General features: G+C 41.6%; 4 protein-coding genes, 1 long non-coding RNA gene and 1 other non-coding gene across 9 annotated transcripts; 1 reads left to right on the plus strand and 5 right to left on the minus strand.

Moving 5' to 3' along the window:
• Positions 1-1,200: 1,200 nt before the first annotated feature.
• Positions 1,201-17,155, minus strand: mgat1b (alpha-1,3-mannosyl-glycoprotein 2-beta-N-acetylglucosaminyltransferase b). 2 transcript variants are annotated; one of them, XM_070984007.1, is made up of 3 exons: positions 16,723-17,155; positions 6,363-7,623; positions 1,201-4,060 (listed from the first exon to the last, which is right to left on the minus strand). In XM_070984007.1, exons 2-3 carry the CDS (start codon positions 7,230-7,232, stop codon positions 3,359-3,361), a joined length of 1,572 nt encoding a protein of 523 aa, XP_070840108.1. In that variant the 5' UTR covers positions 7,233-7,623; positions 16,723-17,155; the 3' UTR covers positions 1,201-3,358. The 2 variants fall into 2 exon arrangements, with proteins under 2 accessions (XP_070840108.1, XP_070840109.1); XM_070984008.1 differs by lacking the exon at positions 16,723-17,155 and adding an exon at positions 15,953-16,077.
• A 3,546-nt stretch (positions 17,156-20,701) lies between these two features.
• Positions 20,702-65,221, minus strand: vars2 (valyl-tRNA synthetase 2, mitochondrial). 2 transcript variants are annotated; one of them, XM_070984648.1, is made up of 30 exons: positions 64,980-65,221; positions 64,643-64,838; positions 61,757-61,838; positions 61,556-61,656; positions 60,465-60,586; positions 60,274-60,340; positions 58,983-59,080; positions 58,806-58,887; positions 51,597-51,716; positions 49,554-49,662; positions 49,357-49,445; positions 47,879-47,969; positions 47,544-47,671; positions 47,219-47,322; positions 46,610-46,691; positions 46,326-46,402; positions 46,051-46,138; positions 45,705-45,798; positions 33,487-33,557; positions 32,830-32,955; positions 32,593-32,697; positions 31,950-32,018; positions 31,783-31,861; positions 28,948-29,078; positions 26,338-26,490; positions 25,764-26,012; positions 24,670-24,781; positions 24,275-24,477; positions 23,489-23,638; positions 20,702-21,416 (listed from the first exon to the last, which is right to left on the minus strand). In XM_070984648.1, the coding sequence occupies exons 2-30, from the start codon at positions 64,823-64,825 to the stop codon at positions 21,339-21,341; spliced, it is 3,243 nt and encodes a 1,080-aa protein (XP_070840749.1). In that variant the 5' UTR covers positions 64,826-64,838; positions 64,980-65,221; the 3' UTR covers positions 20,702-21,338. The 2 variants fall into 2 exon arrangements, with proteins under 2 accessions (XP_070840749.1, XP_070840750.1); XM_070984649.1 differs by lacking the exons at positions 61,757-61,838; positions 64,643-64,838; positions 64,980-65,221 and having other exon boundaries at positions 58,983-59,076; positions 61,556-61,655.
• A 277-nt stretch (positions 65,222-65,498) lies between these two features.
• On the plus strand, positions 65,499-71,815 carry ppp1r11 (protein phosphatase 1, regulatory (inhibitor) subunit 11). The gene is made up of 3 exons (XM_070984012.1): positions 65,499-65,817; positions 66,733-66,841; positions 67,910-71,815. Exons 1-3 carry the CDS (start codon positions 65,740-65,742, stop codon positions 68,092-68,094), a joined length of 372 nt encoding a protein of 123 aa, XP_070840113.1. The 5' UTR covers positions 65,499-65,739; the 3' UTR covers positions 68,095-71,815.
• Positions 71,816-74,385: 2,570 nt separating this feature from the next.
• c17h6orf47 (chromosome 17 C6orf47 homolog) lies at positions 74,386-82,313 on the minus strand. The gene is made up of 3 exons (XM_070985140.1): positions 82,045-82,313; positions 80,346-81,777; positions 74,386-77,163 (listed from the first exon to the last, which is right to left on the minus strand). Exon 2 carries the CDS (start codon positions 81,270-81,272, stop codon positions 80,352-80,354), a length of 921 nt encoding a protein of 306 aa, XP_070841241.1. The 5' UTR covers positions 81,273-81,777; positions 82,045-82,313; the 3' UTR covers positions 74,386-77,163; positions 80,346-80,351.
• An 808-nt stretch (positions 82,314-83,121) lies between these two features.
• LOC139346409 (uncharacterized) lies at positions 83,122-86,872 on the minus strand. 2 transcript variants are annotated; one of them, XR_011603252.1, is made up of 7 exons: positions 86,778-86,872; positions 85,854-85,947; positions 85,359-85,537; positions 85,127-85,161; positions 84,102-84,657; positions 83,825-83,862; positions 83,122-83,694 (listed from the first exon to the last, which is right to left on the minus strand). It is a non-coding gene; the product is annotated as an uncharacterized lncRNA (long non-coding RNA). The 2 variants fall into 2 exon arrangements; XR_011603253.1 differs by lacking the exons at positions 85,127-85,161; positions 85,359-85,537; positions 85,854-85,947; positions 86,778-86,872 and having other exon boundaries at positions 84,102-84,396; positions 84,590-84,855.
• Positions 85,017-85,082, minus strand: LOC139346428 (small nucleolar RNA SNORD52). Its single transcript, XR_011603255.1, has one exon. It is a non-coding gene; the product is annotated as a small nucleolar RNA SNORD52 (small nucleolar RNA).
• Positions 86,873-128,991: the final 42,119 nt, after the last annotated feature.

The following is a 128,991-nucleotide window of genomic DNA, read 5'->3' on the forward strand; positions in this document are numbered from 1 at the left end:
CATGAAGGTGGCTGTCTTTTGGTTAATGGTAATTGATGCTGCACATCTAACCTGGTCTGCAGGAAGTTCTGTTCAGAATTTCAGATTTAAATCAGCTTTAAAAAGCATCACCCTTTGACTAATTCTTTTCCTGACAGTCTTCTCTATGAGAGATACAGATTGTTAGCTGAGGGAATATGTTAATATATGCAAACTCCCTGTACGTTAGTAATGTCTCTCTTGCCCTATTTGCAGCAACAGTTTGTTGTTTTTGCTGTGACATTGTTTTATTGTAATCAGTCCCCTGTGCGGAAGAAGAGTCAAATGAACCAAAGATTCATGTTTATTGGAAAATGTTCAGAGCCTGATGAAGAAAACCTGTCTTAACAAAGAAAAAGGATAACCACCGTAGTGATACCCATTAACTCTGACTGGGGTTTGAGATTTAGTTGAGCCAGCTCATACACAGAAAGCCTGGCTGTGCCGAACTCGTTTCATAATATGCCCCCTGCCAAGGTACTAGAGATGCAAATTACCTTGAAGCTGTAATCTGGTATAGTGCATCAAATGATGACAGTTAGGTTTGAGATGTGTACTGTCCCTATTAGATGAACAAATAATTCTTAAAAAAATGACCTGTTAACTCATCAGTCAGCCAGGCAGGAATATAATGAGAGATCAATTCTGCACCACAGTTTAGCAGGCTACACGTGTTCAAATTCATGGTTGATTTTCATTTGTTCAAACAAAATTTTTTATGACAGCCCTTATGCCTCCCATTGGCAACAATTAAAAGCAGACGACCACATCAGGCTAAAATAAAGGATATGTGGTTTGGCACCTAGACATGCTCCAGTGACAGCCCACCAGCATTTGGATACCCATGGTACCCATGAGCCAAACTCCTAGCTATGTCAATTAGCTTTGGGGACCTTCACAAATTGTAGATCTATACACATACTGTATAGCTGACTGCAGAGATAGATCAGGATGAAAAGTGAGAGACTGAATCTGTGCAGTTCTTTTTCATTTTGATCAAGGTTTTCTCAAACAGGCCACGCTTTACGGATGGCAACATTGCACTAATTATTGAGCCAAAGTAAGCCTCATTCACCACGTACAAACTAAGCATCAACCAGGCAAGATGCCTCGATGATCAACCGTTCAAAATGGAGCACTGAATGGTTGCTGTCAATGAAAGAGTGACTACTTCAGCATGTGGACAAATATCAAAATAGTTGATTTTATTTATACTGTATTAAAGTTATAAACACATCAGGCAGTGGTTTTACACATCACCATACAGTCATGGGAAACAATCAATCTTGTGGATAATCCCCCAAAGCTAATTACAGTACAGTGATAATCATTTCCCCAGCCACTCTTCAGCCTTCTTGTTGCATAAACAAAAACTATCAAACAATCAGTGGTTTTTCAACAAACCTTAGCTGACCAAACCATGGGTTGGATGTCATGTCATTATAACTTGCCCTGTATCAGAGCAACAGGATGATCATCAGTAAAATGTCAGACTCAGTGATGTTTGAATCTCATTTGCAGCTTGGAAAACTTGTTAGAACTTCAAGTTCAAGACAGTTAAATCATTTCTAAATAGCTATACCATTATAATTGCATCCTTCATATTAACAATTAATGAATTTCTACACATTTAGACACCAAGTTCACTCACACAAACAAAAGTGTGTGGAGGAAATACCGATTCTGTAACCCTCTGAAAGCAGAAGGGAGTTTCAGAATGAATGTGGTCATTCAGTTAAGCCATCCTCTTTCACCATCACATTAATGGAGTTTGAAGTGGGCTACTCAGAAACATTAACGATATTACATTGCCAAAAAACAAAAAAAAAATGATAGGCCTTCCAAGACCAGCTTGAGCACGAGATCAATCATAAAGACTTTAGTATTCTTCAAAGTGCTAAAAAACTTTACGACACTGAAACTGAGGAGCCGCATCTGACAATCTTCTGAAACAAGCGTGCCATCAATCACACCAACTTTAAGCTGTGATTGTGCACGTACAGTATATATTGTGTCAAAGTGGGTGTGGTTCCATCTTCGCTCTCAAGCTCTTTTTTCATAACACATAACTACTTTTGTCATTTTTAATATGAACCAAGTGCAACACCATGAATCATTCTGTTGCTTTCCCATTTGCATGGTTAAGACAAAGATGAAGACAAAGCAGTTTTTTTTTCACCTGTCTTTGAGTGTGGCAATTCACAACAGCTTTTAGCACTATAGCCTTTAATGTGGCTTGAACTACTTCATTTGAAGCACATGGTGGCCTTAACACTGTGAGACCATCTCTCTGCTTTGACTTAGTGTTGTGCACTGTCATCACACTGCTTTCTAGGCCATGCTCAGAAACTGATCTAAGGACAGCAGCCCTGATAATTAAAGAAAACCTCCACCCTTGCTCCTCTGCTACTTGTCATGTACAAAACATTTTCATGGATATTTTGTTATGGTGCATCATTAAGTTCTTGGTGCTGTTCTTTTTTTGGCAACTTCAAACTAATGTGATGACAAATTTTATGAACCACTCGGTGACTGACATGTCCAAGTTCCAGGAGACAGGACAGTGATACATAGTTTATTGGTCCTGGATCAGGTCTTCTGTAGTTTGGGAAGTGTCTCTGCTTCCTCTGCAATTCCTTCTGTCTGTGCCATTGCTAAAAGAGCCTTTCATCTTTAATGTTCAACTATCATGGCTGTAACTTCACCTAATAACCTTGGTTAGCACTGGATATGGCCTTTGTTTACCACTGAAAACATTGTTGAAGCAGTAACATGATCTGAAAAGTTGAGTCAATTTCAGCAGTTTCTTTCAAAAACTTAGCTGACTGTAAAAAATGGCCCAAGATTTTATATATTACACACATTTTTTCTCTCAAATTCCAGAGGTGGGCACTCTTTCTGTTTGGCCTCCATGTATTTTAATCCCATTTACAACTGCTGCAAATATCTGAATGTAATGTCAAATCTATATTTGGCCAGTTATTCACAGGAATAAAAAAATACACCAAATAAAATGGGCTCAGACAGCAAGGCACGTTGCCAATAGCGGTTTTGAAAAAATGTTTAAGGGTGGAATTTTCCTTTCCTAAAAGTTAACTCTGTGTGAAATCTGTGTGGCCGTTGAACTTGTTGATCTTGAATGAACACCCTATTTTAGAAGCTTCCCTAACACAGGCCTTGATCTCCCAGCTCCACTGGTTTGCAGCCCCATCTGTGCTGCTTTAACTTCTTCACGAACCACTGCATCTGCTGATATTCTTTGGTCTGAGAGGGTGTTCCTCTGAATAAGGCTCTCTCCCCTCTTCAACACCATTCACATTATACAATCCAGATCAGTCACTCAGCTCCAGCTGATGTCATACTGTGTCCAGCCCTCTGGCGGAGTCAAGAACACTCTTCGACCCCGGTAGAGGAAACTGACTATACCCCTGTAACCTGTACGAGGAACTCCAGATTTCAGGTCGTCCATCACCCCCAGATTTCGAGCAAAGACTTTAAAACTTTCCCGACTGGAGTACTGGACCCTGTATGGTCCAGGGCCTCTTAAGCTGCCCCCTTGTTGGAGGTCCTCAATCTTCACCAGTGGGGCGCTGTAAACCTCTTTGATGAAATTTTCATCATACTTCTCTTTTAGCAAATAAGACAAATCCTGTTTGGTAAAAGGCACAAATTCAGTGTTAAGCTTGATGTAGCGAAGATACTGGTCAAAGAACTGACCTAAACTAACGCCTTTCCGGCCAAATGTGATAGTCCGGGAGATTTCTGGCCGAATGCAGGAGCGGTCTTTGCGCTGCTCCGGTTGACGCATCCAGTCGTCCCAGAAGGCCGAGGGCCATTTGGGTTCCAGTTCATCCCACATCTCCTTTAGCAGCATCCAGCCCAGCCCAGGGAAGAAGTCTGTTCTGTAAAGAAGTTCAGCTTTGGATGGATCCACCAAGGCGTCTCTGCCATTATCGTTCCAGGCAGAAACACACCACAGGGTGGGGTCAGACCGCAAGATTGGGTACAGGGCTCGGAAATACTCAAAGAAGTCTGGTGCAACCTAAAGGAGGGAGATGCACAGGAGTGAGATGATAATGTTTCAGAGATAAAGTCCAGATAGATCAAAATAATCATTGCAAAGTCAATTTACAGAAGTCAATTCAAGAGCACAGGAGATCAGCATCAGTCTGAGCTCATTTTAAATCCTTTCATTCTGGAGTGGCTAACTGTGGTGTGCAGGCCAACTGAAAATGGCTTTCTAACAAACACTAAATGTTGCTGTCATTTTGAACAACTACAAGCAAGCCCTGTTGTTGCACTAATGAATTTAAACACCAGAGGCCGTTGCCATTTTGAACACATTAACTTACAATGATCATCAGTCGATGAGTAACTGGTTGAAAACTATGCATCTACTATTGTTTGGTTCGTAAGTCCTTACATTTTTCTGCTTGTGGCCCACAATCAAAAATGTCTGGTCACCCCTGTTTGAATTAATTTGTCTCTGTTTACCACAAACCCTGTAAGGGTTTGAAGAATAATTCCACTCATTAAAGTATGGGTCCTATTTCACTGTTTGGGCCATCAATTCTACTAGTAATTATAACAACAGTGAAAATAGCTGAGTTCTGAGAAGACAGCAGGTTGCTCAACAACAGTGAGTATAGAAGGTCAAAGCTGAAGCAGGAATATGAATGTTTATAAAAGACAGTTCTGGTAATAATTTTATTGTTTTCTCTTGACTAACCTGGAGCTTTATTTTGAACCTTTCAGATTGCATGGTTTCCAGAGTTTTTTGACCCATCACACTTCTTGTCAGTAATGCCATCATGTTCTCAGCTATTAACTTGTTGAGTATAATGTCATTATTACTAATAGAAATGTTGGCCAAACCTATAAAAAGAAAACCAAAGTTACGGCAAACTGAGCAAAAACAACACAAAACAACAAGCACTGCAAAGTGCAAACAAACAAATCTAAACCTGAAAAAATTTAACAAGGAAAAATATGAAACATTACAAAAAAATCATGTGGAATATATATGAGCTGTACAGTTAGTAAAGGAATTAATGAGGACTTAGAAAGTACTATTCCAAAGGGAAGAAAAAAACCTGCTGACAGTGAAGTGTTTGGTATGTGACCTGTGAAAAAGGTGTTCAACTTTAGTTTCACTCCTCCACAACAAATACCTCTGTGCTACCATGCAGTTTGGAAACCACATACAAAATGCTTCTTGCTCCAAGTGTTCCAAGTAATTTTGAATGAATGCTTAGAGGACCACAAAAAAAAAAAAAAAAAAAAAAAAAAAAATCAATAAATTAGAAAAATAAAAAACCCCAAAAATAAAAGAATCACCATTGCATTCCAACTGTGGCAGCAGTTCCAGAGGCACAGAAACCCAAAACTCAATGCATGACCAGACACATAGTATGGCTAAGAGGGATAATGTGTTTTCATTGACCTTTTGACAATATATATAATTGAGTGAACTGAATAGTCAAAGAAGAGGTGCATGCATCAAGTTTTATGCAGAAACATGCCCTAACATTTAGGTTTTACTGGGAATGCTTTTTTTTTTTTTTTTTTTTTTACCTTTCCCACTTCCTATTAATAGCTTTGGGGTGTTCATTAGAATAGAAGGCAAGTCAGTTTCATTTACATGGCCCAAAATCACAAATTTGCCTCAAATTACCTTACAACCTGTCAATGGTGGAAAAGAACTAATTTTCTTTACTTACTAAAGACAAGTTCCAATCCAGTAATTTAAAAATACAATCACAAATAAAGTCCTGCATTTCATATCCAACTCCAGCAGAAATACAGCAGTATCATCTAAATGTACTGAAAGTGTCAAAAGTGAAATGACTGCAGAAAAATGACCCTATGACTACTCTACTACTACAGATGACATTATTAGATAGTTAACACTGATCCATCGATGTGCATTTGTGTAAGCAGCATTTTACATGATGAACCATAGTGAACCATAGTGGGATGAAAAAAGTGACAGTTCCAAAACTGATCCAAATGGCAATAGTTTCAGCCTATCGAATTGTTTCTGTTTTTCTGTGTACCACATGCTTGCTGTCACTGCTTAGCTATCTGCCTTTTCTCTTTCTCAACTTCTCTATTTCTGTGCTGCACTTGAGGATTGCTGCCAGTGAACCTCAACATCCCATTAAGTGGCATTGTTTACCGATGCCTTAAACAACCATTACAAACACTATACAGACCTCTCCTATTTGTGTCTATTGACAAACTATCCAATAAAGGCAAAATTGCACCAAAAAGTGAGCTATCACAACTATAAAACACAGTAATGCGTGGTGAAGTGAATAAGGCAGGCTTCTGTCAGCACTCACCTCTAAGTCATCCTCCACTATGACCACAGTAGACTGGGAGAATGTGCTGAACACTTGGTTGAGTGCCCAGCGGTAATGTCGGGCGATTTTGTAGTAGCCCTGGAACTTCCTATGCTCTGGCCGGACTCTGATGTCTGAGAGATCTGGTTGGCTTATGTGGGTCACTTGATCTCCAAATGAGCCAATCACACGAGCTGTCTCGGCATGGCCACAGTCCTGACTGACAATGATTGGATTAAGTTCTGGAGAAGGGCGGTACTGGATCAGTCTGTCAAGGCTCCGTTTTACCGTCACTCTGTCACAAGCAATAACTAGAATGGGAATGACAACTTCTGGGCTGGCAATGGAAGTCGTCAATTCATTGTTCTTAACAATCTCTTCCTTTATTTCAATGGCCTGGTGCTGTTCTACCTTAGAGTATGAAGCTACTGTATGAACAGCATTCTGTATATGTTTTAGTTCAGTTTGGTCCCTGTCATCCACACTGTCTTTGAGAGGAAGGGGAGGTTTTGGTGGCTGGTGGACAACCTTGTTTTTGAATTCTTTTGTATCATCCGTTTCTCTTTTCCCAATGTCTTTCTGCTGAGCCCACACTGCCCTGTGACTTTCAATCTGCTTCAGTAGCTTCTTCTGGGTCTCGAGCTGAATTTCAACCTCCTCTGCTAGGCGGATCACCTCTCCGGCCAGGTTGACCCGGACTCCTTTCCCTCTGCCCACACCCCACTCCTCCTTTCCTCCTGGTTCGGCTCCACCGCCTTCTCCGAGGCGGCCAATGGGAGGGCGACCCCAAAGATAAAGTAGAAGTAAAGCATTCCAGGCGACAAACAGGAAAGCACCACATAGTATAAGAGAACCTTTCTTGCGAACCATGGCCCAATGACACTAGATGAGGGATGGGGTAGTGGAAAAGGCTGCTGCAGGTAGGGCACAAGTGATAGAACCAGAATGAAAATCCTACAGACCGAGGTGGAAATATCAGCTGGACAGGAAATTGATATCTGGTCACATTGTAATTATTTCAAATTTGAGAGTCATCCTGTCTTAGAGCAGGAGGAGGATTGTCCACTTTAAAACACATTTACATGATCCTAGTGTGGAATGCATGCATTCCTTGAAATCCCATAGAGATGGGGAAATGAGCTGAGACAGGACAAGTTTAGCAAGGGGAGGCTGTAAAAGTGCAGATGAAAGTAAGGGAAAAGTGGGGTTTCTCTGGGTTAAGGGAATGCAACTTCTTTGATATTATCCTTCAGCCATTATCCTGAAAATAGAGAAAGAAAAAAAATGATCAGCAGAATCAATATAGCTCATTTGAACTTTAAATAATGAAGCAGGAACAAAAGCCCCTTTCAGACATGCACTATGCATCTGTAAAAATGTGAATAAAAGCACCCACAAAATTATCACATTCTTATGTATCATGTTCGTGTAGGATGTGCAAACTAGAAAGTACGGTTGAATTACTGTATAAATTAAACTAAATAGATATTCTAAGCAAGACACATTTATACCAAAAATATATACAAATGCATCTTGTTTTTAAATGAACAGAGTAAAATAAAATACGCTGCCTGTTTCCCTGCTGACTGTTGTTGAGGCCTTTCCAGGGTTCAAACCAGTCAGTCAGAAAATTCAACTTCTACGAAAACTTTGTCTCGCATTTACTGAGATATTACGTAGTGGTATTAACATTACTAAATAATATGCAAACATAATATCAATGTAATACATTTGCATGTCCCTGTTTTTCACAGCTTTAGGGTTAGGGTTATTGGAAACTGAATAGGACAACACAACTGCTGGACAACACAAGCAATTAGAAAACGTAACCTTGATCATCTGAGAAATTGTGACGTTGGTTTTCGATAGTTTTTAGACTTAAAGATTGATTAGTCAAACAGAAAAATTACTAACAGTTAATCTGATAATGAAAACAATTGTCATTTGAAGTGCTAAATTGGTATGATCACAAAATTTGAGAATTCCTTTCCCTCTATGCTAAGGGAAGGCTACTATGAACAGAGATGGGTACTGAACAGCAAAGTGTTTTTTGTAATAAGCAAAATGTGTCCAGCTGTCCACAGCATCGAAAATCTAGAGTCCAGTTTCAAAAGCTGCCACTGTGTGTCCAGTAAGATATGTGATCTTGCTTACTTTTTTATTGTTCAGGTGATCCCTGATTTAAATCAAAACTTAGCCAATTTTAGACCATATTTTATTCAGGCAAACTTGTGCAGTGGCTTGTATTTAGACAACTAGTATCAGAAATTTTCAACCGATACTAGCCTTACATATGGCAATGTTATAACTAGGGCTACACTCTGAAGCTTTGTTCATAACTGTGACATTTGAATTCTAAATCAACATTTGAAAACTGTGCTGCACTTTTTTCTGCATGTCTATTCATTCTATTCAAACCCAGTATTTCTGTACAGTTGCAGATGAAGATTAGGCTATTATTATTAGCATTATTCTTAACTGTAGAATTAGATTCGAAGGATTGTTTCTGACTCGTCTGGGCCAATTTCCTATAACTACAGAGCCTTGTAAAGTCCAAAAGTCAAAATTTCAAACAACATGATGATAATCATTTCATCAACTCACAGAATGTTGTTATCTAACAAAAATATCCTGCTTTAATCCATATTTGTTAGCCTTTAGCCTTTCCAAAGCAACATTTTCACTGTCTTTAGATTTTGTATATACAAGAGGTAGTAGTAGTAATGGCATTTGAACACTGGGAGACAAAAACAGATGAATTATAGTTACAATTGTAACTATAATCAGTAAATGGTCAAGCCAATAAGACAGTCTAGTGCTGAAACAAGTAGTGAATTAGGCAAATGACACAAAATTACACATTACATAAAATTATTTTGGTACGTGAGTAATTGTTCAAATCATTTGTCAAGCAAACAGGCCAAGCATTCAATAGCTGCAGCTTCAGCTGTTTCTCATCACTGTAAACTGAATGTCTTTGGGTTGATCAGGCATAAGAATACATCACTTTGGGCTCTGTGAAACAAACTCTTGTGTTTTCCTGTATCAAAACAGAAATGAAGTTTGGATGAAATGGTATACAGAGACATCAGAGCTGTACTGTTAACTGAATGAGGTGAACTTAGGTCATCTGTGACTATGCACTTAAATCTGATGAAGTAGATTATAAAATACACACAAAGCACACTTTACTAGTTTACAACTTGCTCACCGTGAACTGACACTGTTAAAAGAAACCCTTAATTAGAACAACAAGCAATAACTGACTAGACCAGTTGTAGAGATACTAGGATAGCACTACTATACACATACAACCATTTAAAGTGAAGGGAAGAGGCACATATCTCAGGGACTGCTGTCTCAAAATCTGAGCTACCTGAAGTGCAGCTGTAATTTGGTTGAACTGACCCTCAAGTTTAGGCCTAGTGCAGGGGTAGGGAGCCTTTTTCCTATTGAGGGCCATTTTAATGTTTTAACATCCTTTGAGGGTCATACTAAAATACTGAACACATATCCCACTAGGGCTGGGCGATATGGCAGAAAACTCTATTGCAATATAAGTGTTTTATAATGGTCGATATCGATAATTATGACCTATTTAAAATAAGGATCAGGAGAAAAATACATTCAATTTAAACATTTTTATTTTAAATTTAACCTTCCTCTGATTATAATCCCCTCAGCTATCAAGGCAGAAAGGAAATGTCAACACAACTATGGAAAACACTCAGATAATAAATGTAAAAAAAAAAAGTGTAAAAATGTAAACAGAGAGAAACCTGAGAACTTTTTTTCCTGCAGGTTTAGTGCAGAAAGTTCACAAGCTGATTCATCCTCTGGTGAATAAAATGTTTTCAAATATGTGCAGTGTTTTGGAAACATAGCAGAAACTTGACATCTGTAACATACAAACAAACAAACACGATAGACAGTACAGTAAGACTGACTGAACTATAAAACCAGCCTCGACATATGAACAACTTTAGTCACTCTTCTTACTCTAAACGTACATGAACTATTCAATTACATTTTTATTGCAAGTGTGTTTAAGAAAAAAAAAAGTATGTGTAAGAGATGTTTATAACTTGGCTTCTCCACAGTGCTCAGTGAAGCATGTCTTTAGCTATATGATATGCCGCTGCCTCCGTTACGTCTTCGTGCCTTTTAGATGATTTGTCATCAGGCACTGAAGCAGATACCTCTGCATGGTGGTCAGCTGCTTGTGCGGTGGTGCTGCGGTTGGCGGACGTTGGCGAATACAGCTGGTTAAATAAGGTGGTTAAATAAGTTTGTGGTGTTACCGGTCTTGGTGGGGACAAAAGTCTTGCATAAGTTACAGACCACATTGGTCTGACTACGGTCCGACTTATAAAATCCAAAATACTTGCGAGCTGACTTTCCCTGTTCTATCGACGATTTCCTCGCTCGCTGCAGCGCTCACTTTCTATTTCTCATCTCACTCCTGGCGGAGCAACAAATATGAGACAACGACACGGCGCAGCTGAACTTGATAATGTTACATGATTGGCGTGTTAGCGTGTCTCTCTCACTGATTAGTGATTATTCCCTACGTTGCTCGGTTACCTGAGAGCAAGTGCCTTTGTTCATGCAACCACCCTCGCTTCGCAACTTCAGGTTTCTTCCGACGAAGAAAAAAAAAAATATATCGAATGCTTTATCGAACGCATTTTATATTGATATTGATGGCGTGTCCATCGCGAGACATATTGCTATCGTTCTATCGGCCCAGCCCTATATCCCACCAACCTCTGCAATGCCAGGAGCTCTTTCTCTTTGGCAAGGTGTCTGATGTCAAATAGTACTGACGATGATGCTATTTGCAGCTGGCTTTCATGGTTTGGGTCAGTCTTGAGTGGAACGGAGTCTTTGCAAGAATCAGGTTTGAAAACAAATACTCTCAGCACAAGGTTCCCTAGTTTGCAACTCAATAATTTTATGTTGGTAGTTGTCAGACACCTTAAGGCGTAGCATTGTTCAATTCCTTTTGTTTACTTTTCACGTCCTGAAACCTCTCACCAAATGCCTTAAGGAGTGTTCACACTCAGGAGCATATTCAGATGTCATAGCAGATTTTTGTTCTTGCAGAGTAGGATAATGCAAAGTGTCCCCTCTTTCCAATTGCACTTGCCAGAGCTTGGAGGCACTGGCTGGAGTTTGAAGTTCAGCTCTGAGATGTACTTGGTAATGTCCACCATGAAGGCCAGATCACAGACACTTGTTACTGAGTTCCACAACAGGTTTTCCTTCATCTCTGTGAATTATTTCAGACAAACAGACACCTTGAAACAACTCTACTTTGTCTGGTGCTAGCAGCTCCATAGCAGCAACAAGACACTCCTTCACAGACTGCGACTGAATGAGCTTTCTGCGTCTTAGCTATTACCTCACTCAGTTCAGTGTTTCCCCTACCATTGTACAGGCCTGGCGGGCCGCCAGGCCAAGGAGACACCCGCCAGGCCAAAAAAAAAAAAAAAATGAATATGCCAAAAATAAGCCACCTATCCATTCATTCATAAATCAATAATCATTAACATTTAGGAGCGTCTCTGTGCAGCGCAACGTGAGTCAACCTGCTTTGTTGCCTAGTAACGATGCGAGTACCGCTGCTGAGAGCGCGGGCATATTTTATGGGATGTTTAAGGTTTGTAGCTAGCCAACTATGGCGCTGCCGAAGAAAAGAAAAAATATCGTGAGCGACAGACAACTTCATATAAAGAAGTTTTTCTGCCAGACTCCGGAGCCAAGGAAAATAGATGAAGGGAGAGTAACAGAGGCAACTCTTAAAAAAAAAAGACAGGTGCAGGTCCCCGCTCTGACCGACTGGTAACCCACTCAAAAAAAAAAATACAGCTAAACACAGAACATCTGGCTGGAATCCCGAATGGCTTGATAACCATAAATACAGCCCTTGGGGTTCTACCACACTCCCCATGGTAAGTTTCCAATTTGTTGTTTAGCTTATATTTTTGTTCTGATTGAGCTTCTTTTTCTTTTGGTAAGCAATAATGATGAAAATAACACAGACAATAGGCTAGTTTTCCACTAGAACCACTAAAGGGTAATTTTCCCCCACGTATTGTCAAATGAATGTAACTCTGTTATAATAAAATGAATAAAAAACTTCTATGTTTAATGTTTGTTTAAATGTTTAAATTATTTATACCTGATAGAATCTCAATTATGTGTAGGAAATTCCCCTACCACAAAGCCTTGGTGAAGTTCTTCTCTTATCAGCCCGACTTGGAGTTGAGGACGCCATCATCTACCTGCTCAACCGTGTCTACGCCCACCTGGACAAGCCGGCGAGCACTGTGAGAGTCATGTTTTTTTGACTTCTCCAGTGCATTCAACACCATTCGTCCAGCTCTACTGGGTGACAAGCTGACAGCGATGCAGGTGGACGCCCCCCTGGTGTCCTGGATTGTGGACTACCTGACTGGCAGACCACAGTATGTGCGCCTGCAACACTGTGTGTCAGACAGAGTGGTCAGCAACACTGGGGCCCCTCAGGGGACTGTTCTCTCTCCCTTCCTCTTCACTCTCTACACCACGGACTTCAGCTATTGCACAGAGACCTGCCACCTTCAGAAGTTTTCTGATGACTCTGCGATAGTTGGATGTATCAGCAAGCGCAATGAGGATGAGTACAGGGCTGCTGTGGACAACTTTGTCACGTGGTGTGAGCAGAACCATCTACAACTAAATGTGGCAAAGACTAAGGCACTGGTAGTGGACCTGAGGAGAACCAAGACACCTGTGACCCCTGTTTCCATCCAGGGGGTCGGTGTGGACATAGTGGAGGATTATAAGTACCTGGGGGTTCATATTGACAATAATCTGGACTGGGCAAAGAACACTGACGCGCTGTACAGGAAGGGCCAGAGTCGTCTCTATTTCCTGAGGCGACTGAGGTCCTTCAACATCTGCCGGACTATGCTCAGGATTTTTTATGAGTCTGTGGTGGCAAGTGCAATTCTCTATGCTGTTGCGTGCTGGGGTAGCAGGCTGAGGATGGCAGATGCCAACAGACTCAACAAACTGATCCGCAAGGCCAGTGACATTGTGCGGATGGAGTGTGACTCTCTGACGTTGGTGTCAGAGAGGAGGATGCTGAATAAGCTAAGGACCATCATGGACAATGTCTCACACCCACTTCATGATGTGCTGGCCAGGCACAGGAGTATGTTCAGTAAAAGACTAATACCACCAAAACTGAGGACTGAACGATACAGGAAATCATTCCTGCCTGTGGCCATTAACCTGTACAACTCCTCCCTCTGAATGGCCCTTGGACTTCACTGTCACTGTCTGGTCTGTTCTGTTGAATATTTTACAATTTCACTTTGCACATCTGATTCCATTTTGCACATTTTTTTGCACATCCAATATACTCAGTATATTACTTATTTTTATTACTGTACATTTCATTGTGTTGCATATTTTGTGTTGTATATTTCTTAATTTGTGTTATATATTTCTTATATCTTTAGTATTAATATTCTGTTTCTTAATATTGCCTTTATATATATATATATTTATTCCTTCTTGTTCTTTCTCTCTTTTTTATTTTAATCTGTAATTCTGTTTTGTGTGGAGCACTGTACAAAAAACAATTTCCCCTCTCAATAAATAAATCAATAAAGGAATTCTGATTCTGATTCTGATTCTGATTAAACCGAGAAAAATCAAGTGCAACACAGAACAATGCACACTGTGTGGTTGAAGTGCCAATGTGTAATCAAGCATGTTCCATTTGTATGCAATAAATGCACCTTATTAAGTCACCCTCTCCTTGTGATCTTGAATAGAGTCTGGGTGAACAAAAATTTGAATGCAAATATATAATAATTGTAGAATTGCAGAATTGCTTGCTGTGCCACATGACTTAATGCAACTGTGCCAATGCACCATCCCACGCGTTTCGTCTCTTTAGGGTTTTTTTCAGTTCCACCAGGCCTGAAAAAAATTCCAGGGGAAACACTGCAGTTGCCTGCATAACACTGTCTCTATCAGAATGTGGTTTTGTGAAAGCTGCTTGTTGGGCACCCAGACGCCACCGAACAGCATTAACTTTATCCATGTACATTTCATCACTGCCGGCACATCTCTACAAACTAACTCTGCACACTAGGCTTGCCTTCAACAATGAAGAAAAAAAAGATTGTCCATTTCTTTTGAAGAGTACCATATTTTTGTCTTCTTGACAGTCACCATGATTCACTGATGTAATATCAACCGCTACGAATGTACTGGGTTCAGGGACCACTTGGAAGATCTTGTTAGTCTGCTAATTTATGCTATTTTCTTTACAGCTGAACAAAGTAACTGCTTTTTTATAGTTATGAATTGCATTGCAGGCCAGATCAAACGGTGTCACAGGCTGTATACGGCCTGGAGAACAGAGGTTCCCCACTCCTGATTTAGTGTCTGTCAATACCTAATCTTGCTGTACAGTCAAAGTCCAACTTCCCATGAACAAACAGACTCCAGTACAAATGCTTACACAGTGATCTCCAGTCAAATAAAACTATTATTGAGTGTAAACAATGTGTTTGTGATAATAAAGGTTTTCTATGTCACTGTAAACTTACAGAGGGATGAAGGAAGTGTGTGGGTGGAGGAAGATGAGGAGGGTCAAACTGATTTATCCACAGGAGCTCCTCAGCATTAGAAAAGCCTAAACCAATTAGTGGTGATAAATATAGGCTTGCAATAATCTTGTAAGGATGGATGTTTCACTACAAGGAACAAATGCTGTGATTAGTTATGGCTCTCTGGCTGTGCTTCACTGCTCTGGAACAGGACAAACTCAGCTCTGCAAGTTATTAACATATCAGTACTGTTTATCTCCATACTACTGTCACCTTTCAAAGAGAACAACTGTTTTTTCCATTAAGTTATCAATTTTTTTTGGATTAATGAATTATTTAGTCTATTAAATATCATAAAATTGTGAATGTCTATCACAAGTTCTCAGCACACAGATTCAAAACCCAAAGATATTTAGTTTACAATTCCATAAAAAGAAGCTGAAACAAGGGAGAATTATTGCTGATTAATTTTATCAGTTGACTTATCAATTAATCGAAAAATCATTTCAGCTTTACTTTTTACCCTGAATCTTTTAACTTTTTCTTTTCACACTTCATATGTTGCAGAAAATGGCAACAAAATGGATCCTCCACTTGAAACAATTTCTCTTTGAAAAGCATAATAATAATAATAATAATAATAATAATTAGTTTTGCTTGGTGTGCATAATAAACTGAGTGTATAATTTACTAATGTGTAGAGAGTTGATGGACCCAAATGATGATCTTGACAAAGAAAATGGCAACATGCACACTTTGTAGCAGATCTACACGAAGATACACAGTAACATTTACAGTGAGAATGGATCAAGGAAGAAAAGAGAAAATATGAAGGAAAGGAAATCAGGCACATTCAGAATATTTAAATCCTTATAGAGAGCAGGGAAGTGTCGAGGACATACAGTAAAAGTAAAGAAAGCATACGCCCAACAAATGAGATCCCAATTCATGGAATAAAACGTGTAAAATTAACCTCACCTGAAGTCGGAGCAGCCGACAGATCTGTCATGCCCTTTCAACACTGCAGTAAGTTAAGCTTTGCAGACAAGATGATAGTGAAAAGGGCAAGATGGGCAGGGGGAGGGAACTGCTGGTCTTCTCTCAAATTGTACCAGCTGAAACTCTTTTACACTCTTTTCTTTTTGAACCCCCTCCTTCCTCAGTCAGGCAACGTGGAGCTGACTGGTAGGATCACAGAGTAATCTGTGGCAGGAACCAACCGGGGCATCAGACAGTGTGCCGTCCAGCTAATGGCTCACATGACTACATTGTGGAACGGATATGAGCAATGGCAGGTGACACCTCAAAGTCTGCTAAAACGAAATACGATTTAATTTCAACTAATGTCAACGTCAACATTGCAAACAGCGCGTCCTCATCGGTGCAACTGTATATAGTATGCTGGGGTGAAACACAGCTGCTACACTTTAGATACTTATGAGAAGCTAGTAAGCTGAGTGACACCAGACTATCGGCTAGCTACGTTAAATCAGGAGATAATGGACGTTTAATGCAGCAGGGGCATAACCAATACTTTGTCGTCTCTACGGTGATTTCTGAGCATCAGAGGCATGTTGAAAGTCTTAATAGCAGGCAGGCTAACAGCTGACGTACTGTAGCTAGGTGGCGAACGCCGAGCAGTGAAGATTTTTATTTATTTATTTATTTATTTATTTTCATTCGTGAGCGGTCCTGGTCGAATATACGATGGTGGTAGCAGCCGCTGGAGCCAGTCATACTGTACTCACCTTTCACACGCTGTTCTGAATGAGTCGGTGCGGCTTGCATCAAGAAAGGAAATGAGGCTCACATGAAGCCGTAGCACTGACCGGCTACCCAGCTAGCTAACGTTTGCTAGTAGAGCCACCGTTGTATTTCCTCCGGTGTCACATTCACAGCACATCTCTGTGTTGGTGCACAGCGAACCCAGTGTTGTCTGCGCTTCCATCTATGTTTTCCATTCTTCCCCCAGCTCAACTCTTTCATCCAATACCAGCAGCAGCTGTTGTTGTTGTTGTTGTTGTTGTTGTTGTTGTTGTTGTTCGCAGTCTACAGTGTCTGCTCCGCTACAAATGTTGAGCTGCCACCGGTTTGTGTATCCGCAATGGCACTTTACAGCGAGAATTCCTTTCGTCTGTCCTGGTTCAGTTTCTTCCACTCCAGTTGGGTCTACTATAGACTGCCTCTCCTGATGTATGACGACGGCATTTTTCATTTAACTACACAAAACGACCATTCCGGATTATTGACTGGAAACGATTATTATCGGTTAGGAAAGGAACAACCCGCACAAGTCTTATCCAGAACAATTTCACTTTATATAAACCCACTAACACATACAACAACAACAATAAAATATAAGAAAGAAAGTATAACAAAGGAGCCGCTCAATTAGCCGAAATTAAAGCAGCCACAAGCAACGAGAGCCGGGTTCGAAGATGACCAAAGTCACTACACAGAGTTACACTGTGGTCAAACAAGGAGTGAGACCAATCACACACTTCTTCATCACCACAAAGTCTGCAACGTTTGAATAATTATGCACTCACAGTTCCACCATTTGTCCCCCTTCATCCTTGAAAGAAACTCGGTGTGTATGTTCAGGAGATACATGTCTCCAGAGAGTTTAATCAGGATTGATCAAAGGCATCTTAAGTTATGAGCAAATATGTGAAAGGCCCCATCCACTTGCACCAATGACTATGGCACTTCAGATTTTGGTTTGTACTTTTTCACAGAGCATGCTCACTGAAATGGGTGAAATTCTGTCCACTTGGCATTTTTGGCAGTTGTGGCGACCTGTATAGGCCAGGCTCAAAATGTTTCAGTCGGCCTATTTCCCAACACCTGAAGATATGTGCCCAGATTTATGATTATTGGACATACCATTAATGATTTATGGCCATTTTTCTGCTTAGCCCCGCCTCTTATAAAGTTAATTGGTTGATGGCAGCCATGTTTTTTGTTTGTTTGTTTGTTTGTTTTGTTTGTTTTGTTGCTTGCTCCTTTATCATAGAAATGTGTATCTTAGTCCCACAATGCTGTACATCCATTTTGGCGCTGATATAGAAAAAATCCAAAAAGTTCCATTCAGAAAAAAAAAGAAAAAAAATATCATAATTGTGGTAAATTCATCATGGTGGATTTTTATGGTCCAAGAGTTTTTTTGGCAGAGCATGTTGAGTTGGACTTGTGTGTTGAATTTCAAGTCAAATGGACTTATAGTGTGAGGGCTGTGGCTCTTCCAAATTTGGAATTTTTGGGCCTTAATGACAGCGCCACCATCTGGCCAACTGGGCTCATATTTCTTGGGAAGATAAAACGTTATTGATCTTGCACTAGGGAAATTACGTCGTTACAGCCATTAAGTTTTGTAACACACATAATGGCAAAAAAAAGAAGTCAAGATTAAAAAAAGCATACAGAATAAAGAACAGAAAATCAACTATGTATATGTACATTATGTATGATTATAAAAATACTAAATGGCATACAAATAATATTGCACTTGAGAAATACTAGGTCTATGTATATGCACAATATATACAGTTTATAAAAATACACTTTCCAATATGGATAATAGTGTTATTGCACAGTTGAGAGAAATATACAACTTAGAAACTGCACCAGATGAAATGGATAATGTGAGCAGATATTAGCATTGACAGCAGTAGTCCAAAACAAAAGTGGGTTTAGCACAGAAAACTGCAGATGCTACCACAGAGTCATAAAATGTTTTTAACAGTGTCCCACATACTCCAAAGGATCTCAGTCATCTTAGCAGTTGCAGATGACTTTGACCCCTCCTGTACAGGACATCTGAGTTATTTGTCCTGTCCAGTTTGTTGTTGAGATGAACAACCAGGTATTTGTAGTCCCCCACAATCTCAATGTCCAAGCCCTGGATGTTCACCGGTGTAGTCTGTGGTACCTTCCTTCAGAAATCAGTCACCATCTCCTTTGTCTTGGTGGTGTTTACATGCAGATGGTTCAATTCACAACAGTCAACAAAGTTGGTTATGACTTCCCTGTGTTCCAGTTTGTTCCCTTGTAATATGCATCCAACAATGGCTGTATCATCAAAGAACTTCTGGATGTGGCAGCTGTCGGTGTTGTGTCTGAAGTCCAATGTGTAGAGGGTGAGAGGAGGAGGAGAGAGCACTGTCCCCTGTGGTGTCCCCATGCTGCGAACTACCACATAAGACGCACAGTCGCAAAGCCTCACACACTGTGGTCTGTTGGTGAGTTAGTCAATGGTCCACACAGTCAGGTGGCAGTCCACGCCAACTCCTTCCAGCTTCTCCCTGAGGAGTGATGCTTGGATTGTGTTGAAAGCAGAAGTCAAAAAACCTGACCCTCACCATGCTTCCAGTGTTCTCCAGATGAGAAAGCGAATGATGGAGCAGGTAGATGACCACACCAGTGCCTGGTCTGTATGCAAACTGTATGGGGTCCAGCTCGCTGCTCATCAGGTGACGGAGGTGGTTCAGTATATTCCTCTCCAAGGTCAGGAACAACCAGCCCAGTGATGCTCTGCTCCACTTCTCTTCAACAACGGCTATGGAGGCGGTCAGCAGCACCAAGTTCTTGGAGGTGCACATCACAGATGACCTCACCTGGTCTGTGAACACCGTGTCACTGGTGAAAAGGGCACAGCAACGCCTTCACTGTCAGTGCAGGATGCAGAAAGGCCACTTGCCCCCACCCATTGTCACTACATTCAACAGAGCATCTTGACCAGCTGCATCTCTGTGTGGTCTGCAGGCTGCAGTGATGCTGACTGGAAGAATGTGAGGACAGCAGAGAAAATCATTGGGACTTCTCTCCCCTCCATTCAGGACACTGCACCTAAATGGTACATGTCCCGTGCCGAAAAAACATAGTCAGGGACTCGTCACACCCCCACTATGGTCTGTTCTCCCTGCTGGCCTCTGGAAAGAGGTTCTGCAGTATTCGGTGCAGGACCACCAGGTTCTGCAACAGCTTTTTCCCCCAGGCCATCATACTGCTGAACTCAAAATGAGTATTTTTGCACCACTGTTAACTGTCATTCTTCACAATTGCACTTTAAATTAACCTTTATGCTGCTTAGTTTTTAACTTAATGCATATTCCTGCTGCTATTTTTTTTTATCTTAGTGTATATTCTACTATTTATTCACATACTGTATATATCATAATACTCTGCTGTTTTATTTTAACATACTTATACCTGTACATACTTTTACATACTTACTGGTTGGGCTCCCTGGGATGTGTGGTCTTTGGGACTGGAACCACACAGGAAGTTTTCCAAAGGGCTGGAATTTCTCCAGCACTTGCACATCAGTGTTGCACTCATGGCAATTTGAGCCATCGCATCATAATCTGGTACAAACACAGTAGGGTTTTGCCCTTTCTGGGCTTTCCTTCATTTTAATTACTGTTCTTTAAAATCTCTGTTACAATCATGTGACAAGCTTCAGAACCACTAGATCCTTCACCATCATGCAACTCAGCTTTCATTAGAACCCCCTTTGTCAATCAAATGTATTCTAATTTAATAAAATTTATATCTGCATTATCAAATAACAGACCTTTACCCGTTGGTGCAATATATCAAATGAATAATTCTATTTTAATATGCAAACCCAGCGCCTTGTTGTACAGTGTTAAACAGCATGTCCTGTGACTTGCCATCTTTCTCCTACACTCCCTCTGTATCTGTTCATTTGACACAACTTTTCTATTTTCTTAGATTACTAACATTGATACATTGGTGCCATGTTTGCTACCAGTGTTGACACAGACAAGTCCAGTATACAACTTGTAGTCCCCACCTGACAGATAACTAGGCTTGTATTTCCAGCATATTCAACCTGATATGTTGGACCCTGATTCCTCCAGGTATCAAAATTCTGACACCCCCAACAATGAAACACTGTTCATCAAGTTAAGGAAAAGACACATTTGTTTTAAAAACAGTCATCAATACGAAAGATTGTTAACGGAAAAGGCATTTTGTGATCACAACTCTTAAAAGACCATGACACAGATACTTGATCAAGGGCAGCCAGTGAACTGCAGAAGTTCCATTATGACATCCATGCATTAACAACAACAGATTTATGTTCCTTGTAATGGATATCTGCAGCCTGCCACATGTCCATCTGCAGGTGAGTGGTTAATTATACAGTACAATACTGCAGTATTGCAGTGTGACAGTGAGATACTGCATTATATAAACAACATAATGATGATATCAATGTCTTCATTCAAGCTGTGTCAAGATCTAGAGCTCACACAACACTATAAATAATTCACCAAATTCATCAGTTCTGATGTCCAGGAGCCCACATGGTTACTGCAATGCCCATCTGCTGCAGTTATTCCCTTGTTTGAGTCTCTTGCAGGACACTCAGCTGGTCCTCTATGGTCTTCAGTTCCTGCTGCAAGGCTGACATCTGAACACACAGGAGGAGGAAGGTTTAAAAAATATCATAATTTTTCATCAATTTTTCATCATCAATCATTTCATCACATCATTTTCACACTGGCTTTTTCAAATTGGAAGATAATTATCATACAGTTAGACAACCATGTTATACAGAACTATAGTATAATACTACTTCTGATACTACTGAATAAATAACAAAGACATAAATTACACGATAATAATTCTAATTTTAGATGAACATAATATAATAAACAATAATCCAAAGATTTCTATTAAGAAATATACAGTAAAAGAAAGGAACAAATAAATAAATGGTAATATCTTATTCTTAATTATTACAAAACACAAAATTTAAGTGATCTATTAATTAATCATTTTTCTAATACTGACTAATTGAATTAAAAAACTGTTATGGTCATGTGTTTCCATTCTTAATTTCACAGTAACAGATTTTCATTGGATTGATTTTGAAATAAAAATTGCTTTGATGGAAATAAAATGGTGGCACTGTAAATGAAATGAATTTGATGAATGAAAATGAATGAAATGAAAGCATAAGAATATAAAAATAACATCTCACAATAATGTGTAGTTTATCACAAAATGTATTTGTTCATTTATTCATTTTACTTCATGTAATCATATGGTTATTGTTTTAAGATGCTTTTGTTTATTTAATATCAATCTCTCCGGAGTTCCATAATGGAGAATTATTGCCATGTGTAATGTTTTTAAATAATCATCAATGACAACTTCCAAATTCCCAAAGTTTTGTGGAAAAGGCTACTGCAGGCTAGAGTTTGGCTATCAAAATTTCAGACCATTTGGGAACACATGAAGGTTCACCATTTCTTCATTTGCAACAGAAAATAAAACACTCTGCTACAGTTTTGAAAATAGGGAAATGTAGCTTGCAAAATGCCACAATGTAGCTACAATAGGTTGTTTATAGTCATGTGATGTTAAATTCAGATGGAGGGCTGGAAGTGGAAACTTCAATGGACGAGATGAAGGAAAGTTCTTACTGGGCAAGTTTAGATGAAGTGATGAGGGAAAGGTATAAACAGAACATATGTTCGATGTTATGAAGAGAAGCGATTTTTCACCTGAACTGAGAGTTTTGCTGCTATTGAGGCAGTAGATATAACAACTACCTGCTCATTCAGACATTGGTCTCTAGAAAACAAATGACAGCAGACAAAAGTATGGAGGCAAACAACTTGCAGTTTGCGGTTGGGTGATCTCGGTACCAAAGTGCTCCCGGGTGACTGTTTTGTTTTTTCAAGGGTGCCTATCTTTAATTTTTCTGTGGATTAATCAAGGAACACACTTTCAGCACCGTGGTGCTGAATGTTGACATTTATGTTATGGTTGTTTGCTAGAATAACCATTCACAAAGGTCCTGTGAAACACCACTAATGCCATTTATCCAGCTTTTTTCAGTCAATTTCTTGCATTTTTCACCGTTATGAACAACAACTTTTGGTCCTCAATAAAAGCTCCTCATGGTTTCTCGGTTTAATTGATCTGAGCAACCATAGGCAATACAAAACAGCCATTTTGAGTTTGTGTTATAATGTTTCCTAAATTACTTTTGGCTCTTCATCTGCAGTTCGTGCCACAACAAAAGAGTGATGTGACGTCATGTGCAAACACATTGGATTCTCCTCCAGTACCCCTCATTTCATCTCAGCCCCACTCCACAAGTTGATGGGACTGGTTCCCTTGGTTCCTTAAGAAAAGTTGGGGGGGAGCCATCAGAAGACATCCTCTTGGAATCTTGAATGTCTGTACAAGATTTTGTACCAATTCATCTGATAATTGTTGAGATACAGTATTTTAGTCAAGACCAAAGTGGTTGACAGAACAACATCACCATCCATAAAGCCATGCCACTAGTGTGGCTAAAAATGTAGCAAAATACTTAAGTGCATGATGAAGACAAACAAATCTGTGTGGATCAAGTTGTGGCACATTAGACAATTTACTAAGCTTGGTAAGTTTTTCCACTTATTAGACTGATGATAAACCATTACAAAAAAAACATAGCAGCTCTGCACACTGCTGCATAATGCTCACCTTTTTGTCAGTCTGCTGCCTGACATGGGAAGGAACCTTGGTCAGGTAGTCTGGAGATCGGACTCTGCAGAGGATTTCCTCCAGCTTTGGAACAAGTTTGTCTCTGCGTTGGGAAAGCTGCAGAATCTGTTTGTTACTGTTCATTCCATTCTGAAAGAGTAAATCATATAACACTGTGTGTTAGATATGATCAACATCCTCATCACCAACATGAAGACCTAAAACTGTGGGACACACTCGTACAAATATTGTTGTGGATGAAAAGGCAACATTACATATCATTCAGGTTGGCATTTTCATTTTGACGTTTAGGCTGCACATTGCAAAGTCTATGCAGTTAACTTTACATTTAATTTCTACTACTTACGGTACAGTTTTAATTTTAATTTTGGCAGGGATGATGTATTGGATTTTTAACTGTCATACATCAAGCAAGTAGAAATACATTTTCAATTTAATCTAATTATTAACCGTGAATTTGGGCTTCACCTGTCACAGGCACACCTGCACTTTATGCAGGACACAGCTTGATCATACTTTTTAATGCAACCTGTTTTCTGTTACTGCACCTCAAAAATTCCCATATTAAGAAGCCTGAACCAAGAAAAATACTTTTTTTATTGAATACATATCTAAAAAGACGAACTGATCAAAATATCAAAATGTAGTTTATTTTACCCAATAATTGATAAGTTGCAGCATAGGCAGCCATTAATGTCCACACTATTGTACTTATGAGAAGCACTTAAGCCTTAAGGACTGCAGCAGAAGAGAGTTCAGACATACCTGAACATGAAGGTGTAACTGACATGTGTGGTCCACCACACCAATGAGGCTTCCTTTAGGTGGAGGAGTGGAGTGGACAGAGAGGAGGTTGTCTGCTTTATGTGGACAGTAGATATGGAGGTTGGAGATCCGGCTTAAAGTCCAAACAGCTGACCCAAAGAGAAGGAGGACTTGGGCCTGGCTGGGTGAACACACTGCCCACACTGAAACACACATCATACAAGCAACATGGAAATGAACCAATTTCACCACGTTAAATAATCTATATACTAAGTCTATATAATCAGTAAGTCTTTTCAATTTTCTTTTCTGCATTTAAACATTACTGGATTTATATGTAGGAGTAATCAATCTTTTTTTAAAAAAGGGTTGTTTTGAACTGTTAAAAGACTTACTGGCAGGTTTCTCTTTGGTCATGCCACACTGAGCTCGTAGTGAGCGGGCCACTCGGATCACTTCCCGAACTAGCAAAAAATCTCTTTCAACTTCAGGGAAATGCCAGTGTGCCTGACAGGATGGAGAAGTTACAAAAAAGTACACATCAGCTAAAACACATGGAAAATTGAGAATTCAGCCAACAATAACTGAACACATTTAGTGAAGGTATCTTTAGCTTTACTGAACACATTCCCCTTCTGTTCCTGAGGTACGGCCAGAAATGTGTTTTTGCAGAACATCAGTTTGACCTTTGACCTTTTGGATATAAATTTTCATCACTTTAACCTTTGTGCGAAGTTTTGTCGTAATGAGCAATGAATGTTTGTTATGGCCAAAAATATGTTTTGTGTGGTCACAGTGACCTTTGACTACCAATTCATCCTTGAACCCAAGTAAGCTTGTGTCAGCTTAGGTTTTCACCAGCAGTTTTAATTGTTAGCCAGAATTAAGCCAGGTCAGGTAAATATAAATGTCTTTCTGCTATGAACTCATCTCACAAATGTGCATATAGCTAATTTAATGTATACTGGACAGTGTTTGTACTTGACACTTGTTAGCTGAAACCTGTATTCTCTCAAGATTGGTGGATACGTGTGAACTCTTTCTCATGCATGTGGTGTGCTTGCGCGGTGCAGTCAACTGTGCAAAAATGAAACAAACAAAAGTTTCTGAACATTCTTTGACACTTATGGTTACAGGTCGAGTCAACTTTGTTGTTGTTTCATAACCGTGAATAAATAAACTATTTGTATATGGACAAGAAAAAAAAGCAAAAGCAAACAAATTAAATTCCATTTACCTTCATTTTATTCAGGTGGCAGAAGATATCTGAAAACTTAAACAAATTAAACTAAAACCATCTATATTCCACTAAAGGTCTGTTGTTCTTATGTAATTTGTGTGGTCTGACCCTTTTTATTGGAAAAACATTGCTGTTTTATGTTGTTTTTTGAACAAGGTTAAACTCTAGTGTAAATATTATTTCCATTGCGTAAAACAAAAGGAAAACCCTTGTTATTGTTGTGAGGAGGTTTGATGGTTGCAGTCCTACCAGTTGAGAGGAGCAGGGGTACAGCTGTAAACACAGGCTGGTATGGGCAGCATCTCCATGTCTAAATGGCTGCAGTCTCTGCCATAGCTCCTCAGTGATGAAGGGCATAAAGGGGGAGAGGAGGGCCAGAGATGTAGACACACAGTGATAGAGGACACTGCCGGCCAACTGCCGTGATCTGCCACTGTGTTCCGTGTCAGTCTGGACTACCCCCTCATCCTGCTGGACCAGCACAGGCTTTAAATACTCCTGCAGGATGTACCCACAAAAAACAGAGAAGGAAATGACAAACACTGGCTACTTTTCCACAATGAGGTTACCACTGTCAGCTCAACTCAAACACTGGGGCTTTATAGAGATTTATCTGTTTACATCAGTCTTTGATACACTGTCACTGATCCTCCCTTTGCCATGACTAAATCACTTAAAAAAAAAAACCTTGCTTTTTAGACTGACCAGTAAGTAGATTAATGCTAACACAAAGGAACAATGTTATGATCTGTTGTCTAATCTGTCATTTTTTTGATGACATCAAAGTGCACCCACAATGTCATGTGAAAGTAATGCTCCTCACCATGTAGACATCACACAGGCTGTGTACCCAGAAAGAGTACAGGGCAGATGTGACAGCATGCAGCTCGTAGGCTTCAAAGGCCTGCTCACACTGCACTACGGTGCTGTACAGTCTGGAGCAGATCCACCGATCCATGCTGTTAAGAGGGGCTGTCTGAAAATTGGAGGAGGAAAAAAATGTAAAAGGCAAGACGTTTATTTTGTTAGTGCATAAAATATAGCTTTCATAACACTTTTAGCTTCAAACAATTTACAGATTCCTATACAAAAAGATGGCAGAGCTTCAGCTAGGCTTTCTGCATTGTGTCACTTCTCTGATTTGCTCTGCTGAATTTCAGTGTCTTTCACCGCTAACAGTCAATGTCCTTGGTTGAGACCAGAATGCCCTCTTTTACGAGTTCAGTTTGAATTTCACATAACTGCAGACCACTTAAAAGTCGTGTAATGTCTTATCAATTACTGCTTTGCAATTGTGATGAATTATGGGAGCATAAAATATCAAAGTCAACGAGGTATTCAAATAATTATTCAGAAAAATTGAAAGTTACCACACAAAGGGTAACTTTTCTGATACCTAAGTTACTACAGTACGTGCTATACCTGGTAAATTACAGTATGTACTGTATGTTTATGGGTGCTACTTTTCATTCTCTATTACCATTCTTGAAGGAATAGTTCAACATTTTGGGAAATACAGTAATTCACATGAGTGTGAGATCCATCCATCCATTTTCTATACCGCCTATCCCTTTCGGGGTTGCGGGGGGGCTGGAGCCTATCCCAGCTGTCAACAGAGTGAGAGGCGGGGTACACCCTGGACCGGTCGCCAGTCGATCGCAGGGCAACACACAAGACAAACAACCATTCACACACACGCTCACACCTAGGGGCAATTTTAGAGTCACCAATAACCTAATGAGCATGTTTTTGGTCTGTGGGAGGAAGCCGGAGTACTCGGAGAGAACCCACGCATGCACGGGAAGAACATGCAAACTTCACACAGAAAGGCCCCGCCCGGGGATCGAACCAGTAACCTTCTTGGTGTGTGGCATGTGGGCTATCTGCTGCCCCACCGTGCCGCCCCTGAGTGTGAGATGTTGAGACTTATATCAACCTAATGTGTGAGGCATGATGCAGTAGCCCTTGTAGTATCAAGACTGGAAACATGGGGAAACAGCTAGCCAGGTTCTGTCAAAAATACTCCTATCAACACATCTGAACTGGAACTATTTCTTGACAAACAACAGTTGTCCATTTGTTCAGCACTTGCAGGTGACTTCACTGTAACAACAAGACACCAGGAAGCTGTGCAGAGTCACTGCAACCAACTGTGTTACATTCATTTTAATTAAGAGACCTTTAGGGGTATTGGTAGGTGTATTTCTGAACTTTAGACAATGCTAGGCTATCTGTCTCTCTCTGCTTACAGTAATTATGTTGAGCTAGGCTAACCATTAGTCTAGCTCAAACATATGCTGCATTCCACTCATAAGGGAGTCTTGCCAGACAACTCACCATATTCAGTTAAGATATGCTGTGAATTGACAACATATCACATAACATACCTGAAAAACAAACTGTGTCTGACATGAGGGGTTCATATTTATTTTTACTTTTTCCTACATTCAAATATTAATTACCATTATTAATCACCAAGTCAGATATATTGGAGCTTTAAGGAAACATACATTTCCCTGTGGTATTTATTACTTGGATGTTGACATGAACAGTATATAAGTTGGAAACTATAATTGCTGTAGCTACCATTTAACATGAACATAAACAGGGTTTGACACCACTGGAAAGATGGCATTGCCATAAAGCTGCTCTCTCTACGCAGTACGGAAGGTATATTCCGTTTGTTTGGAAGATACAAAACCTACAACAACCAGAATGCACTAGGCTCATTGCCATCCAAGGCCTCTCCTTTTGGACAGACTTGACCAGAGCTTTCAGACCAGACCACACCAACATTACCACTTGCTCTGCCCCAGCCTGCACTACCAGCCAACACTGCACCGATGCCCAAACCTTCAAAGGGAGCTACAGTAACCCAATTCTAAAGCTGCTTCCGAAGCAGACAGACTTCTGGGTGTGAGGGTGGACTGTGCAATAATGTGCAATAATTGTTACTGATTTTGCTGATTCTCACTTACTCTATGCTAAGACATCTGTTTCACCCTGCTGATCTGGCTTGTTTGCTTGTCTGAGCTATAGTATATTATGCTATAGTTACCTTTATTTCTTGTTAGCATTTTTACATTTAAGTCCTCAACCATTTGTTGTAGCCAGACACTCAAAGCTGTTCTCAAAGGAAGAGGAACAGCTCTGTCTTCCTGTTTTGCACCATAACTGATGTGTTGTGTGGTGAAGCATTTCAGCAGATTTTCAGCAAACATTTACTGTGGAAGCTGGCAGGAAATATCTTTGAAAGTGAGGGATTTTGAATGTGGAAATTATAAAAAAAAAAATCTGAAAAGTTTTATCATTGTTCTTATGTCTTGTTAATGTAAGGATAAGCTTGGGCCTTTTCCAACAGCAATACAACAGTCCAACTATGTATAAAAATGATTTAAAAAATGCAGTTCAATGAGTGGTTTCTTTGCTGTACCTCTTCCAGTGTTCTCACTGGTGATGTGTTGCCATGAAGCACTCCCTGTGTGAATCTGAACGTCTGCCACATTTTATTACAGAAGTTTCTGCAGCTCAGGACCTGAGAGGTGGACAGACTAATGTCTTCTCCTGGTAAAGCCAGAGAAAAAAGAAAAAAGAGTCAGACAATGACAGAGTATGAAGTAAAATAGACTTTAAAGGTGAATAGTTTTGCCCTGCTAGTTGCACATAAACTTCACTATACTCTAGGCCTACATGAAAAACACAGACGTTTCATTCAATTGAATGGAGCCAATCTGTCATGGCAGCAGGGTGCCAACATAGAGGACTCCAGCAAAAAAAAATGCATTGTCTATCAAAAAGTTGAACCTAGCTCAACTTCTGCTGCAATGCAACATTATGCCATGCCCCCACCCACATACAGTTGAGGACAAAATTATTAGCCTCCGCAGTTTCAAGATTTTCCCAAGTACTTTTTTAACAGAGCAAGAAATTTTTAACATAGCATTTCTGAACATAGCAGTTTTCTTTAGAGGGCACAAATCATTCATATTTGCATACCAAAACAGAAATATTGACGAAAAAACTAAAATGACCAGGGACATTATTATTAGGCCCCTTTGAGAAATGACCATTTATTCAGTCTTTGCACAAACCACTTTTGTGCAATGATGTGCTTTAACTTCACAGGTGATGTGCTTAAAGGTGATCGGGTGAATCAGGTGATTTCACTCAACAATTAAGTAAAAACATGGTATAAAAGCCTATTGGTCATGAGCTGTCAGTTGAGAAAGCACCATGCCGATAACTAAAGAAATCAGTCTGGACTTTAGAAAATGAATTATTGATGCACGCACAGCAGGAGAAGGATATACAAAGCTATCCAAGCATTTCCAAGTGTCGAGAAGTGGAGTGCGAAGTATAATCCAGAAATTCAAAGACAGCCACACAGCCTGGCAGAGATAAGTAAGTGAAAGATTTTAAAGACCCTGGAAAAAAACACTACTCAGAGATGTGTCTAAAGACCCCAGGACAACTGCCAAGACACTGGTGAATGGCTTGGCTACATCAGGAATTGTAGTCTCTAAGAAGACAATCATTAGCACTCTGCACAAGAATGGACTGTGAGGTTGCAGACCAAGAAAAACTCCACTTTTGAAGAAGAGACACCTTCAAGCCAGACATAAGTGTGCTCAGGACAACCTGAAGAAAGATTTTGCATACTGGAAGCGTGTCCTATGGTCTGATGAGACTAAACTAGAGCTCTTTGGCCATTGAGACACTGCTTATGTTTGGAGAAATAAAGGAAAGGCATATGACCCAAAGAACACCGTCCCCACAGTGAAATATGGTGGTGTGAGTATTATGCTGTGGGGATGCTTCAGTGCATTTGGAATTGCAAATCTTGTCAAAGTGGAAGGAATCATGAAGAAAGAAAGATATGCAGAGATTTTGAAAGAAACCTTAAGCAGTCAGCAGTAAAAACTGGGTCTGGATCGTTGCTTCCAACATAACAACGTTTCAAAACATACGTCTCTCTTGGTGAAGAACTATCTCCAGAAGACCAAAGTGAATGTAACTGAGTGGCCTGCACAAAGCCCTGACCTAAATCCCATTGAAAATATGTGGGGTGACCTAAAGAAGAACGTCCACGCCAGAAGGCCATCAAATCTGGAGGAGCTTGAGAGATTTGCCAAAGAAGAATGGGCTTGGATTCCTCAAAAGAAGTGTCAGAGACTTGTTGAAAACTACTACAACTATAAAACTACAAGGACTGCAGGCTGTTATCCAGCAAAAAGGATACACAACTGACTTGACTATTAGGATCGGGGGGGGGGGTTAGTTTTTGTTTTTTGTGGAATATTCATTTCTGTGTGCAAACTGAAATAATGTCAGCATCCAAAATAAAACTAGGATCAAAACACTGTGTTAAAAATGTATTGCTCTGTTTAAAAGCAGTTGGGAAATACTTTCAAAACAATGACATTTTTGTAGGGGGGGCTAATAAATTTGTCCTGGTGGACTTTGTAATGGAAATGGTGTATATCTACTGTGATATTTTTCTATAAAATCATATGTCTGAGTATTATAAACCATTGTGCAATTTTCTGGCAACTGATTAGCCTTTGAATGCATTTCATGAGCAATTTTTAAACAGAAATCCTGCAATACTGTCATAAAGAAGCCCTGTCATTACATCAGCTACAGAAACAAACAACAGCAGCATAATGCTGCCCCAGTGCATGATTTTTCATAGAATGCTGCCGTTCTGGAAGTGAAAGAGGTGTGATGTGTAATACAATGACTTCAAAGTCTAACGGCTCCAGCTCCCAAATTTTAAGAAGACGTGAATTTGGCTCTACATTTGCTGCCAGTTTAACGGCAGAACAACAATTCCCAACTCTGTGTTTGTGTGTTTTATACAGAACAGCAAGGAGGAATAACAGCACAACATTGCCTTGAACCGGCTGCGTAAAACGTGCTAATGTTTCACTGATACCTGAAAGATTCCACCCGCGCTGACGCAGACCTGTGTTGTTTTAATGCAGGGCCATTTTTGGTCTGAATTCCTGCTAATACTCAGCCTGTGAAAACTGCTAAAAAAAACGTCTGGCTGAAGAGTGTGGTCCTAAATCTGAGTAGTACATAAGAGTTTTTGATACTCTGCAGTTCTGTCAGATTTTCACTGCAGTCCCTCTCAGCTCATCTCTTTCTCTCTCTCAATCTAGTTAATCCTTTCTTCTTTTCCTGTTTCACATTCACACAGCTCCACACACTCACTGACTCTGACAAATGGACTTTCTTGTCAGACGCAAAGATGCGAGTAACTCACCCTGCATCTTCTGAGAGCAAAGGGCGAATCTCAGAGCATCAGTCCCACACTGGGGTATCCCCTTGGGGAAGTCTTTCTTCTGTGAGGAAGCAGATGGACCAGACAGATAAGAGAAAAAGTAATGAGTGTCAGCCAGAAAGAAACGGATAGCAGAGAGGGTAGCTGACCTGTGCTTCCATTGCAACCAGTTGTTCCCTGGGGTCAAGGTTCCCCTCCTTTACTTTCTTATGAAGTCTCTAAAAGGAAAAAGAAAAGAAAGGGAGAAAGAGTTCCACAAAACAGTCTTTGTGGTACTTAGAAGAGAAGAATGTTGTGTCAGTGGGTTATTGCCAATTTACTTCTATCAGCTGTCACCTTTCGATAGAAAAACCGTTCAGTTCTCCGACAGTATTATTGACAATATCGTTCTTTTCACATCCCAGAGAATATATGATATCATCACTTTTCATGAACAGCTATGTCTGAGTATGGAAGTCATAAATGCACTGTTTGTGGCAAGCCAGTGTTTTTGGGCAAAACAAAACCCAAATGCAATTTAAAATTAAATAATTGAATCAGAAGTATTACTGGCAGCAGTTAATAGCCTTAATATTTCAAATTTCATAAGCAACCTAGTTGTGACATTTAACCAGTAGTGAATACTTTTTCAAAAATGATCTTTACTGACCATTTAAAGTTTTAACTTTAACTCGGTTGCAGAAGTGTGCCCAAATTCAAATATTTCTGAGACCACTTTAAGAAGCACCATAGTCCAAAGTGTGACAGAAATCAGCAAGTTATTACGTAGTAATATGCCCACATGCCACCTACCTCCAGAGAAACTCCATGTATAAAATCTAATGGGTCAATGACATTTCCCAGAGATTTGCTCATTTTCCTGCCATGTTTATCTCTCACCAGAGAGTGAAGTAGAACCTGAGAGGCATGACAAATATAAAAGAAATATAAAAGGGAGAGAGCAAAACAGCAGGTCGGGCTGACACTGTGATACATCAATAGTTTTTATAGAAATACTGTTTGTTTGGCATTTTCTAACTATCTAAGTACCTGTTTAAAAGGCAGCTGTCCAGTCAGCTCTTTGCCCAACATCACCATCCTTGCAACCCAGAAGAAGATGAGGTCACTGCCTGTCTCCAGAATGGAATTGGGGTAGAAGCGCTGAAGGTCAGTGGTCTGTGGGAAGTGAGGTTGTGGTTATTAATACAACAACATTTCCAAAAAAGTTTGTACACTGTGTACAACGTAAATAAAAAAAGAATGCAGTTGTTTGCAAAGCATGTGTTTGATGACATCGGTTTTATGAAGTGTTCCTGAGCCCATGTAGTAATCTCCTTTATACATTCATGTGTTCACAAAGTGGTGAACTTGCTCCATGAATGACTGAGCCTTTCGAGGATGCCCCTTTTATACCCAATCATGATACTATCACCTGTTACCAGTCAACTTGTTTACCTGTGGAATGTTCCAAACAGGTGTTTGTCCCAACTTATTTGAAACTTGTTGCTTCATCAAATTCAGAATAAGCAGACATTTACAAAAATCAATGAGGGTGATGAGGTAAAACATTAAATATGTCTTTGCAGTTTATATCTTAAAAAAGGATTGACAAATTATCACTTTCTGTTTTATTTATGTTTGACACAGCATCGCAAATTTTTTTGGCTGCTTATTGAGGACTATTTTCTGCAGGAGGAAGGACAGTACCTGCTCCGGCCAGCCAAGCATAGCGAAGGGAAACAGCCCAGAGGAGAACCATGTATCCAGGACATCAGGGTCTGACACAGGAGATATGCAGATGTAGGCCCAAAAAAAAGTGAACATTTACATAAATGCCAGTTTTACCAGATCAACACTACAATGATTAAGTTTCGCCTCAATTGATCCATTGATTCTAAAACTATTTATAACTTACATGATTGATTACAGAAACTGGTATTGATATTTGAGAGTTTAAAAATTCTGATAATAACATATCAGGCAATATTCATTTTTAAGATAAAAACATAAGATAACAAATAATTACTGAAAAGATCCTTTAAATTGAATTTGAATTGAATTTGATTATATTTGGTTATTCTGAAAACAGTTGAAAACCTTTCAGTGTCTCACTGTGGCTACCAATATTATAATAGAAGTAAAGCTGTACACTAAAAAAAGCGTATGCTTAAGGCCTTTACCAGTAGGCAATTTGTTAATTTGTATGACCAGTCTGGTTTGGGAGACCCTTCCCACCACCACAGCTATAGAGAATATTTTGTGTCCACATGCTTAGCTCATCTGTACCTACTGTGAGCCAATTTTCATGAATACTTCATTGTCTCCACAGGATTCAAGTCCAAGCTAATTTCTCACCTTCCTATTTTTTCAAAACAACTGAAGGTCAAGCTGGCCACAAATTCACAAAGCTGGTGATGCTGCTTGTATTCCTTTGTGCGGGGGTATTCAATGAAAAGTCAAGTTCAAGAACATTTCCTCAAGTAAAGGTCTGGAACATCATAATGTCTACCTTGTATTATGATTCAGTGCCATACACAGCCGTGGCCAAAAGTTTTGAGAATGACACAAATATTCATTTTCACAAAGTCTGCTGTCTCAGTTTTTATGATTGCAATTTACATATACCCCAGAATGTTATGGAGAGTGATCAAATGAATTGCAATTGATTGCAATGTCCCTCTTTGCCATGAAAATGAAAATGAACGTAATTCCCCCAAAAATATTTACACTGCATTTCAGCCCTGCTACAAAAGGAACATCTGACATCATGTCAGTGATTCTCTCGTTAACACAGGCGAGCATGTTGATGAGGACACGGCTGGAGATCACTCTGTCATGCTGATTGAGTTAGAATAACAGACTGGAAGCTTTAAAAGGAGGATGGTGCCTGAAATCATTGTTCTTCCTCTGTTAATCATGGTTACCTGCAAGGAAACACGTACAGTCATCACTGCTGTGCACAAAAAGGGCTTCACAGACAAGGACACTGCTGCTGCTGCTAAGACTGTACCTAAATCAACCATTTATCAGATCATCAAGAACTTCAAGGAGAGAGATTCAATTGTTGTGAAGAAGGCTTCAGGGTGCCCAAGAAAGTCCAGCAAGTGCCAGGACTGTCTCCTAAAGTTAATTCAGCTGTGGGATCGAGGCACCACCAGTGCAGAGCTTGCTCAGGAATGGCAGCAGGCAGGTGTGAGTGCATCTGCACGCACAGTGAGGTGACGACTTTTGGAGGATGGCCTGGTGTCAAGAAGGGCAGCAAAGAAGCCACTTCTCTCCAGGAAAAACATCAGGGACAGACTGATATTCTGCAAAAGGTACAGAGACTGGACTGCTGAGGACTGGGGTAAAGTCATTTTCTCTGATGAATCCCCTTTCCAATTATTTGGGGCATCCGGAAATAGGCTCGCCTGGAAAAGAAAAGGTGAGCGCTACCACCAGTCCTGTGTCATGCCAACAGTAAAGCATCCTGAGACCATTCATGTGTGGGGTTGCTTCTCACCCAAGGGAGTGGGCTCACTCACAATTTTGCCCTAGAACACAGCCATGATTGACATGATTGCCATGATTTGAGATTGACAGGCGAATCAGAGTAGCGGCTACAGTAATGCGGTCGCTGTACCAGTCTGTCATGGTGAAGAATGTTCCTACCCTCACCTATGGTCATATACTTTGGGTCATGACCGAAAGAACAAAGTCCTGGATACAAGCGGCTGAAATGAGTTTCCTCCACAGGGTGGCAGGGCGCTCCCTTAGAGATAGGGTGAGGAGCTCTGTCACCCAGGAGGAGCTCAGAGTAGAGTCGCTGCTCCTCCACATCGAGAGAAGTCAGCTGACATGGCTCGGGCATCTCTATCGGATGTCCCCTGGACGCCTCCCTAGGGAGGTGTTCCAGGCATGTTCCACTGGGAGGAGGCCCCGAGGAAGACCCAGGACACACTGGAGTGATCATGTCGCTCAGCTGGCCTGGGAATGCCTCAGGATCCTCTGGGAAGAGCTAGAGGAAGTGTCCGGGGAGTGGGAAGTTTGGGCATCCCTGCACAGACTGCTCCCCCTGCGACCCGGCCCCGGATGAAGCGGCAGAAAATGGATGGATGGATGGAACACAGCCATGAATAAAGAATGGTACCAAAACATCCTCCGAAAGCAACTCCTGTCAACCATTCAAGAACAGTTCGGGGATGAACAATGCCTTTTCCAACATGATGGAGCACCTTGACATGAGGCAAAAGTGATAACTAAGTGGGTCGGGGAATGAAACATCAAAATTTTGGGTCCATGGCCAGGAAACTGCCCAGACCTTAATCCCATTGAGAGCTTGTGGTCAAACCTCAAGTTGCAGGTGGCCAAACAAAAAGCCACAAATTTTGACAAACTCCATGCATTGATTATGCAAGAATGGGCTGGCATCAGTCCAGATGTGGACCTGAAATTAACTGACAGCATGCCAGGGCGAATTGCAGAGTTCTTGAAAAAGAAGGATCGACACTGAAAAAATTGACTCTTTGCATAAACTTAATGTAATTGTCAATAAAAGCCTTTGACACTTGTGAAATGCTTGTAATTATACTTCAGTATACCATAGTAACATCTGACAAAAAGATCTAAAAACACTGAAGCAGCAAACTTTGTGAAAACCAATACTTTTGTCATTCTCAAAACTTTTGGCAACAGCTGTAAATTGTTTCCTTTTCTGTGCCCTTAGTTTGGATTTGACTCAGTATAGTTGCTCAAAAGATGCTCATTGCTTTGTCTCATACTGGCACTTCACATTGCTGCTTTTAATAATCGCCATAGTCTGGGAACATACGTAAGAGACATACAGGTTTTAAACTTATCATGGGAAGAGACACTGACTATATTATCTGTCCAGAATTGACCAGAGCGTTTGCTGCAGCTGTTTAGTTTCCCCAGACGCAAATTCAAAAAATGCACTGCAGGAACTGTATTAGTTGTCACCAGTTAAATGACAAAACAACAAGGTGGTGTTTTTATTGTAGCTGGCAATTTAAAACTGTTTTGCCAAAATTCCATCAGCACATCCACACCACCGCCAGGGGAGACAATGCCATGTTTACAAGAACATTCCTGGCAGCTTCAAAGCCATCCCCATCCCCTCTTTGGACAATCATACCACATTCCATACTCCAACTCATTAAAAGGGTCAAACCATCAGAAAAACAGAGTGTGAACAGATGCAGTTCCATAGGACTTTTCTGTTGAGAGCACAGACTGGAATATCTTCAGATATTCTGCCACCCAAACTACATCAGTCTTGAGGAATACACATCAACAGTGACATCATACATTAGTAAATGTGTTGCTGGTCGTTTATAATAAAAACAAAAAAACATTCCTCAACCAGAAAGCCAGGGAGAAGAGCTGAGGGCTATATCCAGAGCCAAAAAAGTGCCCTCTGGTCAGATGACAAGGAAGCACACTGCACCTTCAGAGCAAGACTGAAAGCTGGCATCAAGAAGGTAAAGCAGAGACATCAGCAGAGAGAGACCTCAACACCATGGACTGCCATGGACATCACGCATCTCCACCCTGCTAGAGACAAGCTGTATTGCTTAAGAAACTTAAGAAGGCTCAATTTCTGTGCCAAGGTCTTAACTTTTTCCAGAAGAGCAAAACAAAGCATCCTGATTGGAAACGTTACAAACTTAATTGGAGTGTGCACAGCCCAGGACAGGAGGACTTTGCAGTGGGTGATACTGGTGAGGTAAAGTGCCTGCGCAGAACCTGAAAAAGACAATACTGACCCCAGCCACAGCCTGTTGCCATTTGGCATGTGATACAGAAGCAAGTCATCCTCTACACCCCACCAGAAATAAATGACATGGAACTTTACAATGACATTGTATATACTGTACATACTTTATGGGTGTATACGTATGCAGGTGTGACGGAGCGGCTCCGTCACTAACGTTGGGCAGCGCACTCACACACATACGCACGCACATACGCACGCACATACGCACGCACATAGGCACGCAAACCGTCTTTTCAATAAGTAATTAAAAATATCCCATAGCCATTTCCCTTTTCTCCTCCGTTTCTGTAGCACGGCCAAGGGTGCACACTTGGTAGTTCTACCTCTGTTCATACATATATTTCCACATGTATTCATACCACCATTTTATCACCTACTATGTGGAGGTGTGCTGCATGTCCATCCTGCTCTCTCCCGCTGTCGTAGTTTGGTTGGCCAAACAGGGGCCTAACTGATTGCTAAATTAAATAGTCTGTCCTCGCGCGTTTTTATGATCATGTGACCTACGTTATTATTTGTTTTTGTTTGTAAAGTTAATTTTGTGATGAATAACTAAGGATGGTTAAAGGGGAACATTTGTGAAAATAAATACTATTTTTGCTCTATTTATAGTGGAAGTTGGGAGACTATATATATGGATAGGGTTAAGGAAAATGCTGAATATGTTTTTTTTATGTGTATACCGATCCTAGTGGGAGGGGCAACTGGTTTAAAAGGAGGCTGCTCGGCCCTGGATGGAGAGTCTTGGCTTGGTTACAGAGGAGGTAACATTGCTTGATCTCCAGACTGTGTGAGTTGTTTCTTTGGAGGAAAAAATACTATTGTGAGTTATTGAAGGACTCTTTTTTTTTTTTTAGAATATTATTTGAACTCTGTTCTATTTTCTTTTTGTCTGTATTTCACTTTTTGTAAATATGTTTGCACCTTGGGAGGCCGGCAAATAAATAACACCAACAGTATATTTTTGACTACACCTGTGTTTTAAAGGAGAACCCTGTGACATATGGTGTCAGGAGTGGGATGGCTAGTCGAAAGAAGATAGGCTGCCCTCCAACGAGGCGCACAGGACTGCGTTCCCAGCGGCATAGACAGCAAGAGGAAATCGCGACCACCAGTGCAGACCTTGCTTGGGACACAGTACCTTCATCATCATCGTCATCAGAGGAATATGAGCAGGAGGACAGGCCTGGAGTGGCTACAGCCCCAGCATTGACAGGTGGGTCTGGAGGAGAGCTACTGACATTGATGAGAGACTTTTTGGCAGGACAGCAAAGGAGGGAGGAGGGCCTGTTAGCAGAGCTTCAAGGTTTGAGGGCCTCTCTTCCACGAACTGACCAGCTGCCCCAGCCACATCAAAGTAGGGTCCGAGCGCCACCTGCGCCACCTGCTGCAAACATCCCAGTTGCTGCTGCAACCCCAAGCACTGTGACGGCAAGTAGCCCCCAACTTGACCTGCCAACACCAGCACCTCGGCGTGTGCGACAGGAAACACCATCAGAGGCACACTCGATCCAGATTCCAGATGCTAGCGGCAGGTCTGAGCAGTCAAGGCCAGAGTGGAGGCCCTATGCTGAGCCAAAAATTCCACAGTATCAGGTGGGGGAGGACATTGAGAATTATCTGTTACGTTTTGAGCGCATTGCTAAAACATGGAGGTGGCCAGAGATTGAATGGGCATGTTGACTCATTCCACTGCTGTCTGGGAAGGCATTGGAGGCCTACACCGCAATGGACGAGGAGAGAGCTCACAGCTATCCAGACCTGAAGGAAGCCCTACTAGCCAAGTTCGACATCTCTTCCGAGACATATCGGCAGCAGTTCCGATCCATCACTGTACCACCAGCCGAGAGCCCCATAGAGACCTACCACCGCCTTATCGGCGTTGGATCCGGCCAGAGCAGCACACCAAAGAGGAGGTTGGGGAGGTTATCATTCTGGAACAGCTACTTCGAGTACTTCTCATGGAAGCGAGGACCTGGGTGAAAGAGCACAAGCCAACAGACGGACTCGGGGCCGCCAAGCTTGCTGTACAGTATCTCAACGCTCGCAAAGGAGGACCAGCGATGCGTTCCAACAGTGCAGCAAACCGACCAGGACTTCAGCCTCCCCAGCCCAGACCAGCAAGGAGAGACAATAACCAGGAGCTTCCAGGTACCTCCAGCACTGCCCCAAACCAACGAGCATCTGGTAAGGACTTTGTTTGTTATTATTGCCAGCAGCCAGGCAACAAAGCTTCTGTGTGTCCCATACGCAAAGCTAAGGTCACAGGTGCTTGCTATGCACCCCGGCCTGAGGTGGGCCCTACTGGTGATAGAGACATACGCGTTCAGCACTATAAACTGGTGACCATCAACGGCCAGCAGGTTACCGCTCTGTTGGACACAGGGAGTTTCATGTCTCTAGTCAAGCAAAGCCTGGTGCCAGTAGGCAGTGTGGACTATAGCAGGCATGCAGACATTTTGTGTGTTCATGGGGATAATCATCCCTACCCCAAAGCTGACTTAACTGTTACGATTGATGAGCAGCCGTACCTGTTGACTGTTGGGGTGGTAGAGAACTTACCTGTAGATGCCATTTTGGGCTGGGACTTGTCTGTACTCATGGACTTGCTGTAGGAAAATAAACTGCCTGAGGGAAGCGACTCTGGGGAAGATGGGGAAGTGAATGTTTCTTGTCCTGTGATTACACGAGCCCAGGCGCAAGGCGGTGTCCAACCACTCCCAGACCTTGACAGTAGTCTGTGTGAGGGTGGCACAAAAGGGCCAAGAAAATCCCGACGCCAACGTCGCTTTGAGAAGCAGCTAAGGCTAACAGAACCTGAGAGTGTGTTGTCCAGTAAAATGTGGGAAGTGCCTGAGAATATTTCTGTGCTACAGAGGGGAGATGAAACATTGAAACCTTTGTTTGTTTGCTAAGGTGGTAGAGGAGAGAGAGGGGAATTGTGTAGGAAAAGAAAGATTTATTGTCGATAGAGATGTGCTGTATGCAGTTGATGACAACCACAGACGCCTGGTAATCCCTGCAAACTGTAGAACACTCATCATGCACCTAGCACACACACTCCCCTGGGCCGGACACCTTGGCCGTCACAAAACCTATCTGCGCATCAGTTCACATTTTTATTGGCCCTCTATGTACACAGACATCCAGAAATATTGCACCACATGTCCCACGTGTCAGAAAACATGCACTGCCCGCAGGTCTGACCGAGCATTTTTGCAGCCGCTCCCGGTCAACTCCACTCCATTTCGCAGGATTGCCATGGACATTGTGGGCCCACTGGTGAAAAGCAGTGGTGGCCACCAGTATATCCTGGTTGTGTGTGACTATGCCACCCGTTTCCCAGAGGCTTTTCCCCTGCACACTGTCACTGCACCCACAGTTCTACGTGTTTTGGTGCAACTGTTTTCCAGAGTGGGGATACCTGACGAAATCCTGACGGACCAGGGGACCAACTTCATGTCAAGGTTGATGCAGCTCTTCCACAAACAACTGGGCATCTCAGCAATCAAGACCACGCCATACCACCCGCAGACTGATGGCCTTGTGGAGAGGTTCAACCAGACGCTGAAGAAGATGCTGCAGAAGTTTGTGGATGACACTGGCAAGGACTGGGATCGCTGGTTGCCGTTCCTGCTCTTTGCCTACCGAGAAGTCCCCCAGGACTCGACAGGTTTCTGCCCCCTTCGAGCTGCTGTATGGCTGGGATGTACAGGGTCCACTGGATCTGCTCCGAAAGGGCTGGGAAGCTCCTTCTACCACTCCAAGCGATAGGGGGGTGGTGTAATTTGTGCTTGAAATGAGGGATCGGCTGCAAAAATACAGAGAGGAGGCAGAGGTCAACCTGCGTGAGGCCCAGAAAAGCCAGAAGACCTGGTATGACCAGCAGGCTCGGCACAGAGAGTTCCAGCCTGGCCAGAAGGTTCTGCTACTTCTCCCTTCCTCGAACAGCAAGCTTCTAGCAAAGTGGCAAGGACCGTACATCATAATCCGCAAGATAGGTCCCGTCACCTATGAGGTCCATCACCCAGAGAAGAAAAAAACAAAACAAACTTACCATGTGAACCTCCTGAAAGGGTGGAAAGACAGGTCGACCCAGGGTCTAGGACAAGCACTGCTGGTGAGGGAGGTAGACGGGGAAGAGGAAGGGGAGATGGGACCAGAAATCATAAAAAGGCCTGCTACTCCTGTACTTGCACATCTTGCACCAGAGCAAGCTGCCCAGCTCCTCCAGGTTTTCCAGGAGGCTTCCGCCCTCTTTGCAGTGAGCCCAGGGAAAACCACCCTTGTTGAGCACGTCATCCGTTTAAAGGATGGCCGACCCATCCGCCAGCGTCCCTATCGCGTCCCACAACAGCTGGTGGAAAAGCTACAGCAGGAAATGGAGGAGATGCTAAAACTTGGAGTGATTGAGCCATCCACCTCGGAGTGGTGCAGTCCAGTGGTCATTGTCTTCAAGAAGGATGGCTCTCTCCGAATCTGCATTGATTTCAGGAAACTCAACTCCATTTCTGAGTTTGACGCCTACCCCATGCCAAGGATTGATGACCTGCTGGAGAAGATTGGAGCTGCCCGATTCATCACCACCCTTGACCTGTGTAAGGGATACTGGCAGGTACCACTGGAGGAGTCAAGCCGTCCATACACGGCATTCCGAACACCAGCTGGTCTTTTCCAGTTTATGGTGATGCCGTTTGGACTACATGGAGCACCCGCCACTTTCCAGAGACTGATGGACAGAGTCCTCCAGGGGTGTGGCCACTGCAGCTCGGCTTACCTCGATGATGTGGTGATCTTCAGCAACACCTGGGAGGAGCATGTCCAACACCTCTCGCTGATCCTGGGAAGGATTCAGAAGGCGGGGCTGACACTCAACCCTGCCAAGTGTGAGTGGGCACGGCAGGAAGTACGGTACCTGGGTTACCAACTGGGGTGAGGAGAGGTGTGTCCACAAGTGGATAAGGTTGAAGCTATCCAAAACTGCCCTCGACCTTGCACCAAAAAGGAGGTGCGGTCCTTCCTGGGACTGGCTGGTTGGTATAGACAGTTCGTGCCTCAGTTTGCTACCATAGCAAATTTCCATTTCCCTTTTCTCCTCCGTTTCTGTAGCACGGCCAAGGGTGCACACTTGGTAGTTCTACCTCTGTTCATACATATATTTCCACATGTATTCATACCACCATTTTATCACCTACCATGTGGAGGTGTGCTGCGTGTCCATCCTGCTCTCTCCCGCTGTCGTAGTTTGGTTGGCCAAACAGGGGCCTAACTGATTGCTACATTAAATAGTCTGTCCTCGCGCATTTTTATGATCATGTGACCTACGTTATTATTTGTTTTTGTTTGTAAAATTAATTGTGATGAATAACTAAGGATGGTTAAAGGGGAAAACTTGTGAAAATAAATACTATTTTTGCTCTATTTATAGTGGAAGTTGGGAGACTATATATATGGATAGGGTTAAGGAAAATGCTGAATATGTTTTTTTTATGTGTATACCGATCCTAGTGGGAGGGGCAACTGGTTTAAAAGGAGGCTGCTCGGCCCTGGATGGAGAGTCTTGGCTTGGTTACAGAGGAGGCAACATTGCTTGATCTCCAGACTGTGTGAGTTGTTTCTTTGGAGGAAAAAATACTATTGTGAGTTATTGAAGGACTCTTTTTTTTTTTTTTTAGAATATTATTTGAACTTTGTTCTATTTTCTTTTTGTCTGTATTTCACTTTTTGTAAATATGTTTGCACCTTGGGAGGCCGGCAAATAAATAACACCAACAGTACATTTTTGACTACGCCTGTGTTTTAAATGTATGTGTGTATGTGTTTTTAATGTTAATATGTACAGCGGATAAAATAAGTATTGAATGCGTCAACATTTTTGTCAGTAAAGATATTTCTAAAGGGGCTATTGAAATGAATTTTTCACCACGTCAAGAACAACCCAAGTAATCCACAAATACAAAGAAATCTAAACAACTAAGTCCATAAATTGAGTTATGTGAAATAAAGTGGAATAACACAGGCAAAAAGTATTGATCGCATAAAGAAGAGGAGATGCAAAAACGCATGGAAAGCCAAGAAACCAGCTGAAATCTATCAGTATTTAGTATTTAGAGTGCAATCCTGCCCCCTATCAGTGCAAATTAATATCAGCTGGTTTAGTGCTCATTGATGGCCTATAAAAAGCTTTCTCATTACCAAGATGTCACAAAAGAAACATCTCATGATGGGTAAAAGCAAAGAGCTCTGACAATACCTTTGCAACGTCATTGTTGCGTTGTTGTTGTTGAGTTGAGAAGAATGGGCCCAAAATCACACATGAGCAATGCATGCAACTAGTTTCTTCACATAGGAGGCGTCTTGAAGCTGTCATTACCAACAAAGGCCTTTCTACCAAGTATTAAATTCTTTTCAGTTTGCGTGTTCAATACTTTTTGCCTGTGTCATTCCACTTTATTTGACATAACTTAAATTATGGACGGATTTGTTTTGATTTCTTTGTATTTGTGGATTACTTAGGTTGTTAATGACATCTGGTGAAAAATTCATTTCAATAGCCCCATTAGAAATATGTTTACTGACAAAAATGTTGACGAGCTTATTTTCCCCGCTGTATATAAGTAACTGTATATGTTGTTTTATTTTAGTCTCTTCTAATTAAAATATTTCTATGTTTCTATTTCTATGTTCTTTGTGTATATATAGTGTGAAGCAGCTACAACTTAGATTTCACTGTGCAACCCTGGGTGGTAAAATGACAAATAAATGAACCCTGAACCTTTAATCCATTTAATCAAAATAATTTCCCATGAAAATGAAATATTATATAAAAGCAAGAATTCGTCAAATCTGTCAAAGTGAGCTATTATGAAACTGAACATAGTGAAATTGACCATGATAAAGGTCATATATATTTCATTTTTGTTAGATAGTGAAGAGGACTTGTCAATGATGCTTTTATTTTAATTTTGCCAGTAATTTATTATGCATTTTCAAACACGACTTTGAAAATTTGATGGTATGTGTGATTCAAATTTTGTCATATATATAGCGTGAAGCAGCTACAACTTAGATTTCACTGTGCAACCCTGGGTGGTAAAATGACAAATAAATGAACCCTGAACCTTTAATCCATTTAATCAAAATAATTTCCCATGAAAATGAAACATTATATAAAAGCAAGAATTCGTCAAATCTGTCAAAGTGAGCTATTATGAAACTGAACATAGTGAAAATGACCATGATAAAGGCCATATATATTTCATTTTTGTTAGATAGTGAAGAGGACTTGTCAATGATGCTTTTATTTTAATTTTGCCAGTAATTTATTATGCATTTTCAAACACGACTTTGAAAATTTGATGGTAAATGTGTGATTCAAATTTTGTCATATATATAGCGTGAAGCAGCTAGAACTTAGATTTCACTGTGCAACCCTGGGTGGTAAAATGACAAATAAATGAACCCTGAACCTTTAATCCATTTAATCAAAATAATTTCCCATGAAAATGAAACATTATATAAAAGCAAGAATTCGTCAAATCTGTCAAAGTGAGCTATTATGAAACTGAACATAGTGAAAATGACCATGATAAAGGCCATATATATTTCATTTTTGTTAGATAGTGAAGAGGACTTGTCAATGATGCTTTTATTTTAATTTTGCCAGTAATTTATTATGCATTTTCAAACACGACTATGAAAATTTGATGGTAAATGTGTGATTCAAATTTTGTCATACATCACACTTACATACCATTAAATGATAAATTAAATTTCAATTTGAATAAATGATTTCATCTTATTACTGACAGCCGCAGACTCCCACAACTCTCTGTGCTCTCTGGTAAACTATGAGATAGTAACACTGTTTCTAAATTACCTAAAACATTTATGTGGTAACACATTTTTGTTGCTTATTGGAGGATATATACTTATATATCCGTGTTAAGCTAATATGGCCAATAAAATCAGCTATTCAGCCTCAGGTGGAGGTAATCATGGCATGTGTTAGCATCTATAAAAAAAAAAACCCATTGGTGGTCAATGGATAAATTAGCTTTTCCCTTTGTGAATGTGATGGTTAATGTAGAGTAAGTTTTTCATCATCTGATACAGCAGTGAGTGAAGGGGTAAGATGGAGGTAAGTCACCCTGGGTCAAAATGATGGCTTCCGGCTTCACTCCATACTTGACTGCAGCTCTCTGCCGAGCTTCGTCCTCACTCCGTCCCCAGACCCATTGCTCCTACCGCAACAAACACAGACACAGACTGAAACTTGCACAAGTCTGAGAAAGACTGACATTGGTGTACAATGTGGGGAGTACATCAGCTAGTTAACCCATTAAGCCAACCACTCTATGTCTATACCTGTTTTCTTCTATTCAGGGCTACATTTAATGAAAGGGCCAGAACAACCCAACAAACAAGTAGAACAAATGAACTTAACCTTCAACTGAAGTACTATTGTAAGACATACACATATCCACAGACCAAACCTCTTGTTTGTCAGTAGAATTAGGAAGCTCGACTTGGTAAGCAGGGACCTGATGACCCCACCAAAGCTGCCTGGAAATGCACCAATCACTGTGAAGCAAACAGAAGTACATTGTTGAAAATCTCTACTTTGAAACAAGAGTTCATTCATCATGAGAGTTGTGTCATTTCAAGTACATGTCACACCCGTAACAACAATACACACCACCATTGTTCCCCCTCAAACCACTGTTCAAATACATTCATTTTCTCCAGGTCAAAGTTCAGGACAGTCTACCTGATGTTGGACAACCAGTTCTTCCATGTCTTGGTGTAGAACTGAGGGATGATTTTAAGCTGTCCACCCTCTACAGCCTGACACAGAATGAAAGAATGACATTTTATAAATGTTTTCAAAGAGTTCAAGAATGAGATGAGATTATTTCACTCCACTATTCTTCACTCTGTTTACATAATGGGGCCTGACATGGTTATCTGAAAACATGCAATGCAACTTCAAACCTTCAATACATGAAGGTTGACTTGAATATCTAAATCTCACACCAGCCCATAACAGCCTACCTGTATAGCCCTTTTAGCCATTCCATCACAGCGGACGAACCACTGCTTCTTTAAAAGAGGTTCAATGATATCTCCTGAGCGACTGAAGACATAGAGAAGAGATAAATGAAGACAAGAAGAGATAAATCACAACATATGAATGATATCACATCACAGCACAGCCTCTACTGTCTTGAGTCAGCAAGATGAAACAAAGCAAGAAGAAGTTAATCGGGACACTGCCGGCCATAGGGCTGCATGTTTGTGACCTATACACACAAGTTTTGTATACAAAGCCACATTCAAGCCAGTTTAGTGTGGTAAATGAACTAAGCAGACAGACAGTTGTGGGTCTTAACTGTCTGCTTAATTAAAAAAGGTGTTTCCCCTGATTAGCTGTTTTTTGTGGGTAACCTAAAACCACAAATGACCACAAAAACTGGCTGTTCAGGTTCAGGCTGCATGAAAATGTGCTCCATGTGAAACTCCATTGGAACAGCTGTGGAGCACTGTGCCGAGCAAAGTTGTTGGTTCCTTTTAAAAACAAATTCATTTGTATTTTGTGAGTGTGTGTGTGTGTGTGTGTGTGTGTGTGTGTGTGTGTGTGTGTGTGTGTGTGTGTTCCTCTACCTGCAGATGGGTAAAGTCATTGTGTGATTCTTCTTTCCTCTGAATAGCTTCCTCTCAACTAGGGCATCCACAATGAGCTGTCTGGCATCAAAACGCTTCACTCCCTTCAAAGAGACAAAGTGACACAAAATGTAACAGGTGGGATGATAGTTTTAAACATCAAACTTGCTTTTTCTATCAGTGACCACAGTTCCAACAATATTATGCAATGCCTATTATTTTGTTTATTGCAACATGAGGCAGCTGACACGTCATGATGAATCATATCTTTTCAACATTTCATATGGTAATAGGTTTACAGATAATGACAGAGGTGTTCCTGCACCTTCAGCCACTGGCCACAGAGGTGCGTCATGGTCCCATCTCCTCCAATCACAGTGAGGCGTGGCAGTGAGTGTCTCTGTGACAGCAAGAAGTCTGTGTGGTCATGAGCAGGAGTCACCTTCACTGCACCTGCAAAACGCAAATACAGGTAACTGATCAACACAAGCAGCTCAGACATTATGAGAGTAGCTATATTCACTCAGCATGTCCAGCATGGGGTAAACAAAATAACATTTTCTCAAAAAAAAACAAAAAAAACACAAGCTGTGATGCCTTTGGTATTCATGTTTTTATGAAACTGTCAGAGAGGGGTTCAGGCAGTTGTGTTGCTGTCACCTGTTCCTAGCTCCATGTCCACTGTTGAATCAGTGATGATGGGCAGGAGTCTGTCAGTGAAGGGGTGTCTGCACTGCTTTGCATGAACAGCCTGGAAGAAGGTAAACAAAGTGAAAAAGATATTAGCACAGCTAACTCAACAAATGTCACATATATTCAGTTATCATTTGTGTCTACTATGCATATCTGGTCTGCTTTTGCATGGCATGTTACAGGGTTGGGCCTGATTTATGGTAAAATTGGATTTACATGATATTTACATAAATTTGTCAGGTGTTTAATGTACAGGACTAGCCAAAAAGAAGACATTCCTCTGTCTTAATACATTTTCCAGAAAATGTATGTTGTCACCATGCATAAATATTTACTTCAATACTCTACTTAAATACAATTCTGAAGGTCTTGTACTTAACAAAAGTATTTCCATTCTGTGACACGTTTTACTTTTACTCCACTGCAATTAAAAAGGAAATATTGTCTTTTTACCCCACTACATGTATTCAACAGCTGTAGTAGCTGATTGCTTTTCTAGTCAAGATTTGAACTGAAGAAACCCATGATGAGTTCTTCATTGAAAATGGTTAAACTAGAGGTTCCCGACATTGTTGGCTTGTGACACAAGACTGTGTATGTATTACCATACTGGTGTGATAGTGTTTGCAGTGTTTGCAAGTATATATGTACAGTACCGTGAACAAGTATTTGCTACATTTCTGATTTCTTCTGGTTTTGCATATTTGTCACACGTAATTGTTTCAGATCTTCAAACACAATTGAATACAAGACAAAGACAACCTAAGAAAACACAAAATACAGGTTTTAAATCACCATTTCCTTTGTTGCATTTCTATCCATTTGGAGATAATGGCTGTCATTGTGGTTTGCTGGAGTCCCAGGCCTGAGAAACAACTTTGGAACCTTCTCCAGACTGACTTTTTTTTTCTTCTGTCTTTATATTCTGGACCCTTTAGCCAACTTGACATTGTTGGAAAGGTTCCGTTTAAGTGATGGAGTACCTTTTAACAGTATTGCATACAGTCTGTACTATAGACCCAAATGAGGCAAATGAATCAAATCAAAGTCATTCAGAGCACACATCTTCGCTGGTATTTTAGCCACAGTTTCACTTGTGTACTGAGAATGTTGAATTGTGATTGTGGTTTTAATTCAGGTCAGTCATGACTGACCAAAAGTTGTTCTGGAGAAATGACTTTTTGGGGAATAAACTTGAAGCTTAATTCTGCTTCATTACATTTACTACAATTACTTCAGCATGTTAGTAAATACAGATTGGTCCGTTTGGTCTGAAAAAGCCTAATCTGTAAAGAAAAACAGAAAATATATTTTGCTATACTTCAGTGAAGTTCACTCGTATAAGTTCCTGATTTATCAGTGTTCAAATTCCTTAACAAAATGTACATGTCTAGATTCTGTCATATTCAAAGACTGCCTCATTCTTATTAAGAAAAACTTCTAGCCTGATATCGAGGATCGTCAGGGTGAACAGCTATAGCCACATCTCCCAGCATAGTCTCAGGACGGGTGGTGGACACTGCCACCTCGCCATCTAAAAGGAAAAAGGACAAGGGAAAAGGGAATGTCATAATATAGCATTCTAACAGAAAAAGCCCAAGCACGACATGTATCATATTTTAAGACAGTGACAAATACTCACCGTGGCCTTCTATAGGGTACGCAAAGGTAAGCATTGTCCCAAACTCCACTTTGTTTTCATAACCAGGAACAGACAGCATAGTCTGTCCAGACAGCTCCTTTGAGTCAACCTGGCAGCAAATCCACAACTTTAAAGCTGATATACATATATGATTCTCTTCAAGTCTACATTTTTGTCAATACAGCAAAGAAATACAGAACAAAATGAATGATGATGATGATGAAATACAATAGGTGGACAAAATAAAAGGAATGCTGAAGGCTGTGTCAATACTAGACAGTCAGCCTCAACCTGTTGTTTGTGAAAACACTCATGTTTAAAAAGACATCACTCTCTGTAGCAGTGAAAACAGACCACATTTACTAGTTGGCAAGACACATTATGGGTTGAAGATTTCTTGTGATTTTCTCCAAACATAAAACCTCAGATTGAAGCAAAAGGTAGAAAGACATCCATGGGAAAGGGTTGTCCTTTCAAAAGGACATCACTTAAGCATGAAAGCTGACTTTTGATCTTGGTAACTGCAGTCTGACAAAAAGAAAAGAAAAGGTAACACTTTACTTGAAGGTACCGTCATAAGAGTGACATGACATTGTCATAAGAGTGACATGACACAGTCATAAACATGTTTCACATTATGTCAATGTCATTAAACGTTTATGACTGTTGTCATTAAGTGTCATTCGATTTGGTAATGACAAGTTGACATTATTTTGGTTGTCTTCATTATGACAACTTGACATTAATCAAGGTGACATAACCAAAATTTGTCTTTGTCATGACAACTTGACATTAAATTTGTTTGCGATGTCATTATTATGACAACGTGACATTATTCAAAGTGACATTACCAAAGAATCATACCAAAGAATCTTGACTCAATGTCCACTTACTAGCTTTTTCTAGCGATTTCAACCTCATCCCTGTTCGGTCTCTCTCAGTGGTTGGAGTTTGCTCAGTTGTGCACAGGAAACAAACTCCCCACCATAAACAGCCCCTTATAATAACATGTCAGAGTTTCATTCTTACTAAAGTAAAAGAGATATCTCCTTGACAACTGAGAGAATAAATTCCATCTGCTGAGGAAGACTGTGAGGTGCAGTTGAAAGCTGCAGGAGAAACTAATAACTAGGCCTTCAATCATCATTCAGTAATAAGGTCTTGTAGTTTTTATTCAATGATGTTATACACTACCAACTGTATAACAAGTTGCTTACTCACAAGTCAACTTCAAAATACAGTTTTATCAAACTAGGTTGATTATGTATTCTGCTGGATTCACCATGGTTGTGGTATCGGTGGATGTCAGTTTTGCAGGAAATTCTCAAATGGGATTTACAAAAGCCACAAGGAAGATTGTAGCTGGAAAAGAACAAAAATTGATCAATTATTAATTCAATTTTATTTGTATAGCGCCAAATCACAACAGAAGTTGTCTCAGGACACTTTCCATATAGAGCTGGTACAGACCAAGCTCTTTTTTATTATTTTATTATTTTTTATTAATGAACACAATATCCAATTACTGTGATGCAAAGAACAGTACACAAATATTGTGGTTAGTGTTCATCAAACTTAAAGAACTTGAACTTGACCATCAATGTTTCACTAGTAAATCAGGTGCAGAATACACAGAGAATGCAGCTGCAAACTTTCTTTGTAAATCTAGCTTTTATGTTTAAAAATATTTGTTTTTATGTTCTCTTTAAAATGTAGTTGATATAGATTCATTTGTAGAGATTTGTTATTGAGAGTAAAATCATTTTCTGTCTCTGAAAATCAAAAAGGAAAAAAAGAGAAATTTCTAATAAGTTGGCTATTAATCAAATATGCAACTCATTTTCAAAGTATGACAGTAAGTCCTGATCATTGCCTACAAAGATGAGCAAACAGTAGCTTTAGGCTATTGAGCAAGAGGGAGCCACTGCTGGAGCCCATGCACAATGAAGAGCCTTACTTATTTTAAAATCTTACATTCTCTATATAGTCTATGATTTTGTCCACCTGTTGTATTTACTGTATGTCCATGTAACGCTATTTCACCTCTATGTCAGAGATGGCAGATTCCAGAGCACAACTCCAGTGGACCAAACCCTCTGAGCGATAAATCAGACCAGAGTCACACAGCCTGACAAAGGCCTCAGTCACAGCCCTACTGAAAACCTGAAATAAGAAAAAAAGAAGAAACAAAAAACTCAAACAGTATAAACACTTCCAGTTAAAGTCAATGCTATACTTCAATATAATGAAGCATTAGAACAAAGCTTACATTAAATGTGCATTCTGACTTCTAGGGGTAACTTATTTCAATACTGACTTTATAAAGAGGCGTGTCTCTGCTTGACTGTGCATTGTCTGCTGTGTTGGTTAACAAAAAATTTAGTTTTATTGTGTGCTGTTAATCTGATTGTAGGCAGCCCTGCTTGAGCTTTTTCTGTTTGACTGAATTTTAACTGTTAGTTTTCTATGACTTTTGTGGCCTCTGTCTTGTTCTATGGTGTAGTCTGCTGGGGGAGCAGCATCACAACAGCTGACAGGAAGAGGCTGGACAAACTCATCAGGAAGGCCAGCTCTGTCCTGGGATGCCCTCTGCCCTCCAACGATGTCGGACTCCGTAGTTTTCTCTGGACCCCTGCCAAATCTGACCAGTGATGATATGTTTAGCCGCATGTCATCGTTCAATCGCTGGCTGTCGAGGTGGTGTCCAGCAAACGGTGTGGGCTTCATTGATAATTGGCAGACTTTCTGGGGAAGACCTGGTCTGATTAGGAGAGACGGCATCCATCCCACTTTGGAGGGAGCAGCTCTCATCTCTAGAAATCTGACCGATTTTATTTATGAACCTAACCCCTGACAACTCAGAGTTGAGACCAGGAGGCAGAGCTGCAGTCCTACACGCTTCTCTGCGCCTCCATTAGAGCAGTTACCCACCCAACACTCCATAGAGACTGTGTCTGCCCCCCGACCACGTAAACTAAGTAAACCAAAAGTACAGAGAAGAGGAGTTAAACATAAGGATCTAATTAAAATTAGAACAACCTCTGCAATAGTACAACAAGATAGGAGAATTAAATGTGGACTCCTTAACATCAGATCTCTGTCCTCTAAAGCTGTTCTAGTAAATGAGTTAATATCAGACCATAATGCTGATTTATTTTGTCTGACTGAAACCTGGCTGTGTCCTGAAGAGTATGTGAGCCTAAATGAAGCTACTCCTCCGAGCCATATTAATACTCACATTCCTCGAGGCAGCGGCAGAGGAGGTGGAGTTGCAGCCATTTTTGACTCAAGCCTTTTGATCAACCCTAAACCTAAACTCGACTATAACTCATTTGAAAGCCTTGTTCTCACTCTTTCTCATGAGAAATGGAAAACAGTGCAGCCACTTTTATTTGTTGTAGTATACCGCTCTCCTGGTCCTTACTCCGAATTTATAGCTGAGTTCTCGGAGTTTCTATCAAGTTTAGTTCTTGAAGCAGATAAAGTAATTATTGTAGGTGACTTTAATGTACATGTCGACGTTGATAATGACAGCCTTAGCACTGCGTTTATCTCAGTATTAGACTCAGTTGGCTTCCGCCAGAATGTACATGAACCGACTCACTGTTTTAACCACACCCTCGACCTTGTTCTGACATATGGCATTGAAATCGAAGACTTAATAGTCTCCTCACAGAATCCTCTTTTATCAGACCATCATTTAATAACTTTCGAATTCATATTACCAGACTACCAGCCAGTAGGCAAAAATTCTTATACCAGACTCCTGTCTGATAGTGCTGTAGTTAAATTTAAGGATATGATCCCATCAGTATTTAATTCAATGCCATGTCTCAATACAACAGAGGAGTCTTATGCTAGCGTTAGTCCCTCCCAGATTGACTTCCTGGTTGATAGTGCTACAGGATCGTTGCGTATGACACTTGACTCTGTTGCTCCCCTAAAAAAGAAGAAAATTAAACATAGGAGGTTAGCTCCATGGTATACTCCTCAAACCCGCAAATTAAAGCAAACTTCACGGAAAATAGAAAGGAAATGGCGTTCTACCAATTTGGAAGAATTTCGGTCCGCCTGGCAAGACAGTCTTAAAATATACAGGAAAGCCCTCCGCAGTGCCAGGGCAGCCTATTACTCTGCACTAATAGAGGAAAATAAGAACAATCCCAGGTTTCTCTTCAGCACTGTAGCCAGGCTGACAGAGAGCCATAATTCTGTTGAACCATGTATTCCTTTAGCTCTGAACAGTAATGACTTCATGAGCTTCTTTAATGATAAAATTCTAACTATTAGAGACAGAATTCATCGACTCCTGCCGTTAACAGGTACTGTTTTGTCTTCAAACGCAGAAATCGTAGAAACTGTTACTCGGTCTGTCGCAGTTTTAGACTGTTTTACTCCTGTTGACCTTCACCAACTAATTTCAATAATTTCATCATCAAAATCATCTACCTGTATTTTAGATCCTATCCCGACTAAGCTGTTTAAAGAAGTATTACCTCTAATTGACTCTTCAGTTTTAGACATGATCAATCTCTCTTTATCAACAGGCTACGTGCCAGAGTCCTTTACAGTAGCTGTGATAAAACCGCTACTGAAAAAGCCTACTCTTGATCCAGGGGTTTTAGCCAACTATAGACCGATATCCAACCTTCCCTTTCTCTCAAAAACTCTTGAGAAAGCAGTTGCCAATCAGCTGTGCGACTTTCTAAACAATAATAGTTTATTCGAGGATTTCCAGTCAGGATTTAGAGTGCATCATAGCACAGAGACAGCACTGGTTAAAGTTACAAATGACCTTCTAATTGCATCTGATAAAGGATTTGTCTCTGTACTAGTCTTACTGGATCTTAGTGCTGCATTTGACACCATTGACCATGGCATCCTATTGCAGACACTGGAACATTTCATTGGCATTAAGGGAACTGCGCTAAGCTGGTTTAAATCCTACTTGTCAGATCGCTCTCAGTTTGTACGCGTTAATGACGACTCCTCTGTGCTCACTAAAGTCAGCTATGGAGTTCCGCAGGGTTCTGTGCTTGGACCAATTCTATTCACCTTATATATGCTTCCTTTAGGTAAGATTATCAGGAAACACTCAATAAATTTTCATTGCTATGCAGATGATACCCAGCTATATTTATCAATGAAACCGGAAGAAACCAGTCAGTTAACTAGACTACAAGCATGTCTTCATGACATAAAGACCTGGATGACCTGCAATTTTCTGATGCTAAACTCGGACAAAACTGAAGTTATAGTAGTAGGCCCTAAACATCTTAGAAAGTCACTTTCTGATGACATAGCAGTTATGGATGGCATTGCGCTGGCCTCCAGCACCACTGTAAAGAATCTGGGAGTAATCTTTGACCAAGACATGTCCTTTCACTCCCATGTAAAACAAATTTCAAGGACTGCCTTTTTTCACCTACGTAATATCACAAAAATCAGGCATATTTTGTCTCAAAATGATGCAGAAAAACTAGTCCATGCATTCGTAACTTCCAGGCTGGATTATTGCAATTCTTTACTATCAGGCTGCCCAAATTCGTTGCTGAATATTCTCCAGTTGCTCCAGAACGCTGCAGCACGTGTTCTGACAAAAACCAGGAAGCGAGATCATATTTCCCCAATACTCGCCACTTTGCACTGGCTCCCTGTAAAGTTTAGAATAGAGTTTAAAATTCTCCTCCTTACTTACAAAGCCATAAATGGCCAGGCACCTTCTTATCTTAAAGAGCTCATAGTACCTTATTGCCCTACTCGAACACTGCGTTCCCAGAATGCAGGTCTACTTATGGTTCCTAAAGTCTCAAAAAGCAGAACAGGAGTCAGAGCATTTAGCTATCAAGCTCCTCTCCTGTGGAACCATCTTCCAGTCTTTGTCCGGGAGGCAGACACTGTCTCTACATTTAAGAGTAGGCTTAAAACTTTCCTTTTTGATAAAGCTTATAGTTAGGGCTGGCTCAGGCTTGTCCTGGACCAGCCCCTAGTTATGCTGCTATAGGATTAGACTGTCGGGGGACATTCAAAGATACACCGAGCTCCTCCGTCCTTCTGTCCCTCTCCATCCGCACGCTCTCATGTCCTACCACGGCGTGTTACTAACTTAGCTCCTTCCCCGGAGTCTCTGTGCTTTGTCGTCTTGCAGGTTCCCATGGACAGTGGCAGAATCTGGACTGTGGATTTCAGCTGCATCTCCTGCCTTGGCCCTGCCTGACATCCACTGCAACTGCTACTGCTGTTATTACATCCACTGTCACTGTTACTGTGACTGCATGTCTGTCTCTCTGTCTCTGTCTCTCTCTCTCTCTGATTGCTTTTCTGTCTGTCTGTCTGTCTGTCTGTCTGTCTGTCTGTCTGTCTGTCTGTCTGTCTGTCTGTCTGTCTGTCTGTCTGTCTCACTCTCCCTCTCTTGCTCTTCCTCTCTCACCCAACCGGTCGAGGCAGATGGCCGCCCACCCAGAGTCTGGTTCTGCCCGAGGTTTCTGCCTGTTAAAAGGAAGTTTTTCCTCGCCACTGTCGCCAAGTGCTTGCTCATGGGGGAATTGTTGGTTTCTTTGTAGATAAAAGAGCTTGGTCTGTACCAGCTCTATATGGAAAGTGTCCTGAGACAACTTCTGTTGTGATTTGGCGCTATACAAATAAAACTGAATTGAACTGAATTGAATTGGAACAGGTGGAGGAGGTGGGGGAGAGCAGGATGACAGCCAAGCTGTCCTCCATGACAGACAATGACTCCCACCCCCTCCAACACACACTCTCTGCACTGAGGAGCTCCATCAGTGATAGGATCCTGCATCCTAAGTGTGTGAAGGAGCGGTATCGCAGGTCATTCCTTCCTGCATCCGTCAGACTGCACAACAGAAACTGCTCCAAGTAATCGGTACAATAATATGCATAATAATCGGTGCGGTGATTTGTGACCAGTGCAGTGCAGTTAAACCATGGCTTAAACTTTCCTGTCCTCAGTTTCCTTTGAACATAATAGCATCAATATGCCTCTGTCGAAAGCCATCCATTGTCGCCTGGTTTTGGGGGGGCGGCGGAGAATTCGCATTCGCTGTGTGTTTAGCCATCAAATGTTATTTCAGACTGGATGTGCTACTGTGATAATTCAGTTCACACCAACAATACACAGAGATAACTTTGGTCTTGTCAGTCGACCCATCTGGCAACTTTTTGAAAGTAAACTTTCCATTCAGAATCTTGTTCGCATCAATTTTGGCGTTTCGCGCTGGACATCCACACAAACCGGTAGCCTACTCCTTTACAAACAGGCAAGACCAGACAAGTGCGTGGGGCATGCCTATTGTTTTGTTTCCTGTTTACAATCGAATCCTGTAGTTTTTCTTACATTACTAGCAGTGGCCACAGCTTATAAAAAACTACAAGTTCACTAGGTCACAAAGAGCGTTAATCTTGCGATAAAAAAATGACGCCGTTAAAATTGACTTGCATCAATGCGTTAATAACGCAATATTTTTGACAGCACTAAATACAACATATTATTGTCATACTAAATCAGAGTAATGAAAATACTCCAATATCTCATGGCCAGTGCACAATTCTTCTGTGATTGTTTAGGGACTCTCAGAGTACCTTTTTGTGGCCTGTACTTTATCCTCACATATATTTAAATGCATTAACAATCAAACAGGTCGCATACAGTATCTAATTTAAGCTCTGCTCTGACTCACTAAGGTCACTCTGTCATGTGCAGAGCATAAAATAGAACCCATCTTCATCTTCAGTATTTGAATTTTCTCACGTTGACTATTAATGCATACTTTTATTTAGTGGGTATAAATGACAAATTACTGATGGTGAATCTGAAGTCATATCGTTCCTATGAACGTGACTTGACTAAGTACGTCTCCAATTATTTTTTACCCTTACAGTTTATTTAACAGACTCCGAAAAGTCAAAATTGTAAAATGCGTTTCAGAGGGATGCAGCACTCTTGAAGCAGCTAAGGTATTGAGGCACCAAACAATCAAACACTTTGTTGCAAATAGTCAACAGGGTCCCATGAAACGTGTGGAGAAAAAAAAAGACACTAATTAACTGCAAAAGACTTGAGAAGAATTAAACGTGAAGCTACAAGGAACTCATTAATCTCCAGTGCTGCCATATTCCAGAAATGCAACTTACCTGGAGTGTCCAGAAGTACAAGGTGTTCGGTGCTCAGAGACATAGCCCAGGTAAAGAAGGCTGAAACATGGCCACCACTGAACAAGACTCAAAAGTTGAAACGTCAAGACTGGGCCAAAAGATATCTGAAGACAGATTTTTCAAAGGTTTTATGGACGGATGAAATGAGAGTGACTCTTGACAGACCAGATCGATGTGCCCGTGGCTGGATCACTAGTGGGCACTGAGCTCCACTTGGAGTCAGACGCCAGCAAGGTATGGTAAGCTGGTATGGGCTGCTATTATTAAGGATGAGCTAGTTGGATGTTTTCCGGCTGAAGATGGACTTAAAATCAACTCCCAAACCTACTGCCAGTTTTTAGAAGATACTTTCTTCAAACAGTGGTACAGGAAAAAGTCTACATCATTCAAGAAGGCAATGATTTTTATGCAGGACAATGCTCCATCACATGCATCCAAGTACTCGACTGCATAGCTAGCCAGCAAAGGCCTTAAAGATTAGAGAACAATGACATGGGCCCTTCCTCACCTGACCTAAACCCTATTGAGAACTTGTGGGTGCTTCTTAAATGTGAGACAATACACCTTTTGAACAGCATTTGGGAGGCTGTGGTTGCTGCTGCACGAAAAGATGATCATCGACAGATCAAGAAACTAACAGACTCCATGGATGGAAGGCTCATGACAGTTATTGAAAAGAAGGGGGGCTATATTGGTCACTGAATATTTGTTGAAATGTCTGAAGTGTTTATTAGTAAATTTCGAGTTGTTCATTTGTTATTCTTACTCTAATAAATGAAAAAAGACGAGTGAGTTGGGAAAATTTTAGTTTTTCATTTAGTTGCATAATAATTCTGCACATTAATAGTTGCCTAATAATTCTGCACACATAGACATTCTCCCGAGAAAGCCAAAATTGACTTTTCCTTTGTTAAATACTCAGGTTTGAGGTTTATTATTTTGGATTGACTGAGAGCACTGTATTTGTTCAAAAATAAAATTAATCCTCAGGAATACAACTTGCCTAATAATTGTGCACACAGTGTACTATATTTTCTAGGTGGTACAATATGATTCTGTTCTGTGTGACTGGAGTCTTACTGGATCCATTGTGAAACATGCTCTGCTCCAGTCCAGGGATGCTCCGAGCCTCCTCAACTGGTGGTAAATCTCTTCTCCTTTCCTTGGACACACAAGGGAAAAAGCACTCAACTCAATGTAGTAAACATGTAGACCAAACAGTCAATGAAAAATTCTGATGTGAATGTGAAGACTTACTCATTCTTCCATTTCCACACCTCCTGTAGAAACTCCTGCCTTGTGAAGTCCTGTCTGCGCTTCCCTTCTTCCCTTAGTAGTCTCCTCTCCACCACTGTCTAATACACACAGCAATGGCCACTGATGAGATAAGAGGATTGTTCAGCAAATAGGGGCCCATTGCTCAACTGTACCTTCTATGAATACATTGTAATTATAGAAGGCACTACTTTATAATCAAATTTCTACAGTTTGCTCAAAAATATGTAGTAGATATGACATAAAGTCCATGTAAATCAAGATAGGAATTAATGTCATTTATCACCTAATAATCATAATAACCAAACAACTATTATGCTTCTTTTGCATGGTTCTGACAGATGTATTTTAAATGAAGGTGCTGTCTTCTTGACTAAAGCCTGTCATTGAGGGGCACTCCACATCAAGCACAAATCTAACCTAGTGTACTCGTTATACAGAGCATTACTCTGCATGAGAAAACAATTGAATAATGTCCCCTGTAGTTCTGAAGGAAGCCTTCAAAAGTTAAAAAAAAAACAACAACAAAACTTTCAATTTGAACTTGGTGACTACATATTTCAAACAAAAAACATGTGCTACAGGTGTTACTTTATGTAATACATCTTTTAAAATAGTCTTTGGTTGTACAAAAAACAGGTACAGTCTAAGTAGGCATGCACAGATGTCTGTCACAATGTCCTCTCTACTACCACTGGATGTCACCAGAGTTTGAACATTTCATATTGAACACATAACAGCTGCAGACAAACAATACTCAAATTGCACACTGTGTTCCTACTGCAAGTTTAAATGTAACGATAGATAACATTATCTGATGACTTCAAGTGACAACCTTCCTTTGGAAAGAACTGGCAACATTGAACTTCATGGTTTGCAGAGGAAGGTTACACTTGTGTAAGAAAAGTGATGAAATCAAGTAGCTTAAACTGGACCAATAAGTTACATAAAACAAACTGACAGCATGTATATTAAAACTGCTATTGGTTGCTTTAAGCATTGCTGCTGACAGCTTCAGCAGTCTGAGGTACTCAAATCAATTGGGCATTTTCCAAAGTTACTGAATGAATGATGGCTGTGAATTTTGTCTCACTTCATTTACACTGTAATTTCCTTAGGAGGGAATCTTTTCTGGCCCAATATGAAAAGGAGGAACATTTAGAGTGACCAACAACTATTAACGTCCATAAGGGCAAGAGAGAACAGAAAAAATGTGAGTCTATCCTTTCAATCCTGACCCGTCATGAAAGAGGAAAAAGCACAGATGTCATACCTGTGTTGCAATACCGGCATGGTCGCATCCAGGGACCCACAGTACTCTGTAGCCCTGCATCCTTCTCCTGATAGATTGCAAATTGATATGTTACTGCTCCATCAACAGATGTGCCTTCTCAATCTGACTCAATTCTTAACATAAAAAATTGACACTTCACACAAAACGTTGCATATGTTCTTGGTAGTTACCATCGAACCAGAGCATCTTCCACAGCTACAGTCAGAGCATGACCCAGGTGCAGAGTACCAGTCACGTTTGGTGGAGGAATACATAGAGAGAAGGTCTGATCCACAGTGTGAGATAACCTTGCCTGTCAGACATGACAAAATGACATTTTAACATTTGAAGCAAATGAAATATAGACACTATATATGCTGTTTCTATTGCACATTTTTATTTTTGTCATTAAAAGCCAAATGAAATAAAATTAGTCATCCCTTTTTACAGACAAAGGCATCAGGGTTTGGAGGAAGAATGAAGAGTGAAAATTAATTTGAAGTGATCATCTTGACTGCAAGTGGTTTGTATTGTCACACACAGGTGTCGCTGATAACAAACACCTGCTCAACTGTAGTGCAATAATTCCTGGAATGGAGTCACCATTAAGGTTATTAGTTTCATCTGTCATTCTGCTGCTATGACAAGCCAAAACACTTGCTGTGAAAAAAAAGTCTTTGATTCAGCCTCAAGACTGATGTCTGGGTGGTTTAACTTGAATTTATTTTCACAACAGAAACTAGTGAGAAACAAGCAGGTCATGTGTTTGAATAACATTTCAATAACATTCTACTTGTCTGATTTTATAACTAGTATATCTGTTGATAAAAAAAAAAAAAAAATTGTATGGCATGTGGGCTGACACTTCAAATGGGAAAACAAGTTAGAAATCTAATGTAGGTTATTGTTAAACATGTAGCTCTTTTTGCATACTGTCTCAGGCTTTTAGTCAGTGTGACAGTCAGCCATTAATACAACAGTGACACTATTGCTTGAAGCAAATGCAGTGATGAACAATTACATGAAACATTTCTCAGTCTATGCAAAGAAACAACAGTATTCTAACTGTTAAGTTCAGTGAAACTTCAGTTAGACAATTAAAGATTGTATGACTTAAACACAATTGCTTTGTTTTATATTACATAATATGTATTTGAAAGGCTGTATTGAGTGAAGTGACACTTACTTTTGAATAACTTTATATCTGAAGGAAAAATTATTGTAGTTTACTAACATTAATCAATTGTTATAGTTTGATGTGCTCTTGTTCTTAAATCCTCACATGTTGCTCTGGACTGAAGAATCCCTCTTTCTCCCACCACTCATACCAGCTTTGTTCCACATAGTCTGGACTGTATGAAGATGGGAAGAGCAAGCTGGTGTCTGCAAAGAAAAAAAAACATTGTTAAGTCTGCAGAGAGACACAATTGGTCAACTAGTTTGTGCTAGAAAAGTCCAACAACAGTGAAAGGAAGTCAGTCACCTTTCTTTGTCCCTGGAGGTGTCTCAACAGTGTACACTATCTTTTGCTTGTCACTCCATTTCACTGCTTTATCTTCAACAGGCTGGAAACAAATATAAAAGCATTCAAACAGGGTTGAGTCAACTGTCAGAGCTTTTGATATACAATTTACTAAACAGTAATAACCCCTTTAATATCTCAGGACATTGTGGGCAAAGTTACAAATCACTTAGTATAACTGTTTTATGCCAACATCCAATTTCTATATCACTGTTGCCTCAATATGATGAATTGTTTACTTGTCACATATTCAACTTTCTGCATTAGACAAACAGAAGATCCTTTGTCTGGCTATTTTATCCAGTAATCAATTTACATAAAATGCATTATATTACAATATACATCAATACAGTGATAAAGAAAATCAGCTATACTGAAATATATCCACATTGAGACTGGAGTCTGCACACACATCCCACCCAAACACAGCAGTTGCTGAACAGAAAGTGAGAAAATGAAATTAAAAAATAAAGAGCTCGCACATTGCAGGGCTCCAGTGTCCATTTATTTATGTCACTAGGGTCAAATAAATGGTGCAATAAATATGTGGACACTGCAGTGTGTGAGCCATCAGTTTGTTGATTTCACAATATATACATATTGCCCCTCCCCCAGCCCAGTCCTCCTGAGCCTGAAGCTGGGGAGAGTGCCACAGCTGTGGAAAACATCCTGGTACCGGCATGGTACCGGTGCCCAAGACTCCGCACCCCAAGGACCTCAGCAGCTACAGGTCAGTAGCACTAACATCCACCTAATGAAGACCCTGGAGCGGCTGGTCCTTTTTCATCTCCGCCCCCTGGTGAAACCATCGCTAGATCCACTTCAGTTTGCCTACCAGCCTGGCAACGGGGTGGACGACACCATCATCTTCCTCCAACACCGAACTCTCTCTCACCTGGAGAAACCTGGGAGTACTGTGAGAATCATGTTTTTTGATTTCTCCAGAGCTTTCAATACCATTCAGTCTGAACTTCTGAGGGACAAGCTGAAGCACACCGGGGTGAACCATCACCTCACACACTAGATTCTGGACTATCTCACCAACCTGTGGGGCCGACACGGTCGTCTGCAGCATGGGGGCCCCGCAGGGAACGGTCCTGGTTCTGTTCCTCTTCACCCTCTACACTACAGATTTCTCATACAACACACCAACCTGTCACCTGCAGAAGTTCTCTGATGACTCTGCAATCGTCGGCCTCATCGCAGATGGGGACGACAGAGAGTACAGAGAACTGACGCAGGACTTCGTGGACTGGCGCCAGTGGAACTGTCTTCAGATCAATGCAGGGAAAACCAAAGAACTGGTGGTGGATTTCTGCAGACGAACACTCTGCCCCCTGACACTGGTGAACATCCAGGCAACGGACATCGAGATGGTGACATCTTACAAGTACCTGGGTGTTCACCTGAACAATAAACTGGACTGGACCCACAACACAACCACACTTTACAAGAAAGGCCAGAGCAGACTTTATCTGCTCAGGAGACTGAGGTCATTTGGAGTACAGGGGGCACTCCCGAAGACCTTTTATGACACTGTGGTGGCATCAGCCATCTTTTATGGAGTGGTCTGCTGGGGGAGCAGCATCTCGACAGCTGACAGGAAGAGACTTGACAAACTGATCAGGAAGGCCAGCTTTGTCCTGGGATGCCCCCTCGACTCAGTGGAGGTGGTAGGAGAGAGGCTAAGCTGTCATCCATGATCAAGAACGACTCCCACCCCCTGCAGGACACTTTAACAGCACTGAAGAGCTCCTTCAGCGACAGACTGCTTCACCCAAAGTGTGTGAAGGAACACTATCGCAGATCCTTCCTTCCTGCAGCAGTCAGACTTTGCAAGCAGCAGTGCTCACAGTAGACCACACACTCACCAAGACTTAGTAATAGAGTTGCTTGACCTATCCATCACCATAACCTGCTCCGGGTGCCGACTTCTTTATGACTACTTCTTCCTTAATTATGATGTGGTAGGAACAACACCAACACGGCAATAAACCCTCGGGCATTAAGGCTGGAGGAGTAGAGGATCATACCACTGATCTGATAATTGGACAACCCGGTCTACCTCCTGTGTCAGCCATTGTTAGATTTTCAGTCAAATCACAACGGAATCCAACTTATCGGGTTTGATGTCACCAATATGTCCTCTGGGCCTCAGCCTATAAGGGGTTTTGGCTCTACTTTTCAGGTTTTGGTCAGCCTTAATGCCATAGGTGTGACTAGTTTCCCTGGGTTCAACATAGTTAATATTATGACATTTTTCGTTCAAAGTCAGTGGGTCATATCTGTTTTGAAATGAGAATTTGGGTGGTGAAGTGAGTGCTAGTGCTCTCTTATTTTATTTCTTGCTGGATTTAAGGACAATATCGCCCCAAGAACTGGCTGGAGTTGATGCTTTGAGTCAAGCACATGTGCTGTGCCAATAAGAAGCGTTGTTACAGTAAGCTGGTTTGAGAGCCTCACTAGCTAATTCAGTGGCATTCAAAGGCATGCAGGGCAGTGTGTCAGCCAAATCTGTTGATGCTCTATATTTGATGTAATTTTATGTATTAAAGTCTGTCTGTTTTCAGCACCTTGTCCAGTAGCTGCTACAAAGTCAAACAAACGTAGCAGAAAAGCGTCTGCACAGTAAGGGTGCAGGAGGTGATTAGACAATTAGATCTGAAATGTTTGTATAAAAGCACAAGAGGGAAAATATCTTCAACATTTTAAGTATACCGCTCTAAAACATGGTTACTATCACTATATTATTCCCTTGTGAAGGTGCGACATAGATGTCAATCAGAATTTTGGACTCCATTTGCTTCACTTTGGATGAACTGTAAACAGCAGTTATTTTGTCCTTACACTGCGTTGATTTGACAGTATGGCCTCCTCACGCTCTCGCCGACGCCTCTGTTTCTCAGCTTGGGGCCGTGTAGAGGAGTGTGACGGAGGTGAAGATGGGGATGAAGGTTTTGGTGGGTTGCTGGAACAGAGTCTGACGGCTCCTCTTCCTGCCAACTTCAGGACACGAACTGCCCTCCACATTCTCAAAAACACACTAGGGAAAAAAACAGACGAACCAAACCATGTCATGTAAAGGTTGGCTGTTTATTCGGAGAGGCTATCTTACTAATTACTATACACTGAATAAATTTAATTAAGATGACAGTTAATATTTCAAATATCTAAGTTTACTTACCGTACTTTCAATCACGTTACACTGAGAGATCAGCCATGCCAGCCACGACCTTTTAACTTAGCTTCTTCGTCATTGTAAACCCGAGATGCATCTCTATAACATCCCTTATTTTTATGTCGTCATTGAGTCATTATTTGACCCCGTGAAATGCGTAATTTTGTACTACTCTGTAAAATATATTGTTCTTTATTTCTCAGCTCACGGATGCCGTTTGTCGACGGACTGTTACAACTTTGCGAAGAACAGGAAATAGTCACTGTCCATCTGAAAATATCTTCCCCACAACACCACTGCTGTGAAGCTGCTCTGCAAAAGAAACGAAGATTCCTGGATTCGATTAAAAATAAAACAATTTATAGACACAATGTTCACCAAAAAATCCATGTTTATGCTCTAAATGCTATGGAATTGCATGCATAAAACTATGTTACAACACAGTGGTTTGGCATGTTTTTGTTGAATGATGTGACTAACATAGCTGATGATCGTTTTGACGCGAAAACATTACGCTTCCGTTTTGAGTATGTGTAACTCATTTTGCAGCTTGATTTCGTTTTAGTCACGTCTCGCCTATGTGTGTAACGCCTCAATTATCAGGTCAACAGCCTTCAGTTTCAATGCAGTTTATGATTTAAAGAACCATTGTAGCTATCATAGCGTTATATTACAGACTCTGTCTGTCGCCCACAATCGACTCAGTTTCTCATACATTTTGAAGCTAGCTAACATTAACGGCAGCGTTAGCAAAGCAGCCCCAAGTATGGCGGAGGTTCCGGGCACATCAAGTGAGACGATAACGGAGACTGTTCAGACTAGCACACCGCCGCCGCCCCAGCAGGTAAATGATGAACGGCTAATCGTGAAGACGTTTTGATAATCAATTATACCGCAGAGTATAAAACCGTTCAGTTGTATCCAGCACGAACGAGGCCACGCTAGATGTAGACAATGTCAATGTTTTCAGCCTGACAATATAGCATGGTTTTCAGCCCTTCCTTGTGATGTCTTCTGATGCTTCATGAAGCCTCAGTTAATGTGTCAGCTGTGCTAAGCTTTAAAATGACTGTGCTGGTTTGGATGTTAGCTAAGTATTGTCGATATTACAGCAACTGTGTGTTTTTGCATGTGCAATATGATATGGCATGTTCTCATGTAACGTTGACGTTATGCATTACGATAACTCCTCTGGTACGGTTCTGGATCCAGGGCTGGCAGGACAGGGCTGATATGTATATCCCTGTAGCCAGGTTCCAACATCTGAAAGTCTGAAACCAGAAGAATGGAGACTGTTATGACAGTACATTAATGCTCATGGTTTTGGTATCACATGTTCAGCTATCACGTGATTTGAATGTTCAGGTGTTCAGAAACCCTGTTCAGATGTCCACATAGTTTGGGCCATGTTGTACATTATTTGTCGCTAATCTTTGCAATTCCACAGACATCTTACTACAGATATTACTTTTAAATATGTTAGCATTTACCACCTAATTCCACATTTTTCAATTTAAGTTACAGCTTTGCATCATCTTTTGCATAAACAAGGACCTATGTTCATGGTCAGTGGCAGGTAATGGGAACATTCACACAGCCATGTAGACAGGGATAGACCATTGAGGACCATGTAGGAAGTCCCAGAGACAGCTCTTATTAGGTTTGGACCCAGGAACTTCTATTTGTGTGATGACATAGTTAACTAACTAGTTTACATTGGATGCCGAGAAGCTCACAGCAGACCTCTCACATGTCTCAGGAGGGACGAAGCCTGACAATCAAGCTGAGGAAGAGGAAGACTGAGAAGAAGGTGGAGTGGTCAAGTGACACTGTTGACAATGAGCACCTAGGAAGAAGGTCTTCAAAGTGTGAGTTCATCTTTGTTTTCAGCACACACACACACACACACACACACACACACACACACACACACACACACACACACACTGTGGTTATAGTAACCACTATAATTAACACAGTGTTACTTCTCTTTGCTGCTTTTAAAATATTGCCATTAGTTACACATTTTTGTCACACACTTCTAAAGGTCCCTGTGTGTTGTGTGATTTTGGGCAGTCAGTATGTAGATAGATAGATAGATAGATAGATAGATAGATAGATAGATAGATAGATAGATAGATAGATAGATAGATAGATAGATAGACGTGTGTGTGTGTGTGTGTGTGTGTGTGTGTGTGTGTGTGTGTGTGTGTGTGTGTGTGTGTGTGTGTGTGTGTGTGTGTGTGTGTGTGTGTGTGTGTGTGTGAGAAAGAGAGACCTGGTATTTATCTGTTTACACAGTCACATTGTGGGGACTCACCTGCCTTATGGGGACAAAGTGCAGGTCCCCTTAATGTAAATCATTCAATTTTAGGGTGCAGACTGAGGATAGGGTTATGGGTTAGGTAAGGTTAGCTATTTTTTTACCACACTCTCTATGTACTTGCTATTTCTGGCCATAAATGTGTGAACAAGATGTAATGCTGTAGTTTTGATTTTCAGACTGCGCCAAACATTTTCAGTGGGTGACAAGCCGGGACTGCAGGACAATCTCTGGACTCAGCCTCTTTGGGATGCTCTTTGTACACCTCATAATGTGATTAACCTCATGCCAGTTACCGTAATTAATTGTGAGATGCTCCACCAGATGTTTTCTTGTAGCATTCACAGCTTCACTGTCCAAATTCAAAATGAGGATATAATTTTCATAAAACAAGGAAATTTCTGTTTCAGCATTTGATATGTTGTCTTTCTGCTATTTTCAGTTAAATACCGGCTTTCAGCGGTTGGCAAATCATCACATTCTGTCTCTGTTTATAATCACAGCATCCCAACTTTTGAGGAAGCAGGGCTGTACAGCGAAGCATGTCAGTGAAGGCATCAGCTGTAGATGTAGATCATCGGGATTAATCCTAATCCTGTATGTTGTGTTCCAGGCTGCTGTATTTATGAGAAGCCCCGACAGTTTGGAGAGTCTTCCTCTGAAAGCGAGGGAGATGATGATGAAGGGTGTGGCAGTGCTCACTGTATCCTGGGCCACGGCAGGAGAAGCCATGGACAGAGAGGGAGTGGGGGTACCACAGTGCCCCCTAACTCTGGAGGGTCACACACACACTCATGAGCACTGCAGGCTGATTGTGGGCTCCACAATAAAACTGCACTCTTTTTTCTTTTTTCTTTTTTTTTCTTTAATTCCATCACTGAGGTACAGGTAGGCCTGATGCTATGTTCTAGTCATGACTCAGAAACTCCCAGCTGCTGGCGCAGGGTTACAGCCTCTGTACTGCTGTTCTGAAAAGCACAGAGCAACATGGATTATTGAATTGACCTAATTTAAAATGCTGCTCTCCTTTCAACTGCTAAAAGCATGCTCAATATTGTGCCAACTGACATATGGAACATGAAATGATTACCAAGTTCACATTTTTCATTTGTCTTTAGCTTTTTATCGCAAAGGAGAATGCTGTGGTGATAATAGAATTTAAATGTCATTCCCAGTCTTTTTGCATGTTTTAGTCTTTAACTACAAATCACACATAGTATGCTTTACATCATGGCTAAGCATTTTCCAATGCACGCTGTAAGATGGTAGAATTTGAAACGCTTTCCTGTTTCCCAGGCACCCATTGGTTTCCTTTTATTTTATTATCCTAGAAAAATAAACTCTGAAGTTTGTAATCTATTTTTGTCAGAGTTGTGTCGAAATACATTTATGGTTGCAATTCATAATTGTTTTCATCATCGATTAATCTGCTGAGCATTTTTTCTTGTATTGTCCAAAAGTCTAAAGATAATCACTTTATATATGTATGGCAGTGCACAAATATATTAGCAAATTTTGCTGATTCAGGGACTCCAAGGATTAACAATAATTTTGTGTCAGTATAACAATAAAAACAAAACAAAAATAATGGATTACATAAGACAAACAAGCTTCCAGCCACTACAAGCATGGTTTTAATACTGCCTGGAAGTTAGAAATAGCTTTCAAAGACCTGAAGTTGCAGTATGATTGGAAGTCAGCAGCAGTAATGTAAACAATATGTGATTTGCTTTAAATGAACTAAAACATATAAAAACACAAGTTATATACTTATATGGTGGATGTAGCATAGTAATGTCACCTCATCAACTCATGTTGGGGAAAAAAACAGTAACATGGATTATTGAATTAGCTTAATGAAAATTCTGTTCCCCTTCAACAGCTAAAACATGTTTGCTGTTGTTCCATCTGATGTAATTCGCAATGAATGACAGTGACTGCAAATGTTTAACTTAATTAATTTGACTTACCTGTCGATGATTTAACATAAGCCTGCATTTAAACTTTATCTGAAGCAGTTATGATCGCAACGACGCCTTATGCCCAAACTTGCAAAAGTACATCTTAATCACAGTTATCTGAATCATGGCTAAAACCTTTGAGGATTAACCCAAAACATAAAGTCATTCTCAGACACAGATACCTGATCTATCATTGTAGGTGAGAATATTTCAAATATTAAGACAACATGAAATCAATAATACAAAAAAGCCCACATAAATGATATATTAGACTCATCATTCAAAAAAGTCATAAAATAGTCAATAAACATAACAAATCAGACCATTAACTGTGTCTGAAGGATCAAGTTAGCAGGATGAGAATCAAAAGAACCATTTTAACTGGTTAAAACCATGTTACCCTGGGTTACTGAACCCATGTTTGGAGAACATAGACCTGATATTCAAGCTATATAGCAAAATTGATGATAATCTAGTGTTGAAGATGTAACATGACCCAGGATTTTTCAGGTCTTACAAGCTAATGTAAGACCTGTAAGTTCAGTTCAACTTTGGAAAATTTGAAACACTTTGTCTGTCAAATGCCTTGTCAAAGTTAACCTTATACACTAATTATTTCCAGGTACAAATGACTCCTTGTTTTGGGCCTGTAATTTCCAGAAAATTTCCTGGAAAAAATTACATAATTTGATACTAATTGTAAGAGAGGAGTGACAGTTGGTACACTTCCAATTAATTATTTCTAACTCCAGTTAATTACTTGTGTAACCCTGAGAGTTTTTAGTCAGAGCACAGCAGGTCAGCAGAACATGCAAAAAAAGTGTGATACATTCAATACAGTATACTATTACTTCACCAATACTATACAGAATGTTGTTAGAATTGTTTATAGAAGAGAACATGTTATTGAAATATCAACATCTGTTAGTGTAATATTTTTTAGCTTTATTCGCAAAGTGTTTATCATTATAAACACATGTACATCTGCATGCCACAAACACAGTAAGAGGAAATCATTACTTGAAAACATGCTTGCTTCAAATTTGGTTTTAATTATTATGAGCAGAAGTGACAAATTCAACTAAAAGTTTCTGTTGGTAAAACAAAGGAGTCACAAAACAGACATTTAGACACTAAATAGAGGCAATTTAAAACCTGTTCAGCTAGTGAACACATGGGTCTACAAAATCACCGCTTGTTTTGGAGTGCCTTTGGTGCCTGCTATTTGTTAGAGGCTTAAGAGTTTTCAGTGTAATTTCATTGTTAGAATTGGAGGTTGGTATTTTGGCCAATATTAGCTGATCTATTCACAGACATGGCTGATATATTATTCCATATTTTTAAAACTTAAATATTGATATCAGTACTGGCCTCTGAAATCCAGTGTTGTTTTGACTATATTCAGAATATGTTTGAAGCTGAGGAACAACAGCCATAACACCATTTGTCGAAATAATAGTTTGCTGTTATGAAGTAACTTATAAATAACTAAGATTGAAGTCTAATCTCCACCTTGTTGGAAGAACTGAATTCACTCGATAAGAATATCTAGATTACTTTATCTGGCTAAACTAATGTAAACTTGGATTAGTTATTATATTGTTATATATATACTTATTATATGAAGAATTGGAGGTGGGAGTTTAATAGCGCTTTGGCTCTCACCTCCTTACTCAAAGCTGTTGACATTAAACCTTTGATCGCTTTTGCAGAGCTCTAATTGTCAGTTTGCTGTCGTGATTGATTACAGATAATTTTATTTTGCATGTTATTGTCTGACAGTATAAGATTGAATGAAACCTCATTAACAGAAGAATGATGTGTTTTAAAGTGACAAATGCTTTGTTGGTTTTCATTTGCTTGATTGGTTTTTAGATAAATCCAGCGTTTGCACTGGGCAACCCTAGAAATTATGACCTTTTTGCATCGAGTTGATTCTTTGCAGGATGGATGAGTTCTCAAAACCACTGTAAACAAATAAAGTGGTTCATTTCTGCTAATGCATCCATTCCCTTAATTCCTTGGATGAAGCACTATAGGTTCACATTAAATTGTCTTTTAAACATAAAATCTACAATTTCACTTTATGAACACTGTTTAAAGACTATGGGTATTTGTGCTTTTCCTGTTGTGCTCTGCAGAGTGACTGACCTCTTTACAAGGTAAAATTGCTAAAAATGCAGCATTCTATGATTGGAGTTGTACATATGTACCTGAATCACAGCTAATGTGGCTTACAGGATGGCAGAGGTGAAGTTGCATGACTGCTGGCCCAGGGTTTGTACTTGTGTCACTGCTATGACCAAAACTCACCTAATGCAGGCATCATCATCATCATCATCATCATCATCATCATCATTCAGTTTCAGACCATGTTTCATATGTGACAGTAGTGTGGATTACACTTGGTTTATTTATGCCACCACTTTATGTACTATCTATACACATTGATATTGTTACATATGTATATTGTTCTTGTACTGGTATTGCACCTTTCTGTATATATTATTAAGCATAATGACAGCAAATTTGATGTGAATTAAAGTTTTGAACTGTGATTAATCTTACAAATGTGTGTTTATCCATACCTTTGCAAATATTAATCAGTTTCTTCAGTGAAGCATAAATATTAAAATGTATCCAGTAGGCTCTTTTTTCAGTCTGATGAGGATGGATGACCAACTGGGCAAAACAAGTAACTGCCCCAGGCAAAAGCCTTAGGTTCACAGGTTTGTGGTGGTCTCAATGCTTATAATTTAAGAACAATAAGAACAATGGATCAAATGTGAAGAAGAGGAAGAAGAATTCCTTTATTGGTCACATTTTTACATACAACATGCAGAGTTTAGGGGGAAACTGTACACGCCATGCAACTGTGAAATTTTTTTCCCGCTTTTTGACCCAGGACCCCAAATTTCCTCCACAGCAGACCTGGGGACCACTTCCATTGTCGTCACCATTGGTGACATGATACCACCATCCTGTGGCTGCATGTTTTTAGTGGGGTATTTTTATGGAGGATAGGTGAACACACGGAGAACATGTAAACACAGAAAGGCACCAAAGGCACGCCCATAGCGGGATTCGAACCAGGGACCTTCTAGCTGTGAAGCAACAGTGTTACCACCGAGCCACCCGAAAGGGTTCATAGTGACAAACCCATGGAATTATCACCAACTGCAGTTACTTCAGCTTTTTTTCAGCGGCAGATGTTTTCTATGAAAACGCTCTTAAAAATCCAGTGTTTAAGATCTTTTAAGATTGCTTTTATTGTCATTGAGCACATGGACATGTGAACGAAATTAGCATTGCAACCCCCGTGTAGAAGAAAGATAATAAAATAAGATAAAGCTACAGCAACTAACAACACACATAATTAGATACTAGCTGGTGAAGCTGGTGGAACATTTAGCAGCTAAAGAGTATTTTTCTCAGGACTTAGTGGAGCCAAACCAGAGCGAAAAAGAAGGTGAATATAGCTTCATCAGATGGACACAAACATGACTCCAAATTAATGTTGCTGTGTGTCTGCTGTAAATAGGCAAATGTTTGCTAACACAATTTCCATATCAGTTTTATAATGTGATAATAATCATTGCTGTATTTTTTAGCTTGTGGCCAAACATTTGTTTATTCTTCCTCACCTCGGATTTCGGTGCCCAGCCATGTCTCCTCAGTGACAGATAGTGTATGTATGTGTGTGTATGTGTGTGTATGTTTGTGTGTGTGGGTATGTATGTCTGTCCGTATGTCTATGAATGTGCGTGAGTGTGTATGTAATTGTGTATCTGTGTGTATATTTGGGGGGGTGGGAGGTTTCGGGCTCTCACATTGTTTTGTATTGTTTTGTTTTTGTTTTTACACTCTGTGAGGCACTTTGTGTTACTGTAATGTATGAAAAGTGCCATATAAATAAAGTTGATTTGATGATTTGATTTGAATGAAAAAGTCCCAGTGTCAAACTCTAATTATAAGGTGCATAATCCTATATGAATGTGTGTTTACATGACCACACAGCAAAACTGGTGCCATATTCTGATATTGAAATACTACACACAATGCAGAAACAGGGTTAAAATAGGCCCCTCATGTCCTGACAGTCTCTGAAGGTGACCATGGTTTCATTCCAAAGTTGGTTTAAAAGTCATTTTATTTGAGAATGTATGAAAACAATATTTCATGCATTAACATATTTAAAGTTTTGCCTTGTGGAATTGAGATTACTTTTTTTTTTCTTTTTTTTTTTTGTATTTCTGAATGTAATTTTCATGCTAATTTGAAATGTGTGGAAACAAACGTGAAAAACAAAGTAATTTGAGAGTGTGGAATACATTTTACCATGATAATTTAATACAGATTTTGATATTAAATGGGATCATGCGCACTGCATTGACCTGCTAATGTTACTACTTGGAAATTCCTTGAGTTCAGGAATGTATCACTCAAACATCATGTCTGCTTTTGTGGAGAGTTTCATCACATACAGTAATAAGTTTGACTGGTAAAGCTGGCATGATATTCACTGTGATGGTTTATCCAACTTATGGAAGTATATAAGAAAACATCTCACAATCTGCCTCTGTACTCTCACTATTGGTTCTTCTGAAAAAGTCATCCCAGCATAATAAACATGCTGATTGTATTTGTTTCATTTCATGTAGGATTTAAAAAATGATTAGAATATCGAAACCAAGAAAAGTAGATGATCTGATCTGAAGAATATTACTTTTATTTAGCCAGTGGGAGCATTTAACCTCAGTGTAGTGTCGGGTTCATAGTGGCTATGAGTTTGATGTAAAGTTATAGATCACAGGAGATACTTCCTCTGACGTCGCTTTCCAAGTTGAAATTACATCATGGGCATCAGTGAGGCCCTTCATCCTTATTTAAGGAAGCTGTTTCTTGCTTTCTTTATATGGGATTATCAGTGTCAGTATCACTGCAATACAAGTTCTATATAAGAAAACGATGAATAAACAGCAACAAACATTTGTAGATATTGTCACCTTCTTGGGACTCAGATTGTTACTAGAAATTTGGTGAAAAAGCCCAAGATATTCAGACATTCTCTCTATGGATGTCTGCAGCTGCCAATACTAAAATGGAATCTTGAAATGAAATAAAAATTGAAATTTTCAAAATCAAATTTTAATGATTGAAAATGCATCAATACTGGCAAAATTCAAATGAAAACAGTGACAAATCATTTTCAGTACACTGCAACATGACACCATAATAACAATGAAACTGACTTTTTGTAGACAATGTGAAACCTTAACTACACATTTTAAATTAACCTATTTTAACTTGTTACAAGTGAACTTAAAAACAGTGTCATAGTGGCACAATGTTCACAGGCCTTTCATGAAATCTGTCAAAGTGAAAAAAATACTACTTAGACAAATTCCATGTTACTTTCAGTAGTAACAATACAAATCAAATCATAATTCAAATTCATAAACCTCATGGAGTCATTTTCAAATTATGTTTTGTCATACTATGAATTAAAAGCCCAAAGACAACTAAATTTACTATCACTCACAATCAAAAACAGCAAACTCACAACAGAAAACAAAAGACCTAAACACCAAATAATGAAGATTAATGAAATGTCCTTTTCATGTTCAGTTTGCACATTTTCAGCAATTTGAAAATGAAAATAAAATCACTTCACATTCAATTTCATAATGGCATTGTTAGGCTTAGAAGTACAATTGGACATACTCGCCAAGTTTTTATTTGAATTTGCCTGCAGTTGTTGCATTTTTATGAAAATGTCATTTTAACATTTGTATTCTGATTAAGTCATACATCATGTGCTTACAAATCAATTAGATGAAATTACTTCACTCCAGTATCACATTTGTGATCTGGTAACAAATGTGATACAGAGTGATGTAAATCTAAAGCATGACAAAGAACTCTAAAAACACATTTGTGGAGAGTGTGTGTGGCCCAAATTCCCACTAAAAAAATCTGAAAACATTTCAAACAATATCATAGCACAGAAAATGACATAAGGCAAAAAAAAAACAAAAAAAAAAAAAACAACCGTGCACAGAAAACACATTAAAAAGGTATGTGTACAATCTCAATTTAATGAAGTACATGTACTGTATGTGGTTACGTTTTCAGGAAGTGCCTCCTTAAGGTCAGACAGGGCTGTCAATTCAATACAGTATGTGAAAATATATACAGTACAAAACATCCTCACCAGTACAAGTGATGAACATTTGATGATTTATAGCTGTAAACAGGTAGAAACCATCAGAGTGTTGAAGCCACTTCTTCTATGGCTATCAGATGATTATTCGATAATAGCAAATAACAAAGAAAAACTGAACCAACCACTGAATTCAATTAGTCTTAGGTTTCTAAATACACATTTTATTTTGAGGAAATCACAATATGAGGACGATGCTGAGTTAAGGAGATCTTATGACTTTAATATGCTGCATTTGTAGTGTATGTGTGCTTAATTTACAGGCGTCTAAACCTATAGGTCAGCAGTGGTGGTTGCTACTTGCTTGTCCCTCATCCCAGGCTTCCCCTCCCTTGACGAAATTTGGATTTTCAGTCCAGCAAAGGCACATACATACTAGTGTTCTGTTAAACAAAATTGGCTTACACCTGGAAAGGGATGGGATGTCACAAGTCTGATGCAGGTAATAGTCAGCAGCTTGATTACAGATTACAAACAGCGATATTGCAGTTTGCATACCATGAATGCAATGTAAAAAAAACTAGGTGATGACACAGCTAGAGTAACTCCTCCATTTCCAAACACAGAGTTTCTGGTGATCAAGTGTGAATTTGCAGGTCAAAGTTGAGCCAAGGGCGGGCAAATTCAAGCTGTAATTATCTGTTAATTGAGTTTCAGGTTAATTAAATACGAGGTGAATATGTGCAGTGGAGACATGTAATGTGGCTGTACATTCAATGAGAAAGATGGTAGTGAAAGACAACTCATACTGACGCTTAAGAACAGACACTACAGCATCTGGTTAAAACTGCACTTCATTTGCACTTGACAATTGTATTAAACCTTATAATGTAGACTTCAGAATTAAGTTAATTTTAAAGCTTATCCCACAGGGAGTGAACACTGGTTGAGTCTTGTTCTGCTCTATGTGGGAGCAGTTTTCCTGTGGTCTTACAGGCACTGAAAATGTTGTTGCTGAAATAGTTTGTCTGAAAGTCTGTGCCGTTGCTGAATACTCACAGTACACCTATGTGAAAACTGTACTCAAACAATACCCTACATGTCCTCTTTAAAACATAGTTTTATGTATCTACTTATTTTACCTACTTTTTTTAATTAATCCAGTGGTTTGTATCGGTTTGCAATCATTTCCTCTTGATGGTGATGTCTAAAATTTCTGCTTATTCAGGCCATGTATTTTGTTCAAATCAACAACGCACCAACAATGCACCAAAGGCAATCACCTGGTTCCAAACAAGGTGACTGTCTCACAGTGAATCATAAGAAAATTAGCCCAACAGGACAAGAAATAAAATTGAAACATGGTAAAACGCAACAGAGCATTCCATAAATACTGCGCATCTATCTCTTTCTTCGACTAAATAATCATTTCTTCAACATTCATGACCCCTATTATTTCTGATCCTGATCATAGTAGTAGTACAACATGAAGACAAAATGAGGGCACACCTCTATAAAATGGAGATCAATGGTGTTGAATATAAGGTGACATAAAGTACATATTCTACAAGTTTGTAATGAGTGTGCAATACAATGCTTAAGTCCCACTGCAGAAAACAGTGTTGCAGTGAAAAGTCTCTCTGTCGTCCCACCGCTGTGATGTCAAATACATGAAGGAGGTCTGGTACATGTGGACTGATGTTGGTGGACTCCTGAACAGACAGCAACTTACAACTCCACTGTCTGTGGAAAAAACACAAACCTCTTTATAAAGAGCTAATCTGGAAAACACATACACACGTTAAACACACACAACACTAAGACAGCCTACAAAGTCCTACAGGTAGGCAGGCAGTCCTACCAGCAGTTAAGATGATCAGCTAGGTTGCAAACAAACCTCCAGGTTAGTGTCTGATCCTCTGACTGCTTGACTTTCTTGACCTGGTGCACAGTATATTATAGTATTTATTTCAACAAAAGCAGAAAAGCATCAAACTAGTTTTAAGATGGCCTTACTGTGAATGTGTGCATTATATGCCAGGAGAGAGAGCAGCACGACACTGCTGTGTCTGAATTCTGAAGTGTGAACTTCAATAGCCATTTCAACAAATATGCTTTTAATTGACACTTTGCTAAGCCCCCTTAGTTGTTGTTGCACCATAGTGTGGTATAAAATGTCAAAACAATGACAGCTTATTAAAAGGTTTTTCTTCTAGTTCGAATTCTAATATTGCTTGAATTGTCAGGATGTTTACTACAGAAGAAAAATGTACTTCAACGTGCAATTTAGGCTATCTTTATTGTTGTTTATTTAGATAGTGTGCTTCACTTTTACAAGAGAGAAGGAAGCCATGAGTTTGGCAAATGCAATGGTATCTATTGCAAGTTACTCTAAATTCTGATATAGTTGCAGCTTGGCTCACACACTGACCTAAGTTGAATTCATTCCTTACACATTTGCTGAAGTTTGAGTTTTTTGAAAGATTTCAAAAAAGACACAACCCTCCAAACTCTTGAGATAATGGGTATGCGCACCTCATCAACGCATAGAGAAATGCAAAGCTTGTTAGGCCTGCTGGTGCCTAGTTACAGTTACTGGAGTAGTTGCTGTCCGGGATGGGGTTTAGCAAAGGGTCGATCCAATGTTAAAAAATACACCAAAATGTATGAGAACTTACTTAAGTAAAAGTGCAGATGTATTCAAAAGTAAAAGTATTCTTCTGAACAAAAAGTACCCTGTGACTTATATTTCTTATACAGAGTTGCATAGTTTAATCTCTATTACATAAACTGGAAATATGTTTTGAACTTGAAATCTGAATCTGCAAAGTAACCATTAAGTGGCACAGCCAAAAGGATACTGGATTTCGGAGACCAACACAAATATTGATATTTGGGAGCTTCAAAAATGCAATAACGATATGTCCGCCAAAACTAATTTCTTCAATTGTCTGATCTTGTCTTTATTGACCAAGAATGTGTGCACACACAAGGAATTTGACTTTATATTTACCAATATATATGCATATGATTGGCCAATATACAGTATCAAAACTGTCGTGCGGCTGTCAGATAAATGTTGTTACTAGGGATGCACCGATCCGATATTGGTATCGGTATCGGACCCGATATTGAAGAAAATTCTAGATCTGGTATTGGTGACATAGAGCTCGGTACATGGGGACCCATCTATTCAGTCTAACGCTGTGCTGTAGGCACTGTGAGGGGTGTCATGCACAAGCAACATGCAGTGCTGAAGCGCACATGAAGTGGACCACATTGTTTTCTAAATGAAGCGAGCGAAAGGATCGGCTATCTGGAACTTTTTCACACTGCCTCAGCCCACAAACTCAACGGCTACTTGCAATACCTGCACAGTAAATGTTCCAAGAGGCAGTGGTAAAACATCAAGTTATAACACAACCACAAATCTCTCAAGCCTCACGCATTGAGCAGAGATACACGCATTTCAACCCATTCACACACTCACACGCCACACCTTGTATTTCTCACACAAAGAAATTACCAGGATAATGCCCACCAAGTTGCGCTGCTATTTTTTATAACAGTGAACAGGTAGAAGAATTAGTGATGTGTCGGTCACGTACAAAACTGCTCTTAGAGCCGCTCTTTGAAGTGAACGATCTAAGCTGGCTACTGCCTGGGAGCCGGAACAGGAGCCGCTTTGTTTTTAATTGTTTTTTTTTTTTTTTCTCAACATTTTTTCTGTTCAAGCCGCACGTGACTGGTCAGCTACATGATGTGTGGTGGCTTCTGTGCGTATGCAGGGGTTACAGACACAGCACACACGCACACACACACACACACACACACACACACACACACACACACACACACACTAAAAAATGCTGAATTAAATAAATAATTATACGAATTTATGTGTCATTTATGAGATTAGACCATCCCCGTTTAAAAAATAGGAAAGAAAGTCTGATGCACAAAAGAATGATCCAATCGTCTTTTCCACACAATGAGAAATACCATTTGTTAGGTAATTCAGCGCTGTTTTTCTGTATCGGCATTGGATCAGTATCGGCCGATTACTAAACCTCAGATATTGGTATCGGTATCAGAGCTGAAAAAAGCGGATTGGTGCATCTCTAGTAGTGACTCCACTACAAGCACAAGACTTGCAATGTAGTGAAATATAGGTATAAAATAGCAGAAACTGTAAACAGTCAACTAAAGTAGAAGTACTCAAAATCGTACATACATATAGTACTGGAGTAAACATACTTGCATGCCACAAATGTCTAACAGTCCACAAAGACTTATAAAATGCATCTATAGAATGGAATTAATCAATTACAGACACTATTCAAGATTCATACACATATTCATGAAATACTTTTTGGAGAATATACCCTCACACAATCAAGAAAGTAATGGGATTTAAAAAAAAAGATATTTCAAATATTGGAGTATGTATTATCGCCACCATGAAAGCGAGTCTCTCTCACTATGGCTGTCAAGGATTACAGGCCTGTGGCCCTGAACAGGGATCATCAGGCTTCATTATGCATCCTGGAGGTTTGAGGATCACCCAAACTGGAACATGTATCTGTGAACCTTCACCTAACCTATTTCAAGTCAAGAGGTAGCTTGCAGCAACTTTAAAGCTTGGTTAAAGCCAAACTGACTTAAGATAAACTACCTACACAGATAATACAACAGCTTCAGCAGTCTAGCAGCAGCAGTTTATCACTGGCTCCTGTTTGTTTTTCATAGTGATGTAGTTCTTTTAGATTTTTGCTTTGACAGCTTTTGTAATTCCAATTCCAATTATGCACTCATAAAAAAATAGTGATGTAACCTGTCAGAGAAGAGAAATCCAAATTTGGTAACTTTTAGCAGGTTAGAAAATGTAACCTTAACCTCACCACCAGAAGAATGAAAGGGCTCACCTCAAGTTAACTTGTATTCACCTTATCCTTAACAGACACAGGCTTGTCTAAATGTCCTCTACTGTATTTTTTTTCATCAGCCTCCTTGCCCTCCTCGTCCCTTTCTTCTTTTTCTTCTTCCGAGCCAAGGATCACACTCTGTCGAACACTGACAGAGATTACTAATGCCTGTATGATGCCATAGATGAAAGCAAACTGAGGGAGATACTCCTGGATCAACCAAAGTAATCCTGCCATTCCAACTGTGGAGACAAAAAACATTGCCATACCATGAAACCACAGCCTCAGTGCTCCCTGGACCCCCAACACCTCCAAGATCAGCTTGGCGGGGGGGGACACAGTCCACAGGAAGCCGACGACAAACAGGTCAAACAAGTGGCGGAGGAAGTTGAAACAGATCTCGTGGTGCTCGGGAAGGATTTCCACCTTCCAGCTGTGCACAAAGAGCCGAAAAGGGGATGTCAGCTGAGGGGCAGGAGGGGTAGGGGATGGAGGAGGCGTGCCGTAGTCGGAAATGTCTCCATCAATATCATGGTCCCACACATCTCCACTCTGACCATCTCGTTTCCTTTGTCTAAGTTTGCTTGGCTCCATTTTTCTTGGCCATGAAAGGTAAGAAGTTGGGAGATATCTCCACCATCTCGAAACATGCTCTGAATTTACCTCTGTCTCCAGTTTCCCTGTGCCAAGATCTTCAATTTCCATGGGATGAAGCTTCTCCTGCGCCTCCCAGTACTCCTCTACTGAACTACTTTGGTCACTGTGACGTCTCCACCCTCCCCAGATCCAAGAGGTCCAGCCCCTGCGGCCCCAGCCATCACCACCATGCTTTTGGTCCTCAGCTATCACAGTTGTTGTATTCTCTGACATGGCACTGCTCCCCCACGAGCAGGCCCACCCCCATGCTTTGTCCACCACAGCTGTCATGGTTTCTTGCTGAACTGGTTGAAGTGTGATTAAAATTGGCAGACACGGAGTTCTCAGCTCCTCTTGCTTAACTTGGCCAGGCAGCTCACGGAGTTTACTGCAAAAGCATGCATGAACTACCACTTCAGTTGTGAAGTTGTAATACTTGTTTAGAAGGGCTCAGGTCAGGGCAAAAAGACGTCCTCGAGTCATAGACACACCTTTGGGTGTGTTTGAGCATTTAATCAGAGAAAGGGGTGACCTTTCCTTACATTACTGACGAAACCCTTAATAAAATTTAAGAGTCAATCTTCTCGTCTACATCTCTTCGGTTTAACCAGGCTACCTTTGAAGCTGCCGTTACATGCTTGAAAAGCAAGTTACCACCGGCTAGCTAGAAGTGACTCGGCTGAGCTGACCCAAGGATTCAGCTAAATAACGCCAGCTGACGAACGTTTACGTTAGTGCTTGACAAACTTGTTTAACTTTTTCAGTCTCCAGAAACTCATTGCTTCACTCTTCATGCCTGCAAATAAAACACACATACATTTGGTTAAACATTAAATCTTCCAATTCCACGTCATCATCAGTGCGAGTTGGCGTTAGCTAATATTACATAGATCTTGACAGATGTCGTAGCTAACCTACGGGTTTTTTACTGGAAACTAATATTGGTTAGCAGCTACGTAAGATGATTCAACGTTTAGCAACAAATTTCGAGAAAACATTCATCTACTTTTCGGTGTCTCTACTGTAAGGTTAAGGTGACGTTAGATAATGAATAAATGCTTACCATCACCGACGTTAGCTTGAGTCTGGCTGTTAACTTAGACCATAGCTAGTCCGTCTTGCTAGCATCAAATAACGACAGACAGCTCAAGTTCCCAAACTTCTGGATGTCGTGCTGTAATACACCGTGTTCAGAAAGTCAACATCCTAACAGAATTACCTGGCTTTATGTATCATTAACAGTACTGCTAGACAGCAAAACTACAACGGAAGGGTCCACCTGCCAAGTCGGCTGGGTCGTTTACCTAATTGCCAGAACAAAGAACACGGACTACCGGTTCGTTTTCTTCCTTCAAAATAAAACCATGGTTGACGATCTGCGGTTCGTGCGGCACGAATACAAACTGGAATAGATCATTGCGCAAGAGCCTCTGTCCCCTCCATGGAAGGCTCGTTGCACACAAAGATTACCTGTACTTATTCCGCGTTAACAAATGTAACGATAGTAACTACTGTAATAGACCTCCGTAGCACCATCGTAGAGTTATAGGATGCAGTTATGTTATTCACATGCGCTTCCTAATCGCACAGGCATGGTTTAGCTTCTGCAAACATGCAATCGTTGCGATTGAACAAGTTAAAAAGGGCTTCTGTGATATTTTAACCATTAACAGGCCTCTATATGCAACTGTATTGGCTGAAATTACGTCAGAAAGTAGTTTCGGCACATCAATCTATTTACGGTTAGCCGAATCATGACGTGGTGCATGACATAGACATACGTTCGACTTTAATAAAGGTATTCTGGGTGCATACTATCTTATCGGTCCCTTTTAAGTTGTCTTACAGTCATTGGATGATTGATATTTAAGCCAAAGGGGTTGAGTTGAACTACTAACTGCAGCAATGAACTCTAGTGATCATATTTGCATGTAAAAATCAATCTGCAGTGCAACTACAATTAAAAATACAGCGAAGTACAAAGTAACCAACAAGTTTTCAACTACCACGTAAGTGTAGTGTACCGTCTACATCAAAGCATCTTGTATTACAGCAAACAGTGTTTTATTGTGATTCATTTTATTGGAATCAATGTCCCATCACTGAGGTGAAAAAAAGAAGCCTTGAGTCCTTGTGCTGTCAACCATTTATTTGAAATTTCCTTAAGCACACCTGCATTACAAGGGTTAAAGCCATTTCAATAGCAGGGGGCTCTGTACAGACAGGACAGGGGACAACTCTTAAAAGGACCAGTACGTATTCAGTAGATTCAGTGGCATCTCGTGAGACTGAAACCAACTAAATACCCCTCACTTCACCATCTCCTTCCAAATATGTAGAACATACAGCAGCCACTAAAAATGTGAAAGACTTTCTAGGGCCAGTGTTTGGTTGTCCGTTCTGGGCGAGTGCAGAAAGAGTATGGCTTAACATTGTTGACTCCATAAAGGAGGACCCACTCCCTCTGTAAATATAAAAAGTGCTCATTCTAAGGCAATGAAAACAATTCTTGTTTTCCAGTGGTTACACACAAACGAAAAACAATTATTGATATTATATTCCAGTTCTACCAATAGATCCCTTAAATTCTACACACTGGACATTTAAATGAATAGCAATGTATCCCAACAGTTATGAATGCTTCCATTTCCTGGAGGCTATATATTGACCATCTCCGAAGCTTGTGGTGGTCCAAACACACAAGTTGCAGCACCTGTGAAGGGACATTAAATCTTAGGCACAACATCACATCACTGAAAAATGCACTCACCGTAAAAGAACAAGTCCTCAAATCTCTAGGGAAACTCTGCAAAGTCTCTTAACACTGTCAAATTACTACTAACCTGGTCCATTTGTGTCCAAATGTATTCCAGCTTGGCTGCTGCAGTCTTACCTGACAAGACAGAAATATCAGTGATTTTAATACCAGTGTTTAGCTTACACCAATTCTTCCAACAGTCTGAGTGTCTCAGTGCGCTGCGAGTAGACTTCAGTTAAGATCAGTCGAACCGAATAACTGCATCATCATTGACCAAACTCAGACAAGAGCCACGGGATGAAAGGCATTCTAAGCCCTGCTGTACCACTAACCACAATACCATGAGAGACGTTGGTACTTACAGCTGTGGAAACAGGATGCAGACTCCTTGCTGTCAGTATGTGGACAAGATACAAGAGAAGTCAACCATGTTTATTAATACAACCAGGTAAAAACAAGGAAAGTTCAGGGGCCATGCCAGCATGGCCAGATGTTTCAGTCCATCTACTGCAATCGCACTTCAAAATTTGAAAAACAAATAGTCCCCATGAACACTCTTCAATAAGGTCCTGGACAACTAGGTCGTTAGAGTCCCCCAGATACTTTTAGAGCTCAGACTTACCTTGAACAGCAAACTCCATCTCCTAGTTTAAACACCTGGTGAATACAGACAGAACATTGATGGACCACCTCTATCTTTGAAGTTTGTTTCGAGAATCAGTAATATGCATGATCAGTGCACTGTGAAAGAGCTTCATTGTATAATCAGAGACTCTAGTCTTGTGAATCATCATAGTAGCATATTGGTTGTCACAGCAATCATTCTGTGCCACCCCATCTTGATACTTACCATCAGTTCACAGCTTCAGATTATCTGCTTCCTCAGGGTCGGAATACAGTACTCAGCAATCTGCATGTCTGAATGACAAGAAAATTGGAAAGCGTTTCTGTAATTCTGCTGAGCCAAACTTTCAAGTTTTGAAATCTACAATCTAAATTCCACTGAAACAATACAGCACAAACTTTGTCCACATGTGTCACAGGACAAAATGTTTCCATTGAAGCGGACATGATGTAATGATCAACCAACTAAAGTTTCAGATGTGTGATTTTGTGATGTGGAGAAAAAAAAACAAAACAAATAAGACAAAGGCTATGTTGTATATATACTAAGAACTATTGTAAGTAAAAATTTAAAAAAAGGCTAGCAGTATTATATGGTCTACATGACTTGCAGTAAGCATGTTAAAACATACCACATCACTGGTGTGGTTATGTGGTCAGGGCTTCATGAAAACTTCATAATTTTCTCAGAGACTCTAGTCTATGAATTCATCATTCCACATCACAGGAGCACAGAACAGAGACTTTAAGACCCCAGATTTACCTTGAACAGCAGTCTCCATCTCCTACTTTAAACACCTGGTGAGTATAGAGACAATATTATTGGACCAGCTCTAATTTTAAGGAAGTTTGTTTCGAGAATTAGTAATATGCATGATCAGTGCACTGTGAAAGAGCTTCATTGCATAATCAGAGACTCTAGTCTTGTGAATCATCATAGTAGCATATTGGTTTTCACAGCAAATCATTCTGTGCCACACCATCCTGACACTTACCATCAGTTCACAGCTTCAGATTATCTGCTTCTTCAGGGTCAGAATACAGTACTCAGCAGTCTAGAATTAAACCGTTCCTTCAGTGCTCTGAGGAGGGTGATGAAGCTGCTACATCCATCTTTAGTGTGCTTCTGAAACATCAGAGCCAGTCAATTCCATGACAATGAAGCTGTTCTATGCTGTAATAAAACATTCAATATTTGTTAGTTCCCTTCAAGTCTCATGAACACATTAAACAAACATCTGCATCAGATTGGGGGTGCGACCCTATAGAAAACAGGAGTGTTTTCCATTTGTTTTAGAATGAACCAATTCTTGTGTAAAAGCTTGTATTTTTATCTGTCATTTTCTTTACTTTTTTATTGCATCCTGCTTAAAAGTAGCAGAGTTACCAATGAAAAATCCAATGAAAAGTGTGGGCTATCCCAAAAGCTAGCTATTAAAGTTGCATTCCTTAGCCCAAAATGTCTAAAAACCCTGACAGTTTCCAGTCACCTCATTCATCCATCTGCAAACTTTCTTCTCTGGGAGTTCTTTGGACACTCAGCCTTCATCTTAGAAGACTCAATGACGAGACTCATTCTGTAGTCTGTAGAGAGAATGAAGAGCTCAGAAATTGAAGACAGTTCTTCTACTTCTCATGCATGAGAATGGCCACACACCACTTACAACCCATGGCCCTACAGTATATGTAATCATCATTTTGCTGTTGATTAAGTAAACACCCTAAAAAACCTGCCTACTGAAAATCAATAATAATGGTAAATACCACTTGGCAGATTGATTTTTTTTCCTCTATTCAGCCTAATGTCATAGTTTAAGACTGAAAACTCCAGAGCTGATGTTGTGTGACCATTTAATAGAGCAAATAATGAGCAATAACTATAGAAAGTGAAAATTAGCTTAATCATATCATAGACTATTAAATACTTACTCTGTAATTTATTACTGCATGAAAAACGTGGGGCTCTCTGCTGGCCATTTTAGACAACACTATCTAGGAAGGACCACTGTCCATTTTCGCACACACTAGACTATTTATTCAGGCTAACTACCTCCCTTCTTAAATTACAGTTCCTGTGCTTGCATGTTCTGTTACTGAATGGCCATTCTATCGAATTGGCTTTTATTTTGACTTTACACTTCATTTCCTGTCAGCCGTTCTACTGTCTAACACAAAAGCCAGACACGAAACCGACAGTTTCTTTGTTATCGGTGTTTACGATTTGTTTCGTTGTTCAATTACAAATTAATTATGGATTATGATCCTTATCCTCCCATTAGGGTGCGGTCTAACCGTCATACCACGTGCTGAGTATTACAGATGTAATGTTAAATTAGACACTTCTGTTCGTCCAATGACGACTACATTCGCCTTAAAGGATCTTGAGGAAAAGATTCAAAATGAATTACACTTACCTTTCAGCGTCTCCTATAAAGTATTACCATTCGTCGTAATGTCTGATGACAAGGGACACACACCCTCACCCTAACTGACCCAACCACCAAAGGCTGAACACTCCGACGCACGTGGATTATATATAAGCGGGTCCTTCACTGCAAGGCGTGCTTTGGGTGTCCTGAATACTGCCTGTCATAGACGCTCACGAAAAATGACACAGCAAATTGTACTCGAAACACCATGAATTAAATGTATATTTCAAGACAGGGAAAGTTCAGGAACATTACTAAATAATGGCCATTTTCAACATGGATATATTTTTTTCGTTTGGATTGATTTGAACAAATGATTGGACTGATTTGAACAAATGATAAGAAATGATGTGCTATTTGAATTCATTAGATGCCTCAGGATGAGTAATGACAACATCGAATGCAAAAGGACAAAGTAATAAAATAAAAAAAAATGTATTCCTTTATATACCCGGATTTTCGACTGAACAGTAACTCCTGTTGCAAACTGCCTTGTTACGTGGTACAAACTTATGTTTGTGTTTTTCCCGTCTGCTGTCAGCCTTATCAACAAGGCCCGGGACCCCCCCGACACTCTTCACAATCCACCTCTGCCTCTACTTGTTACATTAACGCTCAGCTTGGATTTTCCTTTTTTTTTTTTTTTTTTTTTTTTTAAATTTTATTTATTTATTTATTTATTTTTTTGTGGTCCGGATTTTTTTTTTTTTAAACAAACTTTATTGTATTTTCAACAATACAATATAGGAACAAGAACATGATTTGCCAGGGGGTTACCTGCATATTGACAAATTTCACACAAAGACACTGAAAAGAGTACACAACTGAAGGGTCTTGGTGGCTTTACTGTTAGTTGAGTCTTTGATGGTCTTGATATATTGTTTGGTTTCATTTTTAAAGAATGAAAAGCAGGGATTTTTGTTCATGTAACGACATTTGTGAATATGCCATTTAGCTAGAATAATAATCAGGTTAATAACATAGTACTGTTTATGTTTGGAGGGTGTAAAAGAGAAGAAGCCGAATAAAATATTTTCAAAACAAAGGGTAAAGTCATTTTCAATAAAAGAACAAATAAAGTTGCAGACATCCACCCAAAAATTGTTGGAGAAAGGACAGGACCAAAACAAATGAAAGACATCCTTGGGGCATCCCAGACAGAAAGAGCATGTAGTATCATCACAATTCCCAAAACGTTGCAAAAAAAAAGGTCTTACAGGGATAGACTTTGTGGATCAGTTTGTAAGATACTTCTTTGATTTTATTGTTAATCATAAATTTGGTTGGTAAAATCCAAATCTTTCCCCAGTCAAGATTTGGTAATAAGTTATTCCAATAAGTGATTACATAGGGGAGAGACATAATGTCTCTTTGAAATAAAGCACGTATAGCATGTATTGCTGTTACGTGTCATTGAGAAACAAATCATGCCAACTTCAAGCTCAGTCGGATCTATTAACAACACAGGGGCCTGGTCCACTGTGCTCCTAAATAACAAGGAGACACCAGAGGGAATAGCATTAATAACAGTATTAAATTCAACAACAGAAATTAAGATGTTGTGTTTGGAAATAAAGTCTTCATAGGCAAAAAATAAACCATTGGAATCAAATAGCTGATGGACCAGAAATATATCGTGAGTGAACCAATCAGAGTAAAATAACGATTTGTTTCTGTGTGTTATGTCTTTATTGTTCCATAGATATTATCTGTGTGGAGAAAAGTTGTGCTTGTAAATTAATGACCATGAAAGAAGCATCTGTTTATGGAAGTTTGACAGTTTCAATGGGATTTTTTCAATTTTGTAATTGCACAATAGAAGAAAACGTAGGCCACCTACTTCAGAAAAGATAAAGTTTGGTATAAAATTCAAAATTGAGGAAGGGTTTTTGATGAAATGCTTCAGCCAGTTGATTTTAAAGGTGTTATTTGAGGTCTGGAAATCTAGGGAGTTGAGGCCACCTTTGTTATAGGTATTCATTATCACAGATTTTCTGATGCAAGAGAAAAAGTATTAATCACATCAATAAGGTAAAGGTATCTGACAGCTATTTTTTTAAAAAGTGTGTCGTATCATCAGCCAACTGGCTTAAGGAGTAAATCTTTCTTTGGTTTGGGTATTAAAGTTATAAGTCCTTGGGTCAAAGTAGGGGGAAGGCATGCGTTGTGAATACATTCTGAAAAGAGAGCGAGGAGGAAGGGTGCCAATTGTTTAGAGAAAGTTTTGTAGAATTCAGAGGTAATACCATCTGTACTTGGAGATTTGTTCAGTTTGAGATGATCAATAGCAGATATAACCTCTTGTATTGTTAGTGGTTTGTCGCAAGATTCTTTTAGGTCAGGATCTATTGACTTAGTGTTCGTGAGAGATTCCATAAACTGACAGGTAAGTTCTTCAGAGTATTTGGAATCATAAAGTTTGCTATAGAAATCCGAGCAACATCTAGCTATCTTTTTGGGATCATCTACAATTTGGCCGTCAATATTTAGTTTTTGTATAGTGTTAAGTTTGGAATGAGAATTTTCAAGCCGGAAAAAGTAAGCAGTATTCTGCTCCCCTTCCTCCATCCACCTCTTTCTACTCCTTAAAGCCCCTTCCGCTTTTAACCTATATAAATTATCTAATTGAAGCTGTAGGTCTATTAAACGATGAGACTTGTTTTCAGTTAAGGTAGCAATGTTTTTTTGTGTCAAGGATGTTATTTCTGAGATGATGTTTTCTTCTTCAGCTTTTTTTGTTTTAGCGATTGAACTATAGTATGTCCTTAGGAATTTAGATAATTCAAATTTTAAAAGTTCCCAGTTACTGCAAAATTTATTTTCAGTTAAAGATTTTTTTCCACTCCTCCTTGAACCGGCACCTTATCGTGGTGGAGGAGTTTGAGCACCCGAATGATCCTAGAGGCTATGTTGTCCGGGGCTTAATGCCCCTGGTAGGGTCTCCCAGGGCAAACAGGTTCTAAGTGACAGGTCAGACTAAGAGCGGTTCAAAAGCCCCTTATGACAGAGAAAAAACAAAGGAAGTGTACGTCGCCCGGATTGGTGTCACCGGGGCCCTACCCTGGAGCCAGGCCTGGGGTTGGGGCTCGCTGGCGAGCGCCTGGTAGCCGGGTCTTTGCCCACGGGACCTGGCTAGAGATAGTCGGGCTCACCTCCACGCACAGTCTGGGCTCTGGAACCCAACTCCTTGAGAGAGGCTGGACTCTCTTCTGGAGTTGCCCGCGGTGAGAGGCGGCGAGCTGGTGTGGTCCGAATGGACCATGTTCTCCACTTCCATTGTTGATGCAGCCCTCCGTAGCTGTGGCCGTAAAGTCGGCGGTGCCTGTCGTGGCGGCAACCCCCGAACCCGGTGGTGGACACCGGAAGTAAGGGATGCCGTCAAGCTGAAGAAGGAGTCCTATCGGGCCTGGCTGGCTCATAGGACTCCTGAGGCAGCTGATGGGTACCGGCAGGCCAAGCGCGCGGCAGCTCGGGCGGTCGTAGAAGCAAAAACTCGGGTCTGGGAGGAGTTCGGGGAGGCCATGGAGGAGGACTACCGGTCGGCCTCGAGGAAATTCTGGCAAACCATTCGGCGCCTCAGGAAGGGGAAGCAGCTTTCTGTCAACACTGTTTACAGTCGAGATGGGCGCTGTTGACCTCGACTGGGGATATTGTCGGGCGGTGGAAGGAATACTTCGAGGATCTCCTCCATCCCACTGTCATGTCTTCCGTAGAGGAAGCAGAGACTGGGGACTTGGAGGTCGATTCATCCATCACCAGGGCTGAAGTCACTGAGGTAGTTTGAAAGCTCCTCAGTAGCAAAGCACCGGGGGTGGATGAGATCCTCCCTGAGTACCTCAAGTCTCTGGATGTTGTAGGTTTTTCTTGGTTGACACGCCTCTGCAACATCGCGTGGCAGATGGGGACAGTGCCTCTGGACTGGCTGGTGGTCCCTCTTTTTAAAAAGGGGGACCGGAGGGTGTGTTCCAACTTTCGGGGGATCACACTTCTCAGCCTCCCTGGGAAAGTCTATTCCAGGGTACTGGAGAGGAGAATCCGGCTGATAGTCGAACCTCGGATTCAGGAGGAACAATGCGGTTTTCTTCCTGGCCGTGGAACACTGGACCAGCTCTATACCCTCCACAGGGTGCTTGAGGGTTCATGGGAGTTTGCCCAAACAGTCCACATGTGTTTTGTGGACTTGGAGAAGGCATTCAACCGTGTCCCTCGCGTGATTCTGTGGGAGGTGCTCCAGGAGTATGGGGTTGGAGGCCCTCTATTGAGGGCTGTACAGTCCCTGTACAACCGGAGCAGGAGCTTGGTCCGCATTGCCGGCAGTAAGTCGGACCTGTTCCCGGTGCATGTTGGACTCCGGTAGGGCTGCCCTTAGTCATCGGTTCTGTTCATCAGTTTTATGGACAGAATTTCTAGGTGCAGCCAGGGGCCGGAGGAGGTTTGGGAGCCTCCAGATTTCGTCTCTGCTTTTTGCGGATGATGTCTTGTTGGCTCCCTCGAGCCAGGACCTTCAGCATGCACTGGGGCGGTTCGCAGCCGAGTGTGAAGCAGCTGGGATGAGAGTCAGCACCTCCAAGTCTGAGGCCATGGTTCTCGACCGGAAAAAGGTTGCTTGCTCCCTTCAGATTGGGGGAGAGTTCCTGCCTCAAGTGGAGGAGTTTAAGTTTCTTGGGATCCTGTTTACGAGTGGGGGAAGGATGGAGCGTGAGATTGACAGGCGGATCGGTGCAGCGGCTGCAGTAATGCAGTCGCTGTACCGGTCTGTCGTGGTGAAGAAGGAGCTGAGCCGAAAGCCGAAGCTCTCAATTTACTGGTCAATCTACGTTCCTACCCTCACCTATGGTCATGAGCTTTGGGTCATGACCAAAAGAACGAGGTCCCGGATACAAGCGGCTGAAATGAGTTTCCTCCGCAGGGTGGCGGGGCGCTCCCTTAGAGATAGGGTGAGGAGCTCTGTCACCCGGGAGGAGCTCAGAGTAGAGTCGCTGCTCCTCCACATCGAGAGGAGTCAGCTGACGTGGCTTGGGCATCTTTATCGGATGCCCCCTGGACGCCTCCCTAGGGAGGTGTTCCAGGCATGTCCCACTGGGAGGAGACCCCGGGGAAGACCCAGGACACGCTGGGGTGACTATGTCACTCGGCTGGCCTGGGAACACCTCGGGATCCCCCTGGAAGGGCTGGGGGAAGTGTCTGGGGAGAGGGAAGTCTGGGCGTCCCTGCTCAGACTGCTCCCCCCGCGACCCAGCCCCGGATAAGCGGGAGAAAATTGATGGATGGATGGCACTCATAAGGAGTGGAGAATTAATAAACTACAGGCGCACTCAAAAGGAGTGGGAGAGAACAAAGGGAGCTCCAACAAGGCGGGTTTGAGGCCATGCATGCGCTGAAGCGGCAGGTAGGCACTGTAACACAGGAGCACACGATTAGAGAGAAGAAGAGAAGAAGAAGACATACTTTATTGATCACTCCGCACAACCACATGCATTACATGCACACGCCATGCTTCTGTGAAATTAATTCCTCTGCGTTTGACCCAACCTGGTAGTCCTTCCTCCGCGGCAGACCATGAGCGGTGGGCTGCCAGCCGACAGCGGTGCCGGGGACCCAGTTCCTTCCTGTCACCATTGGTCAGGTTTGTTTTTAGTTGTTAGTTAGTTTTATTTTTTTAATGGAGGATACCCCAGGTGAACACAGCGAGAACATGAAAACTCCACACAGAAAGGCCCCTTTCCTCAAGCAGCAGGCACCGAAGGCATGTGCACCAGGTGGGAATTGAACCCAGGACCTTCTAGCTGTGAGGCGACTGTGTTACCACTATTCCAGTGGTAGTTAAAGGACAGTTAGCATTAGCAAACTTCACAAGGAGAGGAGGAACAGAAACATAGTACTTAGGCTGGGAACAACCAGACACAGCCATGGACAGACGAATAATCCAGCACAGGTAGGGGAGGGCTCTCTCCTTATGTACTGTGCCTAATCAGGAACATGCCTCTCAGGTGAGCCCCTGAGGGGGCGGAGCTGACTGGGTGCAGGGAGACACCCAGCTGCACAGACAGGGGAGAACAGACAGACAACAATAACACTAGGAAAAGGGAAAGGAGACACACTAGGAGTGAACAGGTCAGTAGGATCCTAACACTGTCCACACAACATGCTCTTCAGGAAAGGCAAGTTCAGCTTTTTTTTTTTGTTCTGCTGATGAGAGATTTGGTCACTGCAGAGTGGGCTTTGATTCCAAATTGTCTTAAACGGCAAGATTCTGTGTGCCGTGACAGATTCTTGCCCTGTTCAGCACTGAACTGGTGAGCAATTCCAGCTGCAGTGTTGAACCGATTCCGAGAGCCTTCGCATAATCCTCTCGTGCATTTGTTTTATGTGGATGACCAGCCTTTTTGGGGGACTTAAATTAATCTGTGTCCTTGTAAAGTTTCAATATTCTTGTAATCACAGACTTGGAACACCGAATCACTCTTGCAGTGGGTGAGAGGGTTATCCCTTAGGCTTTCATCTGGACAACATGCTGTCGTGCAGTCTGTCACCTTAGAGGGGCCTGCCATCTTGTAAAGTAACAAGGAGAGCTGCTAAATAAATTGGGTATGTCCAACAATTAAGCAAATTGTCACCAGGTGCCAGATTAACACCAATAACTGGGAGGTATCTGAAAGTGTTCGTGTTAGCATAACTTCATATATATACAAGCAGTGACTTTAAATTTTAGCAAATTATACGTTGTCCGTAATTTTGATCTCTACAATATAAGTATTGGCCGAATTTTCAGCTTCAATACCAGTGACCATCTCCATGACTTGCATGCAGATCTCTTCATTTTTCTTCTCTTACAATCTTTGATCCAAAGACACCACCTCATCTTGTGTCTCTCATGTTCTCTAACTCTCTCTGCTCCAAGTACTCAAATTGTAACTGCATGAATAGACAGGAATTAAAATCCATACAACAGCTTTGACTTAACTTAGCTCTGATAGCTGACATTATAGGTTCCTGCTTGTTCCAGCAGACTGCTGTCAGACCAGTATTAACGTCAGTTAAAAGTTAACTTTAACCCAGCCTGATTCTATCTGGAAAAACAACGGCACAGTGAAACAGACTTAACGTTTGTGGTATGTGAGTTGAGAGCTGACTAAGACATACAAAAAACAAACAAAAATAAAATAAAATAAAATAAAATAAGATCATTTTTAATATCTGTTTTATTTTTCAGTGGAACATTTTCAGTGCCAATATAACTTTTTCCAATAGAAGTCAATGACTGTTGACAAAATTTGCACTCTTGGAAAGTGACTGATTTGCCAGACAAAGTATCCATTGCATGATAGTGTGATGAAAGTTTGAAAAAATGAAATTACATAGTCAAAATACACAGCAAAAACAAACAAACAAACAAACAAACAAACAAACCAATACAATGGTACACCAAAGAAACAATAATACATCAGTCATAATCATATCAAAAAGACCTAAAATATTGCCCTCTGAGGTAAAAGTTATAGACATTCGGCATTAGGCATTAAATCACAAAAAACATAACTAATGCATAGAACTAAATTTCACAATGCCTCCTTACTTTTGAGACACTAAATAAGTTGGGGTTGGACTGGTAGTTGAGTAGTGTCACAGAAGTTAGGAGCATTAAAGCTTAGAGCGGGGTGTTTTTACATTTACTGGCTCTGTATTGTCTACCTGAGGGTAATTCATATACAGAATATAGAATGTGTGAAAGGTCCATCAGGATAGGATGAATGTATTACAGTTTATTTGTAGTTACACAATTACAGTGTGCTTTTTGAAATTCACAGTTTCTACCAAATGCTATATTTTATTTTATTTTTATTAGATTTTTGCATTTAAGTACAACAAATAAAGATATAAAACAGAAATACCCTCCCCAACAACAGGTGCTGCAACAAAACAGATACACAATAAAAATAAATAAATAAAAAAAGGGGAAAAAGAAAAACAAAACAAAAAACACAAAAACAAGAACAGAAACAAAAATAACAAGGAAAAGGCATGGACGGAGACACGTGGTACAGGGAATAACTGTCATGACAGGGTAAGATCGGATATTACTATTTGTTAGTCGACAAGTCAGAGTCTCTGTAAAAAAGTATGCAAGGGTTTCCAAAGTTTCCAAAATTTGTCCAGTTTATGGTTAAGTTCGTGAGTTAGTTTCTCCAGTGGAAGCAAGGCTGATATCTGAGAAATCCACATATCAACGGTGGGAATCTGCAGTGCAGACCAGCGTAGCAAAATACACTTTTTTGCTAAATATAAAAGTATTGCTAAGAGAGCTCTGGTGTCAGTATCAAATTGCTTGTCTGGTGAGTAATTTAACAGATAAAATGAGGGAGACCGTGTAAACTGTTTGCCAATAACCTCTTGAATCACATAATGAACCCCTTTCCAGAACACTTGGATGCGGTCACATGACCAGAACAGGTGAATAAATGTACCTTTATAAGTTTTACATTTATAACAGAGATCTGAGCTGTTGGGGAACATCTTCTGGAGGTGAACAGGTGTGAAATAAATCCTGTGGAAAAATTTAAAGTTTGGCTCATGTATAGAAATTGAGGTGCATTTAGGAAAAATCCCATTGCAAATCTTTGTCCACTCCGCCTGAATAAATGACACCCCCAGATCACGTTCCCACAGTGGCTTTAAAGGGTCATAAGCAGAGGTATCTGAATACTGCAATAGGTCATAAAACTTTGAAATCATGCTTTACAGAATTTTCAGTAGCTTTTTCAATAGCTTCAGACGAATTTTGTTGGTTTTTAAAAGACCATCTATAAAATGGCGAATTTGAAGATATTTAAAGAAATCTTTGTGAGAAACATCGTAATCAGATCTTATTTGTTCAAATGATTTTAGAGCGTCTGAGACCAGCATGCCTGCAAAATCTGATAGACCCTTAGAAGACCACTCGATCAAACCGATACTCCTGAGCTGTACTGGGAGATCAGGGTTCCCTCTGATGTTTATTGTTCCAGATGTAACAAGAGATGTGAGAATTCAAAGACTTGAAAAATGATGCAGTTAAATAACAAAGGAGATTTTGAAATAAATAATTTAAATGGGGGGGGGGGGGGGGGGATTTTCATTTTTATTACATTGACTCTCCCAAGGAGAGAAGTTGGTAGAGAAGACCAGTTTTTCAGGTCATTTTTAATTTTGTAAATCAAAGGGGAATAATTAAAGTCAAACAACTTGTTTAAATCGGCAGAAATAAAAATTCCTAGATATCTAAGACCCGACTCTGACAATTGGAAGGGAGACTGTATACAAACATTCTGGGGAATATAAGGTAAGGGTAAAGCAACAGATTTTCCTAAATTAGCCTGACAGGGTGCTAAAAAAGGTTATGGAACTCAGAACAGCAGAAACTGATTTTTCAGGATCCTTTAAATACAGAAGGACATCATCCACAAATAAGGAAATGACATGGCTTTCCTCCCCAACTATGATTCCGTGTATGTCAGGATTAATCCTGATGGCTTCAGCCAGAGGCTCAATAAATAAAGTAAACAGTAAGGGCGACAGAGGGCACCCCTGCCTGCAACCTCTGCGCACTGGGAAACCTTCAGACATCAGACTATTTGTATTAACAGCGGCCACTGGGTCAGAATAGAGGGCTTTAACTAAATTAATAAATTTAGGGCCCAGGCCAAATTTTGGCCACAGCACAGCACAGCAAAAAGAAAAGGCCATTCCACGCGATCAAAGGCCTTTTCAGCATCTAAAGATATAATAAATGCTGGATTTTTCTAAGTGTCAAGATAATGTATAATATTAAGTGCACGACGAACATTATCTGTACCATGTCTGGATTTAACAAATCCGGCCTGGTCTGGGTTTATAATCTTGGGGAGTATGTTTTCAAGCCTGCGGGCCAATATTTTTGCAATTATTTTATAGTCCACATTGAGTAAGCTAATGGGCCTATATGAAGAGCAGTCCTGAGGGTTTTAATCCTTTTTTAAGAGCAAGCTGATAGAGGCCTGCTTCCAAGAAGTTTTATAAGTTAAATATTTTTAATAGCAGGCATAAGTATTGGATGGATCTCTGGCCAAAACTTCTTAAAAAACTCTAATGGAAACCCATCGGGTCCTGGACATTTACCATTTGGCATGGCCTGAATTGCAGCCCAAACCTCCTCAGGGGTGAATGCAGCATTTAAAATGGAACAATCCTCCTCCGCAATGGTATGTAGTGAAATAGTGCTTAAATACAAAGCAATATTTGGATTAGTTCCCGCTGAACTGTAAAGAGATTTATAAAAATCCCTGAATGTGTTATTAATTATCAGTGGATCACATGAAACATTACCAGACGGTGATCTTATCATATTAATGACGCGGCCACTGTTCTGATTTTTCAAGTGATGCGCAAGTAAACGACTAGATTTATTATTATTAATTCATAATATCTCTGTTTAGTAAAAAGTAGGAGCTTCTGGATATGACGGGTGTGGTCCATATTAAGTTCAGTCCTAGCAGATTGTCACGGGATTCTCCTTTAAAACACAGGCATAGTCGAAAATATACTGTTGGTGTTATTTATTTGCCGGCCTCCCAAGGTGCAAACATATTTACAAAAAGTGAAAAACAGACAAAAAGAAAATAGAACAAAGTTCAAATAATATTCTAAAAAAAAAAAAAAGTCCTTCAATAACCATCCATCCATTATCTATACCGCCTATCCCTTTCGGGGTTGCGGGGGGCTGGAGCCTATCCCAGCTACAATGGGCGAGAGGCGGTGGTACACCCTGAACCGGTCGCCAGCCGATTGCAGGGCCACATGTAATGACAAACAAACATTCACACTCACACTTATAGACAATTTAGAGTCATCAATTAACCTAATGAGCATGTTTTTGGTCTGTGGGAGGAAGCCGGAGTACCCGGAGAGAACCCACGCATGCACGGGAAGAACATGCAAACTTCACACAGAAAGGCCCCGCCTGACCCGGGGATCGAACCGGCAACCTTCTTGCTGTGAGGCACGCGCACTACCTGCTGCGCCACCGTGCAGCTCCTTCAATAACTCACAATAGTATTTTTTCCTCCAAAGAAACAACTCACACAGTCTGGAGATCAAGCAATGTTACCTCCTCTGTAACCAAGCCAAGACTACCCATCCAGGGCCGAGCAGCCTCCTTTTAAACCAGACTAAAACAGACTATTTAATGTAGCAATCAGTTACGCCCCTGTTTGGCCAACCAAACTACGACAGCGGGAGATAGTAGAATGGACACGCAGCACACCTCCATATGGTAGGTGATAAAATGGTGGTATGAATACATGTGGAAATATATGTATGAAGAGAGGTAGAACTACCAAGTGTGCACCCTTGGCCGTGCTACAGAAACGGAGGAGAAAAGGGAAATGGCTATGGGATATTTTTAATTATTGAAAAGACGGGGAAAGTGAGCAGGGACGTGTGAATGAAAGCGTTTGCGTGCCTATGTGCGTGCGTATGTGTGTGCGTGCGCTGCCCAACGTCAGTGACGGAGCCGCTCCATCACACAGATACTAGTGCCTGGAAGCTGTAGGTGTTTGTTCATGTACCTGTTCTAGCTTAGCAACTTCTTTTTCAAGATTTTTCCTATGACCATCTCTTAATTTCTTTTGATGAGAGGTGTATGAAATAAGATGGCCACGTAGAGTGGCTTTAGCTGCGTCCCAGATCATAGCTGGGGACACCGGAGAGTTTTTATTATCAGACCAAAACTGTAATAAGCTACTCCGGACAAAGCTGCAGAAAAACTCCTTACTTAAAAAAGATGTATTAAATCTCCAAAATGGGGTCTTAGGAATATTAAATGCTGGATCAATATACAAATGAACTGGTGCATGATCTGAAAAGACAATAGAATATGCGGCAAGTCCGAACTGCATACAAAAATTGTTTGGGGATGAAGAAATAATCAAGTCGGGAATACGAATTATGAGGATGTGAATAAAATGTATAGTCTCTCACATTAGGATTTATCTGTTGCCATACATCTATTAAACCAGTGTCTGCACTTAGACTATGGAGAATACTCGAGGATCTTGGGTTTGCTATACTTGCGGAGGAGGACATATCCAGAGCAGCATTCATTATGCAATTGAAATCACCAGCTAGGAAACCTAAGCCTTTACAGTAATGGTTAAACATTAAAATAATCCATAATATAAAATGAGGGGAGTCCTGATTCGGGGCATAAACATTGAGAATAGTTATATGCTGTTGCAGTATTGAGCCTGTGATCAATATAAATCTACCCTCTGGATCTTTTTCTTCATGTTCCAAGATAAAAGGCAGGTTCTTATTAATGAGAATAGCTGTGTCTCTTTTATTTTGTGAGTGGGAGGAGAAGTAGGTGTGGCCAACCCAATCTCTTTTGAGTTTCAAATGTTCTGAGTCAGATAATCTTGTTTTTTGAAGAAGAGTGATGTCAGATTTCTGTTTTTTCAGGTGCGTTAAAATCTTTTTCCTTTTAATAACATGACCAATTCCTTGGACGTTCCAGGTTATGAGTTTAAGCGTCCCAGCCATAACAAGTGTAAGGCTGAAATGTAACTGTAATAAAATCAATAAAGTTTAGGCAGATATACCACATATAAGGAGAGCTGAACCCCGACCACCCAACACAATAAAAATAGTCAAATAAAAATTCCAAAAACAACAACAACCCAAAGTTGCAGCATTTACCCTCCCTAATCCTGTCCCCAAAGGACAGGATAAAACTGCCCCAGATGAAGTCACCAAGCATACTAAGCGCAGTTACTGCGTATCTCATCTTCAAGTAGACCACAATAGCAGCTTAGACGCCCGAGACAATGTCCAAACTCCAGGCTAAATAATGACACCCACCGCGGGATACCCCAAAATAAAGTAGAAAAAATATATATAAATAAATAAAAAGATAGAAATGCCCTGAGATACTTTCAAACCTGCCCGTAATCAATAGCTACTTAATTAGAAATAAAACACAGTAAATTAGGGAAAACGCATTGTCATGAAAAAGAGAAAAAAGGAAAAGTTAGAACTAATGTCAGTACGGCACATAATTGCAAAAAAAGGAGCACTATGTTAAAGATGAAATTAAACGTTGGAGTCCATCTTGTGAAAAATGACCGTGCATATTAGCATCCTTAATTGAGCAGGTATGAAGATAAAAAAAACACCTCTTTCCCAAGGAGAGAGACGCAGTCCAGTTCAACACTGCTGCTTATTTTCCAACCGTTGCTTTAAAAGCCAAAAGCACCAAGAAATGCTTAGAGGGGGTTCATCGCGGGTTAAATCCAATATTCTCCGTCATAATTGGCAAAGTGTAAAAAGTTTACCTGTCCAAAAAATCAGCAGCAGACTCCGGCGTATGAAAGAAACGGATCCGGCCATCATGGAGACGAGCTGGATAAGCAAATCCGCGGTACATGTTGCGCCGAGCCATCATCTTTCCCACGGTATCAAACTCCCTTCGTCTCCGCAAAACCTCGGCAGATAGGTCGGGGTAAAACCGTAGCTGGGAGCCGTCGTATAGGATGTCACGCTTCTTCAAGGCTGCTCTAAGCATGGCCTCTCTTTGAGGGAATCGCAGGAGCCTCACAAGGACTCTTCTTGGGGGGTTATTAGGGCCCGGAGAGGGGGTCAAGGCTCGGTGGGCGTGCTTGATCTCCAATGAGGGAAAGTCGGCGGGCTAGCCGACCAAGGTCGGCAGCTGGGTCTGGAGGAAGTCCAGAAGCGATGTGTCATTCTCTGCCTTCTCTGGGAGATTAACAATCTTCAGGTTTTTACGCCGGCCATGGTTTTCAAGGTCATCGACCTTCATCCGGAGCTGCTCCACTGTTTTTTCCATGGAGGCCAGGTGGGTGCTGAATTTATTGTAATCGTCCTCGGATGTGGAAACTGCTTTCAGCCTCCTCCATGCGTTTCTCCAGCCTCTTATAGAGGCTGGAAAGTGAGCTCTCCACAGTGATAACAGATGTTTTAATTTCACTGAGAGCTTCGTCAATAGCATCCAAACGAGTGCCGACCGACGTATCCATCTCACCCACACGTGAAGCCACTGATTTAACCTCAGCCAAAATCCACTCCATGGTAGCCGGACTTAGAAGCTCCGGGTTGCTAGCTTCCTGAGGCTCCTCATTAGTAGAGCATGTGGCCAACTGAGAGAGCTCCTTCTTCTTGCTAGGATGATGGCCGGCTGACGAAAAAATAGGAAAATCTTTGTCGTGCTGTGGTCTAGGCATCTCGGCAGCCAAGTGTAGTTTGCGCAGGCAGATTTAATAGGAGAACTATCGGAGTTTAATAATAGCCTGGAGCGGAGCAGAAACTCAGGCAGCCATCTTGCTTCGGGTCACGTGACCACCTCCCCAAATGCTATATTAATCCATTAGAATGATTTGATGTGGGTGCTGATGGGTGTAGGGATAAAAACTGTGCAGTTTCCACCTTGGATGGCTCCCTGTTCTTTCCCCAGCACTATGCAGATCACAAGAAACCCCTAGACACTGATATGCACCGGTATGCTTGTTTTCTCTGTAATTGTTAAATGCATAAAAAAACAAAACAAAACAAAAAAAAAAACATGTGACCTCCCATTGATGTTACTAAATCATGAACTTGGTGTAATATGCTCTCTTAAAGTCATTATGTCAGATGCTATATACAACTATGTAATACTTTTCTGAAGTGTACAATGAAATATAACGAGAAAATGCTGCAGTGTTTGTGAAGCCACTTTGTATACATCTCAGAACCACTTTAATGTATTAATTTGAAACAGATGTAGTTTTGGGCTGCATTTTCACATTTTGATATATCCCCACTTCATTACAGAAGGCTGAACACATTTTACTACCTTCAAATAATTGCAGCTGTTGCCAAGCAGTGGGTAAAATTAAAGGTGCAGCTGTACTTACAATAGGTTGCATAAGATACATTGTCAGTTTTATGTACACGGAGTCGTACATAGCCAATATCCTAACAACCCCTGCTGCAGAGTGGCATGTTCACTGTTCATTTGGCAGATTGTCACATTAGAAGTTGGGTGTTGCCTGTTTATATTACCGGTAGGGAACTATAGGCACAGATGAATTTTGAAACTACACCTAGCATGTATGAAAAATATTGGAAGTGATTGAAAAGGTAAAAAAAAAAAAAAAAAGAAGACGCATTTGAGCTCAGCTGAAGAAAAATCATGTTTGTAGAGCAGTAGGGAGAAAAAAAAGTCACAACAACACACATAAGTTTTGAGCCTTGACCTCCTGGTGGCAAGGTCTACACTCGGACCGTATCACTAGATAAGACATTGCAAGAGCATTTGGCCCCAAGTACCTTCAGGGACATCAAGTGCAGTTATGTCAACACAAAAAGATTAATACAAGTAATTGTAAAGACAAGGTAAGCTGACTATATTCTCATGCAAATCAATATTTGACCCTCTGTGAACTGTACAATTCATAAATATCTTATGATGAATAAAGACAGCTATCTTTTGTCTAAGTGCCCTCCAATTGCCGCAATAGACAACCCAATAACACTTGTATTTACACTGCAGTGATTAATGCAGGTTATTTTAAAAGAAGGCAGGAACTGAAACTGGAATACAATTCAGAGATCTATAGCCTAACAATGGCAGGCACTTTTCATTAATGGATTGCTTTGGTCTGTCTTTTCTCTTCACTAACTGGTTACAGAAACTTACTGGTTATGCAAAACAGATTGAAGTGCTCATTACATACAGAAAAACGCAGTGAAAGCAACGTTTTTGACGGCATAAAATGCGGCATTTTAATGTACATCATTTGTGCGCTGTCACTGGAGCGCCAAAAATAGCGGCGTTTATGACAAATGAAAAGGCGTGAAAAACGACGTTTTAATTGAAAATCGTGTGAAAACACACGTGCTCTTTTGCAGTTTGGCCATAGGATTGGAGTACCAGAGATTGATCACGAGAATTGAATGAGCGGAAGCAGGAAGTGTGAAGAGCAGCAGTCAGAGGAGATGGCAGCGGCGTCAGCTAGGCATGGATGGGGAATATTATGAAGAGACCGTTGATATTTTTAAAAGGAGGCTAAAGACACACCTTTTTAGTCTGGCGTTTAATTGAATTTATTTGTTCATTTATCTATTTATTTCATTTGTTCATTTATCTATTTATTCTATTCTTATTTTATTGACATATTTATTCATCAGCCTAATTTATTTGACTCTTTTACTACTCCCCAATGTTTTTAATTTATTTCCATTTATTCAATTTACTTATTTTAAGTCTTTGCGCATTTTATTTCTTTGAATTATCTCAGCTCTTATTGCTTTTAGACATTACTGTTAGACTACATTTTATTCTTTTAGTAGCTCCAGTGTCTCCTCATGAGGGCCCTCCACACCATGGCGGTGCTCCCGATGTCTGCGGACAGTGGTGCCTCTTGGTGTGGATGGCCCCTTTATTTTCCTCACCAGGATCCTCAGTACCAGGCCATGTTAAAAGCCAAGTGTGTGTGTGTGTGTGTGTGTGAGTGTGTGTGTGTGTGTGTGTGTGTGAGTGGATGTGTGGGTCAGTGGGTGGGGGTGGGAGGGACATATGGGGGCGGGAGGTTGGGGTTCTTGTTTTTATTTGTCTTGTTTTGTTTTCTTATTCTGTGTGAAGCACTTTGTGCTACAATTTTATGTGTGAAAAGTGCTATACAAATAAAGTTGATTTGATTTGATTTGATTTGATTTGATTTGATTTAATGATCACAGAGTAATGGGAAGTCAAGAGGGGCAACAAAGAACAAATGACAGGATGTATGTGGATAAAAGGGATTTGGTAACATTCATTGCAGGGTTGGTCAACAGTACGGCTGAGGTGAAGTCAAAAAATGAAAAAATCCAGCTGATTGTTAAAGCAGCAGTGCATCATTTGGGATTAGTGGGACTGACATGGGAAGAAATGAGAGACAACCTCACTAATCAGTCAAGTCAGGAAACACCATGGGTTGGTTAATACTAATTATGGTAATAATCCTTCAATGGAATGCCAGGAGCTTACTGGATAATGGCCAGGAATTCAAGCATTTCATTAAAGAGATGGCTGGAAAACCAGATGTAATGTGTGTGCAGGAAACGTGGTTAAAACCAAATCTATACTTTGTGCTACATGGGTATACGGTGAAAAGGAAAGACAGAAACCAAGGGGGAGGAGGAGGTTGTGCTACATTTATCAAACAAGATGTAAGAGGTTGGTTTTGGATAGCCTATTAAGGATAAAAGGACAAGACAGAAATAAGGCAATTTGGTGTGCAGATTTCAATGCTCACAACACGATGTGGGGAGGGTTACAGGCAGACACAAATGGACAGGCCATTGAAGATTTGATGGATGAAAGGGATTTGGTATGTGTGAACGATGGCAGAGGAACCAGGGTAAACATAACAGCGGGTACTGAGTCAGCACTGGATATAACTTTGGTGTCTTACACATTGGCTGGAATCAGTAACTGGAAAGTTTGGACAGCATCAACAATAGGAAGTGATCATTACCCAGTCTTATGCATGGTGGGGGAGAGAAGAGAAGTGAGGAAAAAGTGGGGGAATCATAAAATGGGTATTTCAAAAAGCAGAGTGGGATGAGTTTCAGGGATTGAGTGATGAATCACTGAACAGGATAGAAATGCTTGGAGACATTGATGAAATTAATAAACAGGTAACCTTAGCAATTGTAAGGACAGAAGATGGCGCTATACCTAAGAGTAAAGGCAAGAGCAACAGGAAGATGGTACCATGGTGGACAGAAGAATGTCATCAGGCTGTAAGAAATAGGAACAGAGCATTCAGACAAGTTAACAGAACCCATAACATGCAAAATTTGATTCAGTACAAAAAGACACAGGTAGTGGTGAGAAGAACAATACGTCGAGAGGGCAAGATGGAGAAATTTCTGTGACGAGATAGGAAGAACTACACCAGAGGGAGAAGTATGGGGAATGATAAAGAAGATGGGAGGGGACAGAAGGGAATGGGACTATCCGGTCATAACATCTGAGGAGGGGACAGCAGTTTCCAGATTATTGTACATATAATTTACAGATAAATTACAGATAAATGCAAAGATTATTGCATCAGTTATTGCCCAGATTATTGCACAGGTAATAATGCACAGATGATTTACAGATAAATCACTTTCAGCAGTTCTTGTTGTGTAGTCTGACAGCTGCAGGAAGGAATGACCTGCAATACTGCTCCTTCACACACTTTGGATGTAGCATCCTATCACTGATGGAGCTCCTCAGTGCAGTGAGTGTGTGTTGGAGTGGGTGGGAGTCATTGTCTGTCATGGAGGACAGCTTGGCTGTCATCCTCCTCTCCCCCATCTCCTCCACCTGTTCCAGAGGGCATCCCAGGACAGCGCAATAATCTGTGCAATTCATCCTGTACATAACAGTCCGCAAATTAATTTAAGATCATGCTTCACCCAACCAGTCGAGGCAGATGGCCGCCTACCCAGAGTCTGGTTCTGCCCGAGGTTTCTGCCTGTTACATGGAAGTTTTTCCTCGCCACTATTGCCAAGTGCTTGCTCATGGGGGAACTGTTGGTTCTCTGTAGATAAAAGAGCTTGGTCTGTACCAGTTCTATATGGAAAGTGTCCTGAGACAACTTCTGTTGTGATTTGGCGCTATACAAATAAATTGAATTGAATTGAATTGCTTATTTTTATTACACTCTTTTGAATACTTGCTGTTTTTACCCAATTCTATCTTTTACTGGTGCTGCTGTAAATTGGAATTTCCCCTTGCAGGACAAATAAAGGTATATTGAATTGAATTTCCAACAGGGAAAAGGCAGAGATCATGGCTAAGGCTTTTGTAAAGGTGCATAGCTCAGAAAATCTGTCAGAGGAAGGAAAACAGAGAAGAAAAAGAACTATGACTCAGTATCCAGGGGTCTTAAACAGGAGGGAAAATACAGCTGGCATGATCGATGAGCCATTTACCTTGGCAGAGATGATGAGGGCTATAAAGAGATCACGACCTACTTCTCCAGGGAAAGATCAGGTGTGTTACAGCATGTTGTTGCTGTAGCTTTATAATAGAGTGTGGGTGGAGGGAAGGTTACCAGGAGCCTGGAAAGAAGCAGTAGTAATTCCAAAACCTGGCAAGGATCCATCCAAACCCACTAGTTACAGGCCAATAGCATTGACATCAAATATGTATAAGGTAATGGAAAGGTTGTCATATGAACTTGAAAAGAGGGGACTTTTGGCAGACTATCACAGTGGTTTCAGGAAAGGCAGGAATACCATGGATTCAGTGGTAAGGTTAGAGTCTGAAATAAGGAAGGCTCAGGCAAATAAAGAATCAGTATGACATGATGTGGAAGGAAGAGATGTTGATAAAAATACTCAAGATGGGTGTTGGTGGGAGGGTTTTTAATTGGATAAATGATTTTCTATTTGGAGGAAAAATCCAGGTATGCATTGGGTCAGAAATGTCAAGTCAGTATACATTTGGGAATGGTACACCTCAAGGGAGTTGTGATAAGCCCGCTACTCTTTATTATCATGATCAACGACGTATTTCCAAAAGTGCCAGCAGATATAGGCAGATCACTTTTTGCAGATGATGGGGCTGTAAGGTGCGGATATCAGGATGAGTCGGTTTTGCAAGTAAAAAAATATATACTTTATTTCCTATAAGTTAACAATTCTAAAATCAGGGGAAAGGGGAGGTGGAACAAAGTTACTGTCTAGCGAGAGTGTCTTTCTCTCAGTGGTGTCAACCAGGTGCTGCGCATCAGGCCCTAATGAGCCCTGAACCCTGATGCTCACAGCTGCGGCTTCTCCGCATTGCCGTCCATGGTGCTGAAGGTGACAGGTTAATTTGACAATCAAACTGCAACAAACTCTGGGCCGATGAACGATTAACACATTCATCACTCCAATTCCAGGTGATAAAGCAGTTGAATAGGTCTTCTTAGAATAATGTTAAAAGGTAAACGAATGGAGCATGATCTTACTTTTCCATCATGGCCTTGAAACACTTCCTCCACTCGACCCATCCTCCACATGTGACATGGTAACCTTTCATCATGAACAAGAACGAAATCTCCAACCTTGATTTCACATTTCTGGTACAGCAGAACACAACTCCATCAGTGTTACGACTGCAGTCGTGTTTTCTGTTAGTTCTTGTGTGTTTCCTTGTCTGTGTTATATAATTTTCTTTATGCGGAATTGGAGTGTGTCATGACGGAGACGTGATTGGTCAGTGGTTTCCGGTCAAAGTTTTTGCGTTGTCAGAGCAGATAGTAGTGCAGATTCCCCTTCGTGCAATAAATCTCTGAAAAGACAGCAAAAACGCATTTGTGGATAAATCAGAGACTAACTCCAGGTGGACGGCTCGAGTAACCGCACAGGTGAACAGACTGATATACGTTTTCTGTCTGTGTGGTTTAACAAGTAAGGGACCAGCAAAATCTACACCTACTACTTCAAATGGCTGAGCTTCTGTAATACGATCACATGGTAATGGTACAAAAGGTTGTTGGCCAGCTTTAAGCTTACTTTTGCGACATATCAGACATTTTTCTACAATTTTCTTCGTGATTTGTCTGCCTCTTACAAGCCAATACCTTTCTCTGACTTGGGTCAAGGTGTCCTGTAGACCAGAGTGCATGACGTCATCGTGGGACCTTTTTATTAACAACTCTGAAAACTTGTCCTCTGATGGCAGAATCCATGGATGTTTGTGGCCGTAAGCCCAGTTTGTTTTTTGCAGTCGGCCTCCAACTCGCATTAAATTTTCTTCATCCAAAAAGGGTTTCAAGGTGAGAACCTTTGATGTTCTGTCCAATTCCCCCTTTGTTTCCAGTTGTCTCATTTCCTTGGAGAAAGATTTCATTTGTGTCAGCCTGATCCAGTATTTTTCTGCTGCTTCAGTCTCCTGAGCGCAGAGCTCTCCTCGCTGTTTTTCTGTGTTGCGCAAATTATGCACAAATCTCCTTACCCATGCAGTTACTCTAAGCAACTTATTTAAACTGCTGTAGATTGGGCTCAGTTACAGAACAAACATTGTCTCCATCTTCTGTTACCTGATTTTGAGCGATACACTCACCAGTCGGTAGAGGCGTGTTTATTTCCTCTGTAGTTGTTAGGTCGGCTGAGTGTAACCAACTCGGTCCATTCCACCACATTTTGTCAACTGCAAGTGTCTCTGAGTTGAGTCCACGAGTTCCATGATCAGCAGGATTTTCTTTTCCCTTACAGTGTCTCCAGTTCTCCGGCAGTGTAAGACTCTGGATTTCCACTACTCTGTTAGCCACAAACGGCTTCCATTGTTTTGCTGTGCTTTTAATCCAATGAATGCCTGTTAAGGGGCTGTATAGCCTATGTAATAGGACCCAGAGATGCAGACCCAAATACAGAGGTTGTGTGAAAACAAAACAAATTTATTAATAAAAAGGGAAACAGAAAACACGCTCAACGAGCGGACAATACCAAACAAAAGACGCACTCAAAAGGAGTGGAAAACAAAAGGAGCACCGACGAAGCGGGTATGACACGAGGCACGCGTGGAAGCGGCAGGCAGGCACTGAAACAAAGGAAAACACAGCTCACTTAGAGACTGGAGAAACTGACTGGAGAGAGGAGCTCAATGGAATAATCCGGCGACGAGGAGCTGGAAGTCCACGTCTTAAATACTCTCCCTGATGAGGGAGAGTGACTGCAGGTGAGTAGCAGTGGGAGGAGCTGGCAGCAGGTGAGGGGCTGCCCAGCCACGGATCCAGGGGTAGACAGACAGACAAACACACAGGGATAAGGGAGAGGAGACACACAGGGAGAGACAAGAAGCCAGGATCGTAACAGTACCCCCCCCTCAAAGGTCGCCTCTTGGCGGCCTAGCAGGACGATCTGGGTGTGTCCAATGGAAGTCATCGATGAGGGATTGGTCTAGGATGAAAGACCAGGGTACCCAGGAGCGTTCCTCCGGACCGTAACCCTCCCAGTCGACCAGGTACTGGAAACCCCTGCCACGACGTCTTACGTCCAGCAGGCGGCGGACAGAGAAGATAGGATCCCCGTCGATGAGTTGGGGGGGAGGAGGGGGCTCGGCTGGAGGGCACAAAGGGCTAGAGGAGACTGGCTTAAGCTGAGAGACATGGAAGGTGGGATGAATCCTCATGGAGTCGGGGAGCTTCAGGGTGACGGCTTGAGGGTTGATAACCTTGGTGATGTCCCCTGACCAGCAGGTTGGCAGTCTCTAGGGCAGAAGGAAGCTTAGGGAGAGCGACGAAATGAGTAGCCTTGGAGAAGCGGTCAACAATAGTGAGAATGGTGGTGTTACCTCGGGAGGGAGGCAGCCCGGTGACAAAGTTCACGGCTATGTGAGACCATGGTCTGCCAGGAACGGGAAGAGGACGGAGAAGGCCAGCAGGTGCCTTGTGTGACGCCTTGCCGCGGGCACAGGTGGAACAGGCTGCAACAAACTCCCGAGCGTCAGCCTCCAAAGATGGCCACCAAAAATGCCGACGCAGCAGGGAGATAGTGCGGTTGGCACCAGGATGGCAGGAGAGGCGATGAGCATGAGTCCACTGAAGCACCTGGGAGCGGACAGAGTCAGGGACAAACATTTTATTGGGAGGGCCATTACCTGGGTCGGGATTCTGGCGCTGTGCATCCCTGACCACCCTTTCGATTTCCCAGGAGAGGGCAGCAATGATGCGTTCCTGGGGAAGAATGCTTACAGGCTCCCTGGAATCCTCGGGGGGGGGAAACTGTCTGGAAAGAGCGTCTGGTTTAGTGTTGTGGGAGCCCGGTCTGTAAGTGAGAGTGAAGTTAAACCGGCTAAAAAACAGTGCCCAACGGGCCTGACGGGAGTTAAGACGCTTAGCAGACTTGATATATGCGAGGTTTTTGTGGTCGGTCCAGACCACGAATGGTTGTTCTGTCCCCTCTAACCAGTGTCTCCACTCCTCCAGGGCTAGCTTGACCGCTAGAAGCTCCCGGTTGCCGACATCATAATTGCGTTCTGCAGGAGATAGGCGACATGAGAAGAAAGCACATGGGTGCAGACGATCGTCAGACTGGGCATACTGAGAAAGTACAGCCCCCACCCCAGTGTCGGAAGCATCAACCTCGACCACGAATGGTCTGGAGGGGTCAGGTTGGATCAAAACTGGGGTGGAAGTGAAGAGTGTCTTAAGTCTCCGGAATGCCTTGTCAGCCTCCACTGACCAGTAAAACTTCACTTTGGAAGAAGTTAACTTAGTCAAGGGTACGGCTATTTTACTATAGTCCCGGACAAACCTACGGTAAAAGTTAGCGAAGCCAAGGAAGCGCTGTAACTCCTTCCGGGTCTCCGGGACTGGCCATTCGGCGACGGCCCTGATCTTTTCGGGATCCGCCTTCAGGTTGCCCTCCTGGATAACGAAGCCGAGGAAAGAAACAGTGTTAGTACTGAACTCACACTTCTCCGCCTTAACAAACAAGCGGTTCTCCAATAGCCGGGATAGGACCTGCTGGACGTGTGACTCGTGTTCCTCTGGAGACTGGGAAAAAATCAGAATGTCGTCAAGGTAGACGAAAACGAACCGATTAAGGAAGTCGCGGAGCACATCATTAATAAGAGCCTGGAATACGGCAGGAGCGTTAGTGAGACCGAATGGCATGACCAGATACTCAAAATGTCCCAGAGGTGTGTTGAACGCGGTCTTCCACTCGTCCCCCTCCCTAATCCGTACCAGATAATAAGCGTTGCGCAGGTCCAGCTTGGTAAAGACCGAGGCCTGTTGGAGAGAGTCAAATGCGGAGTTAATGAGAGGTAAGGGATACTTGTTGCGAACAGTGATCTCGTTCAATCCCCTATAGTCAATGCAGGGACGGAGGGACTTGTCTTTCTTGGAAACAAAAAAAAATCCTGCCCCAAGTGGGGAAGTGGAAGGTCTAATTATCCCGGCTGCTAGTGACTCCTGAATGTATTTCTCCATGGCCTCCCTCTCATGGCGTGAAACATTGAAAAGTCTGCTGGAGGGGAGAGGGGCGCCAGGAAGGAGGTCAATGGCACAGTCGTAGGGACGGTGAGGCAGGAGAGATAGCACCTTCTCCTTACTGAATACCTCTCCGAGGTGGTGGTAAACCGCCGGAACCAGAGAGAGATCCAGAGGCTCAGGAGGTATGGTAGGGGCTCCTTTGTCTCCCCCTGTGGGAGGAATGGCTGAACGGAGACAATTAGCATGGCAAAAAACACTCCAGCCCAAAATCTTTCCCTGGCTCCAATCGATTTGCGGGTTGTGTTTCTGAAGCCAGGGGTGCCCAAGAACGAGAGGTGAGTGTGGAGAACGGACAACAAAGAGTGAAATTTCCTCCTGGTGATTACCGGAAATGAGTCGGATGGGTGCAGTACGGTGCGTTACCTGGGCCATGATCTTTCCATTGAGGGCGTAGGCCTTGATGGGCTCCTCCAGCTCCTCCAGGACGTAGCCCAGGTCAGCTGCCAAGTGTTCGTCCAAAAGGTTCTCCTCAGCACCAGAGTCTATAAGTGCCAGACAAGAGAAAGTCTCCTCCCCCACCCCCAGAGAGGCTTGGGCTTGGAGTTTGCGAGCCTTGGGGAGTTCAGAGTTCTTGGTGATTGGGCTCGTCAGTACCCCCAAATCTACTGACAAGCCCTGTCTTTTGGCCGACTGGGACAAGCAGTGAGGAAATGACCAGTTCGTCCACAATACACACACTCACCCGCGGCAACCCTGCGCTGACGTTCGGCTGCGGAAAGCCGGGCTCTGCCCAACTGCATGGGTTCCTCCCTGTCGGCGGGCGGAGGTGGAGAGACGAGAAGCTGGTCAAACAGGGGCTCCCGGGAAACGGCCGCTGATCCCTGCCGACGGAATGGCGGAGGAGCCGAATGACGGGAAGAGCGGCGCCGAGATCGTTCCCTCCTCCGGTTGTCCAACTGGACTGCTCTGTCGATGAGTGCATGAAGATCTGCGGGTTTCTCCTGGGTGGCGAGCTCCTCCTGCAAGCACTCAGAGAGACCATTAAGGAACACACCCTGTAGCGCAGTGTCATTCCACCCAGAATCGGCAGCTATGGTGAGGAAATCTACGGCGTAATCGGCAGCGGCTTGGGAGCCCTGGGTAAGCCGGAGCGACCGGCTGGAGGCATTACCCGCGTGGTCGGGATGGTCGAAGACCAGTCTCAGCCTCCTCTCAAAATCAGAGTACGCTAGAGAGCTAATGTCCACGGAGGAGTTCAGTGCCTCCGCCCAGGTTAACGCCTTGCCCCGTAGCAACCCGAACGTGTAATGAACACGAGTGCGATCGGACGGAAAAGCTCGGGGACGCTGGCGGAAAACAATGTCGCATTGTAACAGAAACCCTCTGCACTTCTCCCGGGCGCCGTCGAACGGTTCGGGGTTAATAGCCAAAGAGTCGGGATAAGCAGGTTCAGGCGGCCTAGCCGTAGGCTGCGACGGAGAGGAAAGGAAGCTAGATAGGCTGGACATATGGCGAGACAGATCGGCAACCTGTGCCGCCATATGCTGAGAAGATTCACACAACGCCTGTAGCAGCTGCTCATGCTGGCCCAGCAGAGTGCCTTGCATGGTCACTGCTTTCCGTACTGGATCTGCTGGGTCCATACTGGCCGGATTATTCTGTTAAGGGGCTGTATAGCCTATGTAATAGGACCCAGAGATGCAGACCCGAATACAGAGGTTGTGTGAAAACAAAACAAATTTATTAATAAAAAGGGAAACAGAAAACACGCTCAACGAGCGGACAATACCAAACAAAAGACGCACTCAAAAGGAGTGGAAAACAAAAGGAGCACCGACGAAGCGGGTATGACACGAGGCACGCGTGGAAGCGGCAGGCAGGCACTGAAACAAAGGAAAACACAGCTCACTTAGAGACTGGAGAAAATGTGGACAACAAACAAAACGTAATTCTGATTTAGAGAGAGAGACTAAAGACATGTACTTACGAACCATACTACCAACAAAGACGAGGAGCTCAATGGAATAATCCGGCGACGAGGAGCTGGAAGTCCACGTCTTAAATACTCTCCCTGATGAGGGAGAGTGACTGCAGGTGAGTAGCAGTGGGAGGAGCTGGCAGCAGGTGAGGGGCTGCCCAGCCACGGATCCAGGGGTAGACAGACAGACACACACACAGGGATAAGGGAGAGGAGACACACAGGGAGAGACAAGAAGCCAGGATCGTAACAATGCCAATCATCGAGTCAGTCCAGAAATTACATTTAACATTGTTCAGACTTAAGATCTTGCTCAAATAATTACCAAGTCTAGTGCCGATGAGGGCACTAGCGTTACAAAATACATGAATTTCTTGCATTTCTTGAGAGTTTTTGTTCTGATTTAACTGCTTATCATAACGTCTGTTAATTGACACTTCACTCACATCTTGCAGTTCCTCACACCATTCTTTCCAGCATGCGGCCAAAACCGTGGGCAGCTCTTCATCCCAGTCCAAGCCTCTTTCCCACATCTCTTGAAACATGATTTTTGCTCTGATAATAAATGGAAACAAGAAGCCAATGGGATCGAATATTCTTGATGCTGTTTGGAATACTGCTCTTTTTGTGAGTTTTTTATCCTTGACATAATTTATCACCTCCGCCATTTCAAAGAGGAATTCATACGTTTCACTTTTCCAGACGAGGCCCAGAACCTTTAATGGAGTGGAATACTTCCCTTGTTCTTGTTGTTCTTGTGACCACTTTTGTTGTAGTTCTGGACTGTTTGTTTTCCACTTACAAAGATCCATTCCCGCACTTGCCATTATTTCTCTGGCCTTTACGCACAGCTCTCCAGCTGCGCCACTGTTGTTGGCTCCACATACCATCCACATAAAGACATTCTCTTATTGTCCGTACAACTTCGGGATTTTCTTCTTCATACTGTTTTAGATGGTGTCGTACAGTAGCTGCCATAGACAGACAGACACACACACAGGCACAACTTCGGGATTTTCTTCTTCATACTGTTTTAGATGGTGTCGTACAGTAGCTGCCATAGACAGACAGACACACACACAGGGATAAGGGAGAGGAGACACACAGGGAGAGACAAGAAGCCAGGATCGTAACAATGCCAATCATCGAGTCAGTCCAGAAATTACATTTAACATTGTTCAGACTTAAGATCTTGCTCAAATAATTACCAAGTCTAGTGCCGATGAGGGCACTAGCGTTACAAAATACATGAATTTCTTGCATTTCTTGAGAGTTTTTGTTCTGATTTAACTGCTTATCATAACGTCTGTTAATTGACACTTCACTCACATCTTGCAGTTCCTCACACCATTCTTTCCAGCATGCGGCCAAAACCGTGGGCAGCTCTTCATCCCAGTCCAAGCCTCTTTCCCACATCTCTTGAAACATGATTTTTGCTCTGATAATAAATGGAAACAAGAAGCCAATGGGATCGAATATTCTTGATGCTGTTTGGAATACTGCTCTTTTTGTGAGTTTTTTATCCTTGACATAATTTATCACCTCCGCCATTTCAAAGAGGAATTCATACGTTTCACTTTTCCAGACGAGGCCCAGAACCTTTAATGGAGTGGAATACTTCCCTTGTTCTTGTTGTTCTTGTGACCACTTTTGTTGTAGTTCTGGACTGTTTGTTTTCCACTTACAAAGATCCATTCCCGCACTTGCCATTATTTCTCTGGCCTTTACGCACAGCTCTCCAGCTGCGCCACTGTTGTTGGCTCCACATACCATCCACATAAAGACATTCTCTTATTGTCCGTACAACTTCGGGATTTTCTTCTTCATACTGTTTTAGATGGTGTCGTACAGTAGCTGCCAACAGAAAGGAACTCGATGACACTCCAAATGGGACTCTTGTCACCCTGAGTCTTTTTACCTTTATCTCCTTTTGCGACATCGGCTTGTCATCTGTCCAGAGAAATCTCAGTGCGTCTCTGTCACTTTTATCGAGGGAGATTTGCAGAAAGGCTGACATAATATCTGCCATTATAGCTACTGGATATTGTCTGAATTTAATCAGAATGTTCAAAAGGTCAGGATTTAAATTAGGACCTATAAACAGACACTCATTTAGTGAGCAGCTAGTTTTTTCATGAGAGGAGGCATCGAATACAACTAAGTTTCGTCATAGCTCTTTCTTCTTTTATGACTGGATGATGTGGTAAATAATACACTGGGCCGTTTCCACTATACCTTCTTTTAAATAGTTTTGAATAACTGTGTCATATCTGTCAAAAAGAGTGGATTATTTTTAAGTCTTCTCATTAGATTATCAAATCTGTTTTTTGCTGTAACATAATTTGAAGACATAGTTACATGCTCATTTTCCCAGGGCAGTCAGACTTCATATCTGCCGTCAACAAACTTCACAGTTTCTTCAAATCCTTTCAGAACTGTTTCATCTGTCTCGGGATGTGATTCTTCCTTACATATTCCAAGTGATTCCAATTCCCAACAGCTGCGCAACTGGTTGGAGAGTGCAAGAACCTCCTCAACACAGACATGCAGCAATTCAATGTCAACAGCTTCGGTGACAATATACAGTGTGGTGAATTCTCCTTGCACCAGCCCTCCAAACACACTCTCCAGCGCGACTAGTCTGTCTTCCAGCTTTTTAATTTTGCCAGTGACAATTCTCCAGTACTGGTCTCCTCCAATCAGGACTCCCAGTTCTTCTGACTCCATTCCTCTCACGGGAACATCCGCCACAGGCATTCCTTTCGACTCCATTTCTTATCGTTTCACTTGCCATTTTGATGATTGAAGAGCTCACCTTGGGCGTCTCCAATAGTTGAACTTTGATATTCTGATTATTTCTGATTTTCCTTAAACGCACCTTCACTTTCTTGCAGGTCACTCTTTGGGGTGTTTTGGAGCCAAATACAAAAGCATTCAGTGTTTATTTACCTATTACTGGCAGATTAAGTACTCTGGATATATCTTCTCGAATAAAACTGCGTGAGCTACATCCATCCAAAACACATCTAGCCACCTGACTTTGAGTGGATGCGTTTATCCAGACGGTAGCTGTCTGGAGTAAAACTGTACTGCTCATAGAATTACTGGGAGCTGCGCTTGCTATCACTGTATCTGTAGAGGGATTTCAGGCAGCCTGCTGTGTGCTTTCCTGTCTCTCTTCTGTGTGTTTTTCTTGTTGACTGCGCCAATTGAGGGCAGACTACTTTGTGGTGTCTTCATCCACATTCTTCACAGGTAATTCCCTGCGTCTTACAGTTTCGCGCTACGTGTCTGCTACCCAAAAACACAAAACACTTGCCTTCTTTTCTTAATTTTTCTCTCCTCAGTTCAAGAGTCAGTTCTGTACAGTTCTTAGATCTATGATTATTTCCTCCACAGAATATGCGCTTCGGCTCATCTCTAACGCTGGCAGCGTAAAATGAGGCTGCAGAGGCTTGTAAGATCTCCTTTTTTCTGGTATTCTTTTCTCCACATTGGACTTTTCCCATTGTTTGTTGGGTTGTTGCACATTCTGGGTGATTGGCTGTCCTTTCACAACTTTCAACTTCCTTTTGGAAAAACATAATCAGGCTTTGGACACTAAACGTGTTGTCATTATTTGCATCATCCTCTTCTCGTTCCCTACCGTTTTGACGGATGAACTGCAAGGCCATTTCTTCTGGTATTATTTTCATGAGTATTGGGCAGAGCAAGCAAAGTATGGGATTAGGAAAAAAACACTTCAGCACACAAGCAACATAATAAGACATTACAACAAAACTCAAAGACTTGCACATGCGGGAGCGGGTGAGGGTTTTCGGGGGGGGGTAGGTTTCGCAGCACAGACACAGAGGGGGCATGCATGCAGCCACATTACGGCGCCTCGCAGCAACCCTCCGTGCTATACTGCGAGAAAGTTGTTAATGTTCCACTGTTTTGTTCTAGCCACTGATAGTGTGCTCTTTTCTTTTGTTTCAGTGCCTACCTGCCGCTTCCACGCGTGCCTCGTTTGTCATACCCGCTTTATCGGAGCTCCTTTTGTTTATCCACTCCTTTTAAGTGTGTCTTTCGTTTGTTTCTGTCCACTTGTTGAGTGCGCTTTTGGTGTTTCCTTTTGTTAATAAACTGCGTTTTGATTTTTCATAAGTCCTGTCTCCGAGTCTGCATCATTGGGTCTAACTATTTGGTGGCAGACTGCCTAACAACAGCCACTGTGTCATATAAAAATGATTTCAAATATGTAAATTTATCAGACTTGGTTAGATTTGCATTATTGTCTACAGCTGTCTCAAACTGGCTCCAAAAACTTTGCCACTTACTGACTCCGGAAAACTTCTCAATGACCAATTTTGCAACTTGACTGCTTGTCTTCTCACCTCATTGTTTGAATGTTGGGAAGTTGCTGAAACTGCGCTCTAGTTGTCCTCCACATTTCTCCTTAGGATGCGTTTTATCCTGGTCTTTCTTGACGTGATTCAATCCATATATTCAAAGGCTAAGTTAACCTCATTTTCCAAATCATCCACTGTTGTTTCCGCTTCAATTTCACGGTCATTATCCAGTAAAGCTGCCTCCCTCACCATCAGTTGCAAGTATTCTTCCAACGCATCTATGCTGGGATCTTCTTTGCCAATCTCCCAATCAGTCTTATCCAAGAGTCGTGTCGTAGGAGCCCGTACTACTCCCCTTAATCTCTTTTGTCTTTGCAAGTCCGACATTATTGATTTGTCCTGTTACCCGCGTCTTCAGCTGTCATTCATTCCCTTTTTCTTGTTTCTTCTCCTGGGTTTCAGCACCAAAATGTAAGGTGCGGATATCAGGAGGAGTCGGTTTTGCAAGTAAAAAAATATATACTTTATTTCCTATAAGTTAACAATTCTAAAATTAGGGGAAATGGGAGGTGGAACAAAGTTACTGTCTGGTGAGAGTGTCTTTCTCTCAGTGGCGTCAACCAGGTGCTGCGCATCAGGCCCTAATGAGCCCTGAGCCCTGACGCTCACATCTGCGGCTTCTCCGCGGCGCCGTCCATGGTGCTGAAGGTGACAGGTTAATTTGACAATCAAACTGCAACAGGGGCCTTGTGGAAAAGAGGAAGGAACATGGAACACGCTATAAGGAAAATTCAAGGAGCAATTGATGAAGTATTGGAGTGGGGGTATGATAGGGGGTGCAGGTTCTCAGTGGAAAAAACACAAACAGTATTTTTCACCAGGAAAAGAATTGAGGAACTGATGAAGTTGAAGATGTATGGGGAAACATTAGAAGGAGTTGGAACATTTAAATTTCTGGGAGTTCTTTTTAATTCACAGCTAACATTGGCAGACCATATCAGGAGAATTGAAGAAAAATGCAAAAAGGTAATAAATGTTATGAGATGTATGACTGGAAGGGAATGCTATATGTAGCATTGATAAGGTCTGTGATTGATTATGGCAGTGTGGCTTATGGGTCAGCAGCTAAGTCTCTTGTAACCTCTTCAGTACGGTGCCCCCTCTAGAGGGGGCAACCTGGGATGCGTGCGCGCGTTGATGATTAATGGTCACACTCATAACCACCAGTCCTAACTTGTACCATACCAGAATAAGGGGAGAAACTCAGCTAAAAGCCTCTATCAAGCATTGCCACCAAAACGAAACCTAAGTCATACTGCAATAAATTATATGGGCATATAAGGAAAACACGAAAACAGCGTACGTCCAGTTTAGAGCGTCTGCTGTGTTCACCACTTTATACAAACCACAAAAGCCTGATATCATATGAAAGCAGAGAGTCTGATGATCACGACAATGTCTGCCTGCCCACTGTGCGACCAAAACTTGGCGAGCTAGCAGCCAAAGAGTAGCAGAAAAATATTTCTCAAAAGCATACAGTGTGTCTTACCTTTGCTGTTTTATGGTCAAAAGTTATATTCCAGCTCAAAAAAACGCTGCTACTATCTGCTCCTATGACTCTGTGTTAGTTTATGATCCACCGCGAGGGTCCTGCTTGTTCCCATAAAGAGGAGGGGGTTTCAAGAGTGGGGGGAGTGCTCACATCAAATACCCTATCTTTGGGCTTACTTCCTTCTGTATCGTCATTGGTGTTTCTATGGTGAACTTGGGTCCTGCCCCCCAAATGACCAAATTGGGGGGGGGGCTACTGACTACTGTAAGTGTGCAGTTAGTTTCACTTCTCCGTGTCATTCACAAGTAAATAGGCAGAGCGCTTACACAGGCGCACAGACGACCCTGCTAAGCAGGCCGAGGTGTTATTTTACTGTTTTATTTGTATTTTGTCCTTTCATGACGGTAAAAACAACAGAAAAAAGAAAACGACTGCAACAGAGAAGATTGGTAGAGAGCCCCAAGCGCCTGTGGGAAAATCTCCATAAAACTGCTCAGGTTCATTATTTTGGCATGTACTTTTGCACAATTACTCATCAGATATGACTTTACTAATTCGTAGAAGAATTTGGCCTTCATCACATGATTTAAAGGTGTTTTTTATTTTAATAAATAATTTCTACTGTGTTCAAGATTAATTTACTCTGACATAGTAACATATATTTTGATTCTGACACTTCTGTAGTAATCTCACAGGTCTTAGCTTTCTTTGAGACCAAGATTATTCATACAGCCCTTGTAGTTGTGAAGATATACTCTATTTATTTTAGGTAGGTCATTTGGGAGAAGAGGCAGACAAAATAGGCCTGGTACTGAAGAGATACATTAGATGTGATTCAGGCACAGGCTCTGAGAGTGTGTAGTGGGGCAATCAAGACTTCACCAGTTCCTGCCCTACAGGTAGAACTGGGTAAAATGCCTCTAGAAAGAAGGAGAAGGCAATTGATGCCAAACTACTGGGCTAATTTGCAGGGGCACAATGATTCTCATCCCACGAAGGGAGTCTTGCAGGAGTGCTGGGAGGATGGGAGGAGCCAAAGACAAAACTTTGCTAGAGAAGCGAGTAATATCGCAAAAGAATTTGGAGTATTCAATCTGAATATAAGTCCAACGGTAGTTTATCCAGAGGTGGCTCCATGGATGCTCGTGTGGCCTGAGGTTGACTGGTATTTGTTAGAGGCTAAAAGGAAGGAAAAAGGTATATATATATATATATAGCTTTTGATTTAGTCAAGTAAAGGAATAAGACTGTAAGTCTACTGTTTTTCAGGAATGTGCTGGATACCAGCGGTAAGCTGGATGCCAACCGCCATTAAACCAGAAGAAGAAGAAGAAGAAGAAGAAGAAGAAGAAGAAGAAGAAGAAGAGCTTGCCATAGACTTCCGGTGGGAAAAGTGGACAAGTTCACGGGGGGTTCCTGCAAGATGGCGGACTGTGTGGACGCGCTGTGAACAGCTCTGAGTAGCAAAACCTCGAAAAATGTAATTATGGACTCAACGCTCACATAATATAGACTCAAACTTCACAAAACAGCTCCCGGTTGATGTAATTATTGAAGCTAAAGACATTCAACCTCAGTAAGTAACGCTAACCCCCGAATTCTTAGCAACTCGTCAAGCTAAAAACTACATGGCTAACGCAAAAGCTAAAGCTAGTCCTAACGCCGCGCTCTCCTACAACACGACTACTGCGGCTCAGCAAGCATGGAGACAAACACCAAAGGCACAAAAAACTCTCCGACATCACCTGCTAAACCACCAGCCCCGCAGAAAAGACAGAAAGTGGAAGAGAACACGCCCGTTGGTCCACATGCTGGAGCTGCCTCAAATGATGCCATCCTGAGTGCAATCGGGTCACTTAAAAACATGATGGAGGAGTTTAAAGAGGATCTGAAACAAAATACAATCACTATAAACATCACAAAGTTGGTTGAATGCAACTCAGCTGAAATAAAGGAATGTAAGGAAAAAAACAAAGAACTGGGAAAAGAAATGAAACAACTCAAGGAGAAAAACACTGAGCTGGAAAAGAGAGCTTCAGAGTTGGCAAGATACAAAAGAAGATGGAACTTGAGACTCAACAGCCTGAAGGAGGAGAAAGAAGAAAACACACGCCAGATCATCAAGGACATCATCGGGAAAATTGTGCCACACTGGAAGGAGAACATGGATTTCATCATAGACTCTGTGCATTGTCTTGGCCCATACAACGCCGACTGTCCACATCAGATAATCATGCAGTTCACTGCAAGGCACTTCAGGGATGAACTTTGGCGTACCACCAAGAATCATTCTGTCTGCAAGGAGCTCAACATCGGCTTCACTGAAGATCTCACCAAAGAAGACAGAGAGGCACGAAAAGCTGTTTGGCCTAAGATTGAGCAAGCAAGGAAAGCAGGACTCAAGACTATGTTCCGACGCCCACATGTCTTCATTAATGGACAAAGAGTCTTACCTTAATTCAGGTAACACACGAGTCTTGTAATCCCAAAAATATGTGAGTTTCGGGAAAAAAAAAAAAAAGTTTAACAATCAGGTTTTGCTACTTAATGGTTTGTATCCCTAGATAAGAACCTATTCCTGTTTTGTTAAAAAAAAAAGAGAGTGAAAGTTCAGTTAATTCATCTCTTTTTTGTTCTGTATTGAATGTTACAGTTAAAAAATGACATTTCTCTATTATCCGTTAATGCAAGGGGTCTAAGAGACATAACTAAAAGATGGAGCTTTTTTTTATTTTGTGAAGGGAAAAGGGTTAATATAATTTTTCTTCAAGAAACACACTCAAAGATAGATGATATTACTTTCTGCTCTAAGCAATGGGAAGATGACATTTACTTCAGCCATGGCACTTCAAGATCAGCAGGGGTCGCTATTTTACTTAAAAACTTTAGAGGTCAAGTTATCTCTCAGGTGGCAGATGCCAATGGTCACTGGCTGTTTCTTATAGTAACCCTTGATGATCTCAAATTCATTCTAGTCAACATATATGGATACAACAGGAACACTGAAAATAAAAATCTACTGGAACAAATTTCTCTACAATTAGATCAATTTCTCTACAATTAGATCAAATTAACTCACTCTACAGATAATGTTATTATAGGTGGTGATCTCAATCTTGTCTATGATGAATTTTATAAGTTCCCTACCAGATTCACGGCCAGTCACCCAAACATATTTACTAATTTCTGCAATGAGCAAAGCCTAACTGATGTTTGGAGGCACCTCAATCCAGGAATATTTAAATTCTCATGGTTCAATTCCAACTATAAATCTAGAATTGTTCACTGGTTAATTGCTAACCACTTACTCTGTTATGATCTCAGCTCTGATATTTCTGCTGCTCCACTAACTGATCACAATGTTATCTACTTGTATGTAAAACCCAACAACAGAAGAACCTGTTCAAACAAATACTGGAAGTTTAATTCCAGTCTAATTAAAAATGATGATTACTGTCAAATGATTAAAATACTAATTAACAAAATTATAAATTCAGAGGATATAACAACTCCTGTTAAAAAAATGGGAATTTATGAAATATAAAATTCGTCAAATTGTCATTTCATTCAGTAAACAATTTAGAAAAGACCTTGAGAAAAAGGAACTAGACATTATTAAACAATTAAATTTATACAGCAACAAACTCAATCCTACTGAAGACGATAAACAGAAAATACTTGACCTTCAACCTAAATTAGATGAAATTTATATTCAAAGAGCACGAGGGGCCCTTGTCAGATCCCGTGCTAGGTGGATAGAGGAAGGGGAAAAAAACTCATCTTATTTCTGTGGGCTAGAAAAAAGACGACAAGGGAAAAATGACATTAAATCCTTGTTAATAAATGACGTAGAAATTACTGATCCTGTGACGGCTTCTGAAACAGGACTCAGATGCAGAGCGGCAGAATCACAGTTTATTTCTCAAAGTACAACAAAAGAAGAAAAACAACTGAGGCGTCGATATACGGGAACGGAGATGACAGTCTCTGCTGGAGGACACTCGACAGCTTCTAATAAAAAACACAAAACTCCGTTAAGAAATGCACACGGGCAAACAGTCCAAAAACAATGCTGGAGAGAAAACTCAACAGCCACCGCAAAGAACTCAAAATCACCACTTGGGGAAAAAACTCACTGGTAAGAAGAAACTCAGGTGCTGGAGAAAACTTGACAGCCTCAGGTAAGAACTCAGGGAGGACGGCAAAAACTCCGCTGGGGAAAAAAGCAAACAGCACACAAAAGAAAACACAAGGGCTGGAGAACAACTCGACAGACACTGAAACAGAAATCTCCGCAAAGGGAAAGCACTCAGGCAGGAACAGAAATTCACAAAAATCACGCAGTGTGCACAAATGCGACAAGGCTGGATAACACGAGGCAGAGGTCAGGCAATCGGCACTGAGTCATGGACACGAGCATAAGCACGGGTATCATCTGGCACCAGAGTGTGGGAGCAGCATGCTTAAGAAGGGGAGTCCTGATTAACGACAATTAGGGACAGGTGTGTCAGGTAGACGCTCAAACCCCAGCACGATCAGGCCCGCCTCTGCCTTGCTCCAGCCCTGAAAAAATACACAGAGCAGTCAGAGCAGATCACCAAACCACGGCCACAACAGATCCCCAACTAATTTCCTCAGAAATGCTTAAATTCTATAAGCAGCTATACAGCTCTAAATTCTCTAATGAGGACTGTCATGCCTTTTTGAATGATATAAGGAAATATATTCCCAAGGTTGAGGAAAATTTTAGACAAATATGTGATGGCCAAATAACAATGACTGAACTGGACCAAGTAATTGGTCGCCTCTGTCTTAACAAGGCACCTGGATCAGACGGCCTCACAGGAGACTTCTATAGGCATTTCTGGGAAGATATTAAGAAACTGTTACTTCAAGTCTTCCAAGAAATATTCGAAACTTGCACACTTCCACCTACAATGAGGCATGGGCTTATTCATATCTATTCCTAAGCCTGGCAAAGATCCCAGACTCATTGAGAACAGAAGGCCAATTACTCTCAGAAACTCCGACTATAAACTACTTAGGTACCTACATCTTTACAACCCGTCTTCAGCTAGGAATCTCAGATCTTATAGCAGAAACACAATCTGGGTTCTTAAAAGGTAGATCAATTCACAATAACATAAGGTTGGTTATGGACATTATTGAATATAGAAATCATATTGAACAAGATGGATTTCTCCTCTTTTTAGATTTCTACAAAGCGTTTGACTCTGTAGAGCACAAATTTATATTCCGAGTGCTTGAACAGTTAGGGTTTGGTGCCAAATTCAGGAATTTAGTTGGTGGATTATATCAAAATGTCAGTAGCAGTGTCATTCTACCCAGTGGAACCACCCCCAGTTTTAAAATTAATGTAGGGATTCCACAAGGTTGTCCCATTTCACCATATTTATTCATATTAGTAACAGAAATGTTATCGATTTACATAAGAAATTGTAATGATATTAAAAAACTTAACATCTGAGGCACCGAGGTTGTCATCAGCCAACCAGCTGATGACACAACACTGTTTTTGCAAGATAAAGACCAAATTCCAATAACAATTGAAAAAATTAAAATATTCTCCAAAGCTTCAGGTCTAAATCTAAACTTAAATAAATGTGAATTATTCTCAATCCATGAGACATCTCAAAAAGAAATCTATAATATCCCCATTAAATCAGAAATTAAGTATCTTGGAGTCTACATCACAAAGGACCAAAAACAAAACCAACTCTTGAATATAGGAAAAAAAAAATAAAAGAGAGTAAAGCCAAATTAAATTCATGGCTCCAAAGAGACCTTTCAACACTAGGCCGAATCTTTTTAACTAAGATGGAATGCCTATCAAGATGCATTTACCCAGCCTACTCAATTGCTATTACAAGTAAACTGATCAAATCCATTAACCAAATAAACTTAAATTTTATATGGAGAAACAGGCCACACTATATGAAAAAAAAGTAATATGGTGAAAGAATTCAAAGACGGTGGGTTAAAAGTTATTGACTTTGACTGTCTCAATGGAACTTTAAAAATAAATTGGTTAAAATCTTGGATGAGAAATAGCAATTCATTCTGGTACTGTGTTCCCAATACCCTATTTAATAAAATCGGTGGTTTGAAATGTCTTCTCATGGCAAGACTTCAATATAGATAAATTACCCATCTCATTATCAGAGTTCCACAAACAAATACTTGTTAAGGGGGGGGGGGGGGGTACTGTTAAGATCCTGGCTTCTTGTCTCTCCCTGTGTGTCTCCTCTCCCTTTTCCCTGTGCGTGTGTCTGTCTGTCTACCCCTGGATCCGTGGCTGGGCAGCCCCTCACCTGCTGCCAGCTCCTCCCACGGCGACTCACCTGCACTCACTCTCCCTGATCAGGGAGAGTATTTAAGGCATGGACCTGCTCCTCTCCTTTGCCGCATTATTCCTCATACTCCATGTCGGTGTCCGGTCGTTTGGTTCGTAAGTACAAGTCTTTTTGTCTCCCTCTCTTGCTCAGAGAATCGTCATTTTTGTCCATTGTTTTCCAGCCACTAAGTGTGCTGTGTTTTTCTTTGTTTCAGTGTCTGCCTGCCGCTTCCACGCGTGCCTCGTGTCATACCCACTTCGTCTGTGCTCCTTCTGTTCATCCACTCCGTTTGAGTGCGTCTTTTGTTTGTTTATCGTCCGCTCGTTGAACGCGTTTTCTGTTTCCCTTTTTATTAATAAATTCGTCTTGATTTTACACAATCCCTGTCTCTGGTTCTGTATCTCTGGGTCCAAATACTATTCGGCTATTCAGCCTTAACAGAATAATCCGGCCAGTATGGACACAACAGATCCAGTTTGCAAGGCAGTGACTATACAAGGCACTCTGCTGGGCCAGCATGAGCAATTGCTACAGGCATTGTGTGAATCGTCTCAGCATATGGCGGCACAGGTTGCCGACCTGTCTCGCCAAATGTCCAACCTTTCTAGTTTCCTTTCCAGCCCGTCGCAGCCCACAACTAACCCGTCCGAACCTGCACCCTCAGATTCCCTGGCCACGAACCCCGAACCATTCGACGGCTCTCGGGATAAGTGTCAGGGGTTTCTGCTACAGTACAGTATCGTTTTCCATCAGAGCTCGCCACCTGAGAGAAACCCACAGATCTACACGCACTCATCGACATGGCAGTCCAGATGGATAACCGTTGGAGGGAACAGTCACGGCGTCGCACTTACAGTTCACCTGTTCAGCCGCCACTGCGCTGGCGGAGATCAGCGGTCGTTTCTCCAGAGCTCAAGACTGACCAGGCCCTCGTTTCTCCGCCTCTGCCTACCGACAGGGAGGAGCCCATGCAGTTAGGCAGAGCACGGCTCTCCGCCTCGGAACGCCAACGTAAGATTTCCTCGGGTGAGTGTGTGTATTGTGGACGAACTGGTCATTTCCTACCAGCCTGCCCGATTCAGCCAAAAGGCAGGGCTCGTCAGTAAGATCGGGGGTACTGACGAGCCCAATCTCTCCTAGCTCTGAAATCCCCAAACCTCACAAACTGCAAGCCCAAGCCTCCCTGGGTGTGGGAGAGGAGGTACTTTCTTGTCTTGCTCTCATAGACTCTGGCGCAGAAGAGAATCTCCTGGATGAGAACATGGCCGCCGACCTGGGTTGTGTGTTGGAGAAGCTGGAGGAGCCAATCAAGGCTTACGCTCTCAACGGTAAAGTTATGGCCAAGGTAACTCACCGTACCACACCCATCAGACTCGTTATTTCGGGCAACCACCATGAGGAGATTTCCCTCTTCATTGTCCACTCACCACACTCACCCCTCGTTCTTGGGCATCCCTGGTTACAAAAACACAACCCACATATTGACTGGAGTCAGGGAAAGATTATGGGCTGGAGTGCTCTGTGTCACGCTAACTGTCTCCGGTCAGCCATTCCTCCCACAGGGGGAGACGACGGTATCTCCAACGCACCTCCTGAGCCACTGGATCTTTCTCTGGTGCCCTCTGCTTACCATCATCTCGGGGAGGTGTTCAGTAAAGAGAGGGCGCTGTCTCTTCCTCCTCACCGTCCGTACGACTGCGCCATCAACCTCCTCCCTGGCGCTCCTCTTCCCTCCAGTCATCTGTATAATACGTCACGCCAAGGACGAGAAGCCACGGAGAATTACATTCAGGAGTCGTTAGCTGCTGGGATTATCAGACCCTCCACTTCCCCGCTGGGCGCGGGTTTTTTCTTCGTGGCTAAGAAGGACAAGTCTCTCCGTCCTTGCATTGACTATCAGGGCTTAAACAAGATAACTGTGAGCAATAAGTACCCTTTGCCACTGATTAACTCTGCCTTTGACTCTCTCCAACAGGCCACTATCTTCTCTAAGCTTGACCTGCGCAATGCATATCACCTTGTGCGCATCAGGGAAGGAGATGAGTGGAAGACCGCCTTCAACACTCTGCTTGGACACTTTGAATACCTGGTCATGCCCTTTGGTCTCACTAACGCTCCTGCAGTTTTCCAGGCCCTGATAAATGATGTTCTCCGTGACTTCCTGAACAGATTCATGTTCGTCTACCTGGATGACATTCTGATTTTCCCAGTCCCTGGAAGAGCACGAATCCCATGTGCAACAGGTTCTCGCCCGGCTGTTGGAGAATCGCCTCTTCGTTAAGGCCGAGAAATGTGAGTTCCACACTAGCACCGTCTCATTTCTCGGTTTCATTATCCAGGAGGGCAACCTGAAGGCTGATCCCGAGAAGATCAGGGCCATCGCGGAGTGGCCAGTCCCGGAGACCCGGAAGGAGTTACAGCGCTTCCTTGGCTTCGCTAACTTCTACCGCAGGTTTGTACGGGACTATAGTAAGATAGCCTTACCTCTGACCAAGTTAACTTCCTCTAAAATGAAGTTCGACTGGTCAGCAGAGGCTGACAAGGCGTTCCAGAGACTGAAAACTCTGTTCACATCCACACCTGTGCTGGTTCAACCCAACCCCTCCAGACCTTTTGTGATCGAGGTTGATGCCTCTGACTCTGGGGTCGGAGCGGTACTTTCTCAGTACTCTCAGTCAGACAACCGGTTGCACCCATGTGCTTTTTTTTCCTGTCGTCTCTCACCCGCAGAACAAAACTATGATGTCGGCAACCGGGAACTATTAGCTGTTAAGCTAACTCTGGAGGAGTGGAGACACTGGTTGGAGGGAGCTGAACAACCGTTCGTGGTCTGGACTGACCACAAAAATTTAGCATACATCAAGACAGCCAAGCGTCTCAACTCCCGACAGGCCCGCTGGGCACTGTTCTTCAGCCGGTTTAATTTCACTCTCACTTACAGACCAGGTTCCCGCAACACTAAACCGGACGCTCTATCCAGGCAGTTTTCCCCCTCCGACATCACAGTGGAACCAGAAAGCATCCTTCCACAGGATCGCATCATCGCTGCTCTCTCCTGGGAGATTGAAGGGGTGGTCAGGGAGGCGCAGCGCCAACATCCCGACCCAGGTAATGGCCCTCCCAATAAGCTTTTTGTCCCTCACTCTGTCCGCTCTCAGGTGTTACAGTGGACACACGCTCATCGCCTCGCTTGCCATCCGGGAGCCAACCGCACGATCTCTCTGTTGCGTCGCCACTTTTGGTGGCCTTCTATGGAGGCCGACACTCGGGAGTACGTGGCTGCCTGTTCCACCTGTGCTCGCGGAAAGGCGTCCCACAAGGCACCTGCCGGTCTCCTTCTTCCTCTCCCCGTCCCAGGCAGACCCTGGTCTCACATCGCAGTCGACTTCGTCACTGGATTACCCCCCTCCCGAGGTAACACCACCATACTCACCATTGTCGACCGTTTCTCCAAGGCCACACACTTCATCGCCCTCCCTAAGCTTCCCTCCGCTCTAGAGACTGCCGAACTCCTGGTGACAAACGTGTTCCGCCTGCATGGGATCCCCGCAGACATCGTTTCTGACCGTGGCCCTCAATTTTCGTCCCAAGTTTGGAAGGCTTTCACCAAGGCTCTGGGGGCCACGGTCAGTCTGACTTCCGGCTTCCACCCGGAGTCCAACGGTCAGACCGAAAGGGCCAACCAAGACCCGGAGACGGCTCTGAGGTGCATCTGTGCCGACAACCCCACGGACTGGAGCTCTCTTCTCCCTTGGGTGGAGTACGCCCACAACTCCCTTACCTCGTCTGCTAGTGGGCTCTCCCCATTTGAGGCCTCCTTGAGCTACCAACCACCTGTTTTCTCTGTACAGGAGGCCGAGATTGCTGTTCCTTCTGTGGTGGAGCACCTGAAGAGCGTCAAGGAAATCTGGCAGTTGGCCACCAGAGCCCTCGAGCGCAACCAGGTGGTCAAACAGCGCGCTGCAGACCGCCACAGGACCCCTGCTCCCGCATATAAACCAGGTCAGTC

The sequence above is a fragment of the Chaetodon trifascialis genome, chromosome 17 (genome assembly GCF_039877785.1).
Source record: "Chaetodon trifascialis isolate fChaTrf1 chromosome 17, fChaTrf1.hap1, whole genome shotgun sequence".
Classification (NCBI taxonomy): Eukaryota; Metazoa; Chordata; class Actinopteri; order Chaetodontiformes; family Chaetodontidae; genus Chaetodon; species Chaetodon trifascialis.

Coding starts and splice junctions, on each gene's coding strand:
- mgat1b (XM_070984007.1), bottom strand. CDS start 7,232: ATGGTTCGCAAGAAAGGTTCTCTTATACTATGTGGTGCTTTCCTGTTT. Junction 4,061..6,362: donor TAGTGGAGGATGACTTAGAG/GTGAGTGCTGAC, acceptor TCCCTCCTTTAG/GTTGCACCAGACTTCTTTGA.
- c17h6orf47 (XM_070985140.1), bottom strand. CDS start 81,272: ATGACAGCTGTGGTGGACAAAGCATGGGGGTGGGCCTGCTCGTGGGGG.
- vars2 (XM_070984648.1), bottom strand. CDS start 64,825: ATGTGGAGGGCAGTTCGTGTCCTGAAGTTGGCAGGAAGAGGAGCCGTC. Junction 49,446..49,553: donor GTACCCTATAGAAGGCCACG/GTGAGTATTTGT, acceptor TTTTCCTTTTAG/ATGGCGAGGTGGCAGTGTCC. Junction 47,672..47,878: donor GGACATGGAGCTAGGAACAG/GTGACAGCAACA, acceptor TGCGTTTTGCAG/GTGCAGTGAAGGTGACTCCT.
- ppp1r11 (XM_070984012.1), top strand. CDS start 65,740: ATGGCGGAGGTTCCGGGCACATCAAGTGAGACGATAACGGAGACTGTT. Junction 65,818..66,732: donor CACCGCCGCCGCCCCAGCAG/GTAAATGATGAA, acceptor CACATGTCTCAG/GAGGGACGAAGCCTGACAAT. Junction 66,842..67,909: donor AGGAAGAAGGTCTTCAAAGT/GTGAGTTCATCT, acceptor GTTGTGTTCCAG/GCTGCTGTATTTATGAGAAG.